Here is a 143,620-nt window from a genome sequence, read left to right as displayed (position 1 = left end):
GTGTGTGTGTGTGTGTGTGTGTGTGTGTGTATGTGTGTGTGTGTGTGTGTGTGTGTGTGTGTGTGTGTTTCTCTAGAACTCCCCCTCACTGAGGTCTCCCTCACAAGGCTATTAAAATATCTGCTCAGTTTTTCGATCTTTCAGTTACTTTTTCAGGAATTGGCGGATGCCCTGGGAGAACAGTAGACCTAATGCTGGATACCATTCCTTGGGTTTAATTGTTCTCTAGATCCCAGTCCTGTAGTTATTTACTGTGTCATTAGTTCCCCTAATACCTTCAAACAAATTATTTTTATATTTTGAACAGCTTTTCTAATTGTTCTCAGTGAAAGAGTTGTTCCCCATTATCCAGCCTGCCATTTGCAGAAGGTATCTAACTCAATCCTTATTAAAATTTTATCCTCACCAGATAAGCTAATAGTGAAAACAAAACAAAAGCTTTTATTTTTTTAAATGTCATCTACTATTTCTTTACTCATTGGTGAAGATGCTATTAAAGCAATTTCTAAATAACTGAGAAGCAAGGCAGGTTGCCAAATGAGATAAAGGAAAAGATCTGGTTGATTCCCAGCCTGCATAGTTAGCCTGAACAATGGAGATAAGAGAAACATTCCCCAAATTAGGTTGAGCAGACATTTTCCTTTTCAAAAGGCAATTCCATTCTCAGCCTTTATGTGTTATGTGTTACCTGAAGCAAACTTCTCTTTATGCAAAGCACAAAGTAATAATCAGGTATTTCATCAAATAGGACTGAACTCGTTCCTTCTTCCTTGATGACCTGGGGTTGTACACACCATATGTCACACCAGAGGTATAGGGAACACTGGGTTAAAGGTGGGAGCAAGGAGATGACCTCTTAAGAAAGGTTTTAGCTAAGTCAGGGATTGACACTAAATATGTGGCTGAAGCCTGGGCCAGGCTGGGCCAGAGTGAACAGGAGAGAAGGAGGCAAGATGGCGCTGGCAGTTGGCAGGCCATGGTGCCCAAGGGAGGTCAACAGACCTGCATTGGGCGGTGGCAGCTGGAAGGATCCAGTGAGACATTTTAACTGGGGCAAATCTGCTTTCATTTCTTTCTTGTCCAGAGCCAGCCTCATGCTCAATGGGACTGGCCCAGAGGAATGCAAGCGAAGAGAATTTCACTCTGGTTTCTGTGGCAGAGGGAAGTGGAATTGTATACCTCTCCCGACAGAGGCAATTACAGCCGCTAGGAGTAGAGCCCAGGTGGTATTTCCCCAGAGTTGATCCTATTTCTCTCCCGGGTTGACAACTACCTCAGGACAGGAATAATGGTTGTTGATACTATCTGCCACTGTGCTGATTTGAAACGAAAAGAGAGATTAAATATGCAAGTAGAAAAGCATAAGGAAAAAAAAATCAAGACTAGGTTGCAAGCTTCCCTCTGCTTCTGATAACCACCGCTGATTCTGCATTGGTGTGCACCTGGGAAGCTCACACCACTTCTCTCTTGGAACCTGGAAGGAAATGTAGTGGATGAGGACCTCCCCACCTTCCCTGGCTCGCCTGCCTCATCTTCCTCCACCACACTAACCTGCTCACAGATCTCTAAATCAGAAGGGAACTTGGGATTCTGTCATGAACTGGGCTTCACCCCAAGCAAGGATTCTTTTTAAAGCAATCTTGTGACCGGTTGACAAGATTGTGCTCAAGAACCATCAATATTGGGAAAATTGCTAAGGCAATTCTTTTATTTTCATTTTATTATATATGAAAACACATGCGGAACAGAAGAGTATGCTGGGCAGGATGATTCAGGGCCTCTCCCTGGGGCAACCACTGTGAAGGTTCTACATAGTGTCCCTGGAGGGTTTGGTTCACATGCTCATATGATCGTCATACCCTTCCTTCAGCCAGCGCCACGCACGTACTTTTTATTTAATATGAACGACAACATAATTTCGTATTAAGTTCCATTGTGAGCACTCCAATAGACAGAAAGTTGTACCTAAAATTGAACTGGATTTTCTGTCATTTCAAATGGTTTAGTCCTTGTCTTGGCTTCTAGAACTTCATGGAATGAGCAGAACTCTTCCATGGAGTGATGGTTCTGCAAGGGTTTCAAGACAGTGGTCTTCTCTCTCCCACCACCCGCCAAAATATTTTGAGTTTCTGTATTCCTCCTGCAGCATTGCAGAATTAAAATAATCATACATTTTTCTTGCCAAAGAAAAACATTCAAAGTATCAAGCTTGCTTTGAGTTAAATAATACCAGTTAATCACTTCTGGTGAAAGGTTGGTTGGTTTGTTCTTGTTCTTACAGCATTATTATGCCATTATATGGCATATATTATTGCTGCTATGGCATTTGGTTATATGTAGTTACATCCTGAAGACTTTATGTATCTCAATTATCTGAATTTTACTTACATAAATAAGATATTTATGTGATTTGGGTTTTTTTTTTTTTTTGCAGCTACAAAAGTGACCTTTAAAAATTAAGATAACTTTTAAAAAATGTATAGACAAGGGGCACCTGGGTGGCTCAGTCAGTGAAGCAGCTGACTCTTGATTGCAGCTCAGGTCATGATCTCAGGGTCTGGGATCAAGCCCCATGTTGGGCTCCATGCTCAGCAGGGAGTCTGCTTGAGATTCTTTCTCTCCTTCTGACTCCCCCCCTACTTGTACTCTCTCTCTCTTTCCCCCTAAAATAAATAAATTTTCAAAAAAATAATAAAAATAAAAATGTGTAGACTGTCTCCTAAAGTGGAAAAAAGTTGAAATGTACAGCATGTTTAAAGATACTATCACATTTACTTATTGAAATGAAAACAATGGATTCAACTGAAAGGCATTGAAATCCCCAGCCAAACAAAATCTTTATTAATTAGAAATCAGTTAAGTATAATCATGAATTAGGCTTTCTTCCTCAGAGTCATGAAAATGGAGCTACTACTGAGGCTACTATATTTTTGAAGGAATTTGTACATTAAAAAAAGACTTTATTTGTCAGAGAGAGAGAGAGAGAAAGCACAATAGGGGGGCAGTAGAGGAGGAGGGAGAAGCAGGCTCTCTGCCGAGCAGGGAGCCCGGTGCGGAACTCGATTTCAGGACCCCAGGATCATGACCTGAGCAGAAGGCAGACACTTAACAACTGAGCCACCCAGGTGCCCCAGAAGAATTTATGCTTTAACAGAAAGGTCAAAATGTAGGATTGCTGGAGATATTTCAGGGTGGAGGATCTTCGAATTTTTTTTTTTTTTAAGATTTTATTTATTTATTCGACAGAGAGAGACAGCCAGCGAGAGAGGGAACACAAGCAGGGGGAGTGGGAGAGGAAGAAGCAGGCTCATAGCGGAAGAGCCTGATGTGGGACTCGATCCCAGAACGCCAGGATCACGCCCTGAGCTGAAGGCAGACGATTAACCGCTGTGCCACCCAGGCGCCCCAAGATCTTCGAATTTTTAAGCATATGTGTAAGAAAGAAGAACTCCGGATCAGAGTCCGAGGACTGCAGTTTGCTCCAATTTGCGTCTGGTTAGTGTTTGATTGAGCCACAATTTCCTCGCGGTGCCATCATCTTCACGGACTAGTATGTAGAGCCACCATTGTACGGTGCCTTCCGTGGGTGACCCGTGCAATCTACGTATGAACCCCATGAGGTTCGCGCTCTCCTTAACCCTGTGTTACAGATAAGCAACAGGCTCGGGAGGGTGAACAAGCTTGCCCAAGGTCATGCAGCTCAAAGCAGGGAGTGGGAATTCACAGGCAAACAGCCTGAACTCCTCCTCGCCTGACTCAGCTGTACTTTTGGGATACTTTTTAAAAAAGTGCTTCTTTGCTCATATTTCATTCATTCTCTTCTACAGATCTTCCCACAAGAGACTTTTCAGCTCTTTTCTAAAAATCTTGATGGGCTCTTTAACAGGCACCTGTCAAACTCCCCATTTGCTAACCAGCTCATCTCTCTAGACGTATCCCGTAGGGATTTACTACCCGCCACACCTTGAACCCAAGTTGTGCTTTTCTCCCTCTGTTCTGTGTCCTCCGAGAAAAGCTTCTCTCAAATGCCACCCTTTTGTAAAGCCAGATTGTTCCTGTCTGAAGGGATCGCTCCCTATTCCACCTGGAAACCCTTTGTGGGTACAATACCGTTCATATTATTTCCTTAAATACACCATCACATATAGATATTTGTGCATATGAATTACCTCTTTTAAGATCCCATAAGGAGATAGAAAATAACTTACAGCTCTTTCTAAGCCCATCCTAGGAACTCAATGACCATTCCCAGAAGACTTGGATTGTGGGCTTTTTCTGGAAGTAGGAGGGGAGAGGTCTGTGGCCCAGGAGAGGGTGGAATCACCCACAAGGCCTGCGGTAAGCTCCAGTGAATAGCCTTGGAAGGCAGACCATTGGTAGCTTCTGTCCGTTATCACTTCTACTTGGTTTTGTCAACAAAGGGAAGCTGGTAAGCCTCAGGCCATAGGAATCAAATAGAAAATTCCCTCTGGACAACCAGTGCCTTGGGCATCATTGCACTGCAAGTTTACCCAAAAAAACCATCTAAGCTCTTCTTCAGTTCCAGGACACTTACTCAAGAGAATCCCTTTGAAATTCTTGAAACCAGAATTTGACCCTGTGGTTGTAGGTTGAATGATTTATGTAATCCAGTTAATACAGGCACCCTGCAGTCAAAACTACCTTTGCATTTTTCTTTTGTGGCTCCCCCCATAAAGCTAATATATTTCAATTGCTGTGAAGTAGACAATTAAGAGCTTCCCTTCACTTCTTTAACCTAAAGGTTCAAAGTCCTTCAGCAAGTGGAACTAAGAAAAAAAATTCGTGTGTGTGTGTGGGGGGGGGGGGTGGCCTTACAGACAGACAACTAGACAACACTGCCTCCTAGTGTCGAATTCAGACACTGCTTGACGCGTGGACTCCGGGCCACGGTCAGTTTGGAGAGGGAGGTTTCCGAGTACGAGTGAGCGCGTAGCGACGGGCCAACGTATACATTATGGGTGTAAGAGCTTAATCAAAACATGGATCCCAAGTAAGGGACTTTTGACTTTTCATGATCAGGATTCAAACCACATCCACAGGGGCGCCTGGGTGGCACAGCGGTTAAGCGTCTGCCTTCGGCTCAGGGCGTGATCCCGGCGTTATGGGATCGAGCCCCACATCAGGCTCCTCTGCTATGAGCCTGCTTCTTCCTCTCCCACTCCCCCTGCTTGTGTTCCCTCTCTCGCTGGCTGTCTCTATATCTGTCAAATAAAAACAAAAAACAAAAAAACAAAAACTCCCTGTCCCTCTCCCTCTGCCCCTCCCCCACCCTCTGTGCTCCCACTCTAAAAAAAAAAAAAAAAAAAAAAAAAAAACCCACATCCACAAACCCTATGTCTCCGTGAGCCTGGCCGATCACAGGAGCTGCGGCAAAGGCTTGCCCCCAAAAGGCAATTCTCTTTCCTCGGTTTTCAGAATGTTGTAGGAGCGCCAAAATACGTCGGAGGGCCACATCAGGCTCTAAGGCACCAGTTTGCATTGAAAGGATCCTAAGTGGGAGAGAAGAGAATTTTTTCCTTTTTATTCTGAGATGTTGCCAGAGCTGTGAACAGAGCTACGAAGTTTGCAAATACCGGCCGGCCTCACTGGTGCATGACCTGTGCAAACGGGGCTCCGCCCTGAAGATGGGCCCAGCTTGGTACGACACTGCTGACCCTTGCTTCACAGTCGTAATACTTTTTGAACCAGGGCCCATGTTTTCATTTTGCACCAGGGCCTGCAAATTACGGAGCCGCCTTTAGGAGAGTTGAATACCTTGCCTCTTTTCTCTTCCCCCGTTTCCTGCCCAGTTCCGTGCTCTTGGCGCCGCGCTATGCCCCAGCATCGGAGACTAGGAGTGTGTGTCTTTTTTTGAGGAGGGTCTGCAATGGTTACCCCTGCACAACCCACCACCCTGGGGGGCAAGGCTCAGGCATTATGGTGCTTTTGTTTTATCACCACTTTCTGTATCCTGTCTAGCAACCATGTTTATTCTTGCTCCCCAGCTGTATTTTCTTTTTAAAGATTCTATTTATTTATTTGAGAGACAGAACGTGTGTGAGAACGGGGGGGGGGGGGGGAGTAGAGGGAGGGGGAGAGAGAGAATCTCAAACAGACTCCCTGATGAGTACAGAGCCTGCCAGGGCTTGATCCCAAGACCCTGAGATCATGACCTGAGGGGAAACCAAGAGTGGGACCCTTCCCTGGCTGAGCCACCCAGGCGCTCCCCCCCCACCAGCGGTATCTTTAAACAGTTACCCCGCCAGCAAAGCCAGCCAGGTACCAGGTACCAAAGCACCCGGAGCTGATTGCTCTTTGCACTAGGGAGCTATTCTGCCCTATCTTCTTTCAATTACAAATTTCCTTGTGCTCTTTGTCATTTCTTCTCTCCCTGCCCAGTCTGGAAGGTTTCTGTTCGCCTATGTGACTGTCTACCTACCTACCTATCATCCTACCTACCTACCATCCTTTTTTCTTCCTACCTACCTGCCTGCCTACCTGCCTGCCTACCTGCCGTAGGGTCACGCACGGAACACCAGCTCCGTGCCAGCTTTCTTAGGAGACTCTGTATGCACACACCCCTTACTCTTTGAGGTGAGTAGGTTATTTCTTCATTTTCCACTTGAGAAAATGGAAGCTTTCAGAGAAGCTAGGTGATGTGACCGAGCTGGAGACTGGTCTCCTGGTTTTCTGAATCCAAAGCCCATCCATACTGCTTTCTGTACACCAGTGGTTTTTTCTAAGTGTGGGACCCAGGCCAGCACCTCAGAACTGATTAGAAATGCGAATTCTAGGCCCCAGTCCAGACCCACTGAATCAGAGGCTGTGAGGTGAAGCCCTGTTCTCTGTGAATCAGCCCTTCAGGGGACGCGCTCGTGCTTAGGTGTGAGACCTGTTGTTCTATACTGAGTTGCACCCCATCCTGGCCTGCCTTCCCCTCTCTCTCCATCCTGGAATTGGCAAGCAGATTTGGGGCCGTCGCATGGTCCCTTGTTGAATCATGGCCTCTTTACTCCTGCTCCGTGGGGACGTGTTCACGGTAGAGAGCGGATTGCCCCAGCTCCAGGTCCCTGCCTTTTGGTCTCTCTATCCAGGAATCTGTGAGGCTTCAGGGTGGTACATCCCAAACCCAGATCATCTTTTCCCACCTCGCACATGCCCTTCCCGTCACTCCTTTGTTTGGACGTATCCTTTCCCTTCTCTCCCACATATTCAGACCGAAAGCCAAAGTCCCTTTGTGATGCAGAAGCTCTCTTTCGTTCATCGTTCATTGGTGCTCTGGAACAGGGTCCTCTCAGATTTCCACCACTTCCCGCCCTCTACCCCCACCCTCGCTTGCCCCTCAGTCTGCCCTGTGAATGGCTGGGAGAGTGATTTCTCTACAGAGCAGTTCCTGAGCCCACCAATCAGATAGAAAAAATGCTAGTCCTCTGGTCTTCCCCTCCCCCACAGCCCTTTATGCTCCTTTTATGGCCCCTTCTTTGAATTGTAATAATTTGTGTGCTTGTCTCACGTGATGGCACAGTAAGAGCATGAGACCGGTTTCCAGAAGCCATTCAATAGAATCAGCTTTAGTTTAGCTGTGTTTTTTTTTCTTATAGTCACATCAACTGGCTGATTAGACATCTGCCATTGGAAGAGAACTTGACGGGCATTACCAACATTTTTGCAGACCAATAACGAACATTCCAAGTGACCCAGAACAAACTCTCGGTAACCCAGAAACCACTTCTCAGTGACTTCCAATAAGAAAAGCTCTACAAGTTGAGAGCAGAAAGCTTTTTTTAATGACCATAGAATCACCTTTGGACAAGTTGCCTTAGGGCCAGTATAAGAAGTAGACAGATTCTCGGTATTAAGGCCTTAATGACACAATTACCACCACCCTCCTTGTTTCATCTGATTCATTAGGCCCTTGGTTTCCATTAACTAAATCCAGTCCTTTTGTTTCTGGTTGAGGTAATAAATAGTGAATGGCACCTTTCTCCAGCCACCCATTTGATTAACTTAAAATGACCTCATACTAGTTTTACATACGAGCATGACTCAGACTGATGTCATATAATCCCACTAAATGACTGTTGATTCCCCACGGCAATCAGCACCTTCCCAAAAGCTTCAACGGAGAACATTCTTAAAAGCCTGCCGTTCCAACTCTTTTTTTTGGATGCTGTACATTAGGCTTTAGCCTTGAGTTAATTGTCTCTGTTGACATATTAAGTCTTTAATTTACAGTGTCTTACATGCAAACAGCTTGTCGAGAACGAGCCACCCCTACACTTCCAGTTGTAGTTAAAACTATGGTCTCATAAGAGTAAATGGAATTAAAAAAAATCCTAGAACCAGTTTACTCTGGTTAGGGAGTGTAAGTCAGTGTTTCAGTCCATGAATTATTAATAATAACACCTGACATTTGTATCGCTCTTCTGGATTCATCAGAGCACTTGCATGTTTATGATCTCACCTGACCTTCCAATAGTCCTTCCGGGTAGATAGGGGAGGCATTATTAGTTCCTCTTGTTGACAGCAAGGATGAGGGAGTTGATCAGGGTCAATTAGCTAGTAAGTGGCAGAAGAATTTCAGTCTTAGGGTCTGCTTAAGAAAGAAGTGGATACTAAGAAGTCTTTCTAATTATCAGTAAGTAACACCTTAAAACTGTTTTCAGTGGACTGGTGACTCCAGTAAATAGAAGAGATAAGAGGAGGACAAATGAGGGAAAGAGAGAAAGGAAAGGGGGAGAAAAATGTCTATTAATGGACATCGAATCTCGACTGTGCAAACCTGAAGTGAAATATGTTAGTTTTACAAAATTAATGGGCATCAGTAGTTTCAAATTCACACCCACCTCTTATTACAACCAACTTCTAGATTTTTTAACTTTTTTTTTTAAGACTTTTAAGTAATCTCTACACCCAGTGTGGGGCTCGAACTCACGACCCCGAGATCCAGCATTGCACACTCTACTGACTGAGCCGGCCAGGTGTCCCTCAAACTCTGGATTTTTAAATATTACCATAGAGAATAGCTAGAATTTAAATGGTGGGGATGTTTTAAAGGTTAAGAACTGTAAACTCATGCGTGCACATGGGGAAAGAGTATCTCTGGGCAGTAGCTCCTTTAAAAGCCAATAGTGCCTTTAAGGGAGAAGTGGCCTCTGCTCGGTAAGGGCTCATCAGAGCCCTCTGCAGTACCCCAGGCCTCTCGGAGCTCCTTCTCCAGGCTATCCACCTGCTGTCAGGTGGTGAGAACAGCCTTCCATGCACAGCTGCTGGGTTATTTCTGACTTCACCCTACCCATCCTGGCCCATTACCCACTTGAATAGATCTATCATATGTTTGACTCTCATGTAAACACTCTAAGGTTGATATGGAAACCTAGCAAGATCAACAATTTGGTATTGGTGTTGACAATGAAATGCTATAAAATAATTTCTACTGGGGGCACCTGGCTGGCTCAGTTGGTAGAGCGTGCAGCTCTTGATCTCAGGGTTGTGAGTTCAAGCCCCACATGGGGCGTGGAGCCTACTTAAAAAAAAATTGTGCTGAGTATGCATCTTTATGGGGATTTCTGAAGCAGCCTGGCTGCTGAACAATGATCAGTTTTTTGACAGTTTAATGAGTATTTATTTTGTGGCACGAGCAGTAAAATCTTACATGTGGCAAGTGCATCACTGGTTTCTAAAGTGTGTTCATCACTGTTTCTAACTTCATTGCATAACCGCTGACATAGGCTGCCATCATAGGTATTATTCTCTCCTTGTGGCCCACCAGGGCGAAGGGACTTGGCTTTAGCCTCCATTTGCCTGTTAATGACCAAGATGTGCCAGAATGTGACCATTTTTATTGACTTCCACTGTCTGGGGGCTTTATCTAGAAAGGTGATTTTCGTTTTGGTTTTGCTTTGTTAATCATGGACTCTTTATACCTAAGCAGGGTAGGGAGGGAGCTGCAGACTTGTTCACAGTGAAAGATAAGATAAATTGCAATCAAACTTTAACCCAATTTGTAGACAAATTTGTAGGGTAAATATGAAATGCTAATAAAAAAATGAAAAGGGGCACCTGGCTGGCTCAGTTGGACTGTGCAGCTCTTGATTTGGGGTTGGGAGTTCAAACCCCATGTTGGGTGTAGAGATTACCTTAAAATCTTGGAAAAAAATTTTAAAAAATGGAAATGGTAGCTAAGGATTGGAAATGTGGTGTTTGAATTTGTCCCTTCTTATTTACGCTTTCCTACTGGGCTATACCATACATTCAGTATACACAGTTCAATGAATTTATTCATGTGTACGGTGGTATGATCACCCCCCAGAACAAGATCTAGACTATATCCAGCACTTGAGAATGTTGTCTCATGTTCCTTCCCAGTCCATCCCTACCCTCCCCTGGCTGGAGCTAGGAGCTGTTCAGAATTCTTTAACCATAACTTTGTCGAGTCTTAATCTTCCTAGAAATGGAGCTGGACAGTTCCTACTATTTGTGGTTGGCTTCTTTGGCTCAGCATGTCTGTGAGATTCATCTGTGTTGCTGTGTGGCAATTAGTGAGTTGAATAAAATATTTGACAAGTATTCATTTAGGTTACACACAAGTTGTGATTTTATCTTTTTGAAAATCATACTTTAGGGCGCCTGGGTGGCTCAGTCGGTTGGGCATCTGCCTTCAGCTCAGGTCATGATCTCAGGGTCCTGGGATCAAGTCCCGTGTCAGGTTCCCTGCTCAGCGGGGAGCCTGCTTCTCCCTCCCCCTCTGCCCCTCCCCTCACCCATGCTCGTGCTCTCTCTCTCAGCCTCTCTCAAATAAATAAATACAATCTTAAAAAAAAGGAAAATTGTACTTTAGTTGAGCTATATGCGTGACTTTGGGTATCTGACTCCAATGGCAAGGTGGACAGTGATAATTTCCCACAGAGAGAAGATGGAGTTCGCTGGCAAAGATAATAATTTATCTCTTTGTATGTGCTTGAACCGGAGGTGCTCCTGGGACACCCAGAAAGGAGAGAAAATAATTTGGGGAGCGAGTGTGGCAATGTTGGACACGTGCAGGCTCTAAACAAGTGACTGGGCCTCGTGGGCAGCTCACGGAGGCAGGACAGAGCTTCCACTAACTGGAAATGTTTCCCACCCTGGAGTGCAGTGCTCCTCAAGCTTCATCCGTGAGATGGAGCGTCTTCCCAGTAATTTTAAAGTCAACTGAAACAGCAGAATAATAAGAATAAGAATAAGAATAAGAAAAAGAATAAGCATAAGAATGAGAATAAGAATAAGAAGAATTACTTTCCACCTCAGGTATTTGGGGAGTTGCACTTGACAAATTAATATAACCCTCCACTGTAAATGCATAATAATTAGACTAAACATGAGGAGACCAGCCTTTGCTTGTCATCAAAATAAATAATAAAAAATAATCTGTATTTTTTGTCAGGGGGGAGAAGACTATTTAAAAAATTATCTGGGGCGCCTGGGTGGCTCAGCCGATTGAGTGTCTGACTCTTGGTTTCCGCTCAGGTTGTGAGGTCAGGGTCTTGAGACCAGCTCCGCATCGGGCTCCGCGCTCAGTGCCGAGTCTGCTTGAGACCCTCCCTCACCCTCTGCCCCTTCCCCACCTACTCTTGCACTTTCTCTTTCTCAAATAAATAAATAAATAAATCTTTAAAAAAACTACAAAATTACCCAAAACTTGAAAATAGTGTCCAAAGGTGAGTGGCATGTCCTTTCAAAGGCACAAAGGATTGAAAGTTCACTCAGCGTTTATCCGGGGCAATGCGCTCTGGCTCGTGCTTCACCGCTGAGCACACTCAAGGGTAGGGCTCTAGAATACATGCCTGGCACTTTGCAGGAACATATGCACTATAAATTTTTGTTCAGTTATAAGGTTTTTTTCCATACTCATTAAATTTTCTAAACATTATTTAAAGCATTTCCCCCCCCACAAAAAGCTGTTGTAAATTGAGGGTGTACCTTGTGATTAAGGAAATATCGTAATATTTTGGTTGAATTTTACTTATATCCTTGTAAGTAATCATATTAACTAATTCAACGTTCTAATTTTCCATTTATCCATCTAAGACATTGACCGACAGTAGAATGATATCAGTGGCTGACATCAATCAATCAATCAATTATAAAGCACAATTATGAGAACAAGGCTTGTCAGTGGATTTTAATTTTATTCTCCAATGGAGTGACTGTTTTGATTGCTAGATATCATGAAGCAAAAAATGTGCAATATTTGATTTTGATGGAACATTGACGTTTCATATATTTTTTAAAGATTTTATTTATTTATTTGATAGAGAGACAGCCAGTGAGAGAGGGAACACAGGCAGGGGGAGTGGGAGAGGAAGAAGCAGGCTCCCAGCAGAGGAGCCTGATGTGGGGCTTGATCCCAGGACTCTGGGATCACGCTCTGAGCTGAAGGCAGACGCTTAACAACTGAGCCACCCAGGCGCCCCTGACATTTCATATTTTGAATAGCACAGTAGTAGCTATAAATTTAAAACATATAGATTAAATGCCTTTGGGTACATGCTGTTGTTCTAGATACGGCTTCATAAAGCAAGAAGAGTAAATGGTCCCTTGCTAGTTAGTTACATGTCTTGATTTTGAGGCTAATTCAGGCTTCTTGCTTCTCTTCCTATTAAGAGCCGGTGGGATGAGAGTTTAAAACCTAGGACTGGGACACCTGGGTGGCTCAGTTGGTTAAGCGTCTGCCTTGGGCTCAGGTCATGATCTCAGGGTCGTGGGATCGAGCCCCACATTGGGCTCCCTGCTCAGTGGGGAGCCTGCTTCTCCCTCTGTCTGCCACTCCCGCTGCTTGTGCGCACTCTCTCTCTGACAAATAAATAAATTAATCTTAAAAAAGAAAACAACAAACCAAAACCATTAGAACTTCCACTTGATCCTAAGGGGGAAATACATAGCCATCCAAGCCTCACTCAAAAGAATAGAAAAATCTAAAATGCAGTTTTTATATTCTCACCTCAAGAAGCTGGAACAGCAACAGAGGGACAGGCCTAATCCACGCACAAGGAAGCAGTTGACCAAAATTAAAGCTGAAATCAATCAAGCAGAAACCAGAAGTACAGTAGAGCAGATCAACAGGACTAGAAGCTGGTTCTTGGAGAAAATCAATAAAATTGACAGACCACTGGCAAGACTTATCCAAAAGAAAAGAGAAAGGACCCAGATTATTAAAATTATGAATGAAAAAGGAGAGGTCACGACGAACACCATTGAAATTGGAAGGATTATTAGAAATTTTTATCAACAGCTATATGCCAATAAACTAAGCAATCTGGAAGAGATGGAATCCTTCCTGGAAACCTATAAACTACCAAGATTGAAACAGGAAGAAATTGATTTCTTAAACAGGCCAATTAATTATGAAGAAATTGAGTCAGTGATAAACAACCTTCCAAATAACAAAACTCCAGGCCCGGACGGTTTTCCTGGGGAATTCTACCAAACATTCAAAGAAGAAATAATACCTATTCTCCTAAAGCTATTTCAAAAAATAGAAACAGAAGGAAAGCTACCAAACTCATTCTATGAGGCCAATATTACCTTGATCCCCAAACCAGGCAAAGACCCCCTCAAAAAGGAGAATTACAGACCGATTTCCCTAATGAATATGGACGCCAAAATCCTCAACAAGATACTTGCTAATAGAATCCAACAGTTCATTAAAAGGATTATCCACCACGATCAAGTGGGATTCATACCTGGGATGCAAGCGTGGTTCAATATTCGCAAATCAATCAGCGTGATACATCATATCAACAAGAAAAGACTCAGGAACCATATGATCCTTTCAATCGATGCCGAAAAAGCATTTGACAAAATACAGCATCCTTTCCTGATTAAAACCCTTCAGAGTGTAGGAATAGAAGGTACATTTCTCAATCTCATAAAAGCCATCTATGAAAAGCCTACTGCAAATATTATTCTCAATGGGGAAAAGCTGGAAGCCTTTCCCTTAAGATCAGGAACACGACAAGGATGCCCACTCTCGCCACTATTATTCAACATAGTACTAGAAGTCCTTGCAACAGCAATCAGACATCAAAAAGGGATCAAAGGTATTCAAATCGGCAAAGAAGAAGTCAAAATGTCTCTCTTCGCAGACGACATGATACTCTATATGGAAAACCCAAAAGAAGCCACTCCCAAACTATTAGAAGTTATAGAGCAATTCAGTAACGTGGCGGGATACAAAATCAATGCTCAGAAATCAGTTGCATTTCTGTACACGAATAACGAGAACGAAGAAAGAGAAATTAGGGAATCCATCCCATTTACAATAGCACCAAAAACCATACGTTACCTTGGAATTAACTTAACCAGAGACGTAAAGGACCTTTATTCTAGAAACTATAAATCACTCTTAAAAGACATTGAGGAAGACATAAAAAGATGGAAAGATATTCCATGCTCATGGATCGGAAGAATTAACATAGTTAAAATGTCCATGCTACCCAGAGCAATCTACACTTTCAATGCTATCCCGATCAAAATACCGAGAACGTTTTTCAAAGAACTGGAACAAATAGTCCTTAAATTTGTATGGAACCAGAAAAGACCCCGAATCTCCAAGGAACTGTTGAAAAGGAAAAACAAAGCTGGGGGCATCACAATGCCGGATTTCGAGCTGTACTACAAAGCTGTGATCACAAAGACAGCATGGTACTGGCACAAAAACAGGCACATAGACCAATGGAACAGAATAGAGAGCCCAGAAATGGACCCTCAGCTCTTTGGGCAACTAATATTTGATAAAGCAGGAAAAAACATCCGGTGGGAAAAAGACAGTCTCTTCAATAAATGGTGCTGGGAAAATTGGACAGTTACATGCAAAAGAATGAAACTTGACCACTATCTCACACCATACGCAAAAATAAACTCCAAATGGATGAAAGACCTCGATGTGAGACAGGAATCCATCAAAATTCTAGAGGAGAACATAGGCAGCAACCTCTACGACATTGGCAAAAGCAACCTTTTTCATGACACATCCCCAAAGGCAAGAGAAACAAAAGATAAAATGAATTTATGGGACTTCATCAAGATTAAAAGTTTCTGCACAGCCAAGGAAACAGTCAGAAAAACTAAGAGGCAGCCCACGGAATGGGAGAATATATTTGCAAATGACACTACAGATAAAGGACTGGTATCCAAGATCTACAAAGAACTTCTCAAACTCAATACACGAGAAACAAATAAACAAATCAAAAAATGGGCAGAAGATATGAACAGACACTTTTCCAATGAAGACATACAAATGGCTAACAGACACATGAAAAAATGTTCAAAATCATTAGCCATCAAGGAAATTCAAATCAAAACCACACTGAGATACCACCTTACGCCAGTTAGAATGGCAAAAATTGACAAGGCAAGAAACAACAATTGTTGGAGAGGATGTGGAGAAAGGGGATCCCTCCTACATTGTTGGTGGGAATGCAAGTTGGTACAGCCACTCTGGAAAACTGTGTGGAGGTCCCTTAAAAAGTTAAAAATTGAGCCACCCTATGATCCAGCCATTGCACTACTGGGTGTTTACCCCAAAGATACAGACGTAGTGAAGAGAAGGGCCATATGCACCCCAATGTTCATAGCAGCAATGTCCACAATAGCTAAATCGTGGAAGGAGCCGAGATGCCCTGCAACAGATGACTGGATTAAGAAGTTGTGGTCCATATATACAATGGAATATTACTCAGCAATCAGAAAGAATGAGTTCTCAACATTTGCTACAACATGGACGGCACTGGAGGAGATAATGCTTAGTGAAATAAGTCAAGCAGAGAAAGACAACTATCATATGATTTCTCTCATCTATGGAACATAAGAACTAGAATGATCAGTAGGGGAAGAAAGGGATAAAGAAAGGGGGGGTAATCAGAAGGGGGCATGAAACATGAGAGACTATGGACTGTGAGAAACAAACTGAGGGCTTCAGAGGGGAGGGGGGTGGGGGAATGGGATAGACCGGTGATGGGTAGTAAGGAGGGCACGTATTGCATGGTGCACTGGGTGTTATACACAACTAATGAATCATCGAGCCTTACATCGAAAACCGGGGATGTACTGTATGGTGACTAACATAATATAATAAAAAATCATTATTAAAATAAATAAAAAAAAAAAAAGAAAAGAACTTCCACTTGAAGGTGAGCTGAGAATAGACAATGAAAGTACCTGAAAATTAACCTTGCTGCTTTTTAATATTTCTGAGAACAGACGGTTACAATAAATGGTCAGTTAAAGTACGTGTTTCTCCCCCATTTCATGTTGATAATGGAAAGCAAGCTGTAAGGTTATACATGTGAACATATTCTGAGTAGAAGGGAATATTTGAGCAAAGACCCACGGTTCCTTGTTTACTCTTTACAGGCAGTAATGAAACCAGAAACTACGAGAAGGTTTCCTTCGGGAGAAGAGGCTAGGACGCTTCTTGAGTATCTTTGTCCATGTTTTCTCCAGATTGTTTCTCGTTCCACCAGAGTGAGATGCCCGCCCTTGCTGTTGACATGTTGCATGTGCGGTGGCAGCTCTGGATTAGCTCCATGCCGGGAACTCATGGGATGTAAGATCCTGAAGGACATCAGTTATTAGGAATCCAAAGTGGGAAGAGTTGGTGCTGATGGACAAATGCAGCACCTGGATTTAGAAAATGAGGAGAAAGAGTGCAATTACTGATTTTAGTCCAGTCCACTGAATTCCAATTCCAAAAATGTTCAGAAAGCCACTTGCAAAAATCTCAAATGCTGAGAAACAACAGGTGTTGGGGAGGATGTGGAGAAAGAGGAACAGCTTTTGCACTGTTGCTGGGAATGCAAATTGGTGCAGCCAGTCTAGAGAACAGTGTGGAGGTTCCTCAAAAAGTTAAAAATAGAGCTACCCTATGACCCAGCAATTGCACTACCGGGTATTTATCCAAAGGATACAAAAATGCTGATTTCAAGGGGCAGCTATAGCCTAATGTTTACAGCAGCATTATCAACAATAACCAAATTATGGAAGGAGCCCAAGTGTCCACTGACAGATGAACGCATAAAGAAGATGTGGTGTATACAATGGAATAGTACTCAGCGATCAAAAGGAATGAGATCTTGCCATTTGCAATGATGTGGTTGGAACTAGAGGGTATTATGCTCAGCGAAAGAAGTCAGTCAGAGAAAGACAACTATCATATGATTTCACTCATATGTGGAATTTAAGAAACAAAACAGATGAATATAGAGGAAGGGAAGGAGAAATAAGATAAAAACAGAGAGGGAGGCAAACCATAAGAGACTCTTAACTACAGAGAACAAACAGAGGGTTGCTGGAGGGGAGGTGTGTGGGGGGATGTGTTAAATGGGTGATGGGCATTAAGGAGGGCACTGGGTGTTACACATAAGTGAGGAATCACTAAATTCTACTCCTGAAATGAATACCACACTATATGTTATCTAACTTGAATTTAAATTAAAATAATTTTTTTCAACTTGGACTATCTACTTTTTTGTGTGTATGCCCTATATTTATACACATATATTGTTGCATATATATGCTACTGGGTTAATATTATTGTAAAACACACATGAAAAACAAAAATATAATAGAATGAAATAATATTTTTAAATAATTCTCATTTAATTTAATCTATTAATGGAAAAAAAGCATTTTACTTTGTGATCGATTATGCTTCACTATTTCACAAGATCTTTATTTAACACTATGATAATTATTCAAAGTCTGGTATCAAATTTGGTTTCCTTCTGTGCTTGTTTTCATTACTGAAACTTGCCTGCATTGCTGAAAAAGATATTTTTCGCAAAAATGGAGGAATGAATGGCTTGTCTTTAAACTCAAAGATTCTTTGAAGTACTCCACGCTGAAAATCACCCCTGTACCTGTATGTGTGCCGTACAAGAGATTTTCAGGGTCACTCCGCATCTCCTTCAAAACTTCTGTGGTGATCACACAATTTAAGACAGTGCTATCCATAACCCCCATGCACGTGAACGGGGGGCTTCACAGGGGCCACTGTCAGCCCCGGGAGTGCCCACTCTTCTGCACTTTCCATCAGGGACACACAGCCAGCTAAGGCACTGACCTTTGTCTACCAATCTATTAGATATTAGCAAAATTCTGTTTTGTTTCTGTTTATGTAAAAAAGTAGGTACAATCAGAATTCTTCATATTTCCCTGCAACCTCATGGACTAACTCACATATATCCCAGTTTGGAGACTGAAGCTCCAGGCAAAGGGAGGTGTCAAGCATTCAACAGTTTGTAAAGGGTCTGTCACTAAGCCTCAGGCTTATAACCTAGCATGATGGCGGTAAGGGTCACCCTGCGAGGGGGCTGCTTGGCAGGCTGCCAAGCCCCGAGCCATAACTGCAGTACACCAGGTCCCAGGAGTGAGGGCAAGTGAACAAATTCCTCACCGACCCACTGGGGATGAATGGAACCAACCCTAATAGTTTTTAGGGTTTTTTTTCTCGTGAACTCAGGGATTATGCAGGACCAAACTAAACGGCTACAGATGTTCAATTCTGCACAGAGCTGTTGATGGGTAGGGACTTGCAATAGTAAGTCACTGAGAAAATCATTTTGAACGTCCTTTATCAGTTCCAAAATACGGGATCTTAAGCAAAGCACATAACCTCCTTAGGTCTCAGCTTCCTTTTTTAAAGTGAAGGGGTTAGAAGAGGTGATCCTTCTCAAAAAAATCCCTTAATTCTACAAAATAAAAAGAGAGCCCACGTTAACTTCCTCTGCAAATTTGGTTCCATTCACAAATGTTATCTGTGTCTTCTTAATCCTTTATTTTAAAACAAAGCAAAGAAAGAATAGGAAATACTTTTCTACAGTCCTTTATCCATACCCCATAGTTGTAGCTGTGTTGCGAAATTCAGAACTGTTTGGACACAGACGTGGTGCACATATCAACCATTATGAAATGGCAGCGGGGTCTGGAGCAGACCCTGTAATCACTCACGCTGATGTTTCCACAGTGAAACATGCGAGTTTTCACACTAAGTAGGATAAAGACTGAAAACAGTCTCACATCCGTTGAGGTCAAGTTTTACAGTCAAAAAGTTTGCCAGGGGCAGAGCAGGGCCTGGAAACCCAGCTTTGCCACGCTGGTATGGGTGACCGCAGGAATCTCTATTCTTCGTAAGATGTAACACCAGTTTCTAGAATATTTCATACCCCCTTGTAGTTTTGCCTTTATAGTCCAGTACCTTCTATTCCATAGACAAAATGGCAAAGCCAAATAAAAGGAGTGGCTGTGTTTCTACGCAGCAATTGATCCCTCAACTCAACCAATTCAGCTTGAGAACTTGGACCGTGTTTGCCTTTTGCCAACTGTGGGTAATCCCAGGGGAGTCTGTAAATACAACGAACGGGTGAAAATGCTTCTGGTGCTCTGTCTACCTGCATGCTGCCTGTGGGGGGACATTGACACCGTCTCACTACAGACTTCTGAGACTTGAGAGAAGAACGAGGAGGCATTATCTGACTCTACAGCTCTGATGGAATCCTTGGTCTTCACTTCCGAGCTTACACTTCTGCCGCCAGAGCAGGGGTGGGAGGCAGAGGGGTTATTGCTGTTTACTGAATATTTATAAAGTGCCAGGCACACTTATGTCCTCCTTAACTTCCCATCTTCTTTTGTACGGTCGGCATTATTTCCCAGTGTTACAGGCGAAGGTATTACATGTCAGAGACGATGAGAAGCTTGCCCAGTGTAACTCGGATTGCAAGTGGCAGAGTCAGAACTTGAACCTACGCCCCTATCCTTAGTCACTGCTCGCACCACCCAGAATTGCCTTGTGGATTGACAATCTCTTCTCCATCCCGAGGAGTGCGCCGTTTGGATTCTGATCGCTGCATTTGAACCCGAGACCCACCACTGCTTCTCTGTCTAGAAAGTGAGCGTGAACAACAATACACCGATCTCAGAGCCGCCGTGGGGATTGAATGGAATTACCACGCAAAGCATTTAGTGCATTGATTTGTGTTTAAAAACGTTCGCTATTTTTATCATTAGACGGCTCCCGACTTACACATGGATTGAGCTCCAACAGCTCATTTTACGTTCCGTTGTTTGAACTCCGAATGTGTTTGCCCACGTAAAGAATATCAGGCATTTGATTTGATTACCGTAAATACTCCCTAGTGTTGCTGACGGAGCAGGAGCCGGGGGATGTGCCTCCCAGAGGCGGGGGCTCCACAGCGTGGGAAGGGGGCAGGGCCTTCTGTTCTCAGGGTGCTGAGTGCAAGAGCCTGCAAGCTGCCTTCAGCCCCCGTTCTTAGGCAGGTGTTCCTTCACTATGATTCCCTTCCTGCAGTGGTAATGCAGTATTTGGTGTCTTGGCACTCGTCCAGACCTTAAAAAAATAAACAGCTCTCTTCTCCAAGTCACCTGTGCCCTCTGCGCCCTGCATCCAATGTCCTCATTTCCTCGGTAGCTGGCTCAGGAAAGCAACCACGGATTTATGCTGATAGGTGAATGCCCCGAATCCCTTCACCTTCCCAAAGTTGTTTCCATTTCTAAAGAAATAGAATCTAGAATTTCAGGTGGTGACACAGGGCGCGAGCCCAGGATCTTTAGCGCCGGGACGTTAAGAATGCCCTTCCTGCAACGTTGTTTCGAGGCTTCATGGACAGGAGTAACTGCCCCCTCCTCTGTTTTCTTACAAAACACCTTTGCCGACAGGACTTGGACGCAGACCAGCTGGCCCCTGGGGATCCTTTGCCCTAAGCTGGCCTTGCTGTCTTCATCACCTCTTTCCTTCTCCTATTCCTTAAAGCAGTTTCTCCAAAAGCCCCTGCAGGTTTTCAGAGAGATGCAAGGTGGAGGCACTTGGGCAGACGTTTGGACTTCGAACGGGGTATGTGCTTGTTCAGTGACTAAGCCAGGGATTGTCTATTATCTGTGGAACACAAGGAGTATGTCCCCACCAGTGACAGAATGTGTGGGTTATGGATAACTGATGACTAAGGTACTCGTATTGTCCAAGCCAAAAATTCCGACACACAATCTGACAAGTACAATTAAATTTACGGGGACAATGGGATCGAATCATTGAAACTGGGATGCACGGCAGTGATTGGGCAGCTGGAGAGCTAGGCGGTGGCTGGCAAGGGGCGGGCAGCGGGCAGGACCGACATGTCTGTGTCCCCGGGTCATAGACAGAGACAGGGATGGACGACCCAGCCACGCCCCGTGCCCCTTCCAAACATAACAGAGAATTAATTATGCCCTTTTTATGGTACTGGAGCCATGAACAGGCCCTATCCTCTCTGCTTAGCTCCTGGCCAACCTTTCCAACTGCTGTTTAGGCCTCTTTCCCTGGACATCCTAAGAAGTGCCTCAAAATGATCCTGCTGGTCCTTCTTTGGGATCAGGTCATGGCCTCACCAGGCACAGAACCATCGGAGCTAAAAATAGCAATTATTTCATCTTCTTTTCCTTGCCTTTTTTTTTTTTAACGCAACTGGTCCCTGAGACCTTTTGTTTCTGCCGTGGAAATGTCTTGTGTATCCCGAGTGCCATAAAAATCCTCTATGGAGACCACCTCCATGGTTTCCTAGTTTCCTCCCTTCCCCACCCCCTCCAGCACACACGTACCCCTCCCTCCTAAAACACGCTTGGATATTTATCGTCTAGAATAAAGTACACATGCCATAGAATAGCACTGAAGGCTTTTCCCAACTTGGTTTCAGACCGTTGTTTCCAGGTTCATCTAGATCAGGGCACCCTGTGCTGGCTCGCGCTGGACGTCCAGCCATTTCCTGATGCAAGCCTCTGCACCCCTGCAAAAGCTGTTCTCTTTTCCCCACTTTCCATCATTTTATTTTTAAATGTTTTTCTCTCGGTGGAGCTTGTCCTAGTTCTCCTAATCCGAATTCATGGCTCTCTCCTTGGTGCTCCCTAAAATGTCCCCAGTCCATCCGAGCCACGTTCACAGACAGACTTGGACACGTCTCCTTCTCTACGCAGCCGTGCAGGTGTTCATCTTTCGACCCCAATCCCTTAGCCGACTGCCAGCATCTGAAGGGGACTTCATAAATGTGTATAAAATGTGTTGAGAATCTTTTATTTTGGCAGAGGGCAACTGCATCTTGGGGACATCTTCTTTCCTATCTCTGAAGTTTGGACCAGAATATGCCACCCCCAAAGATGCCCCTTTGGCATACAATTATTTTGAGCTGAAGGCAATTAAGCAACAGCAGATGTAGAGAAATTCTCTGCCCTCTCCCTTTCTGCCTGAAAGCAGGACATAAAGTTCCTTCTATGCAGGTGCCCCCCGCCCCCCCCAAGGAGACAGAAAGTCAGCACCGAGAGGGGTCTGCATAAACAAACCTAAGTAACCCTTGTTTTCCATTAATTTCCCCCATATACCCACCTGCCCATAATTTACTGCCCAGAGAGGCCCAAACCTCTTTTATTTGTCTTGTCACTTTCCCCGGTTTATTGCCCTCTGTTAACATGGTATATAAGCTCCCAGCCTCGTTGCTTTTTAGGGGTTTCTTCTTTTTTGTGAGACTCCCTGTGTGTATATGAAACAAACCTTTCTCCCGTTCATGTGTCTTTTGTCCGTTTAATTCACATGTCCCAGTCACTAACCTAAGAGGGTGGAGGAACCATCCCCCCCCCCCCACACACTTCGAAGCGAGCAAACAAATGTTGACCTCCACGGCTCTCTTGTCCCTCACCTCCTGCCTCGGGATACAATCCTCCCTCCTCCCCACAGGGCCCTTTTTAATGCCCGGGGCGGAGGGGGGAGCAGCTCCTTGTGTGCTCCAAACTCCCCAGTATGGGGCCCTGCGTTCTCCCACGTGCCCCTGGCTGTGTTATGTCTATTTACTCTCAAAAGTTGATTACTTCGTGCTGATTCCTACTCAGTAATCCTGGATACTAGGTTAATGTGACGTCGATCTCAAGAGAATCGTACTGCAATAGTGGGCTCTTGGGAAACTCAGTTCTTGACTAAACTAGAGGACCAGAGTCTGCATATGGGGGAGGAGAGATGACGGTGAGCTCAGGGGCAAGAGAGACGAGGGACGGAAGGTGGTCCTCACCGAGGCACAGGCAAGTAAAGCAGCAACGGCTCAACAAAGGGTAACAGCAGAGGGGGGGCCAGGGGCCCTATGCCGGCACCCCTCCCTCCCCACCCCGCCCCGCCCCTGCGGGAAGTCCAGGCGGCCAGAGAAAGGTCCGGAAGCTTCTGCTAGGGAGTCTTGAGGTGGAAACTGGGAAGGGCATGTGCAGCAGCAGCTCAGAACTCTGTACGCGGCGGGAGAGAACGTCTCCTGTTCAGCGGAGAGAGCACGGTCCGCACGGTCTGTGGGGAGGCCGTGAGGGGCGCGCGCTGCCTGCAGACCGCTACCTACAGAAGTCCATTAAGTGGCCGAATACCGGCCATTTCTGTTGCCTTGTGAGGAGGAAACTCTGTATCAAAGACGAGGTGACCAGGTTCGGTTCTGGTTCTCAGGTAGGAGACCCATTCTCCTCCCTCATTTCACACAACAAGAGGCACTCAGAGGAAGGGTCGTTATTTTCTTTTTGGGGAGCGTTCGGTTAAAATGGTGCTTGAGTGAGGCGCGCCTGCGCGGCTCAGTCGGTGAAGTGCCCGACTCTCGGTTTTGGCTCGGATCATGAAGGTGATGGAGCTCGGTGCTCAGCTCAGCGTCCTCTTGAGATTCTTTCCAGCTCCCTGCCCCCCCAGCTCCCACTCTCCCACTCTCTCTAAACTAACTAAACAAATAAAATCTAAGAAAAAAAAAATGGTGCTTAAGTAAATCCTATAGCCCTTCCCTTCCCTTCCCTCCACCCTTCTCTCCCCTTCCCTCCCAGTCCTCCCCCCCCAAAAGAGTTGTTCATTTACAGTGTACCAGGCCCTCGCTGGGTGCTGGGGATTGATTGATTCAGAGACGGGCAGGGTAGGATCCCGTGTCCAGCAGCCTGGCCTCCACTTCTCCCATGCCGGCTAGGGATGTCAATCAGGATGGCTGTCCTGGAAGGTCACCGCTGTACGGCCAGGCATTAGGAGCAGCTACAGAACTGGCAGCAGCCAGTGCGGAATGGAAATGCCAGGCCCTGGGTTAAAAAGATTATGAAGAATTTAGGGACGGCTGCCGCGGCGGAGCATTAAACCAAGCATGGGGCCCTTCTAGTGCGTGCGTTCAGATGGCAGCCAACAAAGCCAGCCCTGCCACGCACTATGTTCCTGCCCAGTGACCCAGGGGCAGATGGGAGGGGAGAGCAAGAGAGAGACTGTAACAAAAGGAGGGGAGAAGAAGATAGTTGACACCGTCTGAGGCTGACATTCACACTAATCACCCACAAAAGGCCTCTTGTCTGTTTTCTTACGTAAGTATCCTAAATCCTTGATTATTTGCAGAATCACATCTCAAAGGGACCTTCGGTCATCCTTTCAGGTTTTCAACATTTTGTAGAGGGGAGGACGCCGTTTTCTGATTTCTATACACCAAAGCTGGATCAGGAGAATGGCTGGGAGGAGGAAGCACGGGGTATGGAGAAAGGGGAGAAAGTTCTGATACTTGACTGAAAATGACATTTTCCAAAACTGGCCAGCGAGAATTTGATTGGCAGCAATTCTGTTGGGTAACTGAGTTCTGAATGGAGCTGTGCATTTGAGTGTGAGACGGATGTCCATATAGAGGCAATGGGGTTGGTTCACAGTTACTAAACAACAGGTGACCAGCTCCTGTGGTCAGCAGGTTGATCGGACCCAGGATCTGTCTTTCTGAAGTTGGATACCCAGCCACTTCAAAAGTGTGGAGCTGCACTTATACTGACTCCTGAGTGGTAGAGAACTCTGTATCATGATGGCATAAGTATTCATATTTATATATGAACTGTGGGGTAGAGAAAACATTAGCAACCTCCTCTTTGCCCAGTAAGAGTGTTGGGAAGGGTTTCAGCTGAGAGCAGTCTGAGCTACTGCTGTCAATAACCATTTTCTTCTGGGAGCAAGACCTGCAGAGGGGAACTGAAAAGACAAAACTCTTGTTACAGTCTTTGTTCTAAAGTCTATTTTGTCTGGGGTGCCTGGCAGGCTCAGTTGGTAGTGCAATTCTTGATCATGGGGTCTTGAGTTCAAGGCCCACGTTGGGCTTAGGGTCTACTAATAAAAAGAGTCAAGTGTATTTTGTCTGATAGAAGTATGGCTACTCTGGCTTTCTTTTGGCATGCATTTGCACAATCGGTGTTTCTCCATCCCCACGCTTTCAAACTGCAGGTGTCTTTAGGTCTAAAATGAGTCTCTTGCAGACAACATATAGATGGCTCTTGTTTTTTTTATCCATTCTGTCACCCTATGTCTTTTGGTTGGAGCATTTTGTCCACTTACATTCAAAGTTATTATTATTATTTTTTAAGATTTTATTTTTTATTTGAGAGAGAGAGAAAGAGAGAATGAGCAGGGGGGAAGGGGCAGAGGGAGAGGGAGAAGCAGGCTCCCCGCTGAGCAGGGAGCGTGATGAGGAACTCCATCCCAGGACCCATGACCTGAGCCTACAGCAGACACTTAACCGACTGAGCCACCCAGGCGCCCACATTCAAAATAATTATTGATAGATATGTATTTATTACCATTTTATTATTCGTTTTGTGGAGAAAGGACAAAACTCAAGAGCTAGATGGGTAAATTTTGCAAGGGCAAAGTTACTGATGAGAGAAACGAATTGTGATAGGAGGAAGGGGCCCATGTGGGCTGAATTGGGGCTTGGGGCAGGCAGACTGAGTGAGCCCATAGACGGGGCTTCGGGCCAGTCGGCAGGGTGGGGTCACGCAAAGCACTCATGCCCTTTCCCCTCTTTCATGTTTGCTTGGAAGATTGCCACATGCTTTAGTCTTTAAGTGATTTTAAATACCTGACCAATGCGCCTATGAATGAGACTGCTTCCAAGGTGAGCACAAGTAAGCCCACAGCGTTTTGCACGTTATGAGCACAAAGCAACACAGCTTTCCATGGGTATTAAGTGCTTTTAAATAGAGTTCACTTTCTTCTTCAAGGCAGATGAGGTATTCAGCTTGGAATGACTGGAAAATTTTCCAGGGGTAGTTTTTCTAGAGCCAGATGGGTTAAAAACTAAGTACTGGGATGCCTGGGTGTTTCAGTCAGTTAAGCGTCCGACTCTTGATTTCTTTCAGGTCATGATCTCAGGGCTGTGAGATCAAGCCCCATGTCACGGTCTGTGCTGGGCATGGAGCCTGCTTAAGATTCTTTCTCTCCCTGTACGTCTGCTCACCACCCCCTGCTTGTGCACAACATAAACACGTGAGATCTCTCCTAAGTACTAATGAGGTCAACCTGGAACGCTTGATTCCCATATAACAACAATAATTATAACATTATGATGATAATAACTATCATTTATTTAATACTTGCTAGATATCAGGCTCCAGTGTAAGTGTTTTACATAAATTGTCTCTTTATTCTTTGCACCAGCCCTCATGAAGCAGGTGATATAGTTTCCTTAATTTAACCAAGATGGAAATTGAGGCACAGACAGGTTAAATAACTTGCCTAAGTTCACAAATTCATAAAGTCAGTGCTGAAATCCAAACTCACGCCATTTGACTTCAAAGCTATACCTTTTACCAGTATAAACTATTGTGTGCTCTGAATTAGACAAGTTTTAGCATCGTGAGAATTAAGTGAGCCTGGTCATAGGGAGAGCTGGTGAGAGGACATGAATGATTTGACACAGCTCATGTCCACGAATGGAAAAATGTCTCAGATCTTAGGTAATAGTGAGGATCAATCTATTTCAACCCTTTTTAATACCTTAGTTATCATCCAAATAGCCAGAATAGAGGCCACAGATTGTGGGCACACAAACCTAAGAATATGATAATTACTAATCAGAGATAAAAGCAGCTGCTGGAAGCCAGGACAGTGAGGACAGCGAACGCTTTCCATGTTACAGTGCCTGGCATTTCTGTAAACACCGTGCAGCTCAGAAAAACCCTACTGATGAGGAAAATAAGCTCAGAGATAGTAAATTACTCATGCAGAAACACATTTAAGTTTCTGAGATGGCATTTGAACACATACGCAAAGACTTCAAAATTTGGGCTCTTTCCATATCAAAGAAAATTAATTTTATATGTTTTTATTGTTATTAATACAACTAAAAATGTCTGGATTAAGAATGCGGTATGATTTTTACGTTAACTGATAGTTATTTATCATCAGCTACGTTTATCAGGAACACGGTGACTCTTTTTTTGCAAACTGCTCTTGCTTAGAATTCATTATACACCTTGATAAGTAAGGCGAGCACAAAAAATAGTAACCTAAGGCATGCTTCAGATACACATTGCTGCAACCAGAATTTCGGCTGGAGGAAAAGACTCCAACTTAGCTGGCCTGGGTTCTCGCTCCCTGCCCTTCCACGAGCCATTGTTCAGGTGTTCCATCTCATGCCCTATGCCCTCTTTGAGTTTCCCTGCACAAAAGTACCAAGTCAACATCTGGTGAAGATATTTTGAAGTGGCCCAGTCTTGCTTCGCTCATTCTAGTTACATAAGAATCCCTGCTGTGTTGCTTCTAAAAAACATTCTAGAATGAACATCGATAAGGAAAGGAGAGGCCCTTGGGCAGCCAACTCCTCCAAAACCTGTTGCTTGTGAGATTGCACGATGGCAAGAGACATTTGGACTTTGCTGTTGGCAGTACGCTCTGTCCAGAGGGCCTGGCGTCCGATTACATTACTCAGCGGTTTCATTCCTATTGGTAAAATAATTAGATTTTTATTGGATGCTATTCAGCCTCTAGAACATATAGTGATTGCCTAATGGAGGTTTATGGGCAGTTGTTACTGGAAATAGAAAACATTCAAGGTGAAGAGCTCAAAATGTTCGAAGTGTCTTTGAAATGATCAAAGGACCAGGTTAGTCTGAAGGGCAGGCTGTCAGGATTCCTCTTGGCTCCCCACACACATCTCTCTGTGCCTCCAGATGCTGGCGTTATGACACGTTAGCATTTCCCTGTTTTCTCAAGAGGGCCTAAAGAAGGTGCCCCGAATGAAAATGAATTTTTAATATATCCTGATTTGAAAAGTATGAGCCCCAGTTTTCTTTTTGATTAAAAGAGGTATTTATAATACCTACTTCATGGGATGTGATGGAGAGTATACGAGATGATGTACTGAAAATGATTTGTAAACCAAGACATTATTGTAGTTCAGTTCTCTGATGGAGTTGGATAGGAAGGGCATCTTACAAATAAAATTATAACACTATTTGGTAGAACAGAGGGCCTTATTAATATGCACATCTATAGACTCGTTTCTAGATTCTGACTGGTAGACACAGAACTAGTGATTGATCTGATTAGAGACATAAAGAAGCACTCACGCTATTTTGTTAGACAAATAAAGGAAGTGGTTTTGAATTGAAATTGAAGGATGAGTGAACTTTGAGTGGAATCTTGAAGGATGAAGAGGATGGGTAGGTGAAGAACGTTCTAGACTGACTTGACCATACAGAGTGTTTGGTGTGTGGTCTGGTGGCTGCCCTGATGTGTCCGGGGCATAATGTGAAATGAGATTAGAAAGGTAACTGACGAGCGGATCATGGAGGAGCTTGAATGCCACAATCAGGTTTTGGGTCAAATTCCGTAAGTAATTCATAGGGATTCATCAAAAGCTACGGGGAAAGAGGTTGTTGGCATGATGTACGAACCTTCTGTATTTTGCCACGACGCCTCTCATAGCAGTACAACTTGCCCGAAAGATGTCTTGAACAGGCAAAGCATGGAGACAGGGCGGCCAGTGGGAGGCCACTGAATAGTTCAGCCAGAGTGACGGTGGGATAGAAAGCTGGGCTGCAGACGCAGGGGAAGTGGGTGGATTGAATGAGCCGGACTTGGCTGCTGAACAGTAGGGGAGGAGGACGGCAGAGGAGGGTTTCAGGCTGAGCAAGTGCCGTAAATGAATGCAGAACACAGCAGAGCTGGTCAGAATATGGTCACAGTCTAGGTGATTTCCTTACCCGTCCTATGGTTTGGGTCTGTTATCAACTCTCTGACACACTCAGCACGCCTTGGCCAATCAGCTCTGGTTTGGACCATTTTCTCCAACTGTTGCCAAGACCTCCGGGAAGTCCACTGAGTGTGGTGACAGGCCCTTCCTCTTAAAGGAGAATGCTAGCTCCTTTCAAAGGAATGGGTACTGATTTTTTGGTACTCGTCTCTATTTGCAATCTCATGGCAACGGGGAACACACAGATCATTCCTGCTTACAGCTCTACGATTTAAGATTCAGAGTGGCTGGGTGGGCAGTTTTGGAAGACAGCCTTTGGTTTTTGTGTTCTTTTTCTTTCTTGGCCCAGCACAACTAGTTAAACACAGGAAATTAAGATCACATTGTCTGGGTGCTCACTGATTGACAATCTCTAAGCCCTGATTATTTTGTTTTAAAGTTGTCTTCATGTGCATAAATATGCATCATTCCCAACATCAAAAGGTGTTTGTTAAAAGTTCTTTTGAAACTTTTCTGAGGGCGCTTGGGTGGCTCAGTTGGTTGAGCGACCAACTCTTGGTTTCGGCTCAGGTCATGATCTCAGGGTCCTGAGATGGAGCCCCGCACTGGCCCCTGTGCTCAGGGTGGAGTCTGCCTGGGATTCTTTCTCCTTCTCTCTCTGCCCCTCCTGCTCATGCTCTCTGTCTCTCTCAAATAAATAAACAAATCTTAAAAAAAAAAAAAGTGGTCCTGAGTTATTCAGGACCCAGAGTAGCAGTTGTGAAACACTCACACCGTGTGCCATAAGGGATGCTGACCTCTGTACAGGGAGTATTCTGGCTTCCACATTTCTGCCTGGTGGGAGAAGGTGCAGTAGGAGTCATTGTTGGGGAGAAGCACAATAAAGAGATGTGTCTTTCTGCTTAAGAAAGGCAATTACAAATAGAATGAGTAGAATTTTGCAAAATATATTGGAGGGAACAAACCTCTTTGGCAATATAATTAGTAGAGATTGTACTTGAAGTGCTTCTTACAGAACACGAGGTTTATTTCTCTGTGGGTGTTTTGTCCTAACACTGTCAAAAGTGATGCCATCAGTCCCTGAGGTATAGTTTATAATCTAAGAATAACACAGAAGCACATGTTATATTATATAGAAAAAATGGCAAAAACACAAACAAGTTATGCCTAATGTTTGCTTTCCTTTGATTTTGATGACAACAAAAAGTAAGTAAAAGCAAAATTTATGTGTAATTGAGAGCTTTAAAAATATCCTGACGGCTTCTATTTATTCAATAATCATTCATCAAAAGTGGCTATAGGATGCTAGGTAGTGTCTAATGAACCGGAGATAGAAGTGTATAAAAGACATGCTTCAACTACCAGGGAGCTCCTGTGGACGGGAGTGATGGAAGTGTCCCATCACGATGCCATCAAATAAGGCAGAGGTGGAAGGTGCACAAGGCTCCCTGGGAGGGCAGAGGAGAGAGTGAGGAGTGGAGGGAAAGCTTCAAAGAGGCGGCACAGCTCGGGCTGGTCAACAAGGATGATTGTTTCAGCGACAGTGTGAAGCAGAGGGCTCGAGGAGAGAAAAGGCACAGAATGAGTGAGAATATGTGGTTCAATCGGGAAAATGACAAGCAAGGCTGCAACTGTGGATTGTCATTCCCCTTCTTGTTGCTCAAACCCAATTCTAACCAGGCATTGGCAACCACATGCTTCAGAGGACACAGGTCCTTTTCCAGCCCGAGGGGGGTGGTTTTTAAGAGTGTTAGCCCATCACAGCACATCACCTCCCTGTACCAATGACTGCTTTCAGCACAAGCTGATGTTAGGAGTTGAATTGTGTCCCTAACAGACATGTAGAAGTCCTAACCCCTGGTACCTGTGAATGTGATCTTATTTGGAAAGAAGGCCTTGGCGGATGTCACCAAGTTAAGATGAGGTCATACAGTGGGCCTTAATCCAATATGACTGAGGTCCTTCTAAGAGTAGAAGAAGTCCTTGTGATGATGTGGACACATGGGGGGAACACTCTGACAGCAGAGGCAGAGATTGGAGTGATGCCAAGGTCAAGGATAGGTCAAGGAACACCAAGGATTGCTGTTGACACCAGAAGTTAAGAGAAACACATGGAAAGATTCTCCCCGAGAGTCTTCTGAGACGGCACGGCATTGCCAACACCTGATTTTGGCCTTCTTTTCTCTAGAACTGTGAGAGAATAAATGTCCCCTCCCCTTCTTAAAGATTTTATTTATTTATTATTTATTTATTTATTTATTTATTTATTTAGAGAGCACAAGTAGGGGGAAAGGCAGAGGGAGAAAGAGGGAGAGAATCCTCAAGCAGACTCCATGCCGAGCATGGAGCCTGATGTGGGGTTTGATCTCACCACCCTGAGATCATGACCTGAGCCGAAATCAAGAGTCAGATGCTTAACCGACTGAGCCACCCAGGTGCCCCAAATGTTTGTTGTTTTAAGCACCCTGGTTTGTAGGCTTTGTTTCAGCAACCCCAGGATACTAATTGAGCCAGGTTAATGAAACATGAGGGGAAGCAGCTAGGGAATTCTGGGAAAGCATTTCCTCCTTCTCCCTCTTAGGAAGGAATGAAGCTGGGGGCATTTCCTCCGTCCCTGTCCATTACAGTTAGGTATGTGGAGTGGCTATGGCCATCTCTCAACAGTAAGGAGATAAGCCTGAGGACAAAGGCCAATGTGCAGAACCTGATGGAATGGAATGTACAGGCCTACAATATGTCATTGAGTGGTTGAATTATCCTGGAGTTTCTGGATTTCCTATCGTATGAAAGCAAATGTGCTCATTTCTTGTGCCACCTTAAGTTTTCTGTAATCTGCACATGAAAACACCTTAGCTGATAATGAAGGGTTAGTGGTGTCTACAGGAAATAATTAGGGTCAGGAAATCTTTTATTTCCTACCAGCTGCGGACCGTGGCCACCATTACCATTAGTCTTATGCAGAAGGGACACTCCCCACAAAGGCACATGTGCTTTATTACTAGCTAGTCCCAGTTCCATTAAGGCTTCTTCGCTGGCAAAGCAAACGGGGCCATATATGAGCCTTGAGGTCCTGCTGGGTTTTGTACATATTTCCCATCCCAGAAATGCTCTCCCATCCCACATTCTCCACCACGTAGCTACTTTCCACCCACCCTCTGTGTTTCAGCTTAGATACCATTGCTTTGAGAACACTTCATTGACTCACAAGTTTGGGTTAGGTGCCCTGCTAATGGCTTTCTGGGCACCCTGGACTTGCCCCATGTTAGCATTTACCACACTGTGTTGTGGTTGCCTGTTTACTGTCTCCATCCCTCACTAGTTTGGAGGCAAACACCGTGAGTCCTCTGTTTCCTGTTCCATGCCCAATATAATACAAAGCTTACCTCACAGTAGGAACTCAATAGGTACATATTAAGTGAAGGAAAATGAGAGACAAGACAGTGCCACAGTTTGCAATCCAGAGTTCACCAAGATAGTGCCACAGTTTGCAATCCAGAGTTCACCTACAACATTCTGACTGGGGCCTTGAAAGAGCAAGAGCTGGGCAGGCCCTTGGCAAAACACAAAGCAGGCAAGTCACTGTTTGTCCCTGGCCTTGGGGTCCTATTCTGGGATTCCTCCACCCTCCTGACCTGTCATTTCCCTCTCATCCTCTCCTCTCTCCAGTTCACTTGCGGGGGAGGAAGGAATGATCATGGGTTACCTAGAACGACCAACTAATCTATTACTTCTTCTAGGGAAAAAACGCATTGCATTAAATATTAGTTATACTACATGGAACTAGGTCTCTAGAAAGCTCCTAAAAAATTGTCAAGAATTTATGATAGGGCAGGGAGCAGAAGCAAGTGGGGCTTTCATGCCTTCATAACATAGTGGGTAGGTACTTGCCTGCTTTGTCCCCTCCCCCCAACTCTTTAAAAAAAAAAAGTTTATTTATTTATTATCTCTACACCCCATGTGGGGCTTGAACTCAAGGCCCTCAGATGAAGAGCCACATGCTCTACTGACTGATTCAGCCAGGCGTCCCTGGTCCCCGGTTTCACTAAGAACTTAGGGAGAATCATCTCATGTTTGATACTTGAAAACATCATCCCACGATGATCTTGCTGTGGTGTTACCTCCATCCAAGGTCACTGATTCCATCAGTTGTGACGGTAATTGTTTTATCTTTAAGGTGAAGGTTATTCATTCACTCAACAAACACTTAGGCGCTTCCCAGGTATGCACCAAATACTGTGCTGAGCACCAGGTCACCCATGGTGAGACAAACACCAGCCCTATCCTGGTGGAGCCTACAGTCCAGTGGGGCGGTGCTGGGGGAACCACAAATAAATTAACATTAAAAATTTGCTCCAAGCGTTGTCAACGAAAGCAATAGGTCGTTGAGACGGCGTAAGATGCAGGGAGGGGACTTAGTATGATTAGGGACAACTTCCTGAGAAGGTGACATTCCAGACGAAATTTAAAGGATGAGAAGGAGCCAGGCCCCGGAAACGAGGTCACGTTCACGGTAAGTCAGTTAAAAATAGCCCCAACCTCTCTAGCAGCGGTATTGGACGTCCACGCGAGGAGTCCTCGCCGCCAGTAGTAAAGATGGCGGGCGGGCGGCGGGGCGGGGCGGGGCGTGCCCACGGCCTGATTGGCCGGCCGGACAGCGTCACGTGGGCGGCCGCCGAGCATCCGGGCCCCCGGCGGCGGCGCTGCGGAGGCTCCCGGGAGCGGGCGGCGCGGCGAGCGGACGGCGGCGGCGCCTCCCGGGCCGCCCGCGTGGGCCAAGCGGCACGCGTGCCGAGCATGGCGGGCTCCCTGCCTCCCTGCGTGGTGGACTGCGGCACCGGGTAAGAGCCGCCGGCGCCCGCCCCGCTCCCGCGCGGCCCGCCCCTGCCCCGGCGCCGAGCACCTGCTCCGCGGCCCGCCCTGGCTCACCTGGCGGCCGCCCAACGCCCCGCCGCGGGCCCGGGGCCCGGCTCTCGGCCGGCCACCTGTGCGCCCCGCCCCCTCCTCCCGGCCCCCAGGGCCACGCGCAGCGACCGCTCACCTTGAAGGGCGCTGATCGCGGCCGCGGTGCGCGCACCTCGCCTCGCCTCCCACTCCTCCCGCGCGCCGGGCCGCTGCAGACCCTGCTGACGTTACTTGCCTTCCACCTGCCCAGCCGTGCCCCTACCTGTGCCCCCAAGTGCATGTCACTTCTTGCTCATGATTCTTGACCACTTACTTGCGGAGGGTTTCGCATCACTTTACCAACTTGACACCTTTTGTGCAGCCCGCTTTGCTCTCTTCTAGTATCGAATGGCTCACTCGGGCTGAGCTCTTGCTTCAGTTTGCGTTCACTTGCCTTTTCGCTTAAAAACAAATGTTAAAAAGGCTCCATTTTGAAAAAGTCTAAATTTGGGAAAACCTCTTTGTGGTATAGTTTTTTTCCCCCTCTTTACTTTTTTTGGTTGAGATTGTTTCTTTTCATGTTGTTACAACATGCAGAAGAGACCTTAGGAAATTTCCTGTACTTCTAGTGGCCCAAGCTTAGCTGATTTTAGGAAGGTGAATCCATCTAGCTGATAGTTTGGAAATTTAGGCATGCCTGCTTGCATTATAGATAAAGTACTTAATGAAGTAGTCTGGAAGTAAATTTAGTCTCTTAAAGATTTTTTGACATGGGATTTTACATATTTTTTGTCGGAAAATCTTCCATGGCATGTTCACCTTAGCCTTGATTCTTTTCTGTAGAAAAATGCACTTGGTTTGGTTTCCTTGACAACCTTGTGGGGGTGTCGTCTTTAATTTGTTACAGTCCATCTCCTACTGATCATGCTTTCCTTTTGCTGCTGAAGCCACTGGCATTGGTTACAGGCTGGAAAAAACTGCCTCTTGGCTTGTGCTAATTCTTTTTGAAATAAGTATTGTATCAGAAGTTTTGTGGCTCTTTATTTTAGAAGTTGTTTTGCTACCCAGAACACAAGCCAAAAATCAAAATTGATGTGAACACCCCCCCCCCCCCCAGTTGCTGGCTCCTTATGCAGTCCCTTCTCCCACAATATCGGTATTCATCCCATGCCCACCTGAAGTCTGATTGTGTCAAGAGTGAAGGCAGCAGGTAAACGTATTTTTTCCACATGTGCATGTGAAATTTCTGCTTTAGTATTTTCGGTCTTGTAAACCTATTGAAATCTAAAGCATTTCTTGGTAGTAGCACTAAGGTAATGCCCACAGAGTTTGTCATACCTTTAATATTAGTAAGCTGGGGGCCTTACTCATCATTCTTGCTATAAATGTCTAAACCATGGTGCTGTTCTGACCTTTTGAGGTAAGTGGTAACTGTAACTTGGCTCACTTGGAGATGTAACTTCAGTATATCATTGTTTTATGACTCCAAATCAATGCAGTTGTCTTTGTCTGTTGTAGGCTCTGGCAGTCTGTTGTAGACAGTGACAGGGAATTTTCCCACTAGGTTTCACACGGACATATCCTGTCGTGGAAACGACTGTGATTTACCATGAATTCCCAGCGTCCGGTATATGGTCAGAAGGAGCAGCCTCCAAGGGCTTAAATTTACTTGAGCGTATCAATAGTTCTCGTATTTCCCAGAGAGCGGAAATTGTTTTTTACTTTTACATCAAAATAGGATTAAAAAAGGGTAAAGTGCCCATAAAAATAACCAGGATGAAGGAAAAAGACTTAGGTAGTCATCCTAAACTGTAGACCAGTGGTTGCTGTGGTTCGGCTCCACATATGGCCTTAGTCTGCCTGTCTCACAAAATTATTAGAGAGTCATTGTCAGTTATGCAATTCTTGTCATCAAGAAGGAAGAGAAATACCTACATCTTGGGTGAAAAAGCTTTTTTTTTCTGGTACTAAATTCTAAAAGAAAAATTCACGTGGAACTACACATAGCGAGCAGTGTGATTTAGTCGACAGTGTACCAGGTAGTATTTTTTAAATAGTAAATAAAATTCATCTTGTAGGTGTGCATCCTCCTCTAATAGTCCCTGAAACCAACTCAGTGAGCACAAGTGTCCCGGGGGGGGGGGTGGGTGGGCAGGATAATGTGGCCCAAGGTACCTGTTTGATTCAAAAATAAAGCTTTGTTTATTTAAAGAGATTACTGGGCTGCATAGTTTTCAGAGACTATTCCACAAATTCTAGTCTCACTTCTCTAACCTTTTTGGGTATTTTTTTAGAAAATATTTTTTTAAGTAATCTCTACACCCAGTACAGGGCTTGTACCCACAATCCCAAGATCAAGAGTTGCATACTCCACTAACTGAGCCAGCCAAGTGCCCCTTTTCTTGCATTTTTAAACTTACTTTGAAAGAATTCAGATCTACTGAAAAACTGCAAGAAGAGTACCAAAAAACACTATATGTTTGGGGGGGGGAAGGAGAGAGAGGGAGGGGTCAAGAGAGAGGGGCAGATGTGGGGGGAGGGGCAGAGAGAGAATCTTAAGTAGGGTCCACACCCAGCATGGAGCCCAACGTGGGGCTGCATCTCACACCCTGAGATTATGAAGTGAGCTGAAATGAAGAATCGAACGCTTAACTGAGCCACCCAGGCGCCCCTGTACTATATATTCTTCATCCAGTTTCACGAGCTGTTAACATTTGCCTTATCATTCTCTGTATAATCTCTGTAAAACAGACATATTATTATGTTTCTGCACTGTTTGAGAGGAAGTTGCATATATTGTGCCCTTTAATACCAAAATACTTCAGTGCATACTGAGAAGAGGGACTTCTTATATACTCACAGACCCATGATTTAAAGTAAAAAAGTCTGACGTTTATGCAGTGGTGTTCTCTAATATGTTGTCTGGATTCCCATGGTCCCGTTTATGTCTTGTGGACTCTTCTTCCCCTCTCTCGTCCAGCACTGCACCTGTCTTTTAGGTCTCATCCAACTGGACCACCTTTAGCCTTGTTCTGGTTTTCAGGACATTGACATTTTTGGGAGCCAGTTGCTATGTATATTGTCCCTCAGTGTCGGCTTGTCTGGGTTTCCCCATGATAGAGTCAGGGGGTGCATTGTGTCAGGAATATTGCAGAAGTGACACCAATCTTTCTTAGTGCTTCTCACCAGAATCTCCCCACCCCCGGCATTACTGAGGTATAACTGACATATAACATTGTGTAAGTTGAAGGTGTACAACATTTTGATTTCATGTATTTATATATTGCAAAATGATTCCCCCCATAGCTTTAGCTCACACCTCCCTCACATCACATAGTTGCCATTTCGTTTTTGTGGTGAGAACATTTAAGTTCTAGTCTCTTAGCAACTTTCAGGTTTATAATACAGTATTATTGACTATAGTTGCTGTACTGTACACAAGAGCCTTCTAGTCGGAAGGCTTAAAATAATATGTCTCCTTCTTGATGAAGTCCACTTGGGTTATTTGGATAGGGTGATGTCCACTAGATTTTCCCACTGCATTGTTAGTTTTTCCCTTTGCAATTAATGTCATTTATGGAGAGATATTTTGAGATTATGTAAATACCTGTTCTCCCTTAAACTTTCACCATTAGTCTTAGTATCCATTGGTGATTTTTGCCCTAATTGAAAATTGCGGTGATGATGACCAAATTGTGGTTATTTATACTCTAGTATTATGTCTTCATTTATTAGTTAATGTTTTACTATAAGGGCACTTTTCCATAGTTCTCATCTATCTATTTATCATTTGTGTGAGTTACTATTTTATTCAAAAGGTTGTTCTTACTATATTCAATGGGTTATTATCTGTTTTTGCCATTATTTGTTTTGATGCTTAAATTGTTTGAGATTTGACCAATAAAGGCCCATTCAAACTGTTTCTGGTGTTCTTTAGATGTGTCCTTATCTTTTTTTTTTGAGCATGTTGCTATTATCAATAGACTGCAATGATAGTCTTGTGTGTGCATACATCTTTTTGTGTTTTTTGCCGGCTATCTCGGGATAGATTTCTAGAAGTGGGATTTCTGGGTCAAGGAGTAACTGCATATGTGATTTTGCTAGTCAGTGTGAGATCCCAACTGCAGTGTGTATCCTCACTAGCAGCGTATGAAACTCCCTGTGTGTTCTTACAGACTAACTAATGGACTATATTGTCAATTTTTTAAATTTCTACCAATCTAGAGGGTAGGAAATGATATTATAGTTTTAATTTGAATTTCTTATGTGGGAAGATAGGCATCTTTCATTTGGTTAAGGGACATTTACATTTCTGTATTCTGTCATGTTGTTTCTCTAGCCCATTTTTCTGTGTGTCTTGTGTTCCTTTGAATTTAGAACCGCTTCATGTATTAGGGTGTGTTGGAGGTCCCACACACCACTCCTGGCTTCAGTGAATTGCTAGCAGTAATTCCAGGACTGTAGTGAAAAAGTACAAAGCAAAACCAGCCAAGGGAAAAGGCACGGGAAGCAGAGTCAGGAGGAAACAAGGAGCAAGCTTCCGGAGTCCTCTCTCACTGGAGCCACACAGACGTGCTTCGTCAGCCTGCAGTTCTGACAGTGCACCAAGGAAGCTCAGGAAAGACTCTGTGCCCAGCATTGTGGAGGCTGGCCACGGCACCCCTGACTAGCACATACCAAAATTGCAGAGCCCCAGAAGGAAAGCAGGTGTTCAGCTTAGACTGTTGTTTGCGTGGTTTAGGCACAGTGAATAGCATTTAGGGAATTGCAGGAACAGTCCCGAAACCAGAGTTCCCAGGTGCCAGCTGAGCGGCCAAGCTTGCACGCATGATGTCTAAAGAGAGCAGTCTGGGGCCTGTTCACTCTTTTCTGCACATTGAGGCCTTAGCTCTTTGTGATGTAAGTCGCAGATATGTTTTCCCCATGTATCATTTGTCTTTTGCCAAGCAGAGGTTTTTTAAAGTAATCAAATTTATTTATCTTTTCCTTACTGTTTCTAGATTTTGAGTCATAGTTAAGAAAGTCCGCCGCACCCCACCATTCCTAGGTTATACGGTGTTTTTTTCTAATGGTTTCATTCCCCCCACCCTCTCTTTAAATCTTTCATCCATTTGGAATGTATCCTGGGATATGGTATGAGGAAGGGACCCAGTTGGAACTATTTCTTTTTTCCTTCTGGCCATCCCATTTATCTCAACATCACTTACGAAAAAAAACCCCTGTGCTTGGAGATTCTGCCTTTATCATGTACTGAATTTGTCTACGCGGTTGTGTTTATGTCTAGATTTTGTTTCGAGTTGTACTAATCTGTCTATCCATATACCACCACCGCCAGAGAGTTTTAATTACTAGGGCTTTAGAGTGATTTCATACCTGGTGAGGCCGGCCTCTCCTACACATCCCTTTCTTTTTTTAGGGCTTTCTGGTAAATTTTTGCTGCTTGTTCCTCCAAATGAACTTACAGTCAGCTTCTCTAGTTCCACAGGGAGGACGCCTGGTGGCATGTTTACTTGGATTCTATCACATTTATAAGTTAATTTAATGAGGACCATCATCTTTCTGATGGTGAGCCCTCCCATGGAAGAATATGGCATCTCTTTCCATTAGATCAAGTCTGTTTTGTGTCTTTTAGGGATACTGTTTCCCTCGGGTAGATTTCTTGTTAAGTTCACACCTAAGTATGTGGTTTCTGTTTTGCTATCATAAATGGTGTCTTCTTTTTCATTATGCTTTCTGTTTTTCTTCAATACATTAAGGCTCTTAGTTTTTTTGTGTCAATTTTGTAACCTGCTACTTTACAAAATACTCTTAAGTTGTATGAATTTTTCCCTTGATCTTTAGGGTTTTCCAGATATGAAATCTTTGGCAAGTAGAAAGGGTTTTACCCCTTCCTTTCTATTGGTAGGGACTTTATTTGCCTTTTTTTTTTTTTTTGGACACACTGCAGTGACCATTATCTCCAAAATAATGTTAAATAGGTATGGAGTTAGAGGGCATTATTCTTTTGTTCTTTACTTTAGTGTGGCAGCTTCTGGTGTTTCTAAAATAAGGTGCATGGGGCACCTGGGTGGCACAGCGGTTAAGCGTCTGCCTTCGGCTCAGGGCGTGATCGTGGCGTTATGGGATCGAGCCCCACATCAGGCTCCTCCGCTATGAGCCTGCTTCTTCCTCTCCCACTCCCCCTGCTTGTGTTCCCTCTCTCGCTGGCTGTCTCTATCTCTGTTGAATAAATAAATAAAAATCTTAAAAAAAAAAAATAATAAAATAAAATAAGGTGCTGACCTACGGAATGGGAGAAGATATTCACAAATGACATACTGGATTAAAGGGCTGGTATCCAAAATCTACAAATAACTTATCAAACTCAACACCCAAAAAACCAAAAATCCAGTCAAGAAATGGTTAGAAGACATGAACACACATTTCTCCAAAGACAACAAAGAAATGGCCAACAGACACATGAAAAAATGCTCCACATCACTTGTCATCAGGGAAATACAAATCAAAACGACAACGTGATACCACCTTACACCAGTCAGAATGGCTAAAATTAACAAGACAGGAAACGACACATGTTGGCGAGGATGTGGAAAAAGGGGAGCCTTCTTACACTGCTGGTGGGAATGCAAACTGGTGCAGCCACTCCGGAAAACAGTATGGACGTTCCTCAGAAAGGTAAAAATAGAGGTGCCCTATTACCCAGCAATTGCACTACTGGGTATTTAACACAAAGGATACAAACATAGTGATTTGAAGGGACACTGCACCCCAGTGTTTATAGCAGCAATGTCCACAATAGCCAAAATATGGAAAGGTCCAGATGTCTACTGACAGATGAATGGATAAAGATGTGGTATATATCTACAATGGGATATTACTCTACCATCAAAAAGAATGAAATCTTGCCATTTGTAACGATGTGGGTGGAACTAAAGGGTATTATGCAAAGTGAAATAAGTCAGAGAAAGACAACCATATGATTTCACTTATGTAGAATTTAAGAAACAAAACAGATGAACATAGGGGAAGAGAAGGAAAAATAAAATAAAATCAAATCAGAGAGGGAGACAAACCATGAGAGACTCTTAACTTGAGGGAACAAACTGAGGGTTGCTGGAGGGGAGGTCGGTGGGGGGATGGGGTAGCCGGGTGACGGGCATTAAGGAGGGCACTTGATGTGATGAGCACTGGGTGTTATATGCTACTGATGAATCACTGAATTCTACCTCTGAAACTAGTAATACACAATATGTTAATTAATTGAATTTAAATAAAAGATGCTGGCTTTTGGGCTGCTGCTGTGTGTGTGTATATGTGTGTGTGTGTTTACATGTACACATGCACACACACATATATTAGTCCATTTCTGTTTTTTGGAATGTTTATATGGGCGTGAGATGTTGTCACATTATTTTATCTTAAATGGAACATGTAGGTTCTTCCTAATCCAGTTAATACGATGGGTTGTGTTAATGGCTTTCCTCATAGTGAACCGCTCTTGCATTCTGGGATAACCCCCATTTGATCATGATGCATTATTTTTTGATGTGTAGGTAGATTGTGTTGGTTAATATTTTATTTAGGCTTTTGCATCAATATGAGTGTGAGTGATTTATAGTTTGGTTTTTTGGTGGAGGCCCTGTCAGATTTTGAGATCAGTGTTAACAACATCCTCATAAAGAAATTAAGAAGCTTCCCTTCTCTTTCCATGCTCTGGAATAGTCTGTTGTAGTATTGGGATTACCTGAGTTTTAAGGTCTTGGTAGAATTACCCCATGAAACTGTCTGGACTTAGTGCTTCGTACTCATCCTACTTCTTATAAGCCTGTTGGACGTTCCATCTCTACTGGAATCAATTTTTTTGTGTTGTATTTGTATAAAAAATTTTCATTTCATCTAGATTTTTCAAATGTATGTATATAGTAGCCTCATGATTTCCTCATGATTTAAAAAACTGTCCTCTGCATTTATGGTTATTTTCCCTTTTGTCACTCAAATGTATGTGTTTTGTTTTCATCCTTTTTCTTGGTTTACCTAGTGACTTGTGCATCTTTTTTCAAAGAATGAGCTTTGGGGCTTACTTAATAGTTTTGTTATTTTTCTGTTTTTTGACTCATTTATGTTGCTTTTATCTTTATTTTTTTTCTGCTTTCCTTTGTTTTTGTCTTTTTGTTTTTGAGTTGGATGTTAAATTCATTTTTATTTTTTCCTTTAATTGAAGGTAATTAATACTACAGAATTTTGGCTGTTATATCTTAAGCTGTATGTATCCCTTAGTTTTAGTTATATTTTTTCATTATAATTTTCAAGAAATTTCTTTTGTGTTTCCCCCATAACTAGTATTTTCTATACTAGCATGTTTTAAAATTTTCATGTATAAGGGCCTGTTTATTTTTCTAATTTTGTTTTTAGTTTCTAGTGTTGTTGCAGTATGTTCAGGGAGTGCTGTTTGCTTTAGTTCTAGTCTTTGGACTTCAAGGCATCTGAGACGTGGTCCGTCTTGTGCATATTCTGCCTGTACGTGAAGATCTGTTCTCTGTTAGTGTGTTCAGAGGTCAATGTGAGCTGTCTTACTCATGATGTTATTTAGGTCTTCCAGTTTTTTTCCCTACTTACTCTGTGTTGGACTGAGAGTGTTGTTTTAAGTCTCCTGTCATTAGTTCTCCTTGCTTTACAAAAGGCGCTGCTGCCTTGTTGAGTGTCTCCCCAGCTGTTGCTTTAGTGTGGCGATGGTGTCCTGTTTCCAGGGGGCCTTTCAGTCTCCTGGAAGTCTGAGATCTACTTTGTCAGAAAGCAGAAGGATGGTCAAAAACATACCAAACAAGTGCAAACCAATAGAACGCAGGAGTTCAGCTTTTAACTCTGTGTCTTCCAGCATTTATGGATTTCCATGTTTCTAAATAATAGGCACATTGATCTATCTTTTGATGATCAATTTTTCACATTAGCTATTTATTTACTGTTGTTAGATGATGGTGTCTCTCATCCTGCCTTTGCCCTGTTTCTCCTTCCCTGTTCTCCCAGTAGAGATATATTATTACATTTCCACTTAATTTGTGGTCAGTGTTTATATTATTATGCCTTTGCAAGTGTATATCCTCATTCGGGAAAGTGTACTGTATTTTTTCTCTTAAATTTTGTTTTTCTGGGAGCTAATGATTGCCGTCTTTGTTTTGTTTTCTTTGTATTCACTGCTAATTATTTTCCGTATTTTCAAGGCAGCTTCTCAGTACAGTTTTCCACAAGGCTAATCACATTACAGACCCTACCAGAGTCCAGTTTTCCACAAGGCTAATCACATTACAGACCCTACCAGAGTCTGTTTTTGGAACCTCCCTTTTGCAGACCTCTGTCCTTCTCTCTGGGGTGGTGGTTTCCCAGGCCTGCCACACAGCCTGGGACCTTCCTCATAACCTTCTAGGCCTTTCCTTTGCCTTTCTCCTGGATCGAGTGTGTTTCCTGAGTCCGTTCCTTCCTGCTGTCTGTTTTCCTGCCTGCAGGGGGTCCTCCAGTAGCCAACTCTGTGGGGTTGGGAAGGTAACTCAGCAGAGCAGGGGTTTGTGGTGAGTGCCTTTGCTGTGCCCGGGTCCTGAGTCTCACGTCTGCCCGTCGTGCATGCTTGTCATCCTGGAGTCTCCTGCCATCACTCCAGGGCTTCACGGACCTCTCTCCTGTGTGTCTGTTCCATGTCTTCTTTTTCAATTTTCTCCTTTGTTTTGGTGGAGAGCATCCTCCAGTAGCTTTCTGAGAAAGGACGCGTGGGAGGTAAAATTTTAAGATGTCTTGCTTTTCTGAAATGTTTTATCTCTAATCCCTCACTTGGTTGATTGTTAGGGTATAGTATTCAGTGTTGGAAATAATTTTCCTTCAGAATTTTTAACACACTGATTCTTTGCTTTCTTGCTTCTGGTTTTGCTGCTGGGAAGTCTGAAGACTGTAAGTGACTTTGACCCCCCCTTCCCCCCCACCATTTTCCTTTCTGGGAGCTTTTAGGATTTCTTCTTTGTCACTGGTTTCTGAAATTTCACAACAATGTGCCTTGACGTGGGTTTGTTTTCCTCTGTTGTGCTGGGCATTTTGTGAGCTCCTTCAGTCTGGAAACGAGCATCTTTGAATTCTGGGTAATACTGTTAGATTATTTTTTCCTCCACTGTGTGTGCGTGTGTCTGTCCTGTGCTCACGTGCATGCTCTTTCTGCAACTCCTGTGGTTTCTGTGTAGAATTCTCGGGCTGTCTCTCTGAGTTTCTTGTCTTTCTCGTTTTCCATCATTCAGTCCTGGTTCCTTGCTTCTATGCCTTGCCTTGTCTTCTAGCTCTTCTCTTCAGTGTTTTCCATTCTGCTCTTTTCAATTTCCAAGAATTCTTTGTGTTTTCTAAATGTTCTTTGACTTATAGCCTCTTACTTTGTTTCTTGGATGTCGTATCTTTTCATAGGGTATTGAGGATGGTGGTTTTTTTGGTGGTCATGCGGTGGGGTCTCTCCCTACATTTGTTTCTTCTAAGTTGGTTTCTTATTTCATCTCTATTTTGTGGTAGAGGCTTTCCTCAAATGTTGGTAATTTCTGGCTGCCTGCTCATGGTGGAAGGTCAGAAAATTAAAACGCTCATTGGACTCTCAATGTGTAGATTTGCTTATTGATTCTGAGCTTCAGCAAGGGTGATACAGGCAGTTTGTTTGTTGGGAGGTCTCCTGGCATTTAGGGTCTTTCGATCTTTCCTTTTGAACTGGTCATTTCCCCAGAGACTATACTTCTGATCCTCTGCTTGGAGGGCCAGGCCTGGGTGCTGGTGTTCTGAGAGCTGAGAGGGGGAGAGAGGAGGGCGTGGGAGAGGGTTCCAAGCCTCAGAATGGTGCTGGCTGCACCCATGCCCAGTTACTTGGAGTCCAGAGACGCTTTGCTTTACCGTCTCCAGAGAGTCAGCTTCTGAAGAATGCTGGGGTCAGGGAGGAGCTATGGCCCCCAGCATATGGCGGGGGAGGGGAAGCTCACCAGAGCCCTTTGGTTTGGGCCCTTCAGTCTCACTTCCAGAGGCACCTGTGCAGCTGCCCACTCTGGAGCCTGTAAGGATGCAGGCGTGTATGTCGGGCTGGTTCTCGGCTTCTACCTTTGCCTGTTTTCCTCTCCCAAAACCAGTGACCACTATCCTCAGCTATCCAGAACCAGACCTTTGCTATTGCCTCCTCTTCTTTTCTTCCTATTGTTTACTATATCTTCAAAAAAACTGTTTTGCTTTGATTTTAGTGGGGTTTTGGGACAGAGTGAGATAATTAATCTGGAAGTTAAAGTTTACTTTATAATGATCAAAATCCACAGAAGACCATACCTCATGGTCTTATGTTTACTAAACACAGATCAAAAAATGCTGCTTATAGAAGGACAAATGGACGAGTATATTCAGTAATGTAAAATTCACAGATAGCATAGACCAAAAAAAAAAAAAAAGGATATTGGATTTAGATAAAATAACTAGTAAATTTGAAGTTATATATTGAACTCTTTGTCCTATAAACAGAGACTACCCTTTTCTATTCAGTAGCCCACGGAATGTTTGAAGAAATTGATCGTATATTAATTTACAGTATACAGTGTAGAGAGGGTGTGTATTATTTAGAAACTGTAATTGAAATCTGGGGATAATTTTAGTTTTATCAGAACCATACTCTAAGGCAGTTGTAGTCACTTTTTTTTTTTTTTAAACTGAAAACCTTAGGAAGGAGTAGAGCTATTTTGGCTGAAGTTTGGGGTTTAAGACTGGACCTCATAAGGGGTCTCAGTCCAAAGAACCTCCCTACAGGATACAGTTTGAAAAACACTGTTCTAGGATGTGACATTTCCACTTTTAAACATAGATTAATTGAGCTTAAGTTGTCACCTTCTGCTCTAGACACATGGTTGTAGGAGGAATTTTAACTATATATAAATATGTTGAGTTGACAGTAGTCAGATTAATTCTCTTGACGGCAGAATTGAAAAGTCTGTGTGTTACTGCTGTGGAAAAATAGTGGCGTTTAACAGAAGAGTGAAAAAAGCTTTGCACAAGGGCTGTTTCAAAATGTTTGGGGCAAATGAGGATATATTGTATTTTCAGAAAGAGACTTTGGAAGCTACGTAAGAATAGGAGGTGGTGGAAGCAGAAGTGGGGTGGACGGTGTAGGATTGGGAGTGAAGCTTCTTAATGGATACCTTTTTATGGTGTTTTGAAGTCTGAACTATGAGAACATACTTGTTTACAAGGCAGAGTTGTAACTACTGGTATTGCTTTATGCAGCTACTCATTCTGTCGCCATGTGAGAAAGGGTCTTAGGCCAGGGGATGCACGCACGTAGCGCGGAGTTTGAGAATGTGGCATAGTTTGTGTTTTTTGAGAATGCTGCCTACCTTTACTACGCTGGCTATCCTTTTGGAAGAGAGTGTTCAAACAAACAAAAAATCAAGGGCTTTTAACATAAAAGTTGTTGGTCTTGATTCCTTATGTACACATTTGAGAGAATTTGATTGACATAGCTCTTCCCATTTGGATGAAAAGATATACATAGAACTGGAAGAGAAACACTATGAAATTTTAGTACAGCCAGGGACTTTCAAAGTAGAAACTACACAGGAAGTTATTCAGAAAGATAATTGGTAGATTTGATCATCTAAACTGTCAACAGTTATATTCCAGGAAATGTATAACTGGGAAAAATCGGTGATGTATGAGAGCAAGGATTCATATCCTCAGTACGTAAGGATTTGCACAAATTGATAAGGTACTAAAGCTCTCGTAGAAAATTATCTAAGGGTAGTATGTGGAAAAATATAGATGGCTCATACACCTCAAATAACATTAAAAGAAAGATTTATTTATTTATTAGAGTGCGTGTGTGTGTGCAGGGGGAGGGGCAGAAGGCGAGAAACTCAGGCAGACTCTGCCCTGAGTGCAGGCCCATTGCGGTGCTCGATCTCATGACCCTGAAATCGTGACCTGAGTTGAAATCAAGAGTTGGGTACTCAACTAACTGAGCCGCCCAGGAGCCCCTCAAATAACATTTAGTAGTAACAAAGAAAATTACCAAATAATGGATCCTTTTACTTTTTGAATTAGGAAATATTTTCTGGAAATGGTAATATGTAATATTAGGTAAGGATTATTATTATTACCTCTTATAGGTACTGTTTCAAACAGTACATATTGCCTATCTGTGTATGGTGGTAACATAAATCTCCATTTTTGATGGCTGTATAGCATTTTATGGAATTATTATGATTTACTTAATACGTCCTCTGTTGATGCATTTGGGTGTTTCCAGTGTTTTGTTGTTTTGCTATTGTAATGCTGCAGTGAACATTTTTTGTTCCTGTCTTCACCTACATCTAAAAGTGCTTCTGTGGGGTAAATTCCCAGAAATGTGCCATTTGGACAGTAGGGGATACGCATTTAAAATTCTGATAGATAATGTGAAACTTCCCTGTATAATGACTCTTCAGCCTTTCACTGCCACCCATGTATAATTTACCACCACCTTCTTCAGTATTGGCCCAGATGTTGAATGGTCTTGAAACCAATTTGTAGGTGAATTTAATGCTATCTGACATTTCTTTAAAAAATATTACTCTTCCTATGTAAGAGTAAGGCGTGTCTCAATTTATTCACCTGCTTGTGTATTGAGAGTTCTTCACATACATCTCTCTACCCATCTCTGTATCTCTATCTGTCCATGTAGTTTAGTCTTGAAGGTAATATGATTCCATGTTGTTGCCATTGTGAATGGGATTCTTTCTTCCGGTGTGTATTCTCACTTCTCATCAGGTAGGAAAGTTGTTGATTCTTGTCTGTTTATTTAGTAACTGGCCATCTTACCAAATTCCCTATTTCCTTTAATTTTCTACTTAATTTACTTAGTCCAGGTCTGCAATTATCATTTACAAATAAATTTTTGTCTCCTCCTTCCCAGTGTTACTCCTTTTATTTAGTTCTTTGTGATTTGTATTATCCAGTGATTTCTAAGCACATTGACCATCAGAACCATGGGGTTGGGGCGGGAGATGTTAAAAATACAGGTGCCCAGGCTCCTTCTCTGGAGATTCACATCAGTGATTCTGGGACAGGTACTGGGAATATGTATTTTAGAAGTTCCCCTGGTGATCTGTTCAGTGGGTTTGGTACATTTTTTCTGGAAGCCTACCCAGGTGATCTTAAACTTGCCTGCAGAGAAAGTAGGCCATGCTGCAATAAAAAAAAAAAAATCAATTTGAAATTCTATTTCTAATAGGTAAACATTTTGAGGACCGGGGCTATGCTTTTCCCCCTCCCTTCTTAGTATCCTCATGGTATGCCTGTTACACGTTTCTAGCTAGGAAACTGGCTGGGATAAAAAAAAAAAAAAAAGATTCTTTGTTTTCATAAATGGTGTCTTGAACATGGACCATATTTAATAGTTGTGTTTTGTTGATTTTTTTTGGTTTTGCTCTGTATATAGTTGAGCTGGTATAAGATTGCCTCTAATGGGGCGTGCCAGTCTAGCGTTGGCTTGTCCTCCTAGGAGCGGATTTTAGGAGGAGCGCTTGTTAGGTCACATTTACAGTGTTAAATTTAATATGTTCTCACTGAAGTGAGCCTGGGTTGATGAAGGTTTTATTAAAATTTTAAATTTGAATGTCTCTTTAAAAAAGTCTTGTTAGACATTCATTGCATTGTGATTATTCAAAGTAACAAAACCTCAAGTGTATTTGACGCTCTGTAAGGAGTAGCAGAAAAATCTAAAGATAATAGGTTACCTTAAATGATCTGAATAGTTTATACTTTTGGCACTGTTTTTAATGTTTTCAGTTTTGGTAGGAGATGGGAGGATCTCATAGTAATTTGTTTATACGTAAAAACATTAATATATCTTAATGTTAGTTTGCCTCCGTCATGAAAATCGTTGTTTGCTTAATGTTACTGATGCTCTGTTACCGGTGTGACTCCATGACAGAAGGCGCCCCGTAAAGGCTGGCTGTCAGAGCGCGCTGCGCCTTCGGGATCTCAGCATTCCTGCAGCTGCTGGCGGGGTGGTGGCATCATCGGTATTCAGTTGAATTTCGGAGCAGAGGGTCTAAACAGCCCATTTCTGCAGTCTGACCTGCTGCTGCTCTGGGCTGTAGTTCGTGAGTTCAGGGTACAGGTCACAGCTGTGGAAGGAGAGCTGGTATCTGCTGGGTTTACCATTTGAGCATTTTATTTCCAGCACAACACAAAGCAGTGTGTCTGTAATGTATAGAGTCGTGTACAGCAGAGAGACTGAACACAGCCACAGAACACACTATGTGTGTGTTTTCTGAGCTTTTCAGAATTTTAAATTAGGAAATATCTCAAACATACAGAAAAATAACAATAGTAAAAAAATAAAACTTATGTAGATAGCACTGTTCTTGTGCTTTCTCTGTTTCCTTATTTATATATAAAACTCACCCTAGGAAATAGGTTATATTATTATCCTCATTTTACAGATGGAGAAACTGAGCTACAGATAGGTAAAATAACTTGCCCAAAGTCACACATTTGGCAAATAACAGAGCTGGGACTTGAACCCGAGCAGTCTGGTGCTGGATGCCGGAGTGCATGGTCTTAACCAATATAATACTCTCTTGACTTTCAGAAATACAAAATATAATAGATAGAAATGATACTTAGCACCTAATTTAAATAAATATTAATATTTTACTCTATTTGTTTCAGGTTTTTCTTTTCTTTCTTTGAAAATAACCTCATCACACAAACAAGTGTTTTCTCACCTGTACATGAAAGATTATGCTAGTTGATGGGTCTGGTCTTTCATGGCCCCATCACCTTGTGTTTCTGACTTTCAGCATCCCCCTTTCCAACACCACTCCTTTGCCCAGCAGTTGGACAGCAATGACCTTTCCTTACATTGGTAAGAACTCACTGAGCAGATATTTGTGGAGTGCCTGCCACGTGCCAGGCACTGTGCCGGGGGTGGAGGTTAAATCAAGAAAAAGGGACTATGTTCTGTCACCATACAACTTGTAATCTAACAGTGAGGGGAAGCTGCATATTTTTGGGGGTTGGGTGATATGGCCTTTTAAAAAACACAGTCTTAAATTTGAGGATTTTGGTGATTTCTGACCTGCTAAGCTTCATTAGCCTTGGGTCAGCAATTCAGTTTATGTGTATTTATTGTCTGGAATATACCTCCAGAATGATGGTTGAATTGGGAATTTTTAGAAGTTCAGTATATGTTGCCTGCCTTCTGGAAAGTCCCTGGCTCTGGGTCGACTTTGAAACCTCCCTCTGCGTCTGGTGAGCTCTGGAGTGGGGTCCACTTGGTTTGTGTGTCTGGTAATTTGTGGAACGTGGGGGGCCCTCAGATGGGTCTCAGAAACTTCTTGTGGGGCCTGAGGGGTTTCAGAGCACAGCCTCGCCCGGGCTTTTGTGGCACCAAGACGTCAGATCCTTGGAGACGGAGCAGTAAGGCGTGATTTAAATGGAGCTAACTTGCCGTTTTTGGCTCACCAAAGCTTATTCATTCACTATGTGTTCAAAAATAGTAAAATTAGCATATGGTAAAATACATTGAAAAATCATAAAATTAATTGATTAGAATTTGGAATGTAGTACCATATCAAAAAATTTTAGTATTGAGCATCTTGAAATAATTTATAAAATAGAATGAATTAATAAAGTTACTTTCAACACTGCTGGGGCGTGTTTTTCTTCATTACAAGCATTACTGCTGAACGATGGCTCAGTTGTCCAGACTTTACTGTTCATTACAGGAGGCCTAATAAGAAAGGAAGAGCTGATGAGTCTTTTTGGTTTTCAATTTTTTATTTCCAGCAGATGGTTCTTAGTGGTGGTCCCCCCCACTTCTTCTTCTTCTTCTTTTTTTTTTTTTTTTATTTAAGGGATTAGCAAATGCTTTTGGAACAGATAGTAGTATTTTGGCATTTGTTTTAGTTAAGACTTTTGGAATCCATCACACAGAGTATCTTGACAGAAAATGGGCTCCTTCTGAAATGAGATGATAAAGAGATGCTCCTGTCAGATATTCTCAGGAGGTGGCAGTAGCTGTTTCTAGACATATGCCATGACATTTTAAGAAAATTATATAATCATTTTTAACCCCCCCACCCCCCAAAAGTTCATGGAGTTTGAGAAGTAAGTACACTTCTTTGAGCGCCAGCTCTGGGATTTAGCCTGCATATTTAGATTGGTTTTTTTTTTTTTTTCCCTTTTTCTTTTTCTGTTCACCAGCTGCTTGGCTTTGGGCAGTCGAATTAACTTCCCAGGGCCTCAGTGTTCTCATCTGTTAAATAGGGATAATATTTACTTTCTCTACAGGATTTTTATAAAAAGTAAGAGTGTAAAAGCATTTGTAAAGTCGGTGGGGATACACAAATGTAATTTATGTGTTAATGCATGTGTGCAGGATTTTCCCCAATAGAAATGAGCATGTTATGTTTTAATAACAGCTTGCTTATTTGAAGTGAGGGTTTGATTCTCAGTCATCATAAGCTTTTTATTTTTTTTTTTAAATTGCAAGTGACTATCTTGAGGCTTGATATTTTCGGACTTGGAGAGCTTATAATAGAAGACGCTAATGGGATCCAGGGGAGAGTATTATTGTCTAAACCTGTGTTGATGACTTTGTGCTTTTAGGTACACCAAGCTTGGCTACGCAGGCAACACTGAGCCACAGTTCATTATCCCTTCATGTAAGTACAGCCCCACCCTCGCGTTTCTAGAGAATTGGGGTTCTCAACATTCTGATTGTTTTTCAGGGCATTAGAAGACTGTTCTGGTGACCGGGGAGGGTTATTAATGTTGACACACCTAGTGGCTGAATATTGCTGTGGACTGTAGCTGCGCCCTAAAAACCCCCAACTTTCCGACCCTCTGATTGTCTTCTGATGAGCCCCTTGTCACTGTCATTGGAGTTCCCACTTGGCTAGTTGGCAGGGGCTTTTCATTCCATCATGAATGTTGCAGCTACTTCGAAGAAGCCTATCTGGTCCTTTAAGGTTACTTTGTAATTTTAAATAAGTACAGTTTTATTGACTTAGCAACTCCGTGGACCGACTATTGTGCTTCACTATTCACTCTATTGAGAGACCTTTTTTTTTTTTTTTTTGAAATGAGAGGCCTGATGACTGTTTAATTGTGTTCAGAGTGTCTGCTTTTGTTTAAATTTTAGTCAGCAGAGAATGATAAACTTAAAAGAAGAAATGTTCTCACATTTTGGCAAGAGTGCATCCTCCCCTCTCTTTGTTTCCCAGAGCAGCCTCCAAAGTCAGGTCAGTTGTTTATAGGGTAGAATTTTTCTCTGAAACGATTCAAATTCTGAGTTATTACTTGGAGACAGTTTACCAGAGTAACGTCTATCCATCCAGAGTGAAGGGAAACACTGCCTTCTAAACACAGCTCTTGTAAGATGAGTTGTGATCTTAGAAATTTTAGTCTTTCTGGGGCCAGTGACATTGTAATGACCGGCTCTTGTGAGCAGTATGGAGCAGGGAAAGCTTAGGAGAGCTGGAGACAAGGAGCTTAGCATTTATTCAAGGGAAGGCTAAAGCCTTTTTGGCTTTGGATTCCTTGAGCACACTTCATTCACCTCATTCTACTTCCTTGCTGGCTGGATGAAGTTGATCATGAATTTGATTTCTAGGTTTGAATACCTTGGTACCATGATGGGGTGTCTTTAATAAGAGGCATGATTTGTCTGCTGTATATTTGAAATTCATAATTTGGTGTCATAGTTTGCTACGGCAGCCGTTACAAAATACCACAGACTGGGTGTCTTAAACAACAGAAATTATTTGATCATAGAATGGAGGCTCGAAGTCTGAGATCAAGGTGCAGTCAGGGCTGGTTTCTGGTTCCTCCTTGGTCTGCAGATGGCCCTTTCTCACGGTGTCCTCACATGGCCTTTTCCCTGTGCTCAGTTGAAAGAGAGATATCTGTTGTCTCTTCCTCTTAGAAGGCAACAGTTCAGTTAGATTAAGGCCTACCATATGACCTCGTTTAACTGTTATTACCGCCTTCTAGTCCCCATCTCCAAATGCAGTCACACTGGGGGCAAGGGCTTCAACATAGGAATTTTGAGGAGACACAGTGAAGTCCATCACAGTTGGCACTTTGTAGGCTAGATGAGTCTTTTGTGAATTTTATTATTACTAGTGCCCCAGAACTTGATCGTTCCACGCTGGATTGATAAATTGGACTTTCTGACTTTTCAGAGCAGATTGGATTTTAACCTTGTTAAGTGCCACAGCTCTAAAAGGCTGACCTTGCACCTTTTGCTTTAATGCATTGCCATTTAAAACTGCCAGCAGCATTTAGCTGGCTGGCCCATTTAACCTGTCATCATTAACAAGGAGGAGAACTGAAGTCACTTATTAGCAGGATTTCATTCACTGTCAGACAGCAAGGCAGCTCTCAGATGGGTGCTGTCAGAACCTTCACAGTAGCAGCAGCTAGAAAGAGCATAAAAATGTCAAAGAGGTGGGAGTAAAAGAACAGTTATATTGTTGGCTGAATTTGTTGCAAGAGATGGAGAAGCCTCAGGAGGCGAAGTGGGAAGATGTTTGGGCAGAAGTGAGAATGTTGGGATAGGTAGAGGGCCTTGGTTGGCTTCACTGCTCGTCTTAGTTCTGGGAGCCGAATCATTTTTCTGGCTAGAGAGACTCCATTCACAAGGAGGAGTTCGAGACACGTGCTAAGGTGGCACCTGCAGAGAAAAGGTGGAGTTTGTGTGGACATGTGGTCAGGCTCTCTGATGCTGGTGGACACAGAGGTGAGGCGCACTGGGTATGTGAAGAATAGAAGTGTTCTGATAGTGTTGGAGATCCCAACTCTGAACAGAGAGCGGGAGGAAGTGTGGTTGGAAATGTGGAGGAGGGCCAGATGATGAGAGACTTCATTCTCTTAAGGAATTTTAGTTTTGTTTTGCATCCAGGAATTTTCAGATTGTTCCTTGAGGGGCTCCCTGGGGCCTGCCCCCTGGACTAGAGAGGTGCCGAGCCGTGAGCCCCATCCTGCTCTACCCGGGCAGCTCTGTGTGTATCTGATTTCTTTGCACTAGTGTGCAGGATGTTCGTTGTTGTTTGCACAAAGGTTTTCCCTACCTTTTTTTGTCTTTAAGTTGTCGGAGTATATTAAGAGTCATTGAAAAGTTTCAGCAGAGGAGTGAATGTATGTGTGGTGATCATGTCCATAAAAGGAGCACATGGGAGGTGCAGGAAGGGGTCAGGAGAAAAGTACATTTTAGACATTCTGTGTTTGGGGAGTTGAGGTGTAAAGGTCCTGTAGGCATCGGGTGAAAGGCCTCATGCTCAAGGGAAGGTCTAGATTGGAGATAGACACTGAGCCCAGAGATCTTACCTTTTCTTTTCTTTTCTTTTCTTTTCTTTTCTTTTCTTTTCTTTTCTTTTCTTTTCTTTCCTTTTCTTTCCTTTTCTTTCCTTTTCTTTCCTTTTCTTTCTTTCTTTCTTTCTTTCTTTCTTTCTTTCTTTCTTTCTTTCTTTCTTTCTTTCTTTCTTTCTTTCTTTCTTTCTTTTTCTTTTGGTAATGAATAGAGTTCTTTAAAATTTTTATTTCGGCCAATAAGTTTTGGAGAAGATAATATGGCATAGACCCATGTACCCACCACCCGGAATGAACAAATGCTGATATGATATCATCTTGTACATACGTAGTGAACACACACATCAGAGTGGGTACAGCCCTCTCCCTTTTCCTGCAGCAAAACCCCCGTTCCCTTGCACTCTGTCCTCTGCCAGGTACTTTCTGTGGCCACTGTGTTCTACCCTGACCTTCTAGGTACAGAGCTCCTTAGCTGTTTGTAGCATTGGTCTGTAGTTTAAGTATTTCCAAATGATACCATACTGTAAATCACTTTCTGCATTATCCTTTAAAAAAATCCCTCAATAATGTGTTTTTAAGATTTATCAATGGTGATATATACAGTTCTCAATCAGAGTTCTAGCATTTGAATCTTAACAGTCCTTTTTTTCATTTGGGCATTTTCCAGTTTTCTCTAATATACAAAACGGTGCAGTAAACCTCTCTTTATCCACCCGTGCTAGTTTCCCAAGAGAAAATAATGCATGCATTGTCCAGGTGTGCGCCTCTTTAGCCTTCCCCAGAAGCTCTTTGGAGTGCTTGTGCTGACTTAAACTCCCATCGCTGGTGGCGGAGGGTTTCTGTTTCTGCACAGCCTTGACAACGGTTGATATTGGTAGACTTAAATTTTTGCCAGTCTAATGAGTGTGTATTTCTCTGAGGACTAGTAAGTTTGAGCACCTTTCATTGCCTGTTCATATCTTTGCCCATTTTTCTATTGCATTTTTTAGTTTTTTATTCATTATTTATTTATTTTAAAGATTTTATTTATTTATTTGACAGAGATAGAGACAGCCAGTGAGAGAGGGAACACAAGCAGGGGGAGTGGGAGAGGAAGAAGCAGGCTCCCAGCAGAGGAGCCTGATGTGGGGCTCGATCCCAGAATGCCGTGATCACGCCCTGAGCTGAAGGCAGACGCTTAACGACTGAGCCACCCAGGCGCCCCAGCATTTTTTAGTTTTTTTAATGGAGTTTTTCTGGAGCTGTTTTTGGATACTCTGAATATTAGGTTTTTTGCAAATATTGTCTCCTGTTTTATGACATCTTTTTAAATGATTTTTTAAACGTAGAAATTTAAAATTTTGATATAGTTAATTTATTTTTAATTTATTTATTTTATTATTATTTATTTTATTTATATCAAACTATATGATATAGTTAATTTTGATATAGTTAAAATATTTAGTATTTTCCATTTATAATTTGTTTCTGTCTTGAAAAATACATTTCTGCTCCAAAGTTGTAAAGACTTTCTAAATTTTCTTCTGTGAAAATTTTGAGTTTATTTTTTGAATATGGTGTGAGATAGTTATTTCACTTACTTTCCGAAGGGAAGGAAACTTGTCCCAGGGCCATTTATTAAAGAGTGCATTTTAATTTGTCATGCCTTTTCAATCATATTGAAGTACCATATATGCTTGAGAATATTTCTGGTGTTTTTGTTTCGTGTATGCATTTATTTATCTCTGCTCCAAATTTGTGCTATCTTAACTACTATTAATTTAGCAAATGTCTTGATATCTGGTTGGTGTGGTTCTTCCTCCTTTTTCTTTTTTAGAATAACCTTGGCTATTCTTAGGCCCTTACTCTTTTTTTTTTTTTTTAAGATTTTATTTATTTATTTGAGAGTGAGAGAGAGTGAGAGAGAGAGAAGTTGAGAGCACGAGCCAGGGGAGGGGCAGAGAAGCAGACTCCCTGTTGAGCAGGGAGCCCAACATGGGATTCAATCTCAGGTCTCCGGGATCATGACCTGGGCTGAAGGCAGACGTTCAACCCACTGAGCCACCCAGGCACCCTTAGGTCCTTACTCTTTATTATAGATTTTAAAATCAGTTTAAGCTCCATGAAAAATTGTAATGGGGTTTTGATTAGAGACACACTCAATTTATAGATTAATTTGGGAAAAATCTGACATCTTTATGAATTGAGTTTTTCTATCTATGAATATGGTATATATGTTTTGTTGTTTATTCATGACTCTTATGTTTTTCAGTAATGTTTTATAATAGTCTTCATAAAGCTCATACACCTTTTTTTAAAAAGATTTATTTATTTATTTTAGAGAGCATGTGCCAGTGGGGGGAGGGTAAGAGGGAGAGGGAGAGAGATGATGATGACCTGAGCCAAAACCAAGAGTCGGCCGTTTAACTGAGCCACCTAGGCACCCCAAGCTGATACACCTTTTGCTAAGATTTAATTTTAAGTACCTTTATGTGTTTGTTGCTGTTGTGAATTTTCTAAAATTACATTTTCTAATTAGTAATAGCTAGCATATAGGAATGCTATTGAGTTTTTTTGTTTTTTTAATCCAACAGTCTTACTTACTTCTCTTATTTGTTCTGTTAGCTTGCAGATTCTTGTAAGTTTTCTATGCAGACCGTTAATTGCAAATACTGGTTATTTTGTCTCTTTCAATCCCAATGTTTCATATTTTTTTCTTGGTCTTTTGTACTGGCTAGTACTTCCCTGCCATAGTGACTAGAACTGGAGGTAGTGGATGTTTTTGTCTTTCTGATTTTATTTTTTGATTTTTTTAATCCCCCCCTTTTTTTTAAGATTTATTCATTTAAGGGAGAGAGAGAGAGAGCACGTGCGCACGCATATGTGTGAGCACAGGGTGAGGGGTGGTGGTGGGGTGTGGAGGGAGGGGCAGAAGGAGAGGGAGGGAGAGAATCTTAAGCAGACTCTCTGCTGAGCTGAATGCGGAGCCCAATGTGGGGCTGGATCTCAGGACCCTGATATCATGACCTGAGCTGAAATCAAGAGTTGGATACTTAACCAACTGAGCCGCCCAGGTGCCCCTGTCTTTCTGATTTTAAAGACAATGATATTAATGTTCCACTAGTGATACTCTCGGTTTTTGTGGAAATGCTTTTTTCAGGTTAATACAGTGCCCTTTCTATTCCTAGTTTACTAAGAGTGTTGTTTTGTTTTGTTTTGTTTTGTTTTTGATTGTGCATGGATATTAACATTTAAGGCTTTTTATGTATCTGTTGAGATGATCATATGGTTTTGGACATTTAAACTCCTAATATGATGAATTACATTAATATATTTTCAAATATTGAGCAGTCATTTATTTCATTCTTGAGATAAGCCCTTCTTGGTTATGAAATACCAACTAGCTTCTGAATTGTATTTGCCAATATTTATTTGGGTTTTTGCATCAGTGTTCAAAAAGGAGATTGGTCTATAATTTTCCTTTCTTGTACTGTTTTTGTCTGGCTTGAAAATAAAAATTATAGTGGCTTTAAAAAATGAGTTTTTCAGCTTTCTTTTATGTTCTTTGGAACAGTTTATGTAAGATAGGAATTATTATTCCTTGAAGGCTAGTCAAATATATGACATTCTTTTGGGAAATGTACTGGATATATTAATTAAAACATTACTGTTGTCTGGTAACTACTGTAACAAGTGCTCCTAAGATACAGAATTTTTATTTAAGTCAGATGTACTCTGCCTTAGACGCACTCTCCTGATAATCTTCCTTCCATTACCCTCAGATGACCTTTTGGCATTTGGAAAATAATCCATCTCTTCAGGTTACTCTTATTCTGTACTCATATAATTTTTTTTATCTGCTGAACTTTTGCATTTTTCTTTATTAAGCTTAATCTTACGAGTTTTGGTTCATCATTAGAGCTAACTGAGGGGTTTTATTTTTTAATTTGTTTAAATAATTTGCAAACTATATCTTATTTGTCTTCAAAGATGTTATTTTGAAACACTTATAGATTCACAGGCAGTGTAAATGATAGTGTGGCTAGGTCTTGTGTACCCTTCTCCCTGTTTCATCCCAGACTACATCTTACGTGATTACAGCATGGGTAAACCAGGAGCCGGACACGAGTGCAGTGTGTGTGGAGCTCTGTCCATTTATCCCATGTGTCAATTCCTGTGATCACCACTACAGTCAAGATGCAGAACTGTCACATCGCCACAACAGTCTCTCCTGGGCTGTCTCTTTATAATTGCACTTACCCCCCCTCCCCTACACCATTCCTCAACTTTGGCGTCTGCTAATCTGTTTCTATCTCTGTAATTTTGTTTTTTTGAGAATGTTTCATAACTGGAATCATGCTGTGTGTGTCCTTTTGAGATTGGCTTTTTCACTTGGCATAATGCCTTTGATCTAAGTTGTTGCGTGTATTGATAGAGAGCATCTTTTTTTTATCTGAGTAGTATCCAGTGTATGGATGTCCCACAGTTTGTTTAAACATTCATCTACCGAGGGACATTTTGGTTATTTCCGCTTTTTAGCCATTACAAATAAAGCTGCTATGAAAATTGTGTGCAAAAAAAAAAAAAAAAAGAAAATTTGTGCAGGTGTTTGTGTAGACATAATTTTTCATTTCTCTAGATAAATACTGTGTAGTGCAATTGCTGCATTGTATGGCAAGTTTATGTTTAGTATTATTAAGAACCTGCTTAAGTATTTCCCATAGTGGCTGTATCATTTTGCATTTCTGTCAGCTGTGTATGAGAGAGCCAGCTCCCTGCATCCTTGCTAGCTTTTGATATTGTCACAATTTTTTTATATTAGCTGTTCTTATAAGTATGTAGTGGCATCTCATCACGGTCTTCATCCTCATTTCCGTAGTGACCAGTGGTGGTGGTGAACATCTTCTCATGTGCTTATTTTCCATCTGAGTATCCTCTTCCATTAAATGTCTTGCTTTTAATCTTACCGTGAGGTTTTGAGAGATCTTTATATATATTAGATATGAGTGCTTTGTCAGATTTGTGGTTTGCAAATAATTTCTCCCATTGTGTAGCTTCTCTTTCTATCTTCTTTACAAGGTCTTCTGCAGAGCAAAAGGCTGAACTTTTGATACACCAGCTTTTGGATTCATTGGTTTTTCTCTGTTTTACTGTTTCAAATTTCATTGATTTCTGCTCTTATCCATATTTCTTTCCTTTTTCTTGCTTTGGGTTTATTTTGCTCTTCTTTTTATAGGTTCTTAAGGTGCAAACTTAGATTATTGATTTGAGACTTTTTCTCTTTTCTGATGTAAGCATTTAGTGTTAAAATTTTCCCAGTTAGCACTGCTTTTGCTGTGTCCAACACATTTTGATATTTTGTATTTTCATTTGCATCCCATTCATGTGGTTTTTAGTTTCCCTGAAATTTTCTCTTTGACCCATTTAGAACTGTGTGGTTTAATTTCCAGTTGTTTGGGGGGATTTTCTTGTTACCTGTCTGTTACTGACTTTTGAGTTTATTCCATTGTAGTCAGAAAGCATACTCTGTATGACTTTATTTTTTAATTTTTAAAAAAAAGATTTCATTTATTTATTTATTAATTTATTTATTTGGCACAGGGAGAGAGAGAGAACAGTGAGGGAGAGCAGCAGGCAGAGGGAGAGGGAGAAGCAGACTCCCCATTGAGCAGGGAGCCTGATGTGGGGCTTGATCCCAGGATTCTGGGGTCATGACCTGAGCTGAAAGCAGATGCTCAACTGACTGAGCCACCGAGGCATCCCCGTATGACTTTAATTCTTGAAAAATTATTAAGGTTTCTTTTATGTCCCAGTATAAGGTTATTTTGGTTCCTTGGGCACTTGTAAACAGTGTATATTCTGTTCTCATTGTTGAGTTCTTCTGTCCTTGTCCTATCAGTTGTTGAGAGAGGTATTGAGGTCTACAGCTATAATTGTGGGTTTGTCTGTTTCTCCCATCAGTTTTTGTCTCACATATTTTACATTCCCGTTCTTTGTTATGTGCACATTTAAGATTGCTGTGTTTTCTTGATGGACTGCCCCCCCCTTTTAATGTTCTTTATTATCTTCTCTTTCTTTGCTATAAAATTTACTTTTTCTGAAAGCAGTATAGCCACTCGTGTTTTCTTTGATTAACATTTGTATGGATATCTTTTTCTGTCCTTCACTTTAAACCTACATATATCCTTATGTTCGAAGAGAGTTTTTTGTAGACGGCATAGAATGCAGTCAGGTTTTTAAAATCCACTCTGCCAGGGGCGCCTGGGTGGCACAGCGGTTAAGCGTCTGCCTTCGGCTCAGGGCGTGATCCCGGCTTTCTGGGATTGAGCCCCACATCAGGCTCCTCCGCTATGAGCCTGCTTCTTCCTCTGCCACTCCCCCTGCTTGTGTTCCCTCTCTCGCTGGCTGTCTCTATCCTGTCGAATAAATAAATAAAATCTTAAAAAAAAAAAAAATCCACTCTGCCAATACCTGTCTTTAATTGATGTAGTTAGACCGTTTACATATATTGTAATTATTAATTGGTGCTTTTTTTCTGTTTGTTCTTTCTGTTTATTGTTTCTTTTGTTTTACCTAAGTTTCTGGGGATTATTTAAACATTTTTAGAAATTTATTTTGATTTATGTATTGGTTTTTTGAATGCATCTCTTTGTATAGCTTTTTAAGTGGTTGGTCTAGCTATTACATTATCTATACATAACTTTTCTTATTCTATTGGTGTCAACACCTTACCAGTCTGAGTGAAATGTCCCTTTACCCTCCCATATTTCTAATACAATTGTATCAAATATTTCTTCTACATACTTTGAGAAGGACATCAGTGTTATAATTTTTTTTTAAAAGATTTTATTTATTTATTCGACAGAGATAGAGACAGACAGCGAGAGAGGGAACACAAGCAGGGGGAGTGGGAGAGGGAGAAGCAGGCTCATAGTGGAGGAGCCTGATGTGGGGCTCGATCCCAGAATGCTGGGATCACGCCCTGAGCTGAAGGCAGACGCTTAACTGCTGCGCCACCCAGGCGCCCCCAGTGTTATAATTTTTGATTTAACTGCCAAATGTAGTTTAGAAAAACTCAAGAGGAGAAAGAAAATAATTATGCTTATTTTTGCTCTTTCCATTTTTCTTCCCGCCTGATGTTCCAAGATTCCTTTTATCATTTCCTCTTTGTTTAGAGAACTTTCTTGAGCCATTCTTTAGAGTAGGTATGCTGGCGACAGATTCTGTTAGCTTTTGTTTATCTAAGAATGTCTTGATTTACTCTGTTTTTTGAGGGATATTTTGGCTGAATATAGAATTCTGAGTGGACAGTTCTCTCAGCACTTGAAAAATATGCCATTTCTTTCTGGGTGCCCTGATTTCTGATGAGAAATTTGTTGGAGGCTTTCAGAATTTTTTCTTCTGTCTTCAGTTTTTAGAAGTTTGGCTCTAATGTATCTTGGCATGGATTTCTTTGGGTTTATCCTGTTTGGGGTTTGTTCAGTGTTGAATCTGTAGGCTTATTTCTTTTTTAGTCAAATTTGGCAGATTTTTAGCCATTATTTCTTTGAATACTTTTCCAGCCCCACCTTCTTTCTTCTCTCCTTCTGGGACTTGGAATGCATGAATGTTAGGGCTTTTATTATGTATCCTATGTGTCCCTGAGGCCTGGTTCATTTGCTTTTTAGTCTGTTTTCTTTGTTGTTCACATTGGGTAATTTCTATTGTTACATCTTCGAGATCAGTGAGTCTTTCCTCTGTTCTTTTCTGCTGTTGAATTCATCCACTGAGTTTTTTATCACAGGTATTGTGTTTTTTAGTTCCAAAATTTCCATGCGGTTTTGTCTCTGTCTTCTTTTTTTTGCTTTCACTTTATGTCTCTTTGCTGAGACTTTCTTGTATTTTCCATTGTTTCAAGTGTGTTTGTAATTGCTCATTGAGGCATTGTAAGATGGCTCCTAAAATCTTGTTTAATAATTCTGTTATCTGTTTCTTCTTGGTGTTGGCATCTGTTGATTGTCTTTTCTCATTTCATTTGAGATGTTTCTGGTTCTTGCTATGGTGAGAGATTCTTTTTACTGAAACCCGGACTACTGAAATATTATAGTCTGAGATTCTGATTCTTGTTTAAATCTGCTGTTTTAGCAGGTTACTTATGATATTTCTCCAGCAAGCAAAGGGGGCTGCCCCTTGTTAATGCCAGTTTGGGGTTGAAGTTCAGAGTCTCCTCTTGGCCTTTGTTGATATTCTATTGGGGAGGGCTCCATGTTACTGCTCATTGAGCGGGGGAGTTCAGCCCTCTCACTAGGTCTCAGCAGGTGGTGTCCTGGCAAGGAGGGACAGGGGTGCCTTGTTACTGCTGGTGGTGGTGGAAGTCCTGGCTTTCCACTAGTCCTCCTCTGATGAATCCCCAGTGTTGGAAGCAGAGGGATGGATTGATTCTGCTGGGTGGGATGGAAGTCCAGCTTCCTTATGTGGCATCTGCACTGTTGGGGGGGGGGTTTCCTATGGTGTTTGACTGGAGTCAAGCAGGTATTGTTAAGAAGGTTTTTTTTTTTTTTTAATCTTTTCAGACTGCCCCTTTTATCTTCTTTTGCTGGAGATAGCAGGCTTTTTTGGAGATACCTTTTTTGTTTTGAGCTCATTGGTATTTCTGGGTTGTCAGCTTCCCCAGTACCCAGTATGGGCCATATGAGATGAAAAGAAGACCCAGGAAACTCACCTCTGTGTTGTTCCTGAGGTCCTGTGGTCCTCAGCCAGTCTGCCTGCTCTTCACCTTTCAGCCTCTCTGTTTCTTTCATATAGAAAGTCCAGGGATTCTGGCTGTACTCTATCCGTGCAGAAGCAAAAGCCCAAGTTTAATTAATTTTGTAGATAATATACTCATACGCCGTGAAAGTTAGATGATGTATAACAAGATACACAGTGAAAATTAATGTCTCCCACTCCCCTCTTAGATGACAACTATCATTTCTGGTTTCTTGTGTGTCCTTCCTGAGATACTCTGCACATACTGGCAGATATACACAGCATCTGTTTTCACGCACGTGGTGGCATTTTGCCATGTCCACTGTTCTGTGCCTTGTGTTTTTTCTCATAACACTACATCTTAGCGATCCTTTTAGATTCATATATGAAGACCTGCTTCGTTCTTTCTCATGGCTTCAAGATACTCCATTGCGTGGAGATGCCTCCTGTCTGTAACCAGTTGGAATGTGTCAGTGTTGACTCCATTATCGGTTATATTTATTGTCCTTTTCTTCTCAGTGTCTTCTCTGCTTACACCTGAGTCAGGATCTGTTACTGTATGTTGCGGAGGGCTGGAGATCACTACTGGGGCAACATGGATTCTTACTCTGTGATGAGTCATATGATCTGTGACTACTCGTCGATAGTCTTTGATAGCGACTCTCTTAGACACATTTCTCTGTCATGTTTGTAAGGACTGTTGGGACCACAGGAATAAACAAAAGATTTTGAATATAAGCTCAATATACCTTTACTCTGTTTCATGGATTCAGTTGCTTCAAGTATAATAATAGTTAATAATAGTTAAAAGAAGTATATTTTATGGTTTTTGAAAATTTTTTTCTTCTTTCTATTGGCCACTAAAACATAGATCTGCTATGATTTGGAGCCAGAGTACTTTGATTACCTCTTCGGGAGGGATAAGACTTACTTTGTTTTCATTTAGATTTTTGAGTGTGGCAGTGTTCCCTCACTAAGTCTGGCATTTTTTCCTCAAGGTGGTGATTTTTCTTTTGGGTAATATATTGTCCCTAAATTCTTGGTAAACTTGAATGATGTCATGAATTGCAGAGTCTTTTTGCCCTTGTCTCTTCACAATTTTTTATTTTGACTTGGCAGTTTAATTCTAAATACATGCATAATTAAGTTTGATCTTGCCCAGAGGATAGAATCTGTCACTGGTACTGGCACACTGTGTGAGGACTGTGAGGTCTGTTGCAAGCCATCTTGCCAGGGGCCCTTTGCAGTACGGGACGTGCGCATCAGGTGATTCAATGTGAGTCTGCGGTGCGGCGTGGTCAGTTTTCCGAGGTGGTTTTATGTGTTTCCATAGATCATCTCAGTAAGTTAGGGCCCAGCAGACTTTTTTGCCCTGTCACCAGCCTCAGGGCTCCAGAACTGCTCACTGCCTCCGACTTGGACAGTCTCACTAGGCTCTGTCCCCGGCATTTCCATACCACACCTGTTTCTTCAGGCCTGCAGAAACCCTGTCCCTTAGATTTGTGCCACCTTTTGTAACTTGAAAGCTTTGAGTCTAAACGTGGCAGTGAGTTGGAGTGAGGAAAGGAGGTGGGCAGAGTGGTTTCTGTTCTGGACCTTTGCCCTTTCACCTCTTCTACCTATTACTGCAAGAGATGCCTTTCTGAGAAAAAGGATTGAAATTCACTTGTATAGCTTTGTGGTGATTCTTCATTTGTAATAAATTGGGGATTTCAGATAGTCTGCTTTAAAAATAATTTGATATGTTTACTAATTGGTTTTGGAATAAATTTGATGAAGATGAATTAATGGGAGCTCAGAGTGTGACCAAGGGCTAGAAATTTAAATGGGAAATGGAATCTTTGCGAAGCTTCCACATTTCATTCGATGTTAAATTCTGGAGTGAAGTCCTATTTGATTATTTACTGCTAAGTATACTCCCAAATACCAAGGTTAACCTCTTATTAAAATAACGTACCATAAAGCCATTCATATTTTTATATAATACAGCTGTTTGATTATTGTACTTTTCTTTCCACGGTGGATATTAGCCAGCAATCTCCTTATTTTTCCTTTTGATGAAGTCAGTTGTTTTTCTATGATAAGATTAAAAATAAATATTTAAAATCTGATGCAGAGTTTTAGTAAAAGGACTTGAGAGCGTATAGGTATTATTTTCCAGTTTACTCTTTTGTATCATATTTTTAACTTTGTCTACTTCTGTATTGCATTTTAAAATTTGGAACCCATTGATATATACTATACTCCATGGGTATTTCATTTACTATCTCGAGGGATTTTTCTAGATGAAATTGAGAGATTCAGTGATGTCATTTCTGTCTGATTAGCAGCAGATCAGCGAAGTTCCTTTGTGCCATTCTGAAAAGAATGCTGCAGCAGAAAACTTGGTTCTGTATTTTATGTACTCATTGATAGTGCCTTTTCTGTGAACACCTCCACCCTGGATAAAACCCTAACATTGAAAATTTACTTGTACATACATGGGGATTATAGTATATCCTTTCTTGATCATTCAAATAAATGTGAATAGTGATGGAAATCTTTGTACTTCTTTTTTTTTTTTTAAGGTATTGCCATCAGAGAGTCGGCAAAGGTAGTTGATCAAGCCCAAAGGAGGGTGTTGAGGGGAGTCGATGACCTGGACTTTTTCATTGGGGATGAGGCCATAGATAAGCCCACATACGCCACGAAGGTGAGCTCCTGAGAGGAATTTGCTTCTTTAAGTGTGTAGCCAAGAACAGAGTGGTAGAATGAATAACGCAAAATGGCAGATTATCTGGAAATTGTACTTACGAGTTATGGGTCTATTTTTATTCTTATGTGTTTTTGAATGGGGTATCTTTGATCTAGGGAATCAAGTGAATTTACAAAACTCTGGAAGGCAGAATTGACACCGGCAGCGCTGGGTTACATGCGAAAGCAAGATCAGCTCCTGTGCAATTGCAGGTTGATAAATTAACCTGTCAGATATGGGAAGTTACAGATTGATTAATTAAAAAAAAAGGACTAAAATTAAGTAGAAATTTGTTCTAGGAAAAAAGCTCCAGATTGAATGGTATCGTGGCTTGTGTGCACTTTTCCATCTGTTACCCATTGTTAAGACGGTTCTTTGTGCTTAGAAGTGGGTGCAGTAGAATATAAACGGTAGTATAGCTTAATCTCTCTGCTGAAGTGCCTGTTGTTTCTTTCTGTGAGTTAGCGTCAGTCCCTGTGCAGGAGGCCATGCTGTCTACTAACCCAGTCTGTCCTGGGCTGGCATTGTGGGGCTCTGAGTTTTACTGTTATGAACTGAAGCTTGCTGTATTTCGGTTTCTCTTGCCATAGTGGCCAATAAGACATGGAATAATTGAAGACTGGGATCTTATGGAAAGGTTCATGGAACAAGTGATTTTTAAGTATCTTCGAGCTGAACCTGAGGATCATTACTTTTTAATGGTGAGTAACTGGAACTGAGAGGACCATAGCCCTCAAAATTCCAGATTACTTAGATTTTGTTTTTTCAGATTACTTAGATTTTAAACTCAAGATATTCTTCTCTGGAGAGTTTTTAATTCTTATCAAATCTATTTGTATGAATTGGGATGCTTTTTTGGCAAATAACAGAAGGCCTAACAAAAATGTCTAAAATCAAAAGGGGCTCATTATCTCTCAGAACAGGAAGGCCAGAACTGGGAGGTTTCAGGGCTGGTTACCCTCGGGCTCTAGTGTGGCCTCTTGTGTTGGGTCCCCCCAGGCTCCAGGGTGACCGCCCAAGCCGCTATTCCACCTTCAGTTCATACACTTTCAGAGGTAGAAGTGCTTTGTAGGCATGAAGAGTCCCCTTCCTGGGAATCTTCCCCGCGGATGTGTCCCATCTGTCCCTGCCTGGCCTGGTCACTAGCAAGGGCAATGGAATTACCTTGATAGGTGTAGACTAATCACATTTCTTCCCTGGGGCTGGGTGGGGGACTGTCTCTGATCACCTGGCCCCGGGAGGGTAAGTACCTAAACAGGCCTCCATTTGTAAGGAAGATGGAGGGAGGAATGCATTTGGGTAGGAAACCAACTATGTACTTTGATATCCTCCTGAAGTAACTTGATGACTATGATTTTTGCTTTATAGCAGAGGAAACTGAGTCAAAATATTATTTTGCCAGGGTTTAAATCTTTTTTTTTTTTTTTTTTTAGTTTATTTTTAAGTAATCTCTGCACCCAACATGGGGCTTGAACTCATGACCCCCGAGATCAAGAGTCTCATGGTCTTCCGAATGAACCAGCTAGGCGCCCCAGGGTTTAAATCTTATTATAAAATAAAATTGAGCTGAGTTATGGGCCCCGATTATGGTACTTAATTAATCTTGTTCAGATAAAATAAAACATTACAAAGAAATGAGGAGAAATGTCTCTTGGTTATGGAATCTTTAGTAGTTGTTCTACTCAACATTATGTGTTTCCTTCCATGAAATGTTCTTTTTAAGTTAAAATTAATTACTTGTTCACAACACTTGCTTTATAGAGAGCAATTGCATGTAACATAAGCTGCATATTAAAACGTACATAATTTAGCATTGGATTTTTTCCACGCAAGTATATTGTCAAATGGTCCCAGATCCAATTATATAATTCTTTCTAATGTTAAATATGGAGTGTTCTTTAGAATTATCTGACTTAAAATATGTTAACTATAAGGCTATTATGGTAGTTAGTGGAATCTGTATATTTAATGTCTATTAAAGCAAGTCCTTGAAAGTGCTCTGATCTTCTTTCTGGCTGTATCTTCACAACTGGGAATTGCCAAGTACAGGTCCTGTGTTTTACAGGCCACTGCATATATTCTACGCTGTGTATCTACAGTGGTTTATGTAAAATAAATGGAGCCAGGAAACTGACAGTGTGTCTGTGTGGCTTTGTCTTTATAGCCAAAACAAATCACAGGCTCCCACCTGTCACATTTGGCATTTTTCCTCCTCTAGCACATCACATAACTACCTGTTGGATAGGATTTTAGAAGCAGGCACCGTGCCCAGCTACTTCCTTCTGTCTGCTCCAGCTCTCTGGGCCAGGAGTTCTCCCCTTCACTCCACATGGAGGAGGCCACCAGGACATCGCCACACAGGAAGCTTTTCCTGAAAGAAATTTTTTTCTGATTTAGCTGGCATAAAGGCCAGTAAGGTAAAACCACTTACCAGGAAGGAATTGGAGGTGTTTCAATATGGAAAAGCTGAAGTCCATTGGCTAAAATGGAGTATCTGTAATGAATGTTCAAAAAGAATCAAGTTTATTAAATTAAAGATAAGAAAATATCCTATTATGCACATTGTGCTTTGAATTCCGCAAGTCCATTCCATTCGTTGCAGGAGGTGCTTGAGGAAGTGGTGAGAATGGTAAATTTCTTTCAGGTTTATACCCTTAATAATCAGTTAATGGAACAGTTAAAGGGGAGTAAAGCAAGGCTAGAGATTTATGGCCAAGTCGTAGAAGTTAATTGAAGACATTTACTGAACTGCTACATCGGATAAGAGCTTCTTGGTGTTGGAGAGTCTCAGAGGTCTAAATCATAGGTCCCTCGGTAGCTCACAAAATTGTTCTTTCTGACTGCTATAAGCAGACGTTGGAACATACAGGGTGAGGATGAGCTCATTACAGCTCATATTTTTCAAGAAGTTTCAGAGACTCCAGTCATATTGGTCATGTGGATTGAGCAGATAGCAAATGGGAATCATACTCTTTTCAATACTGAGTTGCTTGGAGTCAAAATAGAATCATGTATTTTAAAGAATTGCAGTGCTCTTGAGTGGAAATTGAGTTATAACTTCAGAAGAGATTTGCAAATTTTTTGAATATGAATCAAGCAAGAACGAACAAACAGCACATGCCGCTCAAGAAGGTCCGAGAACGAGGAGCTCCAGTGCCCACGAGCAGGGAGGGTGGGCACCCCACGTCAAGGTGGGGGGGGAGAGAGAGAGAGAGTGAATGAGAATCTCCCATCCTCTGCCTTTTTGTTCTATTCTGGTCCTATGCACATGGGTGAGAACAGATCTCTTTACTCAGTCTACTGAATGCTAATCTCTTCCAGAAACAGCCTCACAACACACCCAGAAATAATGTTTAACCAGCTCTCTGGGCATCCCTTAGACCAGTCGAGTTGACACATAAAATTAACTATCACACGTGGTGTGTTCTGAGTTGCAAATGATGTAGACCTGCTCTGGGCAATACCATAGCCGCCGGCCAGGGCAGAGCTGGACTTCCTTGGGTTTGCTAAGTTTGTTCCCACCGGCCACGTGCTTTCCAGATTCCAGCACAGTGTCCTCTCCTCTCCCACTCTCCTTCCTGGAGGATTTATATTTTTAAAAAGGTTTCTTTATTGCTGTTACAGAGGCATATGGGAGTGGAGTAATATTAGGTACACGTGTTCATTTTGCTGTCCTTATCCAGAAATATGGATTGATTTCTATGGTCCTGATTAATTATTCATTTCTGAATCAATACCAGATGATATTTTACCATTGTTATGAATAAAAATGTTTATGTTGCTTGCATTCATGTGATATTTTAATCATATGCTTCAGTATTTAAAAAAAATAAAAACTCAGTACTTCCACTTTAGGTCTTGTTATACATAATGGTTTTGGAAAGTTTTATTTAAATTGATCCGTGTTCGCTTTGGGAGCAACTATACTAAAGTGGGAATGATACAGAGATTAGCATGGCCCCTGCGCAAATCATGAAGTGTTCTACATATATAAATGAATGAACGAATAAATAAATTTGATCTCCTAAAGGAACAGCTACCAGTAGGAAGTGTAGAAGAAATGGAGGATTGAGGAAGAAATGGATTTATAATTATGTTTCTCAAAACTTTTGAGGATATTGCCCTTAATAATGCTGAATTTTATTCAAGAACCAGGAGAACCTAATTATACTATAAATATTCCCTTAATCGGAAATACACAGATTTTAGTGTAAATTCTTCACAGATGGTGAATTTTTTGGTAGCAAGTAATAAAAGTATAAAAAACAGTCATTTAAACAAGTTAGGGGTTTTATTTTTCTTTGATAGACGTAGTAGGGTGGCCAGTGCTGGTATGGCAGTTCTCTTGTGTCATTAGAGATCTCTGGGCTCCAGTATCTTCAGCATATGGCTTCCGCTGTAAGGATGCCTCATGATCACAAGTTGGCTACTGTAACTCCAGTCATTGCATTTGCATTCCGGGAGAGAAGATAGAGGTTTAAGGGCAAGGGGGAGTCTACTACTCAAGTCCTAACCTCATAACGAACTTTCCTAGAAGCCATACTCTATCAGCTTTTGCTTCTTTTTGGCCCGAACTTACTCACTTGGTCATCCCTGTCCACAAGGAAGTGTGGGAAATGTGTTTCCTCTGGGCTTGCTGCCACCTCCTGTGAATGGTTGGTGCTCTGTCAGAAGGCAGGAGGGAGAATGGATTCTGCGTGTGATGTGACTGCGGGCATGAGGACAGTGGCAAAACAAGAACTGAGCTGTTTCCGAAACCCTGGCTGGATCCTACCTGTATGGAGAGCGCGATCCCCTTTAGGGAGCCAGCAGGCCAGGGAAGGGCCCGGTCGCAGTGTGCTGCTGCTTCTTCTGCGCTGTGGCTCTCTTGCTGCTGTTGAGTCTCCCCGTGCATGGATTCACAAGACAGGAGGTTGTCTTAGGAGTTTCTGTGGCCTTTCCCCAGCAGGCCGCGACCCAGGGCTTTGCCCTGCTTGGGAAGGTTTTCTTCCCATTATTACAGAACTGTGGGTATGACAACATTCGGAGGCTGCCTCGGGGACTTTGCACAGTCCTGTTGCAGTGAGTGGAATGATTAACATCTGGTATCTTTTCATATGTTGAGATGACGCACACTCAGTGCTGTGTCCCCTGCCTTTCTCACGTGGTTTCCCTCACTCCTGTCTGAATGGCTCTGCAGTCACCTGTCCAGTGGATGCTTTCTGTCTGTTTAGCTCTTCTGCTCTTTTTAAATGTTTACTATGTTTCCAACTTCTTGATTTTATTAGAAACAATACAGTCTTTGCACATACAGTTTCTTTCTACATTTAGAGCCTTTTTTTTTTTCTATAAAAAGAATTACCAGTGTTTGATTTTGGGGTCCAGAAGTATTAATACTGTATGAGTCTTGGGGCACCTGGTGGCTCAGTCGGTTGTGCATCTGCCTTCGGGTCAGGTCCTGATCTCAGGGTGCTGGGATTGAGTCCCTCATCAGGCTCCCTGCTCAGTGGGGAGTCTCCTTCTCTCTTTCCTTCTGCTGTTTCCTCCTCTTGTGCTCTCGCTCACTCTCCGTCATATAAACAAACAAAATCTTAAAAAAAAATACCGTATGAATCTTTGGCTTCCCGTCTCAGGCTCTGTCTGCAGTGTCCAGAGGCCACTCTGTTTGTGCTCCTGTCAGCGTTGGTTGATACCATTCCTGATTACTTGATGGAGGAAAATTTCACCTTGCTTTTAATTTGCATTTTTTGAGAACTTTGACCGTAAACATTTTTTCACGTGTGAATTAGTGGTATTTCCTGCTGTGAATTGCTGGTTCATGTCCTCTGCTCTTGTGCATTTCAATGTTTTATTGCTTCTCTTATTGCTATGATTTCTGTGAACTTTTTCTTAGAAGTTTTTTTGTGATAAAATGTACATGCTATAAATTTATCGTCTTAGCCATTTTTGAATGTACAATTTGGTGGCATGAAGTACATTCACACTGTTGTGCAACCATCATTACCCTCATGTCCAGAACTTTCCATCTTCCCAAGCTGAAACTCTGTCCCTGTGAAACACACGTCCCTGTCCCTGTCTCCAGCCCCTGGCGCCCACCCTTCTGCTTTCTGTGTCTGCGAATCTGACCACTCCAGGGCCCTCATGCACGTGGGGTCACACAGGATTTGTCCTTTTGTGTCTGGCTTATATCTGTTAGCACGATGTCCGGGTTTGTCCATGTCGTAGCAGGTGTCAGGATGGCCTTCCTTTTAGGGCTGAGTAAGAGCCCGTTTGTATGCATGTCCCGCGTTTTGTTTATTCTGTGAGCTCTTGCATATAATAGGAAGCTTTTGTCAGCACCAGATTATGTTTTTCTCAGTTGATTTTTTTTCTTGCTTTTGTAGGCTATGTTTTTTGAACATTTGTAACTTTAAATTTTTATGTAGTAAATCTACTTTCCTTTGATGTTTATACTCAATCTTCATCCATTTGGGGTTATTTGGAACATGGTTTGACACTGCACTTAAACCCAGGAGAGATCCGGGGAGCCAGGGTTAATCTACTTCCTGCTGCTGGTGTCTTCCCAGCGGCTCACCTTTTGCTCTGGACCACATAGGGAGCTCCTACCTGGTGGGCAGGAAACACTCCCTGACCTATGTGACCTATATGTGACCTATGCTCATTCTCCTCTGACCTTTTAAAACCCTTTTCTCTTGATACTGTCCCCCTTCTATGCACTTTAAATGCCCCCCGCCCTTTTTAAAAATAAACTTACTATTAAAGTGCTTGGATCCCTTTCAAGGTGAGAAAAAAGTATAAATCTCTTTAATGTATGTTATTTCTGCTGGTCTGAATAGCATTTATTGATAGTTACAGCTGACTTTCTTGAATACGCACTGTGTGCCCAGGCTCCCCGCCCCCCAAGTGTTTACATGTATTAACTCATTTATTTCATTCCACCGACAACCTTGAGGTCGGTAGGTAGTTATTAGGCCCATTTTCCAGACTGATAGGAGGTTCCTTAAGAGAGAGACATTGTAGCCAATACTGTTGGACTCTGCAGCCATTGATCATGTGCTTTAAATGCAAGAAATCTGTAACAATAAACACTAACATTTATAGTGTTAAGTGTGTGCTGGGCACTTCACAGGTATTAACAGATTTACTCTCCACCCTTCCAGGTAGTCACATCAACATAAGTAATACATTGTTGAGTGATATTTAGATCCTTTATTTACAACCTGCTTTTGTGTATGACTTCGTTATTTCTGTCCTGTGTTTTGAGATTGCTTTCTCTCTCCCATCCAGGGAATATATTGGTTCTAATCACTGTGATTAAACTTTCTGGTGGCACGGTGTGTGAGCTTTGTAGCACTTGCTGTGCGGGAGTCTCAAGCTAAGCGGGCAGCGGGGGGCTGCTGGGTCGGTTTGTTTGATGAGCTAATACACACACACAACGCAGAATTCAACAGGTGTGAAGGATTTCCAGCGCAAAGTATGTTTCCTTCTCCCCTCTGTTCTGGTCCCCAGACCCTCCTCCATCAGTTCTTAACCAGTTAATTGTTTCTTCTTCCAGAGGTAATTGTGTGCAGGCAAATGAATTATAACCTCTCTTGTTTTATACAAATGGTAACAAAATACACACCTTGTACACCTTTTCTTTTATTTAAGAAAATAAAAATGTTGTGACCAGCATGTAATGTGAAGTTTACCCTCCTGATCGTTTGTAAATGCGCAGTTCAGACCAGGACTCTGGTCCCTGTCCTCTTTTGCAGGGCAACTCCGTGCCTGTGGAGTGGCTCCCCGTTTCCCTCCCCACACCGTTTTCTAAAAAGCTTTCATTAAAAATCACTGACACCGAAGAGCAGTCGAGAATGTGTACGACTTGGAGACGCCGTTGTCTTTCATGTAGCAGTTGATCATGGACTGTCTCACGGGGGCAGGGAGAGAGCTCGTTCTTCCTAATTGCTGTGGCGTATTCTCCTCTATGGACGCGGCATGATTTACTTAACCATTCCCTTCGCGGTGCCACATCGGTGTCTCATCTGCTAGGAGCAGTGCTGGCGTTGGCCTCTCTGGAGCATCTTGCTTTACATGGCTCGCTGGCCTACAGAACGTAATTTGATTTTGTTTCATGGTCTTAGCTGAGAGGCTTTTCTTTTTAGTAGGTGGGTTTCTCACTTGTGTTTGCTGAAGATTTTAGTAAAAATCACTCACTTTCATCAAGCCCCGTCCCCATGCCAGGTGCTGCTGTGTGCAGTTGGACTCTATCCATCTTTCCACCTCTGTGAGGTAGCCGCTAAGTTCGCACAGAGGGAAGATCACTTTCCAAACACAGTAAAATCGAAGGCTGGGCTTTAACCCAACCGCTGGGACTTTAGAACCCTCATGTGAACTCCACTGGGCTGGCCTGCCACTGCGTGACAGACACGTTTGCTCTTTGATGAGCTGTTTTACGTGACGTTATGCTTTCTCTCTTTAATGTGTTTTATTTATGTGTTAATTTTTTAGAACTCTGGCTTGGTGGGGCACCCGGGTGGCTCAGTCAGTTAAGCGTCTGCCTTCAGCTCAGGTCATGATCTCAGGGTCATGGGATCCAGCCCCATGTCGGGCTCCCTGCTCGGCGGGGAGCCTGCTTCTCCCCCTCCTCCCTACTCGTGCTCTCTCTCGCTATCTCTGTCACTATGTCTCTCTCAACTAAATAAATAAAATGTTAAATAAAAAGCAACTATGGCTTGGTTTTCTCTTTGCTTTGTAGTGAGTGTGTATTCTTTCTAATAATTTGGTATTTTTAAAAACATTTTTTAGTGCAACTATGATTGTATATATTTACTTGGTATTTGTTTAGGGGGTGATTATTTCCTCCTGTGACCAGTGAGCACGTTGGTACATTTCCACATTTTCTTACCTCCTCTTCTATCTCCTCTTTTGATTGGTTGTTACTGAACTTGTTCTAATATGAACATTTATGACGTTATGTGTGCTAATACCTCTGATGCTTGGTCAGTCTAAAGCAATGTGTTTGATTCCATGATAAAAAGATATCATTGTCTTTATATTCTCTCCTTTTATACCTCTCAGCTTGATAGTATTTCTGCTGTTGTAATTTATAACGTTTGTATTCTGTTCTGTAAATCCCAGAAAAGAACAGTCTTTTCTACGTCCTACATGGATTAATTGCTCAGTGTAAGTCTTTGGCTGTGCTTTGTGCATTCTTCTTGTTTGGCTGAACTTGATCTTCTAGTAGAGTTAATTCACGAAGGGCTTCTCCAAGTTCTTGTATGTTTAAAGATAGTTCTGTTTTTGTAACATGTTGATTGGCAGTGTGACCAGATGTAGAATTCTTGGGTCACACCTGCCTGCTCAGAACACTACGTGTGGCCCCACGTGTCCCAGTGTGAAATGAAGCTATTCTCCCGCCCAGCTGTACTTTTCCAGCTTGAAAGGTATCACAGTGTGCGAAAACTGCCTTAAGAAAATACCATAGCCTGGGTATCTGAAACAGTAGTCATTTGTGTTCTCACGGCTGTGGAGGCTTAAGGTGCAGGATCCCGGACCTGTCAGCAGTGTTCATGGTGAGGGCTGTCTTCCTGGCTGGCAGGTGGCCACGTGCTTGCTGTGTGCTCACGTGGCCTTTCCTCTGTGTTGACGTGTGGAGACGGAGAGAGCTCTCGGGTGTCTCTTCCTTTTCTCATGAAGACATTTGTGAGAGTGAATTAGGGCCCACTCTTACGCCCTCATTTAACCGTGATCACCGCCCCAGAGGCCCCTTCTCCACATACAGTCGGAGGGGGTTGGGCTTCAACATACGAATCTTGGCGACACAGTTCAGTCTATAATGACGCGTGATGTGGACTACTTTTTTTTTTTTCCAACAGGCCCAGAGAATTTTTATTTATTCTTTTTTTTTCTTTTTACAGCGTTAAATGTATGATGTATGTCCATATTTATTGACATGGAAAAATGTTCACAACATACTGCTGAATGACAAAAAGGTTTATTTATTCTTTTTATCTTCCTATAATCCTCTTTGATAATGATGATGATTTTAAAATGGATATTTGAATTTTTTGAGTTGTTCTTGGTCTTGATTTGTATCTGCTTTGTTTTTTTTTTTATCTTTCTGGGCATGTGTGTTTTGTCTGCTGTTTGTTTTTCCTATTTTCTCTCTCTCCCCTCTTGTTTCTTTTACTATTTCCATACCGTGTCTGGCTGGTTTCTGTGCCCTCCCTCCTCCCTCACCCCTGGACTCTGAATGGGGGAGTTCCTCCTGGACTCGCTGTGTGCGTGAGCTCAGGCTGGGCTGGGGGCCGGCCGGGGTCTAGGGGAAGCTGCCTCTCGCCTCACTTCTCTGCCTCATGCTGACCTCGAAGATGCTTCCTCTGACTTTGCCTCCTGCGCTCTGAGGGCAGGCGGGGCTTGGGCGGAGTCTCCAGCTCTTCTGCTCAAACTGAGGATCTGGTTCCAAGCCAGGGCTGACTGCTTTTGCTCGTCTGCGGAGAGCTCTCTTCTTTGCCTGGGATCTAGACTCACTGGTGTTCCCTTTTGGTGTCTGTCTTCATGTGTCTTGGTTGAGTTTTTACTGCACTTGGCAGCTTGCTGAAGGTCTTTTCAGTTTCAGGGTATTTTAGGTGTTATGTTCTTGAAGGAATTTCCTTTTCTGTAACTTGTTCTTGTTTTGGGGTGGTTAATAAGAGCAGAAATGTTTTGAGAGGTCTTTGCCATCTTAAAGCTTTTAAGACCCATGCCCGATTTCTTTAATTAATCACTGTAAATGTACTCTATCTGTAAAATTAGGGAATGGGATAGTATCCTAATTAACATGCTTTTAGGTTAATTTTTTTTATGGCTCTGATGTAATTACAGGAAATTTGGGTGAAGGCTAAATATAGTGAATGTTTTCTTACAGACAGAGCCTCCACTGAATACGCCAGAAAACAGAGAATATCTTGCGGAAATTATGTTTGAATCATTTAATGTACCAGGACTCTACATTGCGGTTCAGGTAAAAACAAAGTTATTTTTACAATTCCCAACAGACCTTAGGGGTCCAGTAGTGGAAGAAACAGTGATTCCCAAGGCTCCCTGTGGGAAGATCGTGAGGTGTGTTCTTCCCTTTCCCACTCCCTCAGCACACACCCTGACCCCACTCAGGTTTGAGCTCAAACACTGTGGAGAACGTGTTCTGTGGTTTATGTTTTTATGTTTACATCGTTAATATAGGATTTATCTGGCTGTTTTTTTTTTTTTAAGATTTATTTATTTATTTATTTATTTGACAGAGATAGAGACAGCCAGCAAGAGAGGGAACACAAGCAGGGGGAGTGGGAGAGGAAGAAGTAGGCTCATAGCGGAGGAGCCTGATGTGGGGCTCGATCCCATAACGCCGGGATCACGCCCTGAGCCGAAGGCAGACGCTTAACGACTGCGCCACCCGGGCACCCCTTATCTGGCTGTTTTTACATGCATTAATATCTAACCCATTTCTCTTTGGGTGGCAAGATCGGGATATAGGTGTGATTCTTTTTTTTGACTTCTTTCATTCCTGATCATATTAAAGGAAAGATACTATAGAGTCTGTTAAAAAAGAAAATAAATACCTTTTGGAGGGTCCCTCCTATGGATTGTGGGCTCCTGTGGTTTTATGAGCTTACAGAACTTCCTTTGAAACTACTTTTTCATAGCTTGGGGATTTTTGTTGGTTTTGGTGGTTACTTGTCTGCCATCCTATATAAAGGAATTAGCTGAAGTTTGGGGGGACTAATGAGATAGGTGTTTCCCCAAATGTTTTCTGCATCATACTAGTCCCTTTTAAGGAAAAGGAGGAGGAGTCGCATAGGAAAATAATTTGGGAGATTGCACGTGCTGTAGCCTGCACGTGGTGATTCACAGTGATTAGCAGAGTAAAGGCCCTGAGAATGCCTGCGTTGAAGAAATCTGTTCATTCCAACACTTCCGAATTTATGTAACCAGAAATCTCCTCTTCCCCAGGTGATTTACATTCCGTGGAGTAGGGAGACACTTTAGAAAACACTGAACCATGGCCAAGTGCATCAAGGCTGCCTGGAGAGTGTTTTACATAAGAACAGATTCTCAGGCTTCATCTCAGACCACGGTTTTCCAACCTCAGTGCTTCGGAATGTGCAGTTCTGTGTGGTGGGGGCTGACCTGTGTGTTGCAGGATTTTTAGCTTTCTGGCCTCTACCCACTAGAAGAAGCACTACCACCACTCTCCCCTTCTCCAAGTGTGACAATCCAGAATGGTTCTAGACGTTGCCAAAGTTTCCCTGGGGGACAACATTGACCCTGGCTGAGCACCACTGCCCTAGTCCTACCAGATGAGAGTTTCTGGGTGTGAGATCTCTAGTCATCTGTTTTTTAAAAAAACTTCACAAGTGATCTTACTGCAACCCATCTGTGGACCCACACTGGGCACTAGTGGCTTGGAAATTAAAATCTTCTTCCTCCATAGTGAAGTTCCTTTCTCATGGGCTTTCCTTTGTAAACGTTTGATTTATTTTATTGAAAACTTGACCCGTCCAGTTTAAGTATAGTGAATTTGTGTTTTGTATAATTTGGAATTTGAGTTTTGGAGCAGTGGGGCGGGGGGGGGGGAGATGGAGGATAGGAAAGGTTGAGAGGTAGAGTTGGAGTAACTAAGAAAGTGCTTATCAGTGAGCCTGAGAACAAGCAGGCAGAAGACCTGAGAAACAGTTCCCTGTGTGCTAACGGTTTCTGCGTCTTTTATCCAGGCAGTGCTGGCCTTAGCTGCTTCTTGGACATCCCGACAAGTTGGTGAACGTACGTTAACGGGGATCGTCATTGACAGCGGGGATGGGGTCACTCACGCTATCCCAGTGGTAAGCGGGATAGTCAATGCTTCACTCTCTGTAGGCCTCACCTAATTTCGAGGTAAGGGAAGACATGGAAGAAAAACCCCTTCTGTAATTAAAAGACCACTTTAAAAGTCATGGCCGAACTTAGAAAAGGTAACGAGGTTTTAAACCCAGGTGTGGGAGGAAGGACGGATGCCCCTTTGTTGTGACATTGGCAGTTTTCAGTTCGCAGTGGCAGATGTCTGCAGTGAGGACGTCAGCCGTGGTGTCGACTCCGCGGCCTCTGCTTGCTCCTCCCAGTGTAGCATCACCTGTGGAATTTTCCCGGCTTATGTGCCGAGCTGCATCTTGGAGACCAGATTGTCGGCGTGAGGCACGACCGCTTGGAGGACTATCGCTGTGTTCTGTGACAGGATGTGTATGGCTTTGAGCACCTCATGCTTTAGAGGAATGACTTCTTGTTTTTTAAAATGTATTCAAGAACGAAGAAGGAGAGATTGTCCATTTTGACTCGCAGAATGCTCTGCAATGTCCCTTTTTGGTTTTAATTTTCAAAACATTAGAGAAGTGATTCCTAATTCAGGCTTCAAGAGACATCTGTAGTCAGGAAGAAGAAATGCCGAGTTTGTCCCGTGCTCCATCCTGGGGCCCCTGCTGGTGAGGGGAAGGAAGAGACAGGGCAGGCTCGGGTGACAGCTGCAGATCCTGGGCTGGGAGCACCAGGCCCGTGTCAGCACACTTACTCCTTTCCTGGATCATTGTGAAGGGTCGGTGCCACTCAGTCTATAACGCCGCCTGGGAAATTCTGGCACCAGGCTTCTCTCTGAGTCGTGCCCTCAAAGTTCAGAGCAGACCGAGTCCTGGGGGGAGGTGCTAGAGGGCCTGCTGCTTGGCCCATCCCACGTTTCGAATGAGGAGAAGTAAACAGATTTCGCATGGTGTACAGGTCCACAGAGGAAGTGGTTTTAAAAATTTTCATCTGTGTCTTTTTATTGTTTTTTTTCTGATTATAAAAATTACTTTTTTTGTACAACATTTGTGTAAAACAGAGAAATGTGGACAAGAAAGTAACATGACCCATAAACCTGCCCAGAGAACCGCATTATGCTTTTATTTGGAGAACCTTCCCAGTTCTTTTTCTTAGGTGCACAAGGATGCACATTTTAAGCAAAATTGGAGTATTCTATGTCTGGTTGTGTATTCTGATTGTGATCCTGAAGTTATGTTTTGCGTATTGACTTATCCCTAATGTTTTTTCTTACGGTTAAATATTCTGTGAGGAAATATTTAATAATTGCCTAATAGCCCATCATGTAGGTATGGGATAATTCACTCATTAATTTTCCTGTTGTTGGACATGTAGGGTTTTTTTTTTTTTTAATGTTTTTAATGCTGTGATGAAGCCAATACTTAAACACTGGTTGACTTCATTTTACAAAATTTTACATGTAATGCATAGAACATAATAGTTGTGAATAGTTTGTGTTAGCTAGTATTCTTGTTAGTTTAAGTTAATCTTTATTACTTTAATAATTTGTACATATCTTTTATTTCCATCTTAAAATATTTCACAAATATCGTGGACACTGTGGAGAGGCCAAATATTTTCTTACTTCTGGAGTTCAGGTACATCAGAAACACAGGGGAGGAATTCGGGCACCTGTCCTTGCGGCTTAACTGCTGACTGTGACTGGTGCTGGTAATCCTTCGCTCCCACCCGCCCGTAAGGTGGGGTTGGGGGTAACTTCCGGTCCCCGTCTCCCATGGGCACGCGGCACAGAAGTCGGTGCTGGAATGTGGAGCCTGGAGTGTTTCCTCTTTTCGGCTGGATTTGTGGTAGGAAGCCGTCCACTCTGGCCACCAGCCCCCCGAGAGCGAGCGGGCTGTGGTCCCAAGCCCTGGCTTCCGGGGCAACTTATGTCCCCAGGACGGCTGGCGAGGGGCTGGGGCCGGCCTGCGTGCGGCCAGCATGTGAACTCCTGGCTCTCAGTTCCTCTCCTGGCCCCCGCAGACATGCTTCGCTGACTGGGAAGGCAGCCCAGCCAGAGGGTCCCAACTCCTGACCAGCAGTGGTCTCAAACTGCACAGGGTTTAGGGTAACTTATCAGAATGATTCTTAACAAGTGCAGCTCTTGATACAATAAATGGGACCATTTATCGAGTACCGCGTACATGTCCCAAAACAGTGCTATGAGCTTGACTTACTGTGTTTCATTAAGACTCTTGTAAACCACGCGTGGGGTGTTGTTTGCCCCATATTGTGGATGAAGGTTTTGGGGCTGAAACATGTTGACAGGGTTGTCTGTGGTCAGTGGACAGTCATGGAACCAAGATTTGAATCCAGGTTGTCTAAGCCCCTGTACTTAACCAAATTGTTGACTCTTAAATATAAGTAGGTTTATAGTTGGTTTAACAGTTTATAGGTAAAAGCTTTTTCCTTTTTGTTAAAGGAACATGAAACAGTGTCCTGTTCTGACAGACGGCATGACTTTTTGCAAATGCACTGGTTTTTCTCTTCACTTTTCTGATGTAATCATTTTGGTTGCTTACAGAGTCTCAGGTTCTATTAAGGGAATTGTGCATGCAGTCATTTTAAAAGCCCTCCAGTCCTGAGCTTTGCCCGGAGTGGGGATTCAGCAAATGCTGTGCTACGAGGGGCTAGGGAGCTGAGAGTCTGGGGAGCTCTGCCTGCTGGAATTACTCATTCCCGTCGTTGTCCCTCCTCTTCTTCCCTAGGCAGAAGGTTATGTCATTGGAAGCTGCATCAAACACATCCCGATTGCAGGTAGAGATATTACGTATTTCATTCAGCAGCTGCTAAGGGAGAGGGAGGTGGGAATCCCTCCTGAGCAATCACTGGAGACCGCAAAAGCCATTAAGGTAAAAACAGATGGGAAATGGGCTGGTTTGGGGGCTGGTTGGTGTTTGGACACTTCCCCTTGCTGCCATCACCCCTGCTCCCGCCCTCCTTCCTCTCCCCTCCGAGAATGTGGGTCTTATTCTGTTTACCACTTGAGTTAAGAGACTGAAAGCCTCAAAGCTCAGCCTCTTCCTCGGAGCGTGAACGCTGTGGCATCCCTGCTGTAAACGCGAGCAGCTGGATAACTGGCATTGAGCACAGGCGCACGTAGTACGGCATCATTTAACTGGAGCCTAATTAGATGGAACCTTCAATTAGCTGAACGTGCCTTCCACATCCCCCCCCTCCCCGTGCGTCATGTCTGGAATAAGGAGCAAAGACCAGCCACGACGCTGTTGGGAATTCTGTAGAGTCAGCCAGTACGCAGACTGGTGTCTGGAACTCGTGTGAGGTTCTGTGCCCTGAGAATGACAGTCGCCAATAAGTTATTTTTCAGCCAAAACGCAAGAGTCTTAGTAATGGAAGGATAACTATCATATGGATGAAGAGGGAAGGGTTTGGTTGGTTTTGGAGAGGAGTGTAATTGTGAGGTGTCACATGTGACCACGAGCATCTCCTGTTTCATTGAACACACGCTTGTTGAGCGCAGAGGAGTTTAAGGGGAGGTGAGCCTAACCCCCCACCCCTCCCATCTAAGCACCCAGGAGTGGGCCGGTCGAAGAACAGTCATCAGAGAGGACCCACGTTTTGCATGCCTCTGTTGGTAAAAACTGGTATTTTTCGGACAGGGTGCGCTGGTATAGGCCAGGGCTCCTGCTGGTAGGATGGCCAGCTGCCCCAGCGTCCCTGGGACTGGAGTGTCAGGGATTGGGTACCCAGGGCTGGAACAGTTTGCCCTGGGCAAACCTGGGGTAGAGTTTACAGAAGTATTATAAGACTTTCTTTTTAGACTAAAATATTTCCCAACCAAGATTTTCCATTGCCTCCAATGAAAGAAATTTGGATATTTGATCCATGTTCTCTTGTCATCCCAAATCTGTTACTGATGTGAATCAGGATTGAACTTCTTGTCCCTGACCCTCAGGGGTCTGTCTGGTGAGTGTGAGAGTTCCATTTTTACTAAAGATTTCTGAGTGCGATGACTTGTGCTGTCCTGGTCCTTGTGGCAGTATTTACTTTACTCACAGGCCGTCTGGGGTCCAGTGATGACCCTGAAATTGGGGCTTGCCATTCAGTTTGGGATCATGTCCTGCTCAGCAGTGCAGGCCGGAGCGATGAACTGTACTGGCCCTGCCGTGTGGCTTAGCCCGGTGTTTGTCGTGTGCCCTCTGCCTTCTGTCAAGAAGGAAGGAGTGGTTGAGAGGTTTCCCGGTGTCATGTCACTCGTGTGACCTGTGGTCACAGCAGGCACACACCACCCTTGCAGCAGGAGTCCAGAACTTAGACACAGCCACACTCCAGCCGACTCTGTTGAGGCACTTCATGCTGTCAGTGAGGCCAGTGGGGACACCACAGGAAGCTGAGCAGGCCTCTGACAGCTGGACATCTTTGTCTCCAGCGTGGTAGATTTAAAGTCACACTGCCCAACTCACCCTCCTGGAGCATCAGGGAACACGGGGATGCTAACAGCCCTGGCTTGTCAGTCTTACAGTTCTGCCAGAGTATATTAAGGACGGTATTGGAATATGTTTCGGGGATTCTAAAACACTTTGGAATTACTATCAGGAAAACACCTGCAGAGGTCCTTCCAAAATGTGTGCTGAGCACCAGCTGTGCGTCGCAGTGCCACCTGGCTCTGCCCACAGAAAGCTTACTTTCAGAAGCCGGTACCCCAGTGCCACCTGCTGGTTTGCTGAGGTCAGTTCCGGGGACAGAGGGTCGACGCAGAGATTCCCCGTCACACGTTGTTAGCAGATGCTGACGGAATGCTGTGCATGTCTCAGGTCGGCTGCTGATGCATCAGCAGGTTCTCTTGCAGCCGCAGCACACAGGACCCCCCGTTCTCCGTCTGCCTTTCCTGTTTTTTTCAGTGGCATCTACCACCTTATGACAGACTATGTCATTGATTTATTATGGCTGTCGTTTACTGTCCAACTCTCAGCCAGAGCGTATGCTCCAGCGGGCGGGGATGTGTGTGTGTTTTTTCTTTTGTATATCCCATGTGCCTAGGCCCTCAGTAAATGTTTGTCACAGAGCCCGTGACCATGCCATATCAGATTGCACAGCGGGTTCACAACCAAATTATTGATCATGGTAGGCATGAGGATTAGTCTGCTGCCCTCGGCGCAGGTCTGCTGGTCCAGAGGGGGACGGCGGTGAGTGCCTGGGCCAGCGCCATATGGGGACCTCAGAGGAGTAAGGAAAGATGAGACACTTAAAGGTTTTTTATTTATTTATCTGAGAGAGTGAGAGAGATCACAGAGGGAGAAGGAGAAGCACACTCGCCACTGAGCAGGGAGCCCACCGTGGGGCTGGATCCCAGAACGCTGAGATCATGACCTGAGCCAAAGGCAGATGCTTAATCGACAGAGCTGCCCAGGCGCCCCGAGACAGGACACTTAGTAGACACATTTGGGCATTGTTTCAGATAATATGGCAACAAAATCTGGTAGAATAAGACTGGGATTTATAGCTGAGCTGCAGAGAAAGCCGACTTCCATGTCCAGAATCAAAGCATAGTCCAGTCTGCTCTGAAAGACGACAGAGTGAGGCCTGATGGCAGGTCCACACTGCAGTTCTGGTGTGTTTAATGCGTGGGGTCACTGGGTGTTTGTTGGAGGGAAGAGACTCTGCCTAGTTAATGCCTGGTGATGTCTTTGTGTTCGTGTTTGCAGGAGAAATACTGTTATATTTGCCCTGATATAGTCAAGGAATTTGCCAAGTACGATGTGGATCCCCGGAAGTGGATCAAACAGTACACGGGTATCAATGCAATCAACCAGAAGAAGTTCATTATAGATGTTGGCTATGAAAGATTCCTGGGACCTGAAATTTTCTTTCACCCAGAGGTAAGAGGTTTGCTTTTTAAGCGTGCAAATAGGTTGTCGGTGGAGTGATACTGCCACCTGGTGTGCATGGAGAGCAGTGCAGGAAGACTTGTGTGCCTGGGGCCGCTGTGCCCCAGTGACAGGCCCCCTGCCGTCTGTCCATCCGGGTGGCTGTTTCAGTTTACCCGATTGTTAAATAGTTAATGACTGATCATACTGTGGGTGGTTGGGAAGAGCAATGGAAGGTAGTGAAATTAAAATCAGTCTCACACTGATACGAAAACTAGTTTGCCTCAGCTACCAAATAAAAGTTGCCTCTTTTTAAAAGTGGGGTAATGCAGAATCTTCCCCTGTTTTGTGACCATCCTTCCTAGCCTGAGTTTTATTTGGTCCTGCAGGGCAGTTAAAGCTTCTGTCGGAGGAGGACTAGCCTTTCTGTTAGTTACACAGTCTTTAAGATGCCACCACTTTAACTATTAGTCACAAAGAATTGTTACTTTTGCGGGAGCAGTAATTAGAAGGCAACATTTTAAGGTTTAAATAAAAGGCACTTCATTTGTATTTCGGTATATTTTCCTGCGTAATTCAGTTTATATTCCCTAGGTTACAAACTGCAGCCTATTTTTAGGTACGTTTATGACTGTTTTGTATAGGAAGCGGCACAAATGTCTGATAGTGTCCTGCTCATTCACGCATATGCCTTTGGTGATAGTGATTTAAAATAAACATGAAATGGACGGTGTCTGGTGAACAGCGGGAGAGCAACTGGATGTTACTTTCTTTCCTTTAGACGAATGTACATTAAAGCTTTTCTTGATTTTTAAAAAATCTGCTTACAACGTAATTGAATTATTTATACTTTAGCGTATTTAACTTACAGCATTAAGTATAAGACCGTTCACTCAGTAGCTTAGTCATTACCATGTCGGTTGTGTCATTTTAAAGCCACCATCATCAGGTCGGGGGCACCTGGGTGGCTCAGTCGGTGAAGTGTCCAACTCTTGATCTCAGCTCAGGTCTTGATCTCAGGATTGTGAGTTCTGAGCTCAGGGTCGTGAGCTGGGCGTGGAGCATGCTTAAAAAAAAAACCACCACAGTTATCAGAAAGGGCACCCCTCCGCCCATCTTCTAGCCCGCGACAGTGATCTTTCATTGACTGTGGGGCTTTTTTGTTATGTCTTGGCTAATTTTTTTCACGATGTGAGTATTCCTACGCGTTATGCTCATTATATACTCATGGAGTTTCTCGTTACATACCATGCGATAGTCTCTTATTAGCATGATACACCGCGTATTCCTAGTGCAGGGCTGGTCTTTGTTCACTTTGCTAGTTTTCCTTCACTAAACCCAGCCATCTCCTCTCTTGAGGGGACATATGTCTTCATCACTACACACAGTCACGTGGGCTTCATTTGACATATTGTACATTCCAATGTGATGGTATGGTAAATTCTGTATTTGTTGGTAAATTCTGTATTTGTTAAAGTTATGGTATGGTAAATTATGTATTTGTTAAAGTTACTTTTTAAAAAGTTTTTCTTTTGTCGTATTGAGAGAAAGCTATAATCTTTCTTTTATATTTATATGAAATTTAGTTTGCCAACCCAGATTTTATGGAATCCATCTCAGATGTCGTTGATGAAGTAATACAGAACTGCCCCATCGATGTGCGCCGTCCGCTGTATAAGGTATAAGCTGCTTGGGTAAGGTGCTTTGATTTCATTTCACATTTCAGCATTAAAGAATATGCAGACATTCCTATTTCACTCTTGTCTGATAGGCTTTGTTAAAGGCCAGTGTGATGGTAAAATATTTTTCTTTGACTGGGGATGACTTAAATATTTGGAAATATGACTCAGTTAACCAGAAATATTTAATTTAAATATTCTAGGATTTTCTGTTCGTATCTGGCAAGCTGTATTTTAAATCAGACAACCTTAACCAGGTATATTGGTTGAAAGATAGACGTTTCCTTCCCCTCACACTTTCCATGAAACCACTCATCTTGTTCATGTATATTTAGGGTTGGTGCCAAATGTGGTGCTGCCAGAAGAAGTTCGAGCCTGAGATGAAACAGTCAAAGAGAAAATGGTCATGTAACATTTTCTCCAAAATTCTTTGATTGTGAGGAATTTTGGACCTTGAAATGAGAAAAAGCTAGCCCGTGTCATTGTAGGATAAAAGGAAATATTACTGACAGCCACGTATGAGAGCAGAAGGTGGAGGTCTGTAGGCCTTCAGCGTAAACTGGCTTCTATCTGAGCGTGTCGCACTGTCAGCCGTGGGAGGCACAGCTCCGGCCCACCTAACCCAGCCTCAGGTGGGGGAGCATGACAGGAGAGAGAATCAGGCTCAGGGAGGAGGGCCACTGAGTCTTTTTTCATCTGTGCAGCGGAATACTATGCAGTTTTTAAGGAGAGTGAGGTAAATCTGTGTAAGTTCAAATGAAAAGATGTCTACAGTGTGTATTGTTAAGTGAGAAAGCAAGTTATACAGTTTACACATAGTATTGTCATTTTATGTAAAAATAGGGTTTGCATGTGCATATAAGAAAAGGATTTGAATGATTGTGGAGTATATTTGGGGGTGAGGAATGGATAGCTTTTACTTTCTACTTTTTGTGTTTTAAAATTATTGGAAATTTCATGGTTAACATGTTATTTTTATTATTGGAAAAAATTCACTATGTAGATAAGTTTTTATGGGTGAAAACAAATTATAATGATATTTTTATTTGTTGCATATTCTTAAAATTCACTATGTAGATAAGTTTTTATGGGTGAAAACAAATTATAATGATATTTTTATTTGTTGCATATTCTTAACATCTTTCTCCTCCAGTAAAATGTGCAAGAAAGGGAAACTGACGACAGACTGGGGGATCGCGGCTTCACGTTTTTATTGTTCGAGTGGCACGTGCCCTTCTCCCCGTTCTTAACTCTCGCTAGACGCCAGCCGTGTCTCCTCGGCGCGAAGGCCGGGAGCACGTGTGCGCAGCTCCCACCAGCGGCTACTGACGCTCGTGGTGGGGCGAGGTCTTTCTCATGACGCTGGAGTTCACAGTGGGTTTCTAGAATTCTAGAAGAAGGGATGGCCTTGGAGATTGTGTGGACCGAGTCCCAGCGATGGGCGAACGAAGCTGAGGTGCCTGAGTGGAGTGGAGCAGGTCGCTCTCAGGCCTTCTTTGGTCCGCTTAGCGTCTCTTGTCGCGGGGCAGGTTCCTTAACCCCAGGGACTGGGACTGGTCAGGCTGGGCGCGGACCGGAGTCTCTGCTGCTTAGAAAAGAGGAGACCGTGTCTCCTCTCACCGTGTTCTGCCTGGCTCCCCTGAAGGAGTGGGCCTCTCGTCTCTTCCCTGGGGTGCCCGCCTCTCCCTGTCTGACGGTAGTTGCTCTGGGACGCCATTTCCAGGCGCGGGGTCGTGAAGTCGCTAGCAGCAGTGTGCCCCGGACGGGGTCGTCGGAGAAGGAGGATTAGGTGGGAGCGGATACGACTTACGAAGGGGAGGAGGGAAAGTGAATTTGGAGGCTGGGAACGAGCAAGTCCTCGCAGAGGCGGCTCCGATCCGGGTACTTGGCCGCCTCACCACTGGGGGGATCCGTCCGCTTTCTATGTAGCTGCCGCAGCAGCGGCACGTGTGCCGTCCCTGCTTCCGGCTGGGCTCCCGTCGTCACCTCACAGAGGTTGTGTCACCGGCGGCCCCAGGCTGCTCAGACCCAGTGACGCTCACGGGGTGAGAGAGGCGCTGCGAGCTGGTCACTTGGCCTCAGAGTCCTCCTCCTGGAGGGTGCGAGGCGTGGGGAGACCTTCGCTTGGCGCTGGTGGCCGTGCGCGCCGCTCCCTCGGCCACGGGCTGGGGGAGGTGAGCGCAGAGCCGTGTAGGGGGTCGGGCGGCGGGCTTCGGACGCGGGGGTGCAGTGTGGTGGGGGTGGGTCAGGCCCGGCAGCGGGACTAACGCAAGGGCATTAACCCAGTTACTTGCATTTCCCAACATATATATTTTTTAAGATTTTATTTATTTATTTATTTATTTAGAGTGAATGGGGGAGGGGCAGAGGGAGAAAAAGAATCCGAAGCCGACGCTGCTGAGCGTGAGTCCGACTTGGGGCTCCATCTCCGGACCCTGAGATCATGACCTGGGTGGAAACCAAGAGCCAGATGCTTAACCGACTGAGCCACCCAGGCGCCCCACCCCAACATATTTTTGAAGTCTCAGATTTCTCTCAATCCTGTGCTCAAGAAGTTGGAGAAAGTGAGTTTCTAAATGTAATTTTTTAAATGATAGGAAATTTCAGATTTGCTTTTCGTGGTTAATCGCTATCCGATGCCCCTGACCTTGTTCAGAAACAACCTTGAGTGTCTCCATCTCTGAACAGATTTCTCTTGAAAAAATCACATTATTCGCAGATTTAAGTGAGCATTGAATAAATAGCGGCAGCTTATTTAGCGAGTGTCGGTTCGTGTGGAGACCTGGCGGAAGCGTGTTCCTCACAGCCTCGGCGCGAGGTAGCTGTGGTTTCTCCCCCTGTGAGGGGCTGCTGGCTCCAGGCGGCCCTGCTGTGTCTGCCGAGGCCCGTCACGTGCAGGGACTTGGTCTTTGAATCCTCACACACGCCTGTTGAGGACAATGGTCTTGCTTACAGATCAGAAGATGGAGCTTTGCGAGGAGGTAAGTGCAGGGGAGGTCACAGAGCTGCTCAGCGGTGTGGCCGGATTCTGGGTCCAGGCCATGTCCCACGTCTTTCAACACATGACACTGAAAATTATGTCAAATGTGGAAGGAGGATGATTCTCCAAAGAGGGAAAGCCTGTCCCTGACCACTTCACCCTTAGGACTGTCGTCTCTCCCCCGTGGTTTGGGAAGGGTGTTAGCTTGGTCACTGTTATCCCGTTTGTGCTGAGTCAGTCTTGCGCTCCGTCAGCCTGAGTTTTTCTGTGGCGGCCTCTGCGGGGTTGTCGCAGCCTTGTAGGTGGCTTAGAATTCAAGTAGGGTTGACCAGGGGGAGTTGACCGCGTTTTTCTCCTTTGTCATATGGCCAGGCTCTGTGCCCTGTGGGGAAAGAGGGACACAGAGGGGACCACACCCCTTTGCCACCTTTGTGAGGTACCAGAGTGGACTAGAATGTGTGATGGGAAAACTTAACCCTGAGATCTCTGTGCTCAGCAGCGGAGGTTTCCTTGCTTGCTCAAGGGACACATCCGGTGTGGGGCGGCACTGCCTGGAACATCACCTCATCGGTCACCTGTGCAGGGCTGGCAGGCCACCTCAGCTCTCCTCATGGGCATCCCTGTCACGTGGCCAGCTGTGCCGCCTGGAAGGTCTGCTGGGCACCGCGGCCTCCGCCATGGCCACCACGAAAGGGACTTGTTTCCAAAACACGGGCTCGATGGGGACATTGAGGTTTAATGGAGAGGCCTCCAGACACCTGCCAGCAAGCAGCTGTTGTAGGGCTTTCTCCTCAGGGTGATTGTTTTGCAAAAGGGCCAGAAGGTGAATATTGTTGGCTTTTCAGGCCATTCATTCTGTGTTGCGTTTGCTCCGTTTTGCCAAAGCTGCCGTGGACGACGCACAGACGGCCAGAGGAGCTGTGTTCCTAGGAACTTTATGAGAACATCAGCCTAATTACTTTTGAAAGCCCCAACCCTAACACCTTCCAGACCAGGTCTCACCAAGCTGCGTGTGTCAGGTGTGCCCTCGTCATTTGCTTGCGGTCCTGAGCTCTTGGAGGAAAGATGTCATGAAAAGTTACTGCCGGGTTCCTTTCACTTGCAGGCATTCGTGGCTCCCACCAGCAGCGGACAGAGTGGCGGGCCGCTCGGCCTGTGCTTGCCGACACCATTTCCCGACCTGCCGCCCCTTGTCCCTGCGGGCTCCCACTGTGTGCGGTCCTGACGGCTCTCCTGGGGCTTCATGGTTCAGAGCCACTCTGTTCTTTTGGTCCCGTGGCCTGGCGGCACAGCTGGCCACGTGACAGGGATGCCCACTGAGGTGACCTGCCAGCGCTGTTGGGATGACCAACGAGGTGATGTTCCCGGCGGTGCGCTAGCCGTGTAGGTAGGCTGCCCCTCCAAGCTGTAGGTGCTGGGCTCCTGACCCCGAAGCCACCATGCGCTGCCCCTCCAGTCCCCGCAGCCCCACACGGGCCGCTGCTAGACACCCAGCAGGAAGGAGCGCCGAGCCAGCTCCTCGCTGCCCTGAGGGTCTGCCCTCGGCTTCAGGCGTAGTTGTCTGTCTGTGGCCGGTTCTCCCAACTGGCCAGGGCTTGTGAGGTTTACCAGACCCGCTCCCGGTAACCGCTGGTGGTTTCTTGGGAGGAAGAGAGCAGGAGGAGGCTTGTTTTGAGCTCTTTTGAAAACACCTGAGACATTCCTGGCCCTTGAGTTAACACCTTACTCAGGCCTGTAGACAAGAAAGCAGAGATGTGGACGGATGAGAATAGAGGTGGCAGGGCACCTGGGTGGCTCCGTTGGTTAAGCGACTGCCTTTGGCTCAGGTCTTGATCCTGGAGTCCCAGGATCGAGTCCCGCATCGGGCTTCCTGCTCAGCGGAGAGTCTCCCTCTCCCTCTGATCCCCCCCTTCTTGTGCACGCGTGCTCTCTCTCAAATAAATAAAAATAAATAAATAAAATCTTATAATAAGATGTGACTTTGAAAACTTAGAATCTTTATAAAAACAAAACAACTTCTCATTTTTATTTTTATTTATCTTTAAAAAAGATTTTTATTCTTAAGTGATCTCTACACCCGGCGTGGGGCTTGAACTCAAAACCCCGAGATCAAGAGTTGCATGCTCTACTGACTGAGCCAGCCAGGCACCCCATAATTTTTTAGATGACGGTCGTCCTAATCTAATTTTTATTTCATTCTGGCCTGTAGATGAGAAGGATAGGTATTTACATGTTTCCCTTCTCTGTTCAGCTGCTACATTGTGGAAGTGGGGCCTGGATGGGGGGACTTGAGTGAGGGCCCAGTCTTGGTTAGGCCTGTGATTTCCCCAAAAGGCCAAGTCGTTACAAGGAGCAGGTGCTTCTGGAAACAAGAAGTTTTCAGTCCTGGCTGCCTATGGCCAACACCCCTGGGGCGCTAAAATACAACATGCCCGGGTCCCACCCTGGAGATTCTGATGTAACTGGGCTGGGCCTGGGCATCCGGATTTTAAAAGCTTCCCAGGTGATTCTAAAGTGCAGCTAAATTGAGAACCACTGTTAGCAGCTAGCTCATTCCCGGATTAGTCAGTGTGTGTAGTCACTGTAGTGACACAAGTCAGTGTAGACTTGTATGCTTTACTTGAGGGCAAAGCCAAGTTTGAGTTGCTTTGTAGTGTAACTGGGTATCTTCTACTTCTGAATTCCGTTTGTCAGATAATATGAGTGCCCCACTAAATACAAGACTCTATTGTTGCTAAATTAGAGGATGTGTGTATGAGAGGTGGTTCTTGTCTTCAAGAGCTTATAAAAAAGCTACAAATAATACTGAAATAATTCTAGTGGAACCACTACAAGCTCAATGTCCTTAAAGTGAGTCATGCAAATTATGGTAATTGAGAGAAGGGGCAGATTGCATTTAATTGGAGGGGATCCTCAAAGGCTGCAGAGGGGGAGGGCAGTTGAGCAGAGTCTGAGGGCTTGGCCTGGGGGTGGTGAGCAGGGAGACAGACTTCATAGGTGGCAGTGGGAGAGCAGGGCAGGCGTTTCAGAGATCTGTTTCGGGTGGATTCTAAGGTGGTACTGAAGGTAGTCGGAAACAGATCTAGGACGGAGGGAGGGCCAGCGATGAGATACTGTTAAATGTGCCTTAGCACGTAGTGGGTTGGGAGTTGTTAAAAAGTCTTATTCATTGTTTGTCAAGCAGATGCGAACACATCTTGATATAGATCAAGGAGTGGTTTTTCTGTAGCAAATGGCTTGAGTTGGATATAAGTATTTTAATTATGATAATGCCTTTTAAATCAGAGAAGCATGTTGCGAAGTAATGATAATTATATTTATTATTTTCATTCTTAATATTAAGTAAGTTCAAATATCTTTAGTATTTAAGAGAGAAAAATACATATGTTAAGGTATTATTTTTTCCAACCCTTTTCTAAATAGGCCTTTTATTCAGATGAAATCCTAATTCAAGTCTGACATGTGAACAGATAAGAGGGAAGCTGCTCTGTTTGGGTAGTGGGCAGAGAAGGTTCCAGAACTCTGCTGGTTCAGCCCTGACTTTACACTTGTATCCCCCGTAACTCTCCATGGTGCATCCTGCTGACGTGTCTGGAACTGCACGGTTCTCGTGTCACTGGGGGGAAGCAGTGATGGCCGCCATGGGGGTCCCACCATGGGATGTTGACATGCCAAGCCATCGGCTTTCAGAAGCTCATTGTAACCTGAGTGGTGAAGGCATCAGTGACACGTCCACTGTGTTGACAATGCCGAGTAGATGTGCACTGAGCACCTTCGGAAGGCCAGACCTCACTGTAGGCAGTGAGCACATGGGCAGTGAGCTGTGAGGGCGCAGAGGGGGATGCTCACGCCGATGGGGGTGTGAGGGAGAGCTCCTGGTGAGCGGTGTCTGAGCTGCGCACTTGATGCACTTTTCTGTGATGGTGGACATGGTCTGTGTGGTTTAATACAGTTGCAACTAGCCACGTGTGGCTGAGGAGCCCTTGGGATGTGATTAGTGCGACTAAGGAACAGCATTTAGAATTTTGTTGACTTAATTTTAAACATAAATGGCCATATGTGGCTAAGGGCTGCCGCATGGGACTGCTCAGACCCACTCTGTGTCCTGAAGGCTGGTGTGACCTCCTGCTTGGAGCAGGGAATGTAGCACCAGGAGGGGAAGGGTATGCTAGTTGATGGAAGTAACCTGTTTGCAGGGCCAGGGTTGAAGGACGGCAGAGCATGTGTAGGTCTGGAAGGCATTCAGCATCTCTGGACCTGACACCGGAAGGATGGGAGTTGTGGGTGTGGAGCCTGGGATGTGCATGCGGCCAACAGCAGGGGGCGATGTGAACCACCGTGTTCTAAACGGGGTTCCGGGGTGGTGTGGCATGTCCGCCTGGAGGGACCTTGCATGGAGTTAATTTTTATCCTAAGAGCATTGAGGGTTTTGTGCAGGGAGGGGACACAATCTGATTTAAGTTTTAGAGGCGCTACAGCAGAAGAAATGATTGGGGCCAGGAAGACTGTAGGCCAGGTAGGAGGGTACCCAGGCTGGGGAAGGTGGCGGGAGATATGGAGGAAGTTGGGTGAGTGGAGAGAAATGAGAGAGAGGCTCTGGAGTGTCTGATGGTGTTTTGATTAGTGGGGAAGAGGTTCGGGTTTCTTACCTGCACATCTGGGAGGATGGGGATGTCATTTACTAGGATAGGAAATGCAGGAGAAGGGGAGCCCACTTAGGGGTCAGAAGATGAGTCCCAGCTTCCAGTGATACTGAGTTAGATATAGAGACTGGAGGTTCGGGAATATCTGAGTTAGATTTTCAAGGATCATCGATGTGACTGTCACCAAGGGAGAGTATACAGGTGACAAGAGAAGACGACCTTGGGTCCAGCCCACAGGAAGGTCAGATAGTAAGGGTTGTGCAGAGAAGGGAGGCCAAGGAGGCCATCAGGCAGGATCTCCTGAGGAACAGTCAACAGGATATACCCCCCATCTGTATGTATGTATGTATGTATGTATGTATGTATCTATCTGTCTATCTATCTATCTATCTATTTATCTATCTATCAGATTTTGCTCTAGCTCTCTGTATATTTATTTTAAAGAATTGACCTGCTTTCAGCCTGGCAAGTCCAAAATGTTTAGGGCAGGCCGGCAGGCTGGAAACTCAGGTGGGGTTGACACTGCAGCCTTAAGGCAGGATTCCTTCTGTGGGAACCCCGTTTCCGCTCTTCAGACAGGCCTTCACCTGTGTGAATGAGGCCCACCCACATTGGTGAGGGTACTCGGTACGTTCACTGGATCTATGGATGCCTTCACAGCCATGTCTAGGGTAATGTTGATTAAATCACTGGGCATTCCAGCCGGACCAGGCTGACACGTAAAGTTAACCCTCACAGAAGCTAGGAGGGAGTAGTTGAAGAAAGAAGAAAGCAAGCTCTGGAAGCCGAGGGAAGATAACTGTCATCAGCCTTGTCAGGGGACACTGAGAGGTCACGCAAGATGAGGGTGGAGAGGTGGCTGTTGGGTTTTCGGTGAAGAGGCGAGTGGCCCGGGAGGAGTTGGGCAGGGACAAGATTACAGCAGCTGCAGGAGAAAGAGGGGTCATGAGGGAAAGAGAGGGTGTGCAGACATTCGTGTGAGACATTTGTCGTTCGTTGTGTCGTCCCCCAACTCAGGCAGCTGTTAGAGCCGCCCTGGAGGCTCACTTGGTTTATCTCTGGGACACGGCGCTGCGTCCTGCAGTGCACGCTTTAGAGGTAGGCTTGTTCAAACTTGGCTGGGATTGCTGCCTCTGGGTTCCGCTCGAGAGTTCGGAAGCTCTTGTCCCTAAAGAGGGACAGCCTTTTGAGTATACAGTATGGGGGTTCCCCTTCCCCGGGGCTTCTGATGGAGTCCTCGGCAGGTCCGATCTGACCTGCCGTGAGCGGCGGGGGGGGGGGGGGGGGGAGACTCCCCGGTGAGCTTTCTACTTTGCACTGCAGTGAACCGAGGAAGCGGGTTAAAGTTACACAGCATGGTGGGTAGGTGGCAGTGTATGTCTGTCAGACTGGGTTAAAAATAAGAATAGTCTCTAGCCCAGGATCTACTTAGCATTACAGGAATGGGAATTTTTGCCATTTTTAATGCCATGTTAGGTGTTGATTCAATGAACTTACTGGTAATACATACTAGATTTCAAGTCTTTCTGACGTGGGCTTCAGGTGGCCAACAGGTTAGGTGTGGTGTTTATAATGGTGCATGCTTCCCTAGTCTTTCCTAACAGAAAGACAGGACCTTTCTTTGTGGAGGGTTTTTTTTTTTTTTTTAATGATTTTTTATTATATTATGTTAGTCACCATACAGTACATCCCCAGTTTCCAATGTAAGGCTCGATGATTCATTAGTTGCGTATAACACCCAGTGCACCATGCATGTGGAGGGGTTTTATAATTGAGACTTTTGTTCGCCATCATGAAACAAACATTTGTGCAGCCAAGTAAGGTATTAACTATAATTGCCTAGGGCTACTGAAAATCCAGCCACCCCAGTGACCCAAATAAACAGATCGAACAATCACACAGAGTGAGAGGAGTGCTGTGCACTTAGGATTCATGGCCATTCAGCAAGTAGGGCACTGCATCGTAAGAAAGTCTAGAAAGCTTATATTCTATAGATGAGCAAAGATGATTATTTCCCACTTAAAATGCATTTGGGGGGGTAAACAGAAGGGGGAATGAACCACAAGAGACTATGGACTCTGGGAAACAAACTGAGGGTTTCAGAGGGGAGGGGCGTGGGGGATGGGCTAGGCCGGTGATGGGTATTAAGGAGGGCACATATTGCTTGGAGCACTGGACACAAACAATGAATCATGGAACACTACATCAAAAACTAAGGATGTACTGTATGGTGACTAACATAGCATAATAAAAAAAGAAAGAAAATTTGAGAAATACCATCTTTCATAAAGAAAACGGAAGTCACTCCTCTGTAGTCATTGCTTATCATTACTTTGATGAGCTTTCTTTCTCATGTTTTGGAAACACGAACAGGTAGATCAGCTGTGCTACATGTATATTTCGTGTCCTATATGTTAACTTAGCATTATGTTGTGAACATTTTCTTAAGTAATCAGCATTCTTCAAAAACATTATTTTTAATGGGCTCCGATGCTCCGTCCTGTGTCTGTTTCAGTATCCAACTCTGCTCTTACATTAGGGTTTTGATCTTTTGTAGCTTAGGTCAAGATCTCTTTCTTCCCAGAACATCATCTGACACTCACGGCGGCTTGTCATTAGCGATGCTCTCTGAGCCGCCTGGCCGACGGGAGAATTTGCAGACAGGAGCACAACTGGTGCCTGCTGGCTACAGTGCTCGTCTGGGTCAACAGGTCTTTGATCACTCGCACATTTCCGGTCAAAATCGCAGTGGGCTTGCAGGAGGAATACTGTCGGGTGCTGATTGGGAAGGCGTCCTGACTGCTGGGACTCTGACCTGGGAAACTGACTGCTCTCGTTCTCTGTGATGGGGAATCACTTGGTCCATTTTCTAAATTAAACTGCCTTTAGAATGAATCACATCGAAGATTCACTTTTGTTTAGCGTTTCTGGAGAAGTATAATGCTTAGGAGCGTAGGCTCTGGAGCCAAGCTGCCGGGAGCTACTTGGGGGCAGTCAGGACACGGCAGCAACTATTCGGGCTCTCCTAGCCTCTGCTTCCTCCGGTGCAGGATGGGCATAAGTACGCGACTGTCTCATGGAATTACCGTGAGGATGCGCTCAGGTAATGCTGACACAGGATAAATAAAGTGCATGCTGTGTGGTTAGTACTAAGTAAATATTATTATTTTATCGTATTCTGCAAACGCATGGGCTTTGGAGCCAGAGCTGCAGCGTCCTAGCTGTGTGGCTTTGGACCAGGTCCTTAACTGCTGATCCTCGGTACTTTAATCTGTAAGAAAGGCTTGGATGGGACCGTTCCTGCTGTAGAGTAGATAATGGGTCCCTGTGAGCGAGTGAGTGCTGATTACTGTTCAGAGTGGGACAGACCGGGGACTTGAAGTGACAGAATATGGATGTGGGCTCAGTTCAGAGGAAATGCTGCAGTTCTTTTATTCCAGTAAAGCAGTTGTATGAAATACGCATGTTTCTATTGGAATTGATTCATTTACGAGGGAAGGGAGGAATTCTGTGACTTAATAAATCAGCAGTCAGATTTGATATGACTTTCAGCAGCTTAGTGCATTTTGAATTTTTCTTCTTGGCCTTCATCAAGCCTTTCCATTGAGAAAATACAGGGGAGAGTCCCCCTCAGCTGAAGCCGACTGACTGAGAGTCCAGGGCAGAAGTAGGACCGTTAGCGGGGTGGGAGAAGGCGTGGCTGAGGCGAGGGAAGGCTCTGAGTGAAGAGCCTTAGGCAGGGGTGCGCCTGGTGCCTGCACACGCACATGCACAGTGCTTTAGTTCACTTAGGCATTGAGCAGTACCTGTGGGAGCCTGCTGTGTGCTGGTCATTGTTCTGGGCCGTGCAGGGTCAGCTGTGACCAAAACAGGGGACAATCCCTGCCATTGTGGTGCTTACACTCTTGCGGGAGCATTAGACAAAAATCCACAGGTGGGTAAAAGAGGTAAGTGCTCAGGAGGAAGATAGGAGAATGGGGGTGCTGGGGTTGGAAGACTAGGTCTCCTCTAGGTGGTGGGTGACATTTGAGCACAGACTTGCAGTTTCCATGTGTCATGAAGTATTATTCGTGTGTTTTCTCCCCCCGCCCCCATCCGCTTAGAAATGTAAAAGCTGTTCTTAGCTCATAGGTTGTACGAAGAGTCAGTGCCCATGAACGGAGTTGCCAACCCCTGGTCTAAGTGAATGGCAGCCCTGGAATTACGCAGTACACGGTCTGTGTCGCGGCCATGGGTCTTGTGAACTGTTGGAAGGGCTTTGCCTTCAGCCCTGAGAGAGGAGAAGGCACTGGAAGGGTTTCAGTGTGGCGGTGACGTGATATGACGAGTTGTAACAGGAGAGTCATGGCTGCCCTGGTGGAAGTGGCGTGTAGAGTCAGGACGGAAGTCAGGAGTCCGCTTACCTTAGCCGTCCAGCAAGACACAGTCACAGAGGTCGTGGGAACGGTCACATTGGGTCCTGTTTTGGAGTTAGAGCCAACAGGATTTTCAGGAGTAGGTGTGCTGTGTGAGAGGAGGAGCCGGAGCAGCTGGAAGGAAGTGGTGTCACTAACTAGATGTCGTGCCTGGGGTTTCACGCCGCATTCTAGGTGTGGCGGCCAGCACTGTGACCTGTTGTCCCATGCACCTCACTTCCTCGGAAGACCTGCTAGCTCTTGTTGCCCCGTGACAAGTGTCTAAGTTACTGTCATGCGTCAGAAAGTTTTTTTTTTTTTCTAAGATTTTATTTATTTGTCAGAGAGAGAGAGAGCACAAGCCAGGGGGAAAAAGCAGAGGCAGAGGCAGAAGCAGACTCCCCTGAGCAGGGAGCCCAGTGTGGGGCTCGATCCCAGGACCCTGGGATCATGACCTGAGCTGAAGGCAGACACTTCACCGACTGAGCCACCCAGGCGCCGTGATGTCTTTGATTTTTGGTGATTGTATTTCAGCACAGTTGGTGTCCTTTGTAACCCTACACATTTTATTTTATGCATTTAAGAACATGATTGTGGGAAGGGATCCATGGCCCACAAAGGACCAGACCCCTACTATCCCTCCCACTCTTACCTCGGGCCAGCCCTCCCTGTGGACACCTGAGGATGCCTACCCGAATGTCACTCGTGTGGTCCCCCCTTGCCGTGGGGTCCTTTCCAGGCAGCCTAGAACAGGCCACTACTTCTCAAAGCTGTCTGTGCCCCACTTCCTGTGCCCCCACCCCTCCCTCTCTCTACTCTCCTTGTACAGCAAGTCCTGAGAAGCTTTTTCTATGCACCTGTCCTCACAGTCTCTCTTCAGCATATTCCAGACATAACTTCAACCTCATGGCTTTCCCTGCGCTGCTCCGGTGTGGGCGGCCGTGACCTCCGCTCGCTCATCAGTTCCCATGTTTCAGCGAAGGGACCTGTGGGCGGCCCCGCCCTCCTCCCTGAAGCACACCCTCCTGCCTCACTGCACCCTGCTTCCCGGTGCCCTGTGCTGCTCCCCGCACAGGGCCTGGCCCCTTCTCTTCTGGGGCTCTCTCTGCGCCCTTCCTTATGCCATACTGTTTGTCCTCTGATGACTCCAAACGCAGTGCCTGCAGCCCAGACTGCCTCTTCCTTCTCCATGGGCATCGGGTGGACCCTCTGACTCCACGTCCCCTGAGCTGAGTTCTCCATCTTCCCCTGAAAACCCGATCCCCCTGAGCTAGTGGCAGCTCCACCCTCTCGGTGACTTTTTAGGCCAGAAACTTCGAAAATTGTCTTCTTGACTCCTTCTTTCTCTCATACTGCACATTAATCCTGTCACCAAGTTCTGTTGGTTTTGTTCTCAAAACATGTGGAAGGCAAGCATCTCTCACTGCCAAGCTGGCTGCTACCCTGGTTCCAGCCCCTGTCATTTCTTGCCAGCATGATTAGACCAGCATCCTTAGCTGGTCTCCCTCCCGACTTGAGTCTCAGTGCAGTGGCCAGAGGGATACTGTTAACATCTCAGTCAGATCAGGCCCTGCGAGAAAGACCCTCCAGAGCCTTCTCAGCTCACCCAGAGTCCAAGCTGGTCCTGTAAGGGCTCCACGGCTCCACGTGACCTGGTCCATTAATTTAGGAGCCCATGTCATGCTCTTCCTGTCTGCCTCACTTTACTCCGGACTCCTCCTTTCCCTCCTTGCTGTTCCACAAACACACCAAGCATGCTTCAACCACAGGGCCTTTGTACCTGCTGCCCCTTCTGCCTGGGAAATTCTTCCAGGTATCTACCTGACTCATTTCCTTGGTATCTTCAACTCCTTCCTCGAATGTCATCTTCTCATGAGGCTTCCTGACCAGCGTGCTGAAGAGAGCATCTCTGCCCTGCCCCGTACACCCCATTTTACCCTTCCTTGCCTTAGTGTGTCCTGCACAGCACTTATTGCTGCTGTGTTCCCCGTTTTGACCTGTTAGGTTCAGCACTGACCAGCAGTTTCTGGCACATGGTAGGCTCTCAGTAAATATTGCTGGATGAATGCTCAAGAGCACGGAGAGTTTTGTGAGCTCAGAGACGGGTACCTTTGCTGCTTATGCATAAGGCAGGGGAGGAGGTGTTGTGAGTCCTGCGGAGATGAGGAGCATTGTCACTCTGGCACAGACACCACCCTGTCGAGGCAGGGAGAACACGGTGCTCCAGGGGCCAGGTAGGCGTGGCCATGAGAAGGCAGGGCCAGTAGCCTGGAGTGAGATCAGGAGGGCCTTTGTAGGGGCACCTGGGGGGCTCAGGGTCGTGATCTCAAGGCCCTGGGATGGAGCCCAACCCTATGTTGGGCTCCATGCTCAGTGGGGAGTCTGCATCTCCCTCTCCCCGCTCGTGTTCTCTCTCTCTTGCAAATAAATAAATAAAATCTTTAAAAAAACAAAAACAAAGAAGGGCCATTGTACGGGCTCCTAAGGAAATTGGGCTTAATTAAGACCAAATCTAGAATCTTAGTGAAAAAAGTGTTTCAAACACTAGGCTCAGTAATATTTGTTCAACTGTCAAAATAAACCTTGAGTTCAAAATCCTATTTTAAGAGATCCTATTGACCTGTGCTTTACAGACAGTGAAAGTAGTGGGATACGCTGTTCTTTTCTGTAACTTTGAAAATGCTGTTAGAGAAAGAGGACATGTTAAAATGCTTTCTCTGTGCTAGGTTTCTGCTGTGAGCTTTCTCTCCAGACCCGTGTGCTGTGATAATCTCCTTCATGGGTCTGTTTCTTTTCTGTCATTAAGGGGTTTGACTTTAGAATATTAAAATTTTACTATTTGTGGTGACCTGTGGACAGACTCCCTTTGAAGAAGGTTTACTCAGTCTTCCATGTGGGAACGGAGCAAGAACACTGCTAGGTAAATGCTTCTGCTTCTGAGCACAGAGCCATTGCTGTGAGCCTTGTCGCCTCTCTGCGTTACTGGTCATCTCACCGATTCCTCTTTTTCTGTTTCTGCTCCCCCCACACCTCCCAGAAGGAAAATAAGCAGTAAACCAAACAGGGGCTGCCTGAAAGTGAGACTTGAACTGTCAGGACAGCTCTTGAACACTCACTAGGGTTAAAACTAGCAACTTCAGGTACCACTTTACTGCTCTTGAGACACTAGTTAGAAACCAGCCCTGTTTGTTGGGAAGATCCGTGAGGTGGGATGTGGAAGCGCTTTTACCAGCACCAGGCGTGGAGTAAGCAGCATTACCACGTTCCGTTAAAGGACGGCTGGCGATGTTCCAGATGCCCCCACATCCAGGCCAGGTTGACGGATCTTCAGGACCCATGTGGGCGCCAGCTGATCGACTTTTCTATTTTTCAAGTTCTCAGGGATTTTCCTAGTTTCCTCTGCTCTCCCTTTGCAGCAGCTGCTCTTTGGGGCTTGTTGTATACCTGGGCTCAGCCGCAGAGTGGGGCGCCCCTCCCCTGGTGCCCCTTGGCTTTGCTGCTGCGCGGGTCTCTTTGGTTTTATTGCTTAACACCGGAGCGAAGTTTCTTCGCCCTTGGTGCTGTGGGCATTTGGGACAGATGGTCCTCTTCTGTGGGGGCTGCCCTGTGCACGGTGAGAGGTTCAGTGGCACGTGCGGCGTGTACCCATTGGGTGCCAGGAGCACCCCGCCGCCCCGTTCCTGACTATCACACGCATCTGCAGACAATTCTGAATGCCCCGTGGGGGCAGACTTGTCCCTGGTTGAGAACCTGTGCCCGAGGGAGAAGCGTGAGATTACTGAGGTTCAAGAACTTAGTAGAGATGGTTACCTATTCGTGGTTCCTGAATTCCTTGCTGGAGTCCTTTTCCTTCCCTTTCCCCCTTCATTTCAGAGTTCAGTAAAGCAAACAGCCTTCACCTTTGGGCCCTCCACTCACCCACAAACATTTGTTGAGGACCCGCTGCTTGCCATGCCCTGTGCTGCGTGATGGGGTACAGAGAGTGTAGACGGAGAGTGGGGGTGTGGGTGGGCGTGCCCTGCTCAGTCCTGAGTGTGGTGGAGGGTGGTGACGGGCCTACCAGTGTTGGGAGGCGTGAATGAGTGCGCACCTGTGCTCTGAATGCCAGCCCCGGGCTGGACACTGCTCACACGTCACCTACTTCAGTTTCCTTAAAAACCTTGCGGGCTACGTGGTTACGTTATTTTACAGATGAGGAAGTTGAAGTCCAGAGAGGTGAAAATGATTTGCCCTTTGGTCTCAAACCAGTAGAGGAGCGCGTGAGCTGGGGCCATCATTCCTGGCGCTGGTGGAGTGGGGCAGGGGTTGGGGCTCAGGCTGGGAAGAGCTTGAAATGCCTCGTCAGGAGAACAGCATACCCCCAGTCCATGTTTGCTCATCTTTTAGAATGCTGTGTTCTAGTTCTTCCCTTGCTCTTGCCCCGTATTCCTTTCAGGCAGAAGGATTTCAGAGAGCCTGGCTTTCTGCTGTATGCAGTATAAACAGTAGGTGTATCTTCCTTTTAAAACCGTATCGCCCTCCATCCCGCCTGGCAGGCTCCCTGTCCGTCCGCTGAGAACCTCTGCGGGGCCATGGGGGTGGGGAAGGAGCTGCAGCAGGGTCCGCGTGACGGGTGCTGTGGGTGGGTGTCAGGTCCCGCTGGGCATCTGGGAGTACGCAGAGAGGTTCCTGACTCCACTTTGTTGCCAGGCTCCGGGACCCGCCAATTGTGTCATGTGTGTGCTCCAGGTAGCTGGACACACATGTCCCTGGTAGCTGTGGTGCTCAGAAGCCTGGGCAGGAGCCGAAAACGAGAGCCAGACCTGTGACCTGGTCCAGGCACCGCAGACCTTCCTCCTGGGGCTGCTGTGCCGTGTGTCCATGTGAAGAAAGCTGCTTGCTAGTGGGGAGGCATCCAGGCGGGGTCCAGGACAACAGCTCTGTGTTCAGAGGCAGAAGAACGGGGGACATTTACTTGTGGGCGAGTGGGTTGAGGTCAAGGGTTGTTCCTCCATAAGTCTGTTGAGATTACCGGGTCACATTAGAATGTCTCAGCTCCAAGCAAGGCTTGGAACTGGGGTGAGGACTGGAGCTCGCTCTCAGGGAGGGCCTGGGCCGCGGGGCCTGCGTTTCTGCTGTGCGCAGCAGCCCCTGGGAGGAGTTCAGGGTTTAGTGCACTTGGTTTGGTCCTGTGCTTCCTTCCTCACACGGGCAGAGTATGTAGCGCAGGAAGACCTGGAGACCACGGGCCCCTCCGGCTTCCTCCCGCCTCGCGGCTCGGTGCCGGGGTTGCCTCCATTCACCATAGCCTTCTGTTGCATTGCCGTTTGTAAAAATTCCACTCCGAGGTATAATTTTCTTACAGTATAGCAAACCCATTTTAAGTACAGTGTGAGGAGATTGGACAAGTCTGCATAGCCAAGGAATTGGCACCACAGTTAAGATAGAGAACGTGACCGTCGCCCGTACACGGTCCCTGTCCTCTCTCCGGCCGTCCCTGTGCCTCAGCACCAGCTGATGGAGAGCACGCAGCTGCTCTCTGTCACTGCACGTCAGACCTGACTTCCTGGGCTGCTCGCACGTGGAGTCATGCAGTGTGTCCCGTTCCCTGCACTCAGTTCGTGCTTTGGACCTGCGGGGTAGCCCAGTTTGTTCCTTTTTGTGCCAGTTAGCACCTGCTCTATGATGTCCCACAGTGGATCTTCCCCCCACTGGTACAGCATTTGGCTGGTTTCTAGGTTTTGGCTACCACAAAAGCCTGCTCTGCACATCTGGGTACAAGTCTGTGGATATATGTCTTATTTCCCTTGGGCAAATACCCAGGAGAGCAATTGCTTTGTCGTTTCTGTAAGTGTATGTTTAACTTTGTAAAGACCAGCAGACTTTCCCCAGGGTGCTTGTGCCGTCTGTTGCCGTCTTCACTTGAACTTCCCGTGTGATGGATTTAATCAGCATGACCCTGATTACGGATGTTGTTGACTGTCTTTTCTTGTACTTATCGGTCATTCGTGTACCTTCTTTTGTGAAATGTCTAAGATTTTGCCTATTCGTTTCTTTTGGTTTGTTTTATTGAGTTGTAAGTGTTCTGTTTTTTTATCTGGATGCAGGTTCTTTGCGGGAGGTGTGTATATATATATTGCAGATATTTTCTCCTAGTCTCTGGCTTGTCTTTTCATCTTCTTAGTGGTATCTTTTGCTGGTTTGTTTGTTTTTAAGTCTTCTCTGCCCCCAGCGTGGGGCTCGATCTCAAGACCCGAGATCAGGAGCTACATGCCCTGCTCACAGAGCCAGCCAGGCTCCCCTCTTAGTGCGATCTTTGGAAGAACAGAAGTTTTTCATTTTACGAAGTCCAGTTTATACATTTTTATCTTTTATGGTTAATACTTTTTTATGTGCCGTCAAAGATTTTTTTTGCCAATATCAAAGTCATGAAGATTAAATTTTTTTTCTAGGGATTCTGTAGTTCTAGCTTTATATTCCAGTCTGATCCATTTTGAGTTACAGGGTGTATATGAAGGACAGTAGCGAGTGTCTGCATCCTCCCATGGGTATCAGTTATTCTAGCGTCTTGTTGAAAAAGACTGTTTCCTCCCTGTCGAGTACCTTAGCAACTTTGTCTAAAATCATTTGGCTACATTTTTATTGCATGAATGAGAAAATGGATTTTACATATTGTTTCTCTGAAGGCAGCTCAAGATCTCGCAGTGTTCTAAAGTTTCATAATGAACATTCATGTTTATACTCAGGTGAATTATTTCTTAATTAAAAAATCCATTACAGAGATATGACAAATAATTGCAATAACCCTAGACTGGATCCTGGACTGGAGGGATAAAAATGCTATAAAGAGTATTAATAGGTCAAGTGACAAAACTGGAATAGGGATAATAGATTGGGTAAAAGTTTTGTGTTCATGCAAGTTCACGAAATTGACAGTCGTGCTGAGGTAACATAAGAGAATGTCCGTTTTTGATAGATACACTCTAAAGTTTTTAGGAATAAAGGACCATGATGCATATAATTTACTCTCAAATGATTAAAGAATGTGTGTGTGTGTGTGTGTGTGTGTGTGTGTGTGTGTGTGTAGAGTGCGAACGATGGAGCAGATGTGTTCAAAGCAGGTGAATCTGAATAAAGGGTGTGTACCACTTCTGCTACCTTGAAATTACTTATTTCCAAGTGGAAAGTTTTTTCTTTTCAAATAAAAAGTTAAAAAAAAAATCCATACATCAATTTGTTAGTATTTGCCTTTTCCGAAAAAGTAGGATTAAACGTATTAAAATAGCCCAAAGCCCTCAGTTTGTTTCCCAGAGTCCTTAGTCTCTCATGGTTCATTCCCCCTTCTGTTTACCCCCCCCTTTCTTTCTTCCCTTTCTTCTCCTACCGATCTTCCTACTTCTTATGTTCCATAAGTGAGTGAAACCATATGATAATTGTCTTTCTCTGCTTGACTTATTTCGCTTAGCATTATCTCCCCCAGTCCCATCCACGTTGCAGCAAATGTTGAGAAATCATTCTTTTTGATGGCTGAGTAATATTCCATTGTATATATGGACCACATCTTCTTAATCCAGTCATCTGTTGAAGGGCATCTTGGCTCCTTCCACGATTTAGCTATCCGGGGGGGGGATGGGATAGGCTGGTGATGGCTATTAAGGAGGGCACATATTGCATGGTGCACTGGGTGTTATACGCAAGTAATGAATCATGGAACTTTACATGAAAAACTGGGGGTGTACTGTTTGGTGACTAACATAATATAATAAAAATATTATTATTAAAAAAAAATAAAATAGCCATTATGGTGATTTTTTTAGAAAGCTAGGTTACTGTGCTTATCTTGTTCGAAATGTAAATAGAAATTTACTTGAAAAATAAATGGCCATTTTAGATGTAATCTATTCAATTTTTAAGTATTTTATGATGATGGCTTATGTTGCAAATTCTCAGTCCCTGAAATCCAGCTCTGAGTTCTTTTGGGTAAACTGGCCTATTTGAAATTTTCTGTTGATAGTTTCTATTTCTTACAGTATCTTTAAGTACCTAGTTTGGTTGATGTGAGTGATTTAAAATTATTAAGAGCCCTGTGCACAAGATCCCTGTGTATGTCTTAGGAAGATGGGATCGCTGTTAAATTCAGGCATCACTCCAAGGACTTAATGTGAACCCAGCTTTGTTTTACCAAGTACTGTTTTGTATTTGATCTATTTTCTGCTACAACAAAATCAATGGAGGAAGCTGTATAATCTGCCAGATACAGGTGATCTGTTCCAGGGCAGAAATGGGAAAGGGTTTAGAGTGAAATCAGCACAGCCAGTAAGTTCTCATAAGGTGATGCTTAGTTGACCTGGTCAGTGAGAGCCATTCTATCCATTTACCATGGTCAGTAGAGCCATTTTGTCCACTTGCAATGGACAGTGAGAGCTACCTTGTCCACTTAATGATGGCCAATAAGAACCATCTTGTCCACTTACCACGGTCAGTGAGAGCCATCCTGTCCGCTTACAATGGTCAATGAAAGCCATCTTGTCCATTTATCATGGTCAATGAGACCCATCTTGTCTGTTTGCAGTGGTCAATGAGAGCCGTCTTGTCCACTTTCCATGGTCAGTGAGAGCCATCTGTCCATTTATCATGGTCAATAAAAGCCATCTTGTCCACTTACCGTGGTCAACAAGAGCCATCTTGTCCACTTACCGTGGTCAGCGAGAGCCATCTTGTCCACTTACTGTGGTCAACGAGAGCCATCTTGTCTACTTACCGTGGTCAATGAGAGCCATCGTGTCCACTTACCGTGGTCAATGAGAGCCATCGTGTCCACAGGGGGGACCCATTGGTGTTTTATCTCATCACTTGTCCCGCTGAGCGTCTTAATTGACTTAATTCAGGGACTCGCTTTTCTTCATCTCCAGTCATGTAGTGAAGTTTAATTACACACAGTATACTCTATGTAAGTAAATCTCAGTACAACCTGGATTCAGACCACCCCTAATTTAGTCTTTTCAGTTCTGCTGTTTTGCTATCTGCCCTGTTTCACATTCCTCTCATTTGCTGAGTATTTTCTGAGCTTATGACATTGTTCTCTAAACTTTCTGACCTCTCCAGAATCTTCCTGATGGGTAGGGCTATCTTGAATCTTGCCAGTATTCATGCTGGTATTTTCTTCAGGTCTCCCTGTGTCGCATAGTGTCCAAGTTCACTGTCTTTGACTATATTAACTGTGCTGACCTAGACGGAGTATAACAACGGTGTGGATGGAGCTCCAGCCTGTGATTTTGAGCTCATATTTATCTCACGATGAGGATGAAATAATTCTGGATAGCAGGCAGGGCAGTGGAAGAGGGTTGTTTGTCTTTCACCTGTCATTGGGCGTGACCTTACCTTATAGATTCTCCTGAGATGGATGCCTGCCCCTCAAATGCCTCCTCTCTTTCTTGGGGGCCTATTGGGTGGGTGCATGTACGTAGCTCTCCTTAATGGTGGTGAGCAAGTGCCTGGGGGCAGTTCCGCCAACGGTGCGGGGACCCTGCTTCCAGAGCCAAATCACTGCCAGTTCAGGAGCAAACACAGCTTTGCCTCGCCTTGACCTTCCTGGGTACCTGTCAGGTGACGATAGAGATTCAGTCACAGAGCGATTTCTTTCTTATGCAAGAAACAAACCGGTCCTTTTTAGAGAAAAGTCTGAATTGAACAACTTGAAAATGCTTTTAGGAGATTTAAAATACTAACTTTTTAAAATGTAAGTGTCCACAGTGATAGAAAGTTGTGTTTTAAAATTTCAGTTCATATATTTTCTAACTTTTTTCAGATCTCTCAGGCCCCTTTGGGAATCTCTAGATTCCTGGGATTCGGACATTTTCTTCCAGCCTGTGAATGAACTTGGAGCACCCAGTTATAGTCTCTGGTCTCTGGGGCTCCAGAGGTCTTGTCTTGGCACCTGTGACTCGGAGGAGGGGGTTCACTGGTGATCACAGCAGACTCCCGGCTGTCGAGGTTTGTTGTGCAGGGAAGGAAGGACGGAAAGAAGGAATTCAGAATGAAGACAGCATTCTTGCAGAGACTCCTGTCTCATTTAGCCATTTGCTCTGTTTTGTCTGAAGCCAGTCCTAATGTGTTTCAGCTTTCCTATTTGTCTGCCCCTAGAAACTTGCCCCTCCCTACCTGCCCACCCTTTAGTGTGTGCAGTTTGAGGCAGTCGGGAGAGTACATTCCATGTAGGAGCAGTCTGGGCGAGGGAGAACGGGGCAGCCGAGAGACACAGAAGGGCAAAATGAGGACAGAGCGGAGCACAGCACGGTTCTATCCAGCCATTCAGGAAAGGCCTAGAACCAGAGGAGAGAGGGACGGCTTAATCTGTGATGGGAGTCACAGGGCCTCTGAGACGCGTGATCTAAACCAGTGAGTTTTCCTGAGAGGCCCTGCTTTTCCTGACACCGGGACCGAGGAGAAGCTGTTTCTTTAGACCTTCACTAAGAGTACCTTCTCCACCTGTCTCTCCAAGAGGCAGCAAATTTCTCACTGCTCTGTCTGCTGGCCTGTGCTGAGGGCAGGAAGCTTAGATTAATGGTCCTTTGGGTGGATACCAAGAGGACACCGAGCACACAGGTAGCTCTCTGATGGCCCGTTTTGATGTAGTAATGACACTGAGATCACTTAGAAGCATGAACGCACCACATGCCCTTCAGATTATCCTTCAAAATAATCGCCACCCAGTTTTGAGATTGGGCAGCAGAAAATTCTGAGTTGATAGTATTGGGTTTTCTGTTAAAAGCCATTCCATATCTTTTAAGGACAGTCATTTAAGGGCAGAATAAGCAGACAGAGTCTTCCTGTGACTTTCAAGGAACTGGCCGCTGTGGCCCGCTTCCCCACACCGAGATGGGCCAGCGGCGCGCTCCCGGACAGACCCGGGCTTCCTCAGAACCCGCGGGGCACTGCCTGACTTGTGGTTGCTTTAGGTTCCACACCAGAGAGCAAGGCTGAGGTCATCTTTGCCTGGAAAGGTTTTAGAGGAGTTGTCTGTGGTGGGATTTAAGAAATCAAAAGTGAAAAACAATAGCAAAAAACTGAAAACAAGGCATGTCAGTAAAAGCACTCTTAGAAATGTCAGATTTTAGGCAGGTGCTGTCCTTGCGGCCCCCGCCCCCCCCCCAACTCCTGCTGAATTCTTCCTTGATATAAGCCAAGGTCTTTCGTTCTAGAAAACAGTTGGTGGTCTGACCAGCATTTAGAAAGCAGCACCAGTTGCCAGGATGTGATGACCAAAATATCAAGAATGCTTTTAAGTTGTGATTCTTCACAGCAAACATACATAGTTTGTGTCCCCAGGTGACAACACCTCTCTGAAAGGAGATGGGTTTTACTCTGTTTAGGACTGCCCTCTGGTCCGTCAGGCATTTGGTCCTGCAGGTCTCACCTCTTGGTGGTGTCATGCACGGGCGTCAGTACCCAGGCTGACCCCAGTTCCGTGTGTCCGTAGCTGCGGCTGTGGTGAATGGCCCCTTGACTCTGAGAGGAACCAGACCCTCTCCTGTTGTTCCTGGGACAGTTCTCCCCAAGGAGACAGAGCGCAGCACTGATTATTCATGACACTGATCCTGGGACAGGATGTTGCTTGAAAGATCTGGGTTTGCAAGTTGTCGAGAACAGACAGGTGCCTGACAGTCTGTGTGTGTGTGGGGGGGGGGGCGTCAGTAGAAGATTGCCCCCCAAGCAATAGCAGAGGCAGCTGGCTGGGCTTCCTGGGGACTGAGCCCACACTATTCTGAGAGCAAACAAGTTGGCGCGTATTGAAGTGCACAGGTGCGGGCTGGCCGTGTGCGCACGATTCTGGTGGCAGAGACCCTTCAGCCGCACTTCATCTGATGTGTTTATTCCTAGATGCTCTCTAAGGAGGGGTTCCCTGCTCAGGGGGCCTGCAGTGTGCAGTGTTGTTATCCTTTCAGTAGAAGGTTGGAAGAAGGGGGGATGAGGGTAGCACTGTGGTGTTGCTCAGAGCTCCGGGCTCCCATAGTGTTTCTCCCACTAGGAAGGGCCATGGACGTCTTAAATCAGAATCCCCCCTCGTTCCTAGCCTTAAAGGCCAAGCCCAGATCCCCGCCCCTTTTGAAAGGTTTATTTATTTGAGAGGGAGAGAGAGAGAGAGAATGTGTGCCTGCATGAGCCAGGGGGAGGGGAGAGCAAAGGGGGAGGGAGAGAGAAAATCTCAAGCAGACCCCTGGCTGAGTGTGGAGTCTGGCAGGGGTCTGGAGCTCATGACCCTGAGATCATGATCTGAGCTGAAATCAGGAGTCAGACGCTTAACCCACTAAGCCACCGAGGCGCCTGCAGATCCTCTCTTAAAAGCAGGTCGTACGTGAGACTTTTGAAAGTTTTCAGAAAATGTTAGTTCAGTTTGGTGGCCACTTGTTGATGTCTTCCCCTGGCCATCCCCAGCTGAGGCCCGCTGAAAGCCTCAGCTTCTGGCAGTTCTCTTCAGCCCAGCGACTGGAGGGTGCGTCCTGCTTGACTGGCAGTCTGCTGATAGGTCATGAAGGTGACATTTCTCTCTACAGAGAATTGGTCTAGATCCCAGGTTGGAGACAGGATCACCAGTGGCCTCTCCTCGCCCCTGCTCTTTTTCCTCCTGTCTCTGCTCTCACCTGTCTCGTCCCGAGTCTACATGGGTGCTGGGGTGGCTGTTCTGAGAGTTCAGAAGAAAGAACAGCCTCTCTCTGCTTGGTGCAGGCAACCTTTCCCAAGGGCAGCAGGAGTCAGGAAAGGGGTATTGTGAGGTTACGTCATGTCACCTGTGAGCTGGGCCAGCAGGGACAGGAAGGTGCGCTTCCCCCTTCTCTTCCGTGTGGTGAGGGGTTGACTGTTGGGGTAGAGCTTACTGGAGGAGCCCTGCAATCACTCCGGGACCGGGAAGAGCAGGGGTGGATCCCACACCTTCATGTCCCTACAGGTCTTGAAGTAGGGTTTTCAGGCTCCAGGAAGGGTACTTTATTGTCCTTCTATGCAGTTTTCTCAAGTGATATTTTCTATAAAAAAGTTACCAGGATATAGCTACTTTCGCATTCATTGTCCTAAGTAATATCCTGTAGCCTGATAGAGCAGCGTTTGTCTCTCATCAAACCTGATGAGAGATTTGGTAAAGCTCCCCTTCCTCCCCCTTCCACACACAGGCTTCTGTTGGCCACCAAGCAGAATGTGAGTGGTGGAGGCGAGTGGCAGCACGGTGTCTCCTTCCTCCTGGTAGCCCCCAGAGGCAGCCTTCCTCCCTGGCCTCACCCTTCTAAAAAGGTTCAAGTATTCATGGAAAGACTCCCCTCCCCCCGCCCCAGGAATTATTAAGGCAAAATAGCTGAAGATCCACTGTTACTTTGGCCTTAGATTATTCTAGCAAGTCAGTTTGTTGGTTCATAGTGTATTTTGGCCTCCTGGTCCTTGTGAGGCTCTCTCATTGTTGAGGGAGCACGTGGAGCAGAATTTCTGTTTTTGCTTGGTTATCATTGAGGAAAATACCGAGAGGCAGAGTTTATAACTCAGGAGCAAGACATAGGCTTTTTGATAGCATTGACTTTGCTTTGACTCCTGTCTTCCCACATGGGAGCAGTGGGGCGGGTTACCAGGATGGTGTGGGTGGGTGATTTCATCAAAGGAAACCCCTCTGCTTTGTGTCTTTTAGAATGTCGTTCTTTCAGGAGGCTCGACGATGTTCAGGGACTTTGGACGTCGACTGCAGAGAGATCTGAAACGAGTGGTAGATGCCAGACTGAGACTCAGCGAAGAGCTCAGCGGAGGCCGGATCAAGGTAGGGGGCAGGACGGGCGCGCTAGTCTGGCCGCTCTCCCTCCCTCCCAGGCCACGCTCACCACGGCCGCTCCCCCTCCCACGGACGGGCGGAGTAGGAACGGGGCCTGGAGTAGGAACAGGTTCGCATTGGTTTCTCAGCTGCACTGTGAGGTAACATTCGGAGATGTGCTGCCTGAACTCCCTCCAAGAGTGTAGCTAAGGCTGATGGCTGCTGAGCTGGCAGCCGCCCCTTGGCGCCCACGCCGACCACGTCTGCCGGCGGTTTCTCTGTCTTGCGAGAGATGAGGCCTGTTGTGTGACGACCAGCATCTAGGGAGAGGGGACCCGTTTGCAGTGAGGGTCTTTCATATCCTCTGGCCGCGTTCTCATTAAACTAAGATAACTAACAGCAGCAGGGAGTTCCCGTGTGTGTTCCTCTGAGGTAATCGTTCTCAATGAGCTGGTGGTGTTCCCTGGGCTTCCAAGCAGGCCCGGGCTCTGGTGTGGGGTACGTGGGAGCAGACACACACCCTTTAACCTAGTGGAATCACAGTCTTGGCACAGGGTCTCACAGTAGTTTTGGGACACTCAGTGTTACTTGGAATTAGCTCCACGATGCTAAAACATCTAATTTGTTTAGTAAAAAAAAATTGGTTCAGTTAGTTGCTTGGATTTTTTACTGTTTAAAATTGCCTATAGCGTTGAGTGATAACCCGTCCTTGACTGGCTTGCTCTGTTCTCTGTACGGCCTGCATGAGGGCTGGGGGCTGGGGGCTGGGTGGATTTGGCAGCGGGAGCGGATCAGACCCTTCCATTCAGAGGCCACATGGGCTGATGCCACCGCAGAGGGACTTGAATGGAAGGGATGGGCCTCGTGCCATCAGTTGGGAGGAGGCCCCGCGTTGGTCGGCAGTCGGAGCGGAGCTGTGCTCTTGTCCGCTGCGAGGTTATCCGGTGACCCCACGTTACTCTCCTTTCCAGCCGAAGCCTGTGGAGGTTCAGGTGATAACGCATCACATGCAGCGCTACGCCGTGTGGTTCGGCGGTTCCATGCTTGCCTCAACGGTAAGTTCTTGTCTAGACTGCTCAGTGTTTTCGTGTCTGCGTTCTTCGTTGAGTTTGAATGAGGTTGTCCTGTGAAGGTTGAACTGTGTGTGGCACTTTTAGTTCCGGGAGATATGAAAAATATCTTAGAGGTAGTTTCAATTGCACAGCTGATCCTTGCTAATTAGGGGTTACAGGTAATATGGGTAAGTGAAATCCAGAAATAACCTCAGACGTCTTGCTTTAATCATTAATTCCAGTGACTTTTTCAAGTAATTATTCCTTTTTCTCCTCAAATTCGTGAATAGCTAGTAAACTGATAATTTAGGGTGAGCATGTAGTTGGTCCTAAGTAGAGGCCAAATACATTGTAAAGAAATGAAATAAAGTCCTGGTTCGTAGCTCAGGCCTCAGAGGGGTGCAGACTTTCCCGCAGGGGTCTGGCTAAGGAGTGGGGTGTTGAGTCAGGAGAGTCTCTGGCTTGCATCACGGTGTAGGACTCTGACCACCTTTCGGGAAGGTCTCTAGATCCCCTCTAACCGCTGCCCTTCCAGCCCGAGTTCTTCCAGGTCTGTCACACCAAGAAGGACTACGAGGAGTATGGCCCCAGCATCTGCCGCCACAACCCCGTCTTCGGAGTCATGTCTTAGTGTCTGCCTCGACACGGTCACCCGGTCGCGTCACGCTGGTGAGCAGGTGCCGTCGGGGCCCCGACAAGACCGCAGCTCCTGTACATAGTGGCGTTTGGTGTCGATGTTGAGAAGCGTGCTTGCGTCGCCGAGTGCATGAGGCAGTTCAGTGCACGCCATCCGTGTGCCCGCTGTCCGACGGCCCTTCCCTCCCCGCCACCCCCCTCCCCCGCCCGCCCCCTCCCCTCCTCGCCTCCCCAGCTTCTAGTTCGCGAATTGAATTCTGGAGGAATTCACCTGCGACTTTAAAAATTGTTAGGAAAAAAACCCAGAAGATGACACAAAATAGTCCCCCCAGGAAAGAATATGGGGCTGCAAACCCTTTTCCTCCCGGCCTATTTTTGTAAATAAAATGTTATAAACTTGAAATACAAATTGATGTTTATATTTCCTATCATTTTGTATTTTCCGGTATTTGGTACAACTGGCTGAGCCTGAGCACGAATAGCTATTGGTGTCCTGGAGTGCCGTAAAAACGTTTCTAATTGTGAGGCATGTTCTGATATGTCTGTAGGCAAACAAAATAAAACAGCAAACTTTTTTTGCCACATGTTTGCTAGAAAATGATTACACTTTATTGGAGTGACATGAAGTTTCAACACTAAACACTGTTGTACGAGAATCATTACAGATAATGTATCTTTTCATTTTCCTGTTTGAACTTTCTGGAACTGTTTTATAGAAGATGCCGGTCTGCTGTTGGTGAGTGTTGGATAAAATGCTGCCTTGCACCCTTGTAATAAAAGCAGTTAGACTCTTTATAAAGATTTCCTGTTGTGCTGTGCTGGTCTTTTGGTTTTCCCCTCTGTGCCCATACTTGTTTTAAAGAAGGTTGAAATTTGTTTCCCATCACCGGAGGATTTGGTGATTGGTACCAAGCTTGCGGAAGGAAATTTCCCAGAGTGACGAGGACTGCCTGTCCCCAGTGACCACTCTGTCCTGGAGGTGCTGCAGGTCCTCGGCCTCGCCTGCGGGGCAGGATGTTCCGACAGGTTCCAGCAGCCCTTCTGAGGAATTCAGAATCCTTGCTAAGCTTTTAGTAGCTGCTTCGACGTTTGCTGAGTAGATGGCTGGCCTGAAAGGTACTTTGCTAAATTAAGAGATTCAGTGTTTCTCCATTCTTCATGTAATACGGACGCTACTTTTGAAACTGTTACTTATGGTATTTGTTCTAAGCCATGAAGTAGGTTTTATTCTCCGAAAATTTGCCTTCATCAAGAGACATTTGGTTTTATTATTTAAGTTTATATGCAAGTGTGAGAATAATAATGTAAATTCTCTGCTCAGCATGGTGAAATCTGAGTTTCCCATGCTGTAGGCAGCCCCTGCTTACTCCTGATTAACTGTCAGCGACCCCAGACCCTGGGTCTGCCTACTGGAGAGTCTCAGACCACTTGGTTCTCAGGATCACTGGACTGTTTCGGTTTCCCCAGGTTTCTGCAGCCACTTTATCGCACTGAGCTCTGCGCCTTCAAGCACACGCATGCATCCCACACGTGGTCGCAGGAGCGCTGCGGGCAGTGGGACTTTACTAAGTGCAGACTACGCGTGACCTTATTTAATCTTAACAACAGCCCTAGGAAATCAGAATTACTATGATCCCCATTTTCCAGAGAGGAAACCACGGCTGAAAGAAATTCAGTACGTGATCACGAGCGCAGCTAGGAAGCAGAGAAGTCTGCTTGCTTCTGTCCTAAAGGGTCATTTCACAGCCATCCTAGTAAGACTAGGAGGATAACAGCAACCAGGTGGGAGACTGGGCCATCAGACCCGGTGGCATGAGTCTCTGGAATGATTTCCACTAGATACTGGAATAAAAAGAGTTTGGAAATGGCCATGGGGAGCTATAAAATATTCCCCCTCTAATCCAAATCCCTTGGTAAGTAATGTGTTCTAGGAAGCTACCCATATAGGACATTTTGATGTTGAATTATTTTCATTTTTGTTCATAATGCTTTGCCCGCGCATGTTTTGTCATATGCATTGACTTTGTTGTATTTCGCAAGTAAGATAAAAGAGTTGTTCGACTGAGCGCTTAGAGCTGTAGTGGGCCCGTAGTAAGTATTCAATAAATTCAACGGACGCCATTGTTATTCTGGTATAAGGCAATTATTGTGTCCTGAGAGCCCTACTCATCACAATTGCATTAAAAAATAGTTTTGCTGGGAGAAAAGGATTTTAGGTTTGTGAACTAAATGCATCCCACACATGGTCGCCTTTAGAACTTTCAGTAAGAAAATATTTTCTAAAAAGCTCTCTGTATAGAATTGTAAGATCTAAACATCACCTGGCCTTTCCTTAGTATTACATTGCTGATATAATTGAATCACTTTTATTATCCATGTAAAAGTCACCCTTTGCTGTGGGCACAGCCGCTGCCTTCCCACCGAGCTCTGTGCTGTGAGCCCTTCTTCTACAACCAGCATGAGGATGTCTTCAGTTTGGGTGATGCGTGTTCCATGGACGAGCTTCAGTTGAACGCACTGAAATTTGGTATCACTGGGTGATCTCTGTGGCAGGACAGTGCCAGCATCCTGGAGTGACCGACCTCCAGAAGGGTTCCCTTTCCCTGGAGTGCTCCCAGCATCCCCTGTGGATGAAGCCCCCATGGAGCCAGCTTCTCCTTACCCATGCACCAGTGATGCCCTATGCCCCTTCCCTGGACTAAGGTCCTTGAAAACGGGGGACTGATCTTTGTACCCCCGGGACCTCCCAATGCCTGGCACATGTAAGCGCCCAGTAAATACTGAATCGAGTCCTGTTCACATGGAGACTCCCTCCCTGGTTTTTCTAGGCAGCGTGTGCTCTATACTGAGAAGTGTTACGTGTTTGGGGAACCTCGTACGAAAGCTGGTTTTCCAGTGTCTGGGACATTAACTATCATCATCTTAAGACTGCTAATGATATAAAATCTAGCTCTAAACAGTGATCCCAGTAGGCGTTCCGTGTACCTGGAACACGTGCCGTAGCACGTCTCGGAGCGTGGGCTTCCCTCTGCAGTGGTCACCGTCCGCACAGTGACCCACAAGAGTCCAGCAGAAGAAACTGCCCCACAGACATCTTGAAGACCTAAGTATATTTTATGGTAGTAATAGTTCATTCTCCAACTTAACTAATATGAATAAAGAGCTCTCATGTGACTGAAACACTGATGGGTCTGTGATTAATTCCTTCTTTATGATCCCTCCATTCTATCTCATTTGTAAAAATTACGGTTGTGCCAAACAAGCTTGTGAGGTCAGTCAAGTGCACAGCTTATTTAAAACCGCAAGAGAGCCCCATTAAGAATATTTATCTGTTAAATAATTCTTTACTTAATTGAAGAATATTTCATAATGTTTCTTTTAAAAGTTGCTGTCAGGCTTGTTAAGTAGAAATATAAATTGATTGGCAAAATAATTGTGCGGGTCTCTAATTGGCAATTACATCAATTTCACATGGTCAGATGGAAATAAATCTTTTGGAGAAAAGGAGAAAAGAAAGTATCGCTTGATATTGGTATCATGGAAGGATTTTTCTAATGTTGAGATGTTAGTTATTTCTACCCTGTATCAGGTCTCAGAAGTAACCAGTGTGTTCCCAGGTTGACTTCTCAGGTTTTACCCTTTTGTTTTTAGCTTGGGCTGCTAGGGATGATTTCTAACTATGTGTGTGTGCACAATAAATGTGTATTAGTTTAGTAGGATTTGCTGCTAAAAATTTCAGAACTCTTTAATTGATAAAAAGGAATATAAATTATTAAAAAATGAATAATTATAGGGGCGCCTGGGTGGCACAGTGGTTAAGCGTCTGCCTTCGGCTCAGGGCGTGATCCCAGCGTTATGGGATCGAGCCCCACGTCAGGCTCCTCAGCTATGAGCCTGCTTCTTCCTCTCCCACTCCCCCTGCTTGTGTTCCCTCTCTCGCTGGCTGTCTCTGTCTCTTTCAAATAAATAAATAAAAATAAAAATCTTAAAAAAAAATGAATAATTACAAACCTAAGAGTTTATGATGTCAAAATATAAATGATATGCTCGGGCTGTATTTTCAATATTAAGGGATCAGATCAGCTGTCATAATGGGTCAGAGCTCCATTTAATTCACCCTTGGCCACATGAGCACTGACTGCAGATAAATTCTGAATAGTTTCCCACTGGACCTACTCTGGCCTCGAGTAATCTTTCTTCCTGCTTCTGGTCTGTGCTTGGCTGCGGCTCCTGGATGATCGAGGGTTTCAGCGAGGGGTGCTCTGTGTCGTCGGCTCACGATAGTGCAGCAGAGCTGGGGGCATGGGGCACAGCACAGGTCGTCTGAGATCCCGAGTTTGCACCTGGGCGCCGCGCCCGGCTGGTCGTTGGTCCCATGAGTACCAGGTCACTTCTCTGCCTCCCCTCCTTACCTAGTGAGCTGACGGTGACGTGGCCAGAGGGGTCGGTGGTCCTGGTGCCCAGAAGAGGAGCTTGGTGGAAAGGAGACGTGTGAGATGCCTGGGGGGACTGCCAACATGGGAAGGAAATGACCCGAGGGCGTGGTGTTGCGCTCGCTGCACAACTCCAGGGGGAGCCCTTCAGGCGGCCGGCTATAGAAGCTGCACCCTTTGTGTGTGTGCGACTGATCCTTCAAGTTGTTTTTTTAAACTGGGAAAAGCCGTCCTTGTTGACAGGTTGCTGGGTTCTGGGTGCCGTGCCAATGTCCCCACTGTGTTAGTGCACGTATGCTGAGCGCCTGGGAGCCATGGTGTGCCAGCCAGGCGTAATGTGCCCACGGACCTAACTGTCCCCTCCGGTCACAGATTGTGACTGACCACGGCCGGGCCCCGGGGGCGAGGCGAAGTGTCGGGTCCGCGGACACAGGGCCTGAGCCAGCACCGGAGCGAGCGGCGATCAGCTGAGATCCCAGGAGTGCGTGGAGGCTGGTCAATGAAGGATGCACGGGAAGAAGGCGCCCAGGAGGAGGTTTCCATGGCAGTTTTCAAGGCAGTGCTAATAGCCTGGGAGGGAGGGCAGCGAGGACGTAAGCGTGTCTGAGGCGGGGCTCGTGTGAGAATTTTGGCCTTTCTCTTACAAATAAAGCACTAAAGCAAGTAAAGAGGGGTTCTCAGATTTGCGCAGACATGCCTGGGAGTTTCTACCATGAGCTGCATGTGCAGCTTTTCTGGAGTCACGGGGCAGACCTGGAACAGGGGAGGGGACACGAGCTGGACGGGAATGCCGCTCTGGAGCTCGCGAATGGGCTGCTGCAGAGAAGTCCGCACGGGACCAGACGGCCTGCTAGGCAGTGACAATGGGAGAAGCTGACAGCTTTGTCTCACCCTGTAAAACAACGGGCAGAGTTGATTAGGAGCGTCAGAAGGGAGTCAGAAATCAGAATGGCCAGATCGTATGATCTTTAGATGAAGGGAGGGAGCAAACGTTTTGACGTTTAGGGATAATAAAATGTATAGCTGGTGGATGCAGTTTTCAGTCTTAAAATGGAAAGATTTCTCTTGCTGTATTTAGAGATAGTAAGGTCTTTTTATATCCTTAGCGTGGTGCTGTATTTCTTTTGCAGAAAAAGCTACTGTGATTTGTCCATTACCAGTGAGATTTGAGAGCTATCAAAGAGTTTTGGATAATAGCACGTTGCAGAGAAAGGACTCCTAATAATAATTAGAAATAAGCTATGTAGAGAAATTGTGAGCTGTAACTGTGCCACGGACTGACCGATGCTGTTCCGCTGACGTGTCTCGTCTCACTTGGGCGCGTATATGACCTTGGGTTTCTGATTGTGCAGTGGTTTCCTTGAACTGAATTAGTATGTTTTAACATTGATTCATTAGGTCTTATGTTCACAGTAAATTAAATTTTATAGGTAATCGAAACATTATTGCATGATAGAGAATTGCAGCTCTCTGAATGAGAGTTTAAGAATGTTATTCCAATAGGACACACAACTTAACTGTCCCCTAATGGCAAAGGTTAATAGCATCATAAACTTTCTGGAAATACATAGCTTATGTCCTGGTTGATTGACTGTTGAGTAACTTTTAAAAAATTTAATTAAGTTTTTTTAAAGATCTTTTTTTCTTTTTTATGTAGTTTCTACACCCAATGAGGGGCTTGAACTCACAACGACAAGATCAAGAGTCGCACACTCTTCGACTGAGCCAGCCAGGAGCCCCTTTTTACTTAAGTTTTTATTTTAATTCCAGTGTAGTTTACATACAGTGTTACATTAGTTTCAGGTGTGCAATGTAGCTGGTCACCTCTGCACATGACTCAGTGCTCATCATGGGAAGTGTGCTCTGTAACCCCCTTCATCTGTCTCACCCATCCCCCGCCCACCTCCCCTCTGCCAACTGCCAGTGTGTTCTCCGTGGTTGAGAGTCTGTGTCTTGGTTTGTCTCTTTTTTCCCCCTTTTGCTCATTTGTTTCTTTTATTTTTTATTTTTTTATTAAAAAAATTTTTTTAAGGATTTTATTTATTCATTTGAGAGAGAGAGAGAGAGCCAGCGAGAGAGGGAACACAAGCAGGGGGAGTGGGAGAGGAAGAAGCAGGCTCCCAGCGGAAGAGCCTGATGTGGGGCTTGATCCCAGAACGCCCCAAGCCAAAGGCAGACTCTTTTTTTTTTTTTTAATGATTTTTTATTATATTATGTTAGTCACCATACAGTACATCCCCGGTTTCCGATGTAAGGCTCGATGATTCATTAGTTGTGTATAACACCCAGTGCACCATGCAATACGTGCCCTCCTTACTACCCATCACCGGTCTATCCCATTCCCCCACCCCCCTCCCCTCTGAAGTCCTCAGTTTGTTTCTCATAGTCCATAGTCTCTTATGTTTCATTCCCCCTTCTGATTACCCCCCCTTTCTTTATCCCTTTCTTCCCCTACTGATCATCCTAGTTCTTATGTTCCATAGATGAGAGAAATCATATGATAGTTGTCTTTCTCTGCTTGACTTATTTCACTTAGCATTATCTCCTCCAGTGCTGTCCATGTTGTAGCAAATGTTGAGAACTCGTTCTTTCTGATAGCTGAGTAATATTCCATTGTATATATGGACCACAACTTCTTAATCCAGTCATCTGTTGAAGGGCATCTCAGCTCCTTCCACGATTTAGCTATTGTGGACATTGCTGCTATGAACATTGGGGTGCATATGGCCCTTCTCTTCACTACGTCTGTATCTTTGGGGTAAATACCCAGTAGTGCAATGGCTGGATCATAGGGTAGCTCAATTTTTAACTTTTTAAGGGACCTCCACACTGTTTTCCAGAGTGGCTGTACCAACTTGCATTCCCACCAACAATGTAGGAGGGATCCCCAAAGGCAGACTCTTAACGACTGAGCCCACCCAGGCGCCCCCTACTCATTTGTTTCTTAAATTCCGCATATGAGTGAAATTACGTGGTATTTGTCTTTCTCTGACTGATTTATTTGGACGACAGAGTAACTTTTGAAGGGCCGACAGCACGTGCTTGGAGACTTTGTAAACCATGTGGTTTCCAGGTGGGAGTGCGCTCTGTAGCGTAGTGTGGTCACCAGACTGCACTCGGTGATGTGTGTGATGAGTTTGTGGTGTCTGCGCCCCGAGAAGTCGTTCTATTCATGACGTGGTGAGAGTGGGTGCCTGATCTCTCAGTGACACCTTAGGAAACGGGATATGGAATAACAGTGTTGATAAGGATAGGGCTTAACAACCACAACCTAGGACAGGTTTTTGGGGTTTTGTTCTTTGCTTTTCCAAAAAAAAAAAAAAGAAAAAAAGAGGGAGATAAAAATCACTGATACATTCACACAAAAGGATATACATTTTTGAGTTTACAGTTTTCTTCTTTGATCGTCAACTCCACCATTAACGCTGGATTGCTCTGGAAAGCCTTGGGCTGTGAGCACCGGAATTCTCGCTATGCAGCCCCTACCCAGAGGCGGTGCTCGAGGCCGGTCTGAGCGGAGCAGGAAGTGGGCGTGGTGTTCTCAGCCCCGTATCAGAGATGGGCTTGTGGGATGACGAAGTACTGGCCGTTAGCCCAGGCGTTCGCCGCCGCCTGCCCTCCCGACGGCCTCGTCCCCTTGAGGTTGGCGCGTGGGGTGGTGTGAGGCTTGCTGGGCACACGGGCGTCGCACCCGCGAGCCCGTGGACGAGACCAGCGAGGTACACGCAGTCCTGCTGGCGGGGAGCCATGGTGGATACGAAGGGACGGCTTCTGAGGGTGCTTGCTACAGCCGAGGTAGGAGAAACAAGTTCCGGGGCCAAACGTGTTCCGGAAGCCTCGTGTGGAAGTGGAACGTGTGTCCTCAAGTGGACGGGAGCTTCGAGTGGCTGGGAGGCACGGCGTCCTGCGCAGGAGCCCGTGGAGCGGTCTGCAGGCCCGCGTGGGTGCCGCCTCCCGCCAGACCGGTGACGGCTCTCGGCCCAGGCTCCGGAGGCTGCCGTCTGGGGACCCGTCTCTATGGGGTCCCCCTGGAAGGGCCGCCTCCAGAGGGGGCTGCTGGTGGCGGAGCCGCCTGTGCTCCTGGCCTCGGTAGACTGTTGGGTGAGGGAGAAGCTGAGGGCTCTAAAGAGGAGTTTTTTCCTTCGGAACGTGACTTTTCTTGTGAAGAGACGTCGTAATTGTGGTTCTGATGGTCACTGGTGGTAAGGAAGGAACGTTTAAGTTGCAGACGGTGTTTTGGTGCCTTGCCCAGAGATGAACAAGATGGGCTGTGTCGCGTTTCTTTTTGCAGTTTATCATTTCTGACGTTCATATTCCTTGAAGACAGTGCCCACGTTTGGTCTTCCTCTCTTCAGACTGCACACAGACAGACACTTGTCCTTTAGGGACGTAATGTTTATTTATTGGACTTCTATTTCAAATGTACACAAAGTGCCCCGAAGGGAAGGGGTTTAGAGGTGCCCGTGATTCCTGCAGTGTTAAGTGGGTGGTAATCACTGTGACGCCTGCTTTCTGGACATTCCCCCCCAGTAGGATAATAATAAGAATGACGTGGTGGTGTGCTGACTCATCTTTTGTTCCCGAGTGAGAAGTGAGAACCCCCAGTTTTCTCTCCATTAAGTTGTGTGCTCTGGGGAACATTTTAAAGAGGAAAATAATTTCTGTTCCTTTTGGTCGTTTTAGTGGGCTTCAGATTTGTGATTAGGGCAGAGTTTGTAAACATCATTTACATTCCATGTCTTCTTCATTTCTAACTTCGGAGGTTGGGGTTCGTTCTCAGTTATGGGGGCTCTCAGTCAGCCAGGGAGAACTCTGATTCTGGGCCACCTGCCCTCTGGCCTTTTTATGTCACGGCAGCATCTCTTCTGGAGAATGGAGACGAAAATTTAAAATGAAAACTGCTTTCCTTTTGGATCTGGGAGAAATAATTTGTGATAAAGAAAGCAAAGCTTTGTGGTGTGGAAATAAATGAAGAGCCAAATGAGAACGATCATGGCTGTTGGGGGGTCAGCCGCCATCGCGTGTGCTCGGTGGGGACGCAGAGGCAGGCACGGCGGAGGGACAGCCTCACGGTGGAAAAGGGGTTCAGGTGAGCCCTGCCAGGGTCGTTGGCGCGGGGTCGCTGGGGCGGCTAACCGGAAGCAGGATCCTACAGGACCGGTCACGGGAGTGGATTTGGCTTTCCCCATTGGCCCGAAGTTGGAGGCGGGGGAAGCTAGGGCAGCTGGCCCTTAATCATCAGGTCCTGGCCAACTGGGGCTGCGGGCTGCGGGGTGGCTTCCCAGACTGGCCGCTGTGGGCTGGTGGGCGGCTTCCCAGGCTGGTCACTGTGGGCTGCGGGTCGGAGTTCTGTTGTCGCATACAGTCTGGCTGTTGTGTGCTCATATACATAGTCTCTGAATTGGAAAAATGAAATGTTGAAAAATGTGTGGGTGGTTGGTCCAGTCCACGTTCTTCATTACTCAGAACACAGAAGTTGGCTGTGCCAGTCCTGAGTCCCTGCTGTGATGTGGTTGTTACTTTATTTAAATGAAACATTTGAGGCATTTCTACTATATAACACACCTTTCCTGAAAAGAATTTGGGTTCCCAGCTGCAGCCTCACGAGATGGTGACAGGGCCTCCAAGAAGATGGGGTGCCCGAGTTCTGGTGTTCCCCCCTCTGCTCCTGGCATTCAGCGTGGTCTCGGGGAACCACTTCACTTCCTTGGGCCTCGGGTCCTGTTGGAATGGACATGACGAGGGCCACCCCGTGGCTCTCCCTGGAGATTGTGATGGACCTGGGTTAGTTTCCTCGCACGGCCGGAACACAGGAGCACGAACAGGACGGCATAACGGAAATGCATCGTCTCTCAGTCTGGGGCCAGAGGCCCGAGATTCAGGTGCAGCTGGGCTCGCTGGCAGGTGCCAGGGAAGGACGTGTTCTTGGTGGTCCCTGGGCTCGTCGCTCCAGAACTCCAGTCCCTCACGGCCTTCTCCTGCACCTGTCAGCGTCCACACTCCCCTTTTTATGAGGACACGAGTCCCACTGGATTAAGGCCACCCTGCTCCAGTGTGACCTCATCTTAGCCTCATTAGTCACAACTACAATGGCCCCTTTTCCAAAGAGGTCACATTCGGTGGTACTGGGGGTTAGGACTTCCACATACAAATTTTAGGGAAGGCAGTTCAACCCACGGCAAGATCCGTGAACTCATGTGGTCAATACCAACCACACTTGCCGTTTGGGTTTCTTGGAACTGATGGTGGCCCACGTGCTCCTTGGGTGGGCTGAAGCCACAGCTGGGCAAGTGGTCACGTGTTACCCAGTCCTGTAGAAGGAGGGCCCTGAGGCACACCTCATGTGGGTGGGAATACATGGGGTGCCATGACCCTATGATGACCAGCTGTTAGGAATGCAGCCAGAGCGCCCTGGGCTGCAGGGTCATCGATAGGCATGGGGAACTGGGGTGCGCATGTCTGAGTAAGGGGTGGGTGTCTGGGTTCAGGGCACACTTGCTTCCTCCTCCTCCACGGGTCTCCCTGGAGGGTGCAGACCGTTTGTCCTGCCTCTCTGAAGCCACAGACACGGACGGCTCAGTGCAGGCCACATCCATGCATTCACTTTAGCATGCAGGCTGACAGCGGTGGGCCTGCCTCCTCATGCCTCTGCTCCCCCAGGGGAACCCCCCCTGGCCCCCCGTCCATCTGCGAAGGCAGAGCCTCTTCGCCAAGCCCCTTGGCAACTCTTGACTGGTCACAGGGCCCCTTGTATGGAAACTACTCAGAATTTCAAGACAGTGAGAGCTGATGGTTCAGCCTGAGCGTGGAGTCCTGTGTGGTCGCTTGGCCATTCGTCTACGAACCAGCCCTGGCCGGCGTCACTTAACGCCAGAATTCCCCAGAAACAAAGATGCCAAGTCCCAGTGAGCTCCCAGGATGCAGAGGCATGCAGGAAGGACTGAAGACATCACCTTGGTGCCAGCGGCCCGGACCTGTCACCTTGACAGCGGCCACCACGGAACGTGAATCCCTCCGCAGATGTAGGTGACTTTGCTTTAGCGTCCTGGTTTCCTTCAGTTCTTAAGGATACCCATTATCGAACGTGCCGTGTCCCCTCAGAGGAGCAGGCATAAGACCGATAGCTCGTGGATGCATATGCCTCGGGGTGTCTGGGCCGTGGTATTTATTGATTCATGAGTCTTCTGGTAAAACAGAGGAGAAGAGAAACAATTAGGTGCTGAAAAACATGTTTTAATTTCTTAAGTGGATCCATTACACTTTACACTTGAATAATAAATTAGAGCAGCTATGGGGCTGCCTGCGCGCCTCGTGCTTTTCCCCGTGCTCTGGACATCGCTCAGGTGACCTCAAGTCCAGGGCAGTGCCCTGCTGCCCACCTGCACCACCGCGCTTAGCACACTGTGTCACTTCCTGTGTTGCTGTCGTCCCCAGAGAGCGGTCCTCCCTCTGCCCTCATCTCTGAGCCGCTGGAGTGTCCTGCCTGGGACAATGTCTTTGTTCACTTGGGGCCTTGGGCCACCCCAGATGGTGTGTGCTGACAGTGGGATTTGGGGTGGGGGCCTTGGGTCACACAGGACCAGCTTGACCTCCAGAGTGGCTGGACACTGAAGGTCGGTGCCTGATGGAAGGTCATGGGTACGCATCCCTGAGCCCGAGGATTTGGGGCACCTGGGTTTGGGTGAGCTTCCCTGGTTGGCAGAACTCTGCGTGCATTGCCCCACGTGGATGCCAGGAGAAGGTAGTGCCGTCCACAGCCGCCCTGGGAGTGGACACCTTGGAACACGCTCGACCCTGCCTGGGAGCCTCCTCCCTGGGCCGACATGAGGCTGTGTCTGTTCGCCGTTGTGAACCATAGCCATGAACACAACAGATTGCAGTGAGTTCTAGGAGTCCTTCCAGTGAATCATCAGAACTGAGGGTGGTCGTGGGGACCCCCCAAGCCCCACAAACACTATTGACTAAACTATTGGGTCAAAATTCCAAGAATTTACAGGAATCTATTCGGCCCTGTCCCAGAATCAGCCCCTGGGTGGGTAAGGATGAAGCATTTATCTGCTCCTCCTGCCCCCTCATAACGTTTGTCCCTTGGAGTGTCTGATTTCACGAACTTCTGGAACAAGGTGGGCGAGTCGCTGAGCACCAGCGGGTGAGCCTCGGGCTGGCAGTGAGGGGTGCGCGGGGTGGGCGTGCTGGGCCGCAGCTGGGGAAGCGGGTCCCGGGCCTGCTGGGCTGCTTGGGAGGGCCCGGTGGGGGAGCCCCTAGGGAGGAGCCCAGCAGCACAGGTGCGCGGACGGACGGATGCCGGCACCCTCTGTGGGGATGGGCTGCGGAGCCGTCCTGCAAGGTCAAGGGAGCAGTCGTGCTCTGGACGTTGGTCACGGTGGAAACTGGGGACCTACTTTGGTTCTTTAAATTAAATCAAGCTGTTGCCTCTGTGAGCAGCCCCTGCATGTAAATATAACTGGCAAAAAGTGGGGTCTTGACTTTCCACACACATCTTGGCTTTCATTTTGCCCCTAGTTGGGCTCACGTTTAATGTCAGCCCTGAGCCATGATTGGACTTCTGTCATGATTCACTTTTGGTGCTGAGTGGGCCGTGGGGCATGTTACAGCTTTCTTCTTTGTCAGGTGAGAACGATGATCACCTGCAGGGTTCTTCTTTCTGGAATCACTCATTCATTTATTAAAACATATTTTAATACGTTCGTTCCTGATGTACAAATTCCTATGGCCCCTGGAGAGATGTATGGTACATAGTCCCTGTGCTCTAGAATCATAATCTTTACTTATTAAAGGTTTATTTATTTATCTGAGAGACAGAAAGAGAGAGAGAAAGAGAGAGGGAGAAGCAGACTTTGCACCGAGCAGGAGCCGACGCGGGACTCTGTCCCCAGGACCCTGGGATCATGACCTGAGCCCAAGGCAGACACCTAACCGACTGAGCCCCCCAGGCACCCCTAGAATCATAAGTTAATTCCAGTTAGTTAACAGGCAGTGTTATTAGTTTCGGGTGTACAATATAGTGACTCAGTACATCCTTATAACACCCGGTGCTCTCACAGCAAGTGCACTCTTAGTCCCCATCCCCTCTTTCCCCCGTCTGCCCACCCACCTCCCCTCTGGTCACCAGCAGTGTGTTCTCTAGAGTTAAGTGTCTGTTAGAATCATAATTCTCAGCCAGGATGGAGATTAAAGGGGAGGGCAGACTGTGCAGTTTACGGACCAGCTGATGGCTTTGAACCATGGGACAGAGACAGCGTTGGGCACAAGGCCACTGCCAGCAATGGACCCACTCAATTTCTCCCCTCAGTTTCATTTTCCTTTTGGTCAAGTACCAATCGATTGAACCTGTGGTTGTATGACACGAGTCAGAAAGTGCAGAATGTAAAAATCTGTGAGAGTGAGCATGCAGACATTGTACTGGCAGTGTGCGCAGTGGTTATGGACTCTAGCTATCGTTTACAAAGGGAGCTTGTCTTCATAACACAAAGCAAGGACAGGATTTCAACAACTGTGGCCACAGAGTTCAGGCAAGAGTTTGTATAAGCATTGATCAATTCAGACAACACTTATGTACCTTTTACTTTTACAAGGTTGTCTTTTTATCCCCGAAGAGCCTTCTACTAATGAATGTTGGACTTGGGCTGCCGTGCGTTGGCCCACGTTGAGGTTGTCCTTCAGAACTGATTGTCCTAACTCTCCACTGGCGAGCGTGTTGGTTGGCGACAGAGAGAATATACTGAAAACACAGTGAGGTAATTCAACAGAGTTAGGTTGGAAGGGAATTTTAAGAAATACCCGTCCCGATTCTTGCAAGAGAAGCTGTTGATGCTTTCAAGGCAGTCCCATCCAAGCCCACACTTTCTTTCCCTTGCGGGGAAAAGCTCCCTGCTATTCTGGGGGATAAAATTTTCCACCTCTGTGTATCTCTGTTGTTGCCAAAAATATTTGGCTGTGGCCTGGAGCTGAGGCTTCAGTGTCAGCCTGGGTCATGAAGTGTGTCAGGAGAAGCTTCCTCCATCTGCCCTCTGGGTAGATGATGCCCTGTGAGTAGGGGGTGCCTTCCTGGGTAGGGGTTGCCCTCGGTAGGTGGCGTGTCCTGGGAGGTGGTTCTCCTGGGACGTGGTGCCTTCTGGACAGGTGGCTCATTCTGCTGCCTTTGAGGGACGCAGTTGAAATGCCCAGTTTGCTTCGGGCCTCCTCAGACCCTTGCTCCTTTTTTCACCTCCATTTGTCACCAGTCTGATCCTCAGTATGTTGCTTACTGTCCCGTATGGGTGCGTCTGATCTCTGTCTCTGCAGCGGTGAGAAGCATGTGGGCTCCTTCCCGGGAGCAGCGCATGCAGATGGGGGCTGAACGCAGGGCCCGCCGGAATCCTTTGTGTGGGGACAAGAGAACCGGAAGAACAAGAGAAAGATTGTGGGGGAGGAAGTAGCTGGCCCAGCAGTCCCCATTGTCAGGAGGGACGCACAGATAAATGCTAGTTCCAGCTTTAGTTAAATTGTATTTTTTGTAGGATCAGATTCTTTGAACAATTTTAGAAATCAAAATGTTACCGTGTGACTATGAACCAGGAACAGAGAGAACCCACGTCAGCTGAAGACAGAGGCTCACGTTTACTGTTCGATTGAAGCGTAAGACGAATCCAAGGATTAGAGCGGAAAAAAGCCAAAAAGAAATCATTTAAGTGGTTCTTATTCTAGAAGCTCTGTAACCTCTCCTTGAGGGTGAGTAATGATTCCTGTCAGGCAAGTTAGAAAATATTCCCATTTCATGAATCTAATTATTTACAAACAAGCTTCCCAGGAATAGAGGAGGTTAGTTAATCGGCCTAAATTTTTTCCCTCCACATATTTATTGGGCTGATGTAAGAGTGGAATTTTTATTTGCAAATAAAAGAATCTATTTATTTAGACTGCCCCTGACAGAAAACTATATCAATAGTAGTTTTAATACATATATATATTTTTTGTTTTTTGTTTTTTTCATGTAGCTGTCCATGGCTACCATCACGGTTTCCGTGAAGACCTCAGGGCCTCTGTTCCCTGCAATGTTCTGACCTTCCAGCCCTAGATTGAGGCCCCCATTCTCCTAGCCCAAAGTGGTGGCTGGAGCTCCAGCTGACGCATTTGCATTCTGGCCAGCTGGTGAAGGAAGTGACAGAAAGAGCATGGCTTCTCCCTTCTCAGGATACTTCCTGGAAACACCATGTGACACTTCCTAGAACTTGGTCACATGGCAACAACAGACTGCAAGGTGGCCATGGGTCTCACTAAGAATCAGTGATTTATTATTCAGGAATAGGGGAGTGGGTGTTGGGCAGTAATGAGCAGTCTCTGGCTACAGCTGAGTTGAAGGATCAATTTTTATAGATTTCTTTGTAAAGAGGGTGGGCTGGGGACTCCAAGGACAACGTGCTGAGCCTCATTCCTGGCCCGCAGGCTTCGGGGCCGCCCCGCCCTGCCGTCTCAGGGGCGCTGACATTCAACTCCATTCCCCAGGAGTCCCTCCGCTCAGCCTCCGGGTGCACTGACAGTTTCCAGGGCTCTTTTCTTTGATCATAAGGAAATAGAACGCTTACCTGGATGACGCTCACGGATGGCTTTTAACTCCCTGTGAACACAGCCAATTCTGCCTGATTCGGCCCACTGAGAGTAGGAATGAGACCATAGAAATACCCAGAGGAATCCTTCATTCCAACCTCATAGTTTCTTTTCTTTTTCTTTTTCTTTCTTTGAACGTTTACTATAGCTTTTTATCCTTTCTGTAGTAGGCGGAATTCTAGGATGGTCCCTAAGATTATTCTTTTAATTTATAATCAATTAATTAACATAGTACACCGTTAGTTTCAGATGTAGAATTCAGTGATTCATCAGTTGCATATAACACCCAGTGCTCATCACATCATCTGCCCTCCTTAGTGCCCATCACCCTGTTACCCCATCTTGCCCCACCTCCCCTCCAGCAACCCTCAGTTTGTTTCCTAGAGTTGAGTCTCTCATGGTTTGTCTCCTTCTCTGATTTAATCTTATTTTATTTTTCTGTCTCTTAACCTCACAGTTTCAGTCCCCTTCCTTACCCCCTTTCCCTCTGACTACTATTTAAGGCAAACACAATGGAATAAAACCAAGCCCCTGTGTTAGTTTGCCAGGACTACTGTAACAACCTGCCACATCTGGGGGGCTTTGAACAGCAGGAGTGGTTTCTCTCCCCGCTCTGGAGGCAGGAGGTTTGAAATCAGGTGTCAGCCCGGCCACACCCAGTGCTTCTGGTGCGGGCTGGCGCTCCTTGGGGTCCCCGGGCTGGTGGCTGCATCCCCACTGTCCTGTCGTCTTCCCTCTGTGTGTCTGTTTGCATGTTCTCCTGCACGTGTCTCTCCTCTTCTTGTAAGGACCCTTGTCATACTGGGTTAGGGGCTCACCCTACTCCAGTAGGACCTTGTCTTAACTTACATCTGAATTTCATCAGCAAAGACCCCATTTCCAAACGAAGTCCCATTCTTAGGGACCAGCGGTTGGGACTTCAACCTAGCTTCTTGTGGGACATGGGCCAGCCCGTTAGCGTGCAAGTCCATGCTGGAGGCTGGTGTTCAGGGCCCCTCACCAGTGTCTTCAGTGCCGGTGGACAGCACCTGTTCTGACTGACCCAGCTGTGCACTAACTAGGGGAATATCATTCCTGTATGCGCTCCAGCTTTTAAATTCTCCACTGGTTCCAGCAGCATAAGGATCTTGAAAAATGAAAAGGAAAAGAGATCAAAAGATCCAATTTTCCAAAAGCTCTTGGTTGTGAGGCTGGAATAAAAGAGTTGGCCCTTCACATGATTGTCCAGGGAAGACTGGATCCTTGCCACCCCCAGGGCGCTCCTTGGACTGGAGGCATCGACGTGTCCCAGGAATTTGTGAGCAGTGTGGCCTCTCAGGTCCTGCCCCAGACCTACCGAATCTGACTCTGCACTTAACAGGCTCCCAGGTGATTTGTGTGCATAGTCAAGTTTGGGAAACGGGCCTAGAAGAGTAGAGTGGCAGAGGAAGGAAGAGAGAGCCTGACTCTCACATGCTTTGATAATTCTAGCAAAGCCAGATCCCTGGTTAGACTTAGAAAGGCTGTTGGTTTCATGGTTGAGAAGTTCTCATGGGAGCCGATGGGAAGAAGGCTGAACTGTGGCAGGGTGGGGAGGGACGGCGTGGGTGCTTCCTTCGGCAGGCCTGATCCAAGGTGGTTGATTCAAGGAGCAGAGGGGGTGAGCTGGCTGGTAGTGTCTTCAGGGCTGAGTTGCTTTCCAGCCTGGAGAAAAGTGAGGGAGGAATGTGTGGGGCCCTGTGCACCAGGAGAGGGCTGGGGGTAAGGAGGAACCCGAGGAGGTGCCCCACCATTCTGACCCTCACACACCGGCACCCCCCAGGTCGACTAGTTATTTTTTGTTTGTTTGTTTCCCCGAGCTTTATTGGGTCTAATTGCCATACAACACTGGGTACACTTAAGGTGTCCATACTACCTACTTCTGAATGAATGTCTAACAGATCAAAGTTTTAAATTTTACAATTAGAAACAACTCACTTAAAGTGCAGATGTTCTGTTGAAGCAATTAGCTTGAGACTGTAGACTGAAGTGAGAAATGAGAAATGTCCTTTCTCTAGGAGGGTAGGGAGCGTGGGGCAGGAGGGCGTGAGGTGCGTGAACTGAGGGGCCGAGGAAGCCAGGGGCACACTTGGTCCACTTCTGGTCCCTTGTGGTTCTGCCACGTGGGGGTTTCATGCTGACCCCTCCCCGGCCCACTCAGAGCTGGAAGGGAATCAGATCCTTATGGCTTCATGTGGAAGAGAGTTTGGATTCTGCAGGTTGAAGCCAAGGCAAGCCCCGTGTGGACATTCGCGATCTGTGTAACTGAAGGCCTGGTGCTCGGTCCCCCTTGTTGACAGCACGAGAATCCAGGAGCTTACCTTGCAGGGATGTTGGAGAACCAGCGAGGATAACGCCTGCCCTCTGCAAAATCACTGTTGCTATGATGGTGCTTAAATGTGGCCGATGTCTGTGTAAAGGAGCACCATTCTTGGAGCATTCGTTGGCCAGAAGAATGGGACATCTGGCTACCATTCTAAACAGCTGTGATCTTGATTCAGGGACAAGACATCCACGAGACGTCCCTAATGATGCCAGGAGTCAGGGGCTCCAAGGGTCAGCACAGCATGCGGTTATGTGGGCTCCGTGGCTGGGGGAGGTCTCTGTGGGGGAAGAGACTTTATTTATTTGAGAGAGCGAGCGCGCACAAGCAGGGAGAGCAGCAGAGAGAGGGAGAACAGGCTCCCTTCTGAGCAGGGACCCCAACGTGGGGCTCAGTCCCAGGACCCTGGAATCATGACCTGAGCCCCCCAGGCGCCCCTGGAGCAAGAGACTTAAGGAAGCTTTCATAAGTTTGAGCCACAAAGCTAAGCAAACGGAGATGTTCACCTACCGGCTGCCCTGTGTCGGTCAGTTGGGGCTGAGAGTCTGCGGCTGTCCGCCAGGGTGACTTCATTGTCTGGGCCTGGCGGAGGGGTGCGCTGGGGAGGAACTGGGGAGGCCGGGTGCATAAATTGGATCAAGAAGATTGGAAAATGACCGAGGGAGTGGGTAATCTGTTTCCGCAATGGCGCTTTCTGAAATTCTAATTAGTGGTGGCAATTGGGTTCTGTGATTTTTTTCTTCTGTGCAGTCTCAACAAAACCAATTAAGTCTTACTGCATCCATACATTACCACGAGTACAGGCCATAAGCAAGCGAAGGCCTATTTAGTCTGACTGTCGGCTCTTGGCTTTTAATGGAAAATCAATTTATTTCAGCTTATTAAACTATTAGTGCATATTGGATATTAACTCCACTTTTTCTTTAAACCCCTCTCTCTCTTCCTTCTCTCAGGCGCCAGGGAGGAGACTCTAGGACTTCAGAGATGGCGTGTGGGGGGAACCCCGCAGGAAGCAGGGGAGCAGACCAGATGCTCACTAGATGCTTGGGTGCTCAGGGAACTTCGCGGTTGATCACAAAGTTCCTCGCGGCTTCTAGAGTCTGTGATCAAGCAGGAGCTTTGAAATGCCACGTTCTGTTAGGAAGCGGTCCTGTGGGGAACCCGCTCGATGCGTGGCCGGTGCCTCGCTTCAAGGGGTGCGGATGGTATTGGAGGGTATAGGCTAGAGGAGGGGGCACTTTCTAAAACCGGGAAGAGGCAGGGGGATTTAAAGCGATGGCGCTCAGTTCTTTGGTCACGCACGAGTCTAGATGTTACCTTGAAGGTGTTCAGTAGGTGTGATTAGCAGGTGTGGTATAAGTTGACTTTGGTTTTTATAGTTATTTATTTGTGCGTTTATTTTATTTATTTATTTATTTATTTTTATTTTTTTAAAGATTTTATTTATTTATTTACCAGAGATAGAGACAGCCAGTGAGGGAGGGAACACAAGCAGTGGGAGAGGAAGAAGCAGGCTCCTAGCAGAGGAGCCTGATGCGGGGCTCGAACCCATAACGTCGGGATCACGCCCTGAGCTGAAGGTAGATACTTAACGACTGCGCCACCCAGGCGCCCCTGTTCATTTATTTTAAAAATGTTAACATTTGAGTATAGTTGATGCATAATGTGACGTCCGTTTCAGGCGTACAACACAGTGATTCGACGTCTCTAGGCGCCAGGCTGTGCTCGCCACATGCGTAATTCCCGTCTCACCATACGATGCTGTCACATTACCATTGACTCTATTCTCTATGCTGAACCTTCTATTCCCGTGACTCCTTCATTCTGTAACTGGGAGCCTGTACCTCCTGCTCCCCTCCCCCACCCCCCCCGCCTCTCCCCTCCTGCAACCGCCAGTTTGTTCTCTGTATTTATAGATCTGTACAATCTAAGTGAAGGAGATGACCCTTCCTAATGTGGGTGGGCCTCATCTAATCAGCTGGTGGCTTTTTTTTTTTTTTTTTTAGAGCACGCATGTGAGAGTGAGGTGTGGGGAGGGGCAGAGGGAGAGGGAGAGAGAGAATCTCAAGCAGACTCCCTGCCCAGTGTAGAGCCTGACACGGGGCTTGTTCCCATGACCCCGAGATCACGACCTGAGCTGAAACCTAGCGTTGGACGCTCAACCAACTGAGCCACCAGGTTCCCCATATCAGCTGCCGGCTTTAATTAAGAGCAAAGACTAAGGGTTCCTTAAGAAGAAATCCTGCCTCAAGGCTGGAGTAGCAGCTCCTGTCTACGCTTCCAGCCTGCATCCTGCCCTGCGTATTTCAGATTCAAAACTGCAACACCGGCTTTTACCTGAGTTTTCAGACTGCCGGCCCACCCTCCCAGTTTCACACTTTCCAGGTCCTACAACTCTTCATACACGTCTGTGTCCTATTCAATCTGTTCTCTGCAGAGTCCAGACGCACCTGAACTACCATCCCTCTCTCTCCAGACCGGGGGGTTCTGGGTAACTGCTGCCATGCTCTTTCCTCCCGACCCCAAATGCACCCTCGGAATCTTCTGGAAGAGTCCATGAATGCAGTTGTTCAGAGTTGGCACTGGAGAGAAAAATGTGCTGTTCTAATTTTAGGGGATTCTCTTTGTGGTTGTTGGCTGATAAAACCAGTGATTGTTCTCATGTTAAGTACCTTCTAATTAATTTTTCAACGAACATTTGTGGTTTTCTGATGCTGAAATACGGAGCATTTCTTGGCACGCACCCAGCTGGTTGCTCACTGTGGGCGGAGCTGGGGAAGGGGCTGAGGCAGGAGTGGCTTCACGCATTCCCAGGACCTCCACCGCTTACTGGACTTGGTAAGCTGCATTCACGGGGGCTGGGTGGTGTCATAGTGGGGCGGTGGGAGTGGGTCTTGGGCACCCATGAGCTCGGAGCTAGGGCGGCCTGGGTTCACCGTGTACATGAGGTGATGTACGTCATGCTATGTCCCTCGAGTGACCTGTCCAGTCACCCAGATGCGACAGAGACAGCGGTCACTGGGTGCATGGAAAATTGGGTTTTTAACCAGAAAGGGGAGACAGCAGAGGAAGGACTTTGATTCAACGGGACGTGGGTGCGCTCACGTGCGCTGCTGTGTGGGGGGCTGCGGCGGTTGTGGGGGATGATTGCTATGACAAATGATGCCATTAATAAATGAGGAGGAGCTTTTAAATTAACAGCAGCCCAAGATTGGAGATTAATTTTTAAAATGTTTCCTAACAAGAAAAATGAAGCAAATAAATCCCGACAATTAGGAAGTAATGAAGACCTTGCAAGAATAGCTTACTGCCAAAGGCAGATAACGGGATTCCCCGTACGTCTGAAGCAAAGTCTGAAGCAAATGTAAATCGGCAGGCCTGGGTCCACGCATCTCCGGCACGGGGGGAGTTGGCTGGCTTGCTTTTTGAACCCAACCAGTCATCTCTGAAAGATCTTAGAGAGCATGCAGAGAAAGGCAATTGCATTGAGCGAGCTGGATCCCTGTCCCCTCGGCCCTCACCTGTCCCACCCATCCCACCTGTGGCCGGTGCTGACGGGGCAGCAGGGGGCGGTGGCTCTGCACCGACTGGATGCTCCTGAACATGCCAGCCTCTTGGATGGCGGCTGGTGATCTTTGGGGCCGCCCCAGCTTGTACAGGTGACAAAGGACTCAGGAGCCTGGACACGGGGGCAGTTCCAGGAGCTGGACAAAGTGAGCAGGGGGCCTTAGATGCATCGTGCTTCACAGATGCGGACCGTTTTGGATTGTGCGCTGCTAGTGACTGCGTTTTTTGTACCTAAAGCCTAGACTTATAAAAATTTCCCTCTTAATCTCAATTTGTTCAAGCATGCCATCTAAACATTGGTAACTGACTGTGGCCTCCAGCTTCCTGACGTCCTCCGAGGCCTTCCTCTTCCGCGCCAGTCCTACGTCAGCTGCTGGACGCCTCGTCCTGACTCTGATGGCTCTCTCTGCACAGCCTTCTGCCATCTGAGGATTTTGCAAGTGGAGGACAGGCCTGCATCTACTGAACGTTCGCTGTGTTCCAGGCACTGAGCTAGCCGAGTTGCGGGGTTTGATTGTATAGTCCTCTGAGCCACCCAGGGCCTAGCATCCTTATTCTCGTTTTGTAGATGATGAGACAGAGGCTGGGCATCGCATCGTCGAGCAGCAAGTCAGTGGACGAGGAGGATTTGGATACACCAGGCCCGCTGTGTGCAGAAGCCACAGGCACCCCACCCCCGTGTGCACAGCAGGGGTTGCAAACGCCAACGTCTGTGGGGTCGGTGTGAGGGCCGGGGATCTGGGCAGAGAGGGTGTGGTGAGCTGAGAAGCATGCCGTGTAAAGGCATTTGTTAGGGGCTCAGTTGTGTCCCCCAGATTCATGTGTGGAGGTCTGTAATACCTGAGGTGACTTTACTTGGAAATAAGGTCCACACATAATTAGCAGACAGCTAGTAGGGGAGGTCATGCTGAAGCAAGGTGGCTCGGCTCCAACATGACCGTGTCCTTATAAGAAGGGAGCTGGGGCATGACACACACAAAGGGGGAACGCCAAGCAAGGACGGAGGCGGGTGACGCTTCCACACCCCCAGGAACACTGTGGATTAGCCGGCCCTCCACCCCCAGCCCTCCGAAGGCCCGTTCATACCCAGATCTCAGACTTCATTTGCCGAACTGTGAGACGGTAAATTGCTGTCCTTAAGCTGCTCAGCTTAAGTTTGTTAACAGCCCTAGCAAACGAATACAGTATTCATGTTTGAAATCATCCAAAAGGTCGGCACCTGCCAGACCAAACCAAAATGGTGGCACACTGACTTTGGCCACAGCAGCCCGTGATCTGCTGTTCTAAACGCTTGGCCACTTCGTAAAAACGTCCCATGACCTTTTTCCCTGAACCGACCAGCGATCTTGGAGGTGGAAGGTTCTTGGCCTCTGCCTAGCCAGCTTGCAAGAGAGGGGAGAGACCAGAACTTTGCTTAACCTTCGAACTGATATCTTCCCCTGGATGCCCTCTGGCACATGTGAACTGTTGGTAATGACCCTGGCTGGTCATAAGTGTGTACAATGCCAGGCATGGTTCTAAACGCTTTCCGCAAACCAATTCTTCTAATTCTCCCCCAAAACTCCGTGAATTACTATTGTCATGCCCTGTGTTTAGACTTGGAAACTAAGGTGTGAACTAGGTACTTGCTGGCTGGCATGTACTTAATAAACAATGTTGATTTTATTTTTTGTATCTGAAAAGCCTCAAGGATTAACATTTGTTTATTTCTGTTGTGTTTTTTTCACTATTCAAATAATTCTGGCCCTCATCTCCAATATTGGTGGGAGGACTTGTATCTCGGTGTTTTGATGATTTTGTGGGTGAATGGGAGATAGGCTTATATTCTTCCATGCGTGAAAGTTGGAAACTCACTTATTTTTAAGTTAGGGATGGTGATGGAAAGGAAACCGGGTGGAGACAAGTCAGTGAAGACACTGGAAGCCAGCGCCAGCTGTCCGCCATATTTATGTTCTTCAACATCTTGCCCCAGCAAAGACATAAGGAACACTCTCTGGAATGAGATACTGTTCACATCTGGATTCAGGGATGGGTTTGCCAGGAAGCTGCCTCAGGCACTGATCTGTAATATGTATTTAGACAATATTTGAATACCCCAGCAACACAGTACCAGTTTCCCCATGTCTGACATAACGAACAAAGTGTACATTTTTAGCCCCATTTATGCAGAAGAAGATCCATAAAAGATTCATTATCATCAATTCCAAATAGGGTAAAATATTATATTACATTCAGGGCACTTAATGAATGTCTTATTTTGACTATGAAGAGGTATGAAATATTTATTAATAGAAAAGTCATTTCTTCCCACCTCCACTGAATCTACAGTGGTCAGATACAAAAGACTATTGCTCAGAAGGGGCACCGTAGTACTAAGTTTCCTGGCATGATGCATAACCTCATTTGTCCATGTAGCTGTCTCCCTTGTGAACTGGGCTGGCCCCGAGGCTTGTGTTCCTTGATGTTTCCCCTTACCTGTCTTTCTGCACACCTCCCACCTTCTGGGAGCCCCATCTCTGTTCCTCACATACCCCGCACACCACAACTTTCAAATAGGGCTGCCGGATAAAATACAGGACGTCCAGTTAAGCGGAAATTTCTCATAAATAATGCATAATATTTTTAGCATAAGTGTGTGTCATGCAATATTAATGGCACATTCCAAGCATTACATGGGATATACTTATGCTAAAAAATTATTCATTGTTTATCTGAAATTCAAATACACGGGGATGCGCTGTGTTTTTATTTGCTAAGTCTGGCAACCATACTCTGGTGGTTTGGGTCATTTTTGGAAGAGATGTGTGTGGTGTGTGTGTAAGGGGTTATGGAATTGTATGAATTACTGATTCATTGTGTAGGTTAATCTTTGGCTTATGATTAAACAATAAAACCATCTATTTCACGAGTGAAGAGAGACATATGAACAGCAACTCCGCAGAACGGAATGCCTTCCTTGTACACGACATCATCTAATACTTGTGCAGGGCTTAGGAGGTGGTGTGTTCCTTTCCTTTTACTAGTGAGCACCCTGCAAGGTCCAGTGCATGCACTGCTCTCCAAACCACTGAATCTCCTCTTGGGTCAACCCCTAACACCTCCCATTTGCCCTTCTCCTTTCGTTAGGTCATAATCGTGTTTATAAGCCCTGACCTGAGAATCTAGAGCCCTAGGTTTTAATCCTGGGTCCTATTTATTGTGTGAACCTCAGTATGTTTTTTCACCTCTCTGACCCTCAGTGTCCTGGTCTCCCAATCAGGACGTATGTGGAGCTGTCAGGGTTGCAGGGAGAGGAAAAGGCAGCAGGGATGCGAAGGGGCTGGGATGGGCCAACGCTGGGCATGAGCCCTCCACTCTCCTTCCTCCCTTTGTTCTCCCACTCCTTTGGTTCCGGTTCCAGGAGGCGAGCGACACCTGTCTTGCAGGGTTCGTGGTGGGTCAGTGATCACGGTGGGTCTGGCTCTTGGTGATTTGCAAGCCGCCTATCCCAGAGGAGGACGCCAGAGGGCGCCACACACCACCGACTGCCTGCTTGGCCGGTGCGCATCCAGGCTCCGGGCTGGCGCCAAGGTGCAGAGCAGGTGCCAGTGGAGAGCGCCGCACCCACTACCAGCCGGGGTCAGTTGTGAGTTGCGATCTGAAGTTACCTTTACTTTAAAGTCTTATTGTTGCATGGAGTGGTAATAAACTGAACGGGCTTTAGGCGGCAGAGCAAACTGTTTTCCTCCAGAGCGAATGTGGCCCTAAGACCCTCTCAGTTCTTTGGGAACAAGAACCCAGAGGCAAGAGCAAAGGGTCCAGGGCCCCTGCTCCTCTCTGCCGCTCCTAGACCTGGGGCTTCAGCTGGGTGGGATATGCCTGGGAAGTGGGCCCTGAACCCAAGAGGACTGGCAGGCTGCCGCACGTCCCAGAGCTCCCTCTCAGACCCTGATTTCTCATGCACACCTGACAGACCGCCCAGTCGTCAGCCTCTTAGCACATCAGAGGGGAAGCGAAGGCTGCCGTCCAGCTGAGGCGATGACCCTGGATATAGAGAAGGCAGAAACCAGCTCAGCCCTGCAGTCAGTGTGCACGGGGACGGTTCCCCGTGCTGAGGAGGAAGTGTGATCAGGGTTCACGGCTGACGAAGGTGTGAAGACTCTGCCAGTTGAAGAAAGCCTTTAGTTACCATGGCTCTCAGAAGGTGTTGGTGAATGAATAAGCAGGTCTAATGAGTCCTCTAGAAACGTTACTTAAGGCACCATCTTGTTTATTGACACCCTGAACCCTGGGAATTTGCTGTGTTGGTTTGTAATGACAAGGGTTACTTGAAAGTCGTCTGTGCTGTAAGTTTTCGTGGGTGGTAATGTTTTTTAAAAAATGTCCCCAGCGCCTTCTGGTTGTTGGTGAGTGTTGGGATGGGGACGGAGAGGTGACACCATGGGGCAGTCTGGTGTGTGTGGGGGCTGCTGCAGTGACCATTCACACTGCTGGGCGTGTGGTGATGGAGATCTTTGCTGCTACCTCCAGAACCTCCCCTCGCTGAGGTTCCCCCAGGAGGAGGGGAGGCAGGTGGGACACCTGGGAGTGTCTTGTGGCAGCCTAGCTGTTCCAGGCTGTGGAGGAAGGGTCTGACGGGTGTAGGATTGCCTGGCAAGGGCTGAACTGTGGCGCTTCGTGGTCATGCGCCCTCTTGGCTGTGCTTCTCTTTTCTCCATATGGCTCCGGGCTCACCTGCGTGCACACACGCACCCCTGTGTCCCACAAGAACAGAGGTCGGAGAGGCAGTGGCTGCGGGTTCCCAGGAGACTGGTTTCGGGCCACGTGAGAGTCACACTGTGCTGGACACCAAGCGTGGCAGGTGGGACATCGGACAGACGGACAGAGAGAGCATCGAATACTGACTGTGGCCAGGCTTCCCCCTCCCCCCATCCGTCAGCAGCCCTGTCCATCAGCTCCTTACCTGACAGAGGCCTTTATGGCTTTGCAAGCTCAGTGTCTGCACATTCACGCTCTGCAGGGTCTGATGACCAAGTGTGCCCTCCACTCCCTCCTGTCTCCATCCTGTCGCCTTCGCCGGAGTCCGATCTTGACCAGCAGATCTAACAGAAGTTGTCTCAAAGAACATACAGCCCGCACCAGGTTTCAGTAGGAAAACCAGCAAAGTCGGTGGGATGTGTTCTTGGGATTTGTCTGTCATGCACACATCGTGGGCACAGAGCCGTGGCTCTGGAAATGTATTCTGCACTGCTTCATTTGTGTCCGTGGGTGGTGTGGTCTTACCCTCGGAGATCTGGAGAAATTGGAATGTTCTTCAGAGCCAGGGGCTGCGGGGGCCGCGGAGACCCTGTGCTCCTTGCACTCGGCATTTGGAGATAAGAGGTCTGCAGAGCTCATTGCCAGCCACAGGCCACCTGGCGTGGCAGAGGAAAGTTCTATTTTCCTAAAGATAAGTAGAGATGAGGAGATCCCTTACTTGTAGGATATTTAATTCAAGGTAACACACGTGTCTTTGTGAGAGGCCATTTTTAAAGCTACTGTGACTAGTAACAGGTGGATGTGGGGACATGCGCTCAGGGCCGTGCCACCTCCAGCCCCCCAGTCGTGAAGGACTCACCTTGACAGGCAGCTCTTGGCTGAAGCCCCTGCAGGAATCCCTGCGGAGAGCGCCCCAGGCCACGCCCAGTTCCTGGCCCCGGTTTCTCCCCTTTGCTCCCCCTCCAGCGACTTGTCCCTGCTTCAGACCCTCACCCAGGGTCGGCTGAGGTCTCTGTTCAGATCACAGCCCAGCCCAGCCCAACTTCTCCCCTGGCTTAATGCCCTCCTTCCCTCCCTGGCCTTCCCCACGTGTGAATCCCAAGGAACGCCCATGTGCTACTCACCGTCTCGGAGTTGGCTTCCCAGGAGCTACCCTGACACAGCAGCTCAAGATTTCACGAAGGACACAGATCTGTGATCTGGTGACGGCCACGTGGCCCCTGGTGTGGAGGTGTGTGGTCCAAAGAACGGGGTGCGCGCGGAACGTCCTCGGGCATGGAAGGGTCACTCGGGTCACGCTGACTTGAAACTTCAGGGACGTTTAAGGATGTAGGAGTCTCCCAGATGGCCTTGTGTGAAGAGGCAACGTCACAGAGATGGTGCAAAGGGAGGTGAGACTGGGAATGGCTCGGCGCGAGGGGGAGTGGGGAGACCAGGCTGGACACGTGGAGCCCTGCGTGCCGTGCTCAGGGGTTGGGATTCCACTCTGTAGCCAGGGGAGACCACGGGAGCATCTGTCACATTGGAGGAACGTGAGTGTATTTTTATATAAGAAAGGCCATTATCGTGAGCACAGAGCATGAACGGGGGGCGGGGGGGGGGATGAGGTGTCCGCTGGCAGCTGGGCATCCCAGATCTCCCCCTCTGCCGATTTGGAGATAAAAACGGGATCCCATCTCCTTTGAAGAGAGATTTCTCTCTTCCTCAATGCCCACACCCCTGGGTGTGTGTCACAGGGCTCTGCACGGTGTCCGCGGACTCTCGTGCTGGCCTGTGAAGCTATCGATTATAGGGGTGTGCATTGGTCGGGTGCCACTGGTCCCAGGGTGTGCTGTATTTGGGGCTGCCTCTACTCTCTGGACTGTATCATACCTTGGCTTCCTTTCATCACAATGAGAACGAGATTGCAGGAACTGGTTAAGGGGTTTGGAATGCCCTTGATGCTCTGTCAAGGGCAACACTCAGGTAGTTTCTGGCTCGCTCTGCTTCTCCCGGCAGCCTCCAGGCGGGGACCCACAGTTATCTGAGCAGCACTGTACCCCGGGGTCGGGGGGCGGACAGAGATGCAGGAAGCGTGCACAGAGGGTTTTCTCGCAGGCTGTGGGCAGACAGAAGCCCAGCCACCTGCCAGCAATAGCAAATAGGAGTTTTCCCATCTCTGTGTTGTTGTCAGGCCTTTCTGCGCCCCCCCCCCCCAGCCCCGCGCTACTTTTCTCAGGGCAGAAATTGTCCATCCCTGAGAAATCCAGTTCCGGGTTTCTTTTCTCTCTAATCTGTGCTTATCAGAAAGAACACACAGGGCTTCCCTGCAAAGGGACAGTCATCAGGAGATAAGCTAGTGTTGTGGGGCCTGCCTTCCAGGAACATGCTTGGCTTTTGGGTGCACCTTGCTTAAGAACACTGGTCAGCTCTGATTTGTTCCTGGAGGAAGGAGAAAGGATGACAGAAGTCTGTGGGCCTCTGTTCATTTTGGGGGTTTTCCAAGTAGCGCGGTTATTTATTCAGTCTTCACATTTTACTGAGGCCCTACTATATGCCAGTGTATGTTTGCTAGGGTTGCCATAAGAGCCTGCCATGGACTGGGTGGTTCGTCTCACGGTTCTGCAGGCTGAAGTCTGAGATCAAGGCGTTGGCGGGGCTGGTTCCTCGGGGGGCCTCTCTCCGTGGCGTGTGGATGGCCACTTCACCCTCACACGAACGCGTGTCTTCATGTCTCGTGTGCACGTCTGTCTCTGTGTCCACATTCCGCCCTTTGTAAGGACGCCAGTCAGGCCGCCCTACTGATTTCATTGCAGGTTGATTAATTCTGTAGGGTAGCGCGATCATATCGCAAGGTACTGGGCTCAGGCCTCCTGTTCAACCCATGACAGCTGGTCAAGGGTGTTGTCCTTCTGCCTTTCACCCTGTGCGCATGTGGGTCTGTATTTGTGACCGTGCCTCTCTCCACGTGATTTGTGACAGGTGGGGCCACGTTTCAAGCTGTTTCTCAGGAAGAGTTATTTGGGACTGGGTCTGTAGGAACCAGCCCGGGCGCCCGTGGAGAGCCCCGAGCCACGCACAGGATTAAATCAACCGTGTTCTTGGCTTTCTCCTCCAGACTCCCCGCCACAGCCCTGGGACTCTAGGGACCCCCTGCATCATCAGAGAAGCTCCCGGTGTCTGAGTTTCTGACCAGACCGTGGACCTACTTGCCCAGCTCTCAAACAAGACAACTTGGCAGCACCCTTGTAGGACATATGCTTCTGGAGTTTGTTGTTGGAGTCTCTGAAGAGATGCTGAGAACTAAGTTACCAGGGCAGAGCTTTTCATCGGGCTGTAGTTTCCCTCTCTGACCGCGAAGTACGTTGAAACAAAATGAAAGATAATCCTGTGCCTGGCGAAGCCACCTGGTGTAGGCACTGTTTCACTGGGCAGCGTCTCATAAGGTGGCTTCAGAGACCGCCCTAAGGCCACTGCG

The 143,620-nt window shown here is 45.8% G+C and overlaps 1 protein-coding gene and 1 pseudogene across 5 annotated transcripts; both read left to right on the top strand.

The window, feature by feature from the left end:
- Positions 1 to 33,696: 33,696 nt before the first annotated feature.
- ACTR3B (actin related protein 3B) lies at positions 33,697 to 114,279 on the top strand. Of its 5 annotated transcripts, none has more exons than XM_045792250.2 (12): positions 33,697 to 33,853; positions 51,537 to 51,592; positions 65,513 to 65,637; positions 66,270 to 66,380; positions 76,547 to 76,642; positions 78,390 to 78,497; positions 81,210 to 81,353; positions 84,168 to 84,341; positions 85,916 to 86,008; positions 111,674 to 111,799; positions 112,762 to 112,845; positions 113,378 to 114,279. In XM_045792250.2, exons 1-12 carry the CDS (start codon positions 33,810 to 33,812, stop codon positions 113,471 to 113,473), a joined length of 1,257 nt encoding a protein of 418 aa, XP_045648206.1. In that variant the 5' UTR covers positions 33,697 to 33,809; the 3' UTR covers positions 113,474 to 114,279. The 5 variants fall into 5 exon arrangements, with proteins under 5 accessions (XP_045648206.1, XP_045648209.1, XP_045648208.1 ...); XM_045792249.2 differs by lacking the exon at positions 33,697 to 33,853 and adding an exon at positions 35,014 to 35,106; XM_045792253.2 differs by lacking the exon at positions 51,537 to 51,592.
- Positions 69,586 to 69,671, top strand: LOC123789678 (U6 spliceosomal RNA; annotated as a pseudogene).
- Positions 114,280 to 143,620: the final 29,341 nt, after the last annotated feature.

Source organism: Ursus americanus, chromosome 3 (assembly GCF_024610735.1).
Source record: "Ursus americanus isolate L20-20 chromosome 3, mUrsAme1.1.p, whole genome shotgun sequence".
In the NCBI taxonomy this organism is placed as follows: domain Eukaryota; kingdom Metazoa; phylum Chordata; class Mammalia; order Carnivora; family Ursidae; genus Ursus; species Ursus americanus.
The sequence above is the reverse complement of the archived record's forward strand: the minus strand, read 5'-3'. Positions and strand labels throughout refer to the sequence as shown.

Bases quoted from the DNA above. Each gene is read 5' to 3' on its own strand.
- ACTR3B (XM_045792249.2), top strand. From the start codon at position 35,027: ATGCAGTCCCTTCTCCCACAATATCGGTATTCATCCCATGCCCACCTG. The intron at 78,498-81,209 runs GTAAGCGGGATA...CTTCTTCCCTAG, and splicing joins TCACTCACGCTATCCCAGTG to GCAGAAGGTTATGTCATTGG. The intron at 111,800-112,761 runs GTAGGGGGCAGG...TCTCCTTTCCAG, and splicing joins TCAGCGGAGGCCGGATCAAG to CCGAAGCCTGTGGAGGTTCA.